This window comes from Phodopus roborovskii, unplaced genomic scaffold, assembly GCF_943737965.1.
Source record: "Phodopus roborovskii unplaced genomic scaffold, PHOROB, whole genome shotgun sequence".
Classification (NCBI taxonomy): Eukaryota; Metazoa; Chordata; class Mammalia; order Rodentia; family Cricetidae; genus Phodopus; species Phodopus roborovskii.
The window spans coordinates 48,250,896-48,379,406 of NW_026126480.1; the positions used below are offsets into that span (position 1 = coordinate 48,250,896).

Consider the following 128,511-nt stretch of genomic DNA (forward strand, 5'->3'; position numbering starts at 1 on the left):
AGTAGAGAAAGAAACTCACCAAGATGTTAAGTCTTCATTGTCCCAAAGAGCAGAGGGATACAGCCTTCTTGGAAAAGACTTACACCTGAATAACTCACTCGTTACTTTATTCAAACAATTACAAGGTTAATTGGGCCTGGGAAAGGTTCCAACTACCAAAGTAATCTTGCTCCTGCTGCGCGTGAGAACAGAGAACAGAACACACAAATCTCAGTCCTTTTGACTATGTCAAGCAATAATCAAAAGTAAGAACTCTGGGTATGCCAGGAGCGTCTTAGGGCCAAGATCAGTGTAGCTGCAAGCTTTCACATAGCACCAAGTGTAGACTCCCCAGAGAAACAATTCTTCAACATTTAAACAAATTCCAAGCCTCTACTGCTATACCTAAACATAGCAAAGGCTTTGCTGAACCATTGCTCTCAAAGCCAGACACAAAGGCTTTATTATACATTTCATTTTCAAACAGACACAAGGGCTTTACTTAAATGTCACTACATATTATAGAGTCCCATAGTGAATTCCAAACACAGAAAGACTAAGGAACTTGTCAAAGACTGCTAATACCTCTGTCATAATCACAGGGACTTTCAGATTTCAAGGACTGTATTCTAGTCTGTAACCCTCTTCCTATTTCTCACACTAGTAAGCCATTCTAGAGTGATAATGCAAAGATTTTCCTTTAAGAAATATCCAATACCCTTTTGTTATCTCTTCTTCTGACATGAAAAGAGTTGGAAAAAAATATCACCAACTATGACAATGGATGCCCAAACTTCCTGTCAGCTGTGAATGATCTCACAGATCTTAGCTTTCATTGACAATTCAAAGTATTTGGGGATTACAGATTCAATATAATGTTCTACATAAGCATGCAATGGGTGACTTGGCAGATGGAGAGAAGGATAATCAGATATCTGTGTGAGTGGATGTAAAGACCAGGAGATAGTTGTGTAGATGGATGAGTAGGTAAATGAGAGAGTAGAGGGGTGAGTAAATGAATAGGTAGGTGAATGAGAAAGTGAGTGAGTTACATGGGTAGATAGGTGAGCAGGTAGGCGGAAGTAATTATATGTATGGATGGATAGTAGGTGAACATCAATTCTGAAAATAACCTGAATTGTTCTCATTCATATCTTGGCAGAGAAACTTCATGAAGAAATTGACAGGGTTATTGGGCCAAGCCGTGACCCTGTTTTCAAAGACAGGCTAGAGATGCCATACATGGATGCTGTGGTGCATGAGATTCAGAGATTCATCAGTCTTATCCCCTCCAACCTGCCCCATGAAGCAACCCGAGATACCACATTCCGAGGATATGTCATCCCCAAGGTGAGGCATGAGCTGAGAGCCCTCCATGGGCACTGCCTGTTAGTTTATCATCTAGGTTACCATTCATGATTGGGACTCAGGGGCACTTTTACCAGCATATGCAGCTGGATGTGGAAATCAAGTCAGCATTCTTGCCCTGCAGAACACTTCACCCATAGTCACCCCAATAACCCTATGACCAAATAAATAGAGGGAATCATGAAAAATGTCTCCTCAACTGGTCCATAGGACTTGTAGAACATTCTAACATTGAGATATCATGGCAGCAGTAACCCAGCCTGGAACCCACCGTACCAAAGATATAGGGCCTTCCTCTTCATTTAGACTTGATCCCTAGCTCTTTTCATATATATTCATTTATGTTTTAATTTTTATTTTACATATAGATCCCAGTTCCCTCTTCCTCCCTCCCTCTTTCCCTCTCTCCCACCCTCTCATGCCCCTTGACCACCCTCCCCTCCCAACCCCCCCACTCCACATGTAAGGTGACGCCCTCCAGGAGGAGTCATCTAAATCTGTCAAGTCATTTGGAGTAGGGACTAGGACTTCTCTCCTGTCTCTAGGTTAAGGGTCCTTTTGTGCACCAGGAATACATCCAGGTTCCACTGTCCGAGGTCCCTTAGACTGCTCAGGCCTACTAGCTGAGACCCATGTTCAGGGGGTCTGAGTCAGTCCCATGCTAGATTCCCAGCTATCAGCCTGGAGGGGCATTAGATCCTCCTTGTTCAGGTCAGCTGTCTGTGTGTTTCTGCAGCCTGGTCTTGTCCTCCCTCTCTGCAAAGGAGAGGAGAGGAAAGCATGTGGGACTAGGAAGGTTGAGTCAGGGGAGGAACAGACAAGAGAAGAGAGAGACAGAGAGAGAGTAAAAGAGGGAGCCATTATAGGTTTGAAGAGAAAACTGAACCTAGAGAAATGTCCAGAGACCTACAAGACTGACCCCAACTAACAATTTGAGCAACAGTGGAAAGGCTACCATAAATGCCCTTCCCTGATAATGAGGTTGAAGACTAACTTATCCACCATCATGGAGCCCTTATCTAGTAGCTGATGGAAACAGAAGCAAACACCCACAACTAAACACTGGGCCAAACTGGAACCCTAGCTCTTTTCTATGTAGCCTTTAAATAACACTGCAAATAAAAATACACTGTCCTGCATAATGTAAAACTCCAACAGCCCTCTTCACCAGGGTCTTCCAGATGAAAGCCTATGTTTTGTTAACTTAACTGATACAAACTTCTACTTCTTCCAGGGTACAGTTTTGATTCCAACTCTGGACTCCCTTTTATATGACAGCCAAGAGTTTCCAGATCCAGAGAAGTTTAGACCTGAGAATTTTCTGAATGAAAATGGAAAGTTCAAGTATAGTGACTATTTCAGACCATTTTCTGCAGGTAAGCAGAAGAGTTCAGGGGTCACACCATCCCCAAGAAATTGTCTTCTCCAATCCTATGTCTACTTCCCATGTGCTCTTGGCCCATCCTAGAAGAGGGCTGCCATCCCAACCCCACCATGCCCTTGTAACACATAACCCAAGTATGTTTCTCCTTGTTCAGAGAAGTCAGGTGTCATGTTTCACCAGAAGTCCTGGAAATAAGATGTTTTGGCTTGATTATTTTATCACAGTGAACATTTTTTCCTAGTTCAGATACAATGAAAGCTCTCAAAACTATATTACCTATTTCTTCATAGATTTCTACAAGAATTTCTAAACTCTATTTTTTTTAGCTACCTGGACTCTTCTTAGCAAGCATCTGTACCTTCCAGATGGTCCCAGCTCAGGGACTACATAGGGGTCCAGTAAAGGGCGATCCTTCAGCCAGTTTAATAATTTTAACCACCTGTGTTTGCATAGGCTTCACTTGTCCCAGCTTCCTGAAATTATGGCAAAGGAGTTTTGGGGTCCATTTCCCTAAACTACTTGCTTATATAGCAGAATTCTGAATGAGTGGTGTCAGAAGCTGGTCCCTGAGTCACTGTCACTCTTGTTCTCTGACATATTACCACTGGTGTTCAGGGATCAATGGGCATGGACAGTGACTCCACTCACACTCCCAATACCTCAATGTTAGAAGTGTTACTCTGCAAGGACCCCGCAGTAGCTCATCATCACTGTTGTTACTTCTAGGAAAACGTGTGTGTGTTGGAGAAGGCCTCGCCCGCATGGAATTGTTTCTGCTCTTGTGTGCTATTCTGCAACATTTTAATCTGAAGTCTCTGGTTGACCCAAAGGATATTGACCTCAAACCTGTCACAGTTGGCTTTGGCTGTGTCCCACCTGAATTTAAACTTTGTGTCATTCCCCGCTCATGAGACTGTCTCAAGTGAAAAGTTATCATAGATGTTCATTAAAATGTGACTTTGTTTTTTAAAAATCCCAAGCATATAGAGTTTTCAATTAATTATATATTAGTTGTGAATTTAGTGAGGAGGACCTTGTCCCCTTGGCTCTGTAAAAGTTCCCATGTGAGTATCATTCCATAGTCAACAGTATAGCATCTTCCAATCCGTCTGTCCCTGACTTCTCTTGGGGAATTTTTTGGATATGTGAGATTATACTGTTAGGAATAAAGTGTGAGGAACCTTGGCAGATTCCATGGCAGTTGAGGGTGACTGGGGCAGGAGAACAAACATGGCAGGAAGACAGAGCTTCAGTGAGAAGTTTTATTAGAAAGGGAAGTGGGGGAGAAAAAAGAGATAAAGAGATGCAGAGACAGAGAGAGGAGGGGAAGAGAAGAGACCAAAAAAAAGTCCTGTCTGCCCCAGGGGAACAGCAGGAAAGAGGGGGGGGGAAGAGAGCATAAGTGGGTGGAGGTCTTCCTTTTAAGGGGTCCTTTGAACTTGGGCTGGCCAGGGTACTACTTGAGTGCATTATGCCAGGTGACAAGGGCAGGCCAGCATAATGCCTGAATCCTTACAGATCCTGGTTATTTGCCTATCTCAAGACCCTGAATTCAATGATATATTCAAAGTTCTCTGGTGGGGGGATGGATGTCCTGTATATGTTTCTCCTATTGGCTAATGAATAAAACACTGATTGGCCAGTAGCCTGGCATGAAGTATAGGAGAGGCTACCAGATCAAGAGGATTCTAAGAGGAGGAAGGCAGAGAGAGAGAAGCCAAAAGAGGAGATGCCATGTAGTGGTTGGGAAGATAGGACGCTGGAGAATTCTCCAGTAAGACCACATGGAAATACATAGATTAATAGTTATGGGTTAATAATTAGGAAAGAGCTAGCCAGTAAGAAGCCTGAGTCATAAGCCAAACAGTTTAATAACTAATATAAGTCTCTGTATGTTTATTTGGGGCTAAACAGCTGTGTGACCAGGTAGAACAGAACATACCTCCATCTACAGTTCTCTTATGGATTAGAGTAACATATTCACAGGTTCTCAAGATTATAATGTAGACACTTTAGGCTGACCCCACTTTCCAGATCATCTACTTTGAGTACTACTGAAATCCAAAATTAACAAATGCCACAACCTCCATTGAAGGTACTTGGATCATCATGACTCCACACTGCTTTCAGAAAAATGGCAAGACTGCTTCCAAGAAAAAAAAAAGGAAAGAAGAGCATAATTTTAAATTTTGCTTTGGGGCAGAGAGGTTTCAACTTAAGAGATTACCATTAGGATAACTCTGAAATGACAGGGAAAAGAGAGGGTGTGTGTAGCTCTAAGGACCATTAACTAAGTGTAGCATCATCTGAGGTTGACACCTAGTCAACAGAGTCACTAACTATATTCTTGTCTTTTCAAGAGAGTAGAATTAAGTTGGCATGTACAGTTGCAAACCAAGCAAGGTGACACTCATCTTTAATCCCTGCATTCAGGAAGTAGAGGCAGACAGATCTCTGTGAGTTTGATGTCAGTCCGGTCTACATAATGAATTCCAAACCAGCCAGGACTACACAACTACACAGTGAGACTCTGTTTCAAAAAAAAAAAAAAAAAAGGATTACAGTTCTTGGGAGAATTAGTCTTGCCTTAAGGAATTTACTCTTGCTCTGTAGTGTACATATTTCTTCTGGGTGTGGTAAGCCCATACCCATCTTGAAGATACAATGACTGTGGCAAACTATAGGAAACCTTGTCCCTGAATCATGGCAATGAAATAAACTGCACAGCAGATATCAAGGTCTATGACAATAGGGCTGTTGGCACTCACTTCTGCATGGAAGAGAAGGATCACAGGGACTTCAGGAGACCCTTACAAGATCCTCTTCTGGGGTTCCATTCAATACTCCCACATTCTGTAAGAGGGCAAAGACTGACTAGGGGCAGAACTTTTCAGGTAGAGGTATAGCCACCTCTTCATCACGCATGCTCTTGTAAATCGCCCCTACTAACTCAGTTATTCACTAAGTTGAATTAGACAGAACCTTTCTTTGTTGTCTCTTTATTTATTTGGGGTGAATATACATTCCATTTGCATCCTACCAAGAAAACCACAAAGGACCCAATAGAACAAAGGATGAATAGGGAGAGTATATCCATGTATGTCTTCCCCCAAATAAATAAGCAATTTTAATTTGGGGTGTTCCTGCAACATTGTCTTGCTCATGAACAGTACAGACTCAAATTACATTCATTTTTCTTGAAGAATGAGGTGGATTCTAGCATGAGATAAGAGCTGGTGATGTGTCTTCCTTTTGTTTCTAAGTCAATGCTATCTGGGCCTCTATGAAGGAATTAAATTATGAGTATTCAGATACTGTGAGAAGGTCCAGATCTGTATCCTTCCTGCCAGGATCAGTGAGTATGTCAGATACTAAAGGTGAACAAGAGATGGGGAAAGTACTTGCTAAGGACCTACAGTATGGACCCTAAGCTTGTCAAGAATCAAAATTGAGCCAAGACATCTCCAGGTTCAAAAACTAAAGGGGCTTGGCCCCAACACCCATTCTTATACCCAGCATATACTCAGACAAAGCAAACTATACAAAATGGCCCCTCTGTTTCAAACAGCCCCATATGATGAGTTCGGGGTCGGTATGTCTTCCAGGTCAAAGAGGGTATCAGGTCCTGCTCGGTGGACACTCTTGCTCTTTCTCCTCATGGACTCCTAGGGGCTTGGGACTGGCCTGTGGAAGATAAAGGTCCAGGAATTTTTCCCTGTTCACATCATTCCCCCTTCCATTTTTCTGTGCCCACACTACCCCGGATTTACACCTTTGCCTTAGCTGTGCCTTCTGCAGTAGGAATGCCCTTTCCCACAGACTACACTCTTGGGAATGCCACTATCCTCTTTGTCTTCTGCCCCAGAATTTACCATCCTCCATGAGTTGTCTGCTTCATCTTGCATACTCTGAACTTGAGCAAGGATCTGTACCCCATGCTTTTCCAGTTCTTCTTTCAGCCTATCAAGGAAGAGTGGACAAAGAGAAAGATGCAGGAAAACTGAGAAAGAACAAAGAGACACATGGGCAGAACAGGGAAAGCAGCTGTCACTCATCTCCCTGAGAGGAATGAGGTCCAGGAGCTCCATGACTACCTCTGCCGTTTCTGCTGTAGCTGTTGGCACCTCTGCTGCAGTTGCTGGTGGTGCTGAGCTGCAGCCTCTAGGAGCTCCTCAGCTTTCTTGTTCTCGTCTTTGAACAGCTGCCTGAAAGTGGGGAAAGGATTCAGCGCTGAGTATTTCTTCTTCCTGCCCCACCCCACATCTTACATTGCTGCAGCTGCCTCATGGCTTCGGAGGAAGAGCCCCTCAGTAAGGGTAGAAGACCTCTCAGGCCCACACAGGGCAGACAGCCGATGTTTCACATCCTCCAGCTTTACTTCAATCAGTTTCTCTACAGAGAGAGAGTAATGAGCAGGTGAGGGCAGGCTGGAGCAGGTGAGGGCTACCCTTCTCCTGCCTCACCTTCTTTGAGCAGCTGCTCCTTACTGCTGTCCAAAGTACAGGTCTCCTCGGCCAGATGTTCAGGCTTCTGAGGGGTGTCACAGAAAAAAAATCTCCTAGCTTCCTCATGCTTCAGAGAAGCCTGTATAGATCTAGTCTTTTCATTCCTCATTGATGTTATCACTGCACCCCAGAACACTGAATGGACACGGCAATATGGGTGAATGTGAAAGACCAACAGTGAGGACATCACTTGATGTCCTCCAGAGTGGTCACAAGGGTCTGGATTTAGGGTGACAGCAGGACAACCAAGGCTTACACAGGAACAAAGCGTGATAGGTGGCATAGCTTTATATGACTCACATGAAATTCCAAGAGGTCCTTGTGCTGGCTCATCAAAGTCTCCAGCTGTTCTTCAAAATTCAACCTAGGAGCCAATCACAGAGCCACGAAGGCCATGAGCTACCATAGGGCTTGGCTGAGGCCTACATCTATATAACACTCAGGGGCTTTGTTTATGCCCACTATTCCACAGGGACTACATTCACTGCCTTGATCATCCAGGACTAAGCTTAGCCAGCTCTCTGGACCATCCAGGGTATTACTTGTACCTATAGCACATCTCCAGCCTATGCCTCATGCCTTTTAGTTTACCTCAGCTGTCTTAGTTTTTCCTTCTCCTTGTCAATCTGAGAGTTCAGGAAAGAAATTCTCTCTTTACACTCCTGTAACATGCCATGCTTCCTGGAAAGGAAAACAACACTCAGTTATGTTCTTTCAATGACCCTCCCAGAGGGAAGGCTGGGACTTCTATTCTGTTCCTCTCTATTCAGCTCTGTGTCTAACACAGAGGTGATATGGAAGGTTAACACAACACTTAGGGAGGCCACTATAGACATGGTATCTTACCTTTGTGCCTCACTTTCCTTCTCTTGGCACTGCAGCCGAATAATCCTCAGGGTCTCTGTAAGGATAATAGAGCCCTCTGGGTGCTTGTTAAGGCATTGTGTTTGCCAGATGGAACAAAACAGGTCACATCAAGTCTATGGACACTTGACTGGACTTTGACATTTTCTGGGTCTGGTAAAGATCATAGGAAGGACACAGGCCAGGTCTTAAGGTTCTGACTACTAGCGAGAATGGGCTTAGGAAGAGTATCACAAAGCCTAGGTATGGGGAATATGGAAATACCTTGCTTTTTGTTCAAGATATCCTTCAGACGTACTTTCTCTTCATGTACTAGAAAACATGATGAAGGCACAGGCATTAGGGATCAAACACAGAAATGTCAAGGGCAGTAATGAGAGGTAAGGTATAGCTGTGACCCTAACCCAAATGTAGTTTCTTTGAGATGAGTTCCCACCCCTATGGTACTCACACTCCTGTAAACACAATGGGCCCATAACACTCACAAAAGATGTCTGTGAGAACCATGTGTGACATCCATTAGGACTGGGAAGAACTATGTGGATCTAAAAGGGCTACGTGGCCAGGTAAGACACACTCTTAAAAGACCTCTCCAATTACTCGGAGCTGATGCTGTGAGACAAGAACTTGTGTGATCTGTGGAGAATCGTCTCTGCAAAGGACTCAGGGCAGAAGTGTCCTCAGAGATATCTCCAGAACTCTCCTAAAGAATATGAGATTGGGGAAAGAGAAGAATCTTGACCCTGGTGAGGATGTCAAATGTCAGCAATACTACACTGGGAAATGTTTAAGACGTTCTGGGAACCTCTAGTGACTCTCAGTTAACTTACATGAGTCCAGGTCCTTCTGCAGGGTATCCCAGACAGTTTGGGCTTCTCCAAGCTCCTCACTGGCTTTCTTTTTTGCTTTATCAAAAGAGTAAAACAAACATTTAGTACAGATGACATTCCATACTCATCTCAAAGAAAACCTAGAGGCGGCTCAGATTTTACAAAACAGGAAATGAGGCTTTCTAAATCTGAATCTTTCTTTCTGGGCTCAGGTGGCAGCAGGGCCATGCTCACAGACCAATGACTATGGCAATACATACAGAAATGGCCTGCACTTATGCTCTCTTGTAATAACTACAGATATTTAACAAGGACACCTGTATTTCCACTTTTACTGGGCCTAGCCTGGAAAAACATGTAGCTGGTCCTGGATAGCAGCCAGAACTGAGCTCACCTTGCTGAACCTCATTAATTCGATTAATCAGGACCTCAATCCGGGGCTCTAGATTTCCCACTGCAGAGCAAAAAGGAAACTCGTTGTTGATAATGTGACTGCCTGGAATTCTGAAGCTTTCCCTTCCCATAAGTCTACTGAGCACTGATTATGTACAGGTGCTATATTATTGTCTCAAACTTGGAGTGTGAGGGCCAAGCAACAGACCAAGAGATTGTGAGTGAAGCTGTGGTAACTTTGTCATGAGAAGTGAAGCGCAGGAAAAGGTCTAAAGGTAAAGCTCAGGAAGTGCTTCTCAGATGTGAGACAGTGTCTTGTAAGAAAGGAAGGCCCTCAAGCTCTCTGGGTAAAGTGGATGATGCAAAGTGCAAAGGCCTGTCCTAAGGAGGAAAAGCAAAAGAAACATGAAGAATATGCTAAAGAAGCAGAAGGTGGCAGGATGTAAGGTGAAGAAGAGTTACAGGTAAGACCTGGATCTAACAAAGTGTTGTGCAGTCAAGGGAGACTTGGGACAAGGTTTTGGGTAAACATTTTGCCTTCTACTCACTCATGTTTCTTTAATTCTGAATCACTGGGGCTCCATTTTTTAGTCCAAAAATTTTAATTTAAAGGACCAGTGAGATGGTGCTGTAGATAAAGGCACTTGCCACCCAATCTGACAAGCTAAGTTTGATCCCTCAAACTCACATGGTAGAAGAAGAGAACTGACTTCCTTAAGCTAAACTCTGACTTTGACACATTCTTTGACATGGTATGTGTGTGTAAGCATGAACCATTGTATGCCCACATGCACACGCATGCACACAAACACACACACATACACACACACACACACAGTAAATGATTCTTAAAGTTAAAATTTAAGTTTGAAAACATCTACTTTTATTTTTGCATGAGTGCTTTGCTTGCACATATGTGTATGCCCACCATATGTGTGCTTGGTGCCTGGAGAGACCAGAAAAGAGCATCAGATTGCCTAGAACTGGACTTACTAATAATTGTGAGACATCTTGGAGTGCTAGGAAACAAACCTGGCCTTCTGCAAAAGCAGTTAGTGCTCTTAACTAATGACCTATCTCTCTGGCACACACCCAAATTTACATTTTAAAGAAAACTCGTGTGAATAAAATCACTTCTTATTTCTGTGAATTGTGGTTCTTGGAGTTGAATCTCCATCTGCCTGACTTCAAACCTCAGGGTAAGCCCATAGGCAAAAGAGACGCATGACCTTTCTGCAACTTTTTCACCATTCCCATCAAGCCTTCAATTCTCTGTGTGATCATACGCTGCCCTGTGGAGACAAAACCAAACACTTCAAACTCAGCAGTATCAATTGTCAGGACATGGATCCAGTACCTAGGTTGATACTGACTTTAGCTGAAGACAGATATCTAACCAGAACAGAGTTACTGATCCTTGTCCCAAAATGGATAGTACAAAACAGTGAGTTGGGCCCCTCCATGGACAGACTTTTCCTACATAGTGCAATAGCACCACACATTCTCGGCACAGAACTCAAGGTGAGGTCAGTGCTATACTTAGTTCTCTTGTGCAGCTGATGTTGTCAAACCTGGTCAAGTTCACAAAGTAACATATGAGACTTGGGTACTAGGTATGGTGACATACATCTGCAATCTTAGAACTTGGAAGAAGTGGCAGGAAAATAAACAATTTGAGTCTAGCCTAGCCTTTATCACAAGATAAAACCCGCCGTAAGCTACATAAAGATCCTTTCTAAAAATGAGCAAGTGTCTAGGGTTCAATGGTAAGGAGTTTACTTTGCATATTCAAGGCTCTGAGTTTAGTTGCCACTGGGGGAAAAGGGTATTGCAAAAAGAAAAACTGGAAAATAGTTGAAAAAAATCACTGTAATGGATTGATAGCATTATCAGTTAGGAAGTTAGAGAAATTCTTACCCAAAATACACTGACTATAAACAAAATGTATTACAGTAAGAGAGCTGTTTAAAACATATATTCAAATAGCTTCTCTATATAATTGACACTGATTATAAAACTTCCATATAAAGTAACATTTTGTATTTTGTTTTTGTTTTTTGTTTTATTTTTCAAAACAGGGTTTCTCTATGTAACCACTTTGCTGTCCTAGAACTCACTCTGTAGACCAGGCTGGCCTTGAACTCACAGAGATCCACTTGCTTCTGCCTCCTGAGTGCTGGAGGTGTGTGCCACCACTGCCCAGCAATTTTTATAGCCAATATATGCACCTATCTTTAATTCTCTGGTGAATTAGATGTAGGAAATCACTATTTGTGGCATTACCATCACATAAAGGAACCAGACATTATGAGTCATCTAATTTTTAAAATGTTCCCTCTTAAGAACTCATAAAACTGATGCTAATAGTTACTAAGACTAAGAAACAATTCAGGACTAGAGATCCACAGTAAACGTGCATGTGGCACCATCCAGCCTGGGAAACCATATAGAGAATATTTTTAACATCAAGGGGAAGGGGGTGGAGGAAGACTCCCAAGGAATGATAAGAGTCTTAAGAAACACATCAATCTAACCTCAAAAAAAAAAAAAAAGACTTTAAATAGATTTTGATCCAAATAAATACGCTTTAAAAAAAATAAAACAATTAGAAATTTTTTAAAAGTCAATTGGATACTTGCTGAGAAAGAAATTGTTGGCGCTATTATATAAGTGTTATTTTTTTCCTGGGGTACTTGTCTCTATATACACACATGGGACATTTACGGGTTGCACTACTGTCTGAGGTGCTGTGTCATCAAACAGGGAACTGGGTTGGGGGGGAGGGGGCAGATTGACGAACAAATCATAAACGTCCACGCTGGAGGGTAGGCTCACGGCCTAAGCCCACCTTGCTCTCTGCTTTTGTACAAACTTGAGTTCATCACAATAAAAAACACTGTTTCACTGCCCCGATACATAAACACTGAATCCTTTGCACAGAAAAGTTTCTAGAACAGTAGTTTTTCTCAGAGGCGAGCCGGCCACCCCCACGCTAGGCGCGCTGGGATGCCGTCAAGTTCGGGCAGGGCCACCTGACTTCAGGCCTGGTGCCACAGGGCTCCGGTGCAAGCGGGCTCTGAAGGTGACAGGAGGAGTGTGGCCTGCAACAACCCCACACTAGGCCTGGCACCACAGAGAGGCAGCGAGCTGGCTCTGAGGCGACCCACGCCTTGTCAGCCGTCGTCGTGCCCACCGCCCAGATCTCCACAGGCCTCGACAGGAGGCCCTCTCATCCACCAGCACGCCAGGACAACCCAGACTCCCTTCAGCCACTACCTCCGGCCCCCTGAGGCCCGTGGAGCGGGTCTGCTGATCCCTCGGGCTCCATGCCCAACGGCTGAGGTCTGGTGGCCATGCCGCTCCACTCCACTCAGCTGCCACAGCCGCCGGGCATCTGTTACACACTGCGCCTGCGCAGTACGCTGCGTGTAGCTCACCACAATGCGGCCAGCTACTGCGCACGCGCAGATGTAAATTCTTGCTTTCCCACCCCACCCCACTCCCAAACTCTATCCCTATTTGAAGTGAAGACTTACAAGCCAATGATTGGCCTGGAAGGCAAGTGCCTGACCGAGAACAAAGGCCTATCTCTTTACAACGGTTAAGATTATGGTTGTTGGGGATAGAATTAAGGTTGTCAGAGTTAAGGTTAGAACATGGAAATGTTCTACTCTTGGACAGAATAGTGATGTTGTGCAGACCCCTGATGCCTACTGAAAGAATCTCAAGGACCTGTGATGGACATGGAAGCAGCTCAATTCCCAGTTCCCAAGAGACCATTCTTCAAAAAAGCCTGGTATCACTCTCTGGGCTATGCCTAATCCACCTGCCAGGACAGCCCAGGTGTGAGCACTTCTGGCTAGGTTCCACACCCACCGGGGGAACTACTCTCACCTTGCTTCTCTATGGTAGTCTCTGTGACCCATGTACAAACCTTCTTAAGCCAGAATAACCCAACAGTTCGTGTCTGGTAGTCTGCTGGCTCCTGTCCCCAGTCTGAAGTATCAAATATGTGCCCTGGAACATGCTAGGTTCTCAGAGTTCTTAATAGGAGGAAATCTGGTGAATTCTCCCCTGAACAGATGTTAAGTAAGGTTCCCTGAATCCCACTCCGCAGCCACTCTAGTTTCTCAAATTGTTATTGATAACTTGTAGAGATGCTTTTGTGTACACTATATTAATAAATAACCCAGTATAAGGTGGTCATAGAGAAATAGTTTAATATATTAAGAATTGTGTACTCTTGAGGACCAAGACTAAAATACTATTATATATAATATATAACACATACAATATTATATATAATCAATATATATGATGCCTGTTGACATCTTATGAGAGCCATGTATTTTTTCATGATCAGAAATATGAGAACACACCTTTAATCCCAGCACTCAGAGTCAGAGACAGAGGCAAGCAGATCTCTGTGAATTCGAGAGCAGCCTTGTCTACAAAGCAAGTTCCAGGACAGCTAGGGCTATTTCACAGAGAAACCCTATCTCAGAAAGAAAAAAAAAAAAAAAGAAGGGAGGAAGGAAGTTACACATCTATGTTTAAAGTACAGCAAATAGTTGTTTGGTTTTGCTTTGGTTCAATATTCCCTTACTATCCTCCCTTTCCTCCATTTTGATTTTGATTTTTATAGGGACTACAGTTAAAAGACTGAATGAATATCAGAATAGACTTTTGACTTTAAAACATTGTTGAAACTGTTATAGATTATGGGAACTGTTGAAGTTGCAATAGTGCATTTTGCATTATGCTATGGTTTCAAGCCTCTAGGGGCCAGGGAATGGAATGTGGTTTGAATACGTATGGCCCCCATAGACTCATGTGTATGAATACTTAGCCCATAGGAAGTAGCACTATTAGGAGGTGTGGCCTTGTTGGAGTAGGTGTGGCCCTGCTGAAGGAAGTGTGTCACTGTAGAGTCACTGAGGTCTCATATATCCCAGTGTGGCAGTCTCTCCTGCTGTCTTTGGCTCAAGATGTAGTACTCTCAGCTCCCTTTCCAGCACCATGTCTGCCTGCAAGCCACCATGTTCTGCCATGATGGTAAAGGACTAACCCTCTGAAACTGTAAGCCAGTCCCAATTAAATGCTTTCCTGTATAAGAAAAAGTAAAGTACAGCAAATAGACATTGTCAACTTGATTGAATTAAAAATTACTATGGATGAAATATGTATGCCTTTAATTTCCTTCTCTTGTCTTATTGCTTCAGCTAGTACTTCAAGCACAATATTGAAAATAAATGGGGATAATGGACATTCCTGTCTAATTCCTAACTTCAGTGGGGATGACTTCAAGCTTTTCTTTATTTAGGATGATGTTTTGCTATAATTTTTTCATTTATAGTTTTTATTATGTCGAGGTATGTTCCCTCTAGCTCTACATTCTCTAGAATTTTCATCATCAATGTATTTTGGATTCTGTCAAATGTCTTTTTTCTGTATCTATGGTGATGTTCATATGGTTTTTGTCTTTAAGTCCATTTATGTGGTTTATTACACTTATTGACTAGTATATGTTGCATATTCATGTATTTCAGGGATTAAGCCAACTTGGTCATAGTGTATAATATTTTTATGTATTTCTGTATTTTATTTGCAATGTTTTAGTAAACAGTTTTGAGTCTATGTTCATCAGGGATATTGACCTGTAATTTTCTTTTTTCTTGTACCTTTTCCTGGTTTGGATATTAAAGTGATACTAGCTTTGTAGAGGGAATTTGGGAGCCCTCCTTCTATTTCTGTTTTTTTTTTTTTAATAATTAAAGAAAAGTTGGATGTACATCTTCACTGAAAAATTCTACTACAAATCCATCTGACCCTAGACTTTACTTGCTAGCTTGAAGGCTTTTTATTACTATTTTAGCCTCCTCACTTGTTATGTGTCTGTTTAGGTTGATGACTCCTGCTTGGTTTCCAACTTAATGGAGTGCAAGTTCTTAAAGTATTACCCTATAATATTCTGGACTTCTGTGGTGTCTGTTGTAATGATTCCCTGCTCATTCCTGATTCTGTTAACTTGGGTCCTCTTTTTCTTTATTTGGATTAGTTGAGCCAGCAGTCAATGAATTTTGTTCTCAAAGAACCACCTCTTAGAGTCATTGAGTCTTCTTTATTTTTTAATTTCTATTTCATTGATTTCTGATCTGAATTTTATTATTTCTTGCCATAGATTGGATTTAGATTTGATTGGTTCTTGTTTCTTCAAAATTTGAGTGGCACCATTAAGTTATTTATTTGTAATCTTTATGATTTTTTTTTCAATGTAGACACTTAGAACTACAAATTTCCCTTGTAGGCCTGTTTTCAATGTGTCCCAGAGGTTTTGGTGTGTTGTGTTTTCGTTTTCATTAGCTCCAGAAAATTTTATTACTTCTTACTTGATTTCTTCTTTGAGCCACTTTATCGTTGTTTAATAAGGATCAGGAAAAACAGATAGGATGAATAGATGTTTATTCAGGGAGAAATAACTTACAACTGAGACAGATGAACACCAGCAGGTTACTGGTTACTATTTTACTCTCCTCACCTGTTATAGTAATAGTAAGGATGCCTCCAGATGCTCTCTGTCCCAGTCCCACAAGCAAGAGAGTGCTCTGGAGCCCCTTCCCCAGACCTAGTTTCCCCAGGTCTCTTCTGCCCCTGTCCCCACCCCCAATGGGCATGCCAGTACCACAGGTGCTGATAAAGTGAATATCTCACTACATCACTTGACTCTCAATAATGAGTTGTTTAATCTCTATGAGTGTGTGTGTGTGTGTGTGTGTGTGTGTGTGTGTGTGTGTGTGTGTATTTACCAGAGACTTTTTTCTGTCAGTTTTAAGTTTTATTATATTGTGGTCATATAGGATATAAGAAGTGATTTCATTTCTTTTGAATTGGTAAAAAATTGTTTTGTGTCCCAGGATATGGTCTAACTTTAGAAGAGCTTCCATGTGCTTCTGAGTAAAATGTATATTCTTTGGTGTTTGGGTGAACTATTCTGTAAATATCTGTTAAGTCCATGATGTTAGTTATTTCTGATGTTTCTCTGTTTGTTTTGTTTGTTTGTTTATTTATTTATTTATTTTTGTTCAGATGACCTGTCTATTGGAGAAAGTAGAGTATTGAAATTATCTGTCATTAATGGGTTGATGCTAATCTGTGTCTTTAAATCCAGGAGCATATTTTTGTGAAATTGTGTGTCCCAGAGTTTGCGACATATATGTTTAGGATAGTAAAGTCTTCTTGGTTAACTGTTCCCTTGATCAGGATTAAGTGTCTCTCTATTTCTTCTGATTATTTTTAGGTTGAATTTTATTTTGTCATATTTTAAGATAATGATGCCTGCTTGCTCCCTTACTTACTAGCTCTTACAACTTAAATTAACCCATATTTCTTATCTAAGTTCTACTATATGGCTCATAGCTTGTTACATCATTTCATACATATTCTCCTTCCTCTGTGTCTGGCTGCCAATTCTCAAGACTCTGCCCTTCTCCCAGCACCCTTCTTGTCAGACTCCTCCACCCAATCTCTTCCTACCAAGCTACAGGCCAGTCAGCTCTTTATTAACCAATAAGAGTAATACATATTTACAGTGTGCAAAGATTGTTCCACAGCAACACACTTTATTGTTGATTTTATGTATGTGTGTCAGAGAATTAAATGTTACCTTCAAAGAGCCTTCTTTTATTTTCTATTTAAAGGAATGTTTCCTTCCTCTATAGTCTATTAAATACATCAACACAAAGCCTTCAAAATCAGACATTCGAAAGTATATATATTTATTCACCATTTAAAACTTGTATCTTGTCTAAGTTGTAGGTCCTATTCTCTGAGGAGGTTGTAGCAGAGGATGAAAAAGCCTATCTAAATGAAACACCAACATGTGAGAAATGTTTTTTCACTGAGTTGTGAAGCTACTTCTTATGTGGAAAAGAGGATGCACAGGGGACTTTAGTTTCTGTTTAGGTGTGAGTTAGCTTTTTATTCTGATGAGAGAAATTTGTAAAAGTCAAACCCTGGGAAGAATTGACCTCAGTCCCTGATTTGGTTTGTTTTCCTTTCTCTGTGATAAAATACCATAACAAAAACAACTTAAGGGGGGAAGTGTCTGTTTCATCTTAAGTTCTAGGCTGTACAGTCTATCATTGTGGGGCAGTCATAGTGACAGGGTCTAGAGGCATTTGGTCACATGACATCCATAGTAAAGAAGCAAAGAACAATAGATGAATGCATCCATGCTTACACTTTATCACTCTTATCACACTTCAGGATTCCTAGACCATGGCCAAGTCTTCCCAGGTGTGCTGATTAGCTTTCCTCAACTTGATATAAACTAAGTCACCTGGAAAGAGGGAACTTCAGCAGAAGGATTGTCTCCATCATACTGGCCTATGGGCATGTCTATAGAGGTTGTTTTGTTTTTTGTTTTTTGGTTGTTTTTTGTTTGTTTGTTTGTTTTTATTAACAATAGACTCTTTTCTCATACAATATATACTGACTATAATTTCTCCTCCAGATCCTCTCTGCTTCCCCTTCCCCTCCAAATCTACTCCCTTTCTATCTCTCATTAGAAAAGAACAGACATGAAATAACAACCAAACATAACAAAATAAAATAAGATGAAGCAAAAACTTTCATATCGAAGTTGGATATGGAAACCCAATAGAAGGAAAAGAGTCTCAAGAGTAGGCAAAGAATGTCAGGCCCACTCATTCTCACAGTCAAGAGTCTCAAAAATACTGAGATAATAGCTATTTTATATACATAGAGACCTTTGAATATCTTTTTCTAGCCTTTCAACCTGAGGTAATGTCTATCCTTGATGTTGATTGTGTTTCTTGGATGCAACAGGAGGATGGATCCAGTTTCAAATCCATTCTGTTAGTCTGTGATTTTTTAATGGGGGAATTGAGACAGTTGATATTGAGAGTTATCAATGATGAATGATTATTGACTTCTGTTGTCTTGTTTTTTGGGGTGTGTGTATGTGTGTGTGTGTGTGTGTGTGTGTGTGTGTGTGTGTGTTTCCCTTTTTTGGTTTTGCCTGTGTCATATTATTTATTTCCCGTGTTTTCATGGGTGTCATTAACCTCCTTGGGTTTGAGTTTTTCTTTTAGTACCTCTTGTAAGGCTGGACTTGTGGATAAATATTGTTCAAATTTGACTTTATCCTGAAATATTTTATGTTCTCTATGATGATTGAAAGTTAAGCTGGATATAGTATTCTGAGCTTGCATCTGTGGTTTCTTGGAGTCTGCACCATTTCTTTCCAGGCTCTTCTGGCTTTTAGAGTCTCCATTGAGAAGTTGGGTGTGATTCTAATAGGTCTACCTTTGTATGTTATTTGGTCTTTTCCTTTTGTAGCTTTTAATTTTCTTTCTTTTATGTTTAGTGGCTTGATTATTACGTGGTGAAAGAACTTTCTTTTCTGTTCCTATCAACTTAGTGTTCTGTATGCTTCTTATCCATTTATAGGCATCTCCTTTAGATTAGGAAAATTTTTCTTCTATGATTTTTTAAAAATATTTTTCTGGGCCTTTGAGGTGGGATTCCTCTCCTCCTATTCCTATTAATCTTAGGTTTGGTCTTTTCATGGTGTTCAAGATTTCCTATATGTTTTATGTTAGGAATATTTTATATTTAACATTTTCTTTGACTAAAGTATCCAGTTCTTCTATTGTGTCAGTGCGAGAGATTCTCTCTTCCATCTAGTGTATCCTCTTGATGAAATTTGCCTCTGTAGTTCCTATTCAAATTCCTAAATTTTTCATTTCCAGAATTCTCTCAATTTGTATCCTTTATTGCTTCTCTTTCCACTTTTAGGTCTTGAACAGCTTTTTCTTTCCTTCAACTGTTTGTATTTTCCTGGTTTTCTTTAAGGGGTTTATTCATTTCTTCCCATTGCTTGTGTTTTCCTGGATATGGATTTATTTATTTCCTCTTTAAGGGCCTCTCTAATCTTCATATAGTTGGTTTTAAGGTCGTTTTCTTGTGCTTCAACTATGTTGGAATGTTTAGGGCCTTACGTGGTGGGATTACTGGGCTCTGGTGGTGACATATGGCCCTGACTGTTATTGATTGTGTTCTTACACTGACATCTATGCATCTGGATTTGGGATGATTATAGGTCTGGGTGCTGATTTCTGTGTTTGTCTTTGTTGGATGGCTGTTTTGTTCCTTGGTTTCTGTTTCCTCTCTGGAAGTGTGATGTTTGTATGTGCTGCCTATTTTACTGGCCTACTCAGCTGGTGTGTTCATAAGGAATGTTGGTGGAGGCTGGGATGCAGGGGGGTAGACATAAGAAAACTGATCATCTGTGGGATCCACAAGTAGACAGGATGAAGGGAGGCTGCAGATGGTGTCTGCTGCAGCTCTAGGGATGAGAATGAAGGATTGGGTCTGGAAGAACTTGGTTGACTGTTTTCTAACAAGAAAAAGAAAGCATGGATTTGAAAGAGTCGGGGAGTAAATAGGATGTGGGAGGGGACAAAGGTGGAGAAACTGTGATCTGAAACTATTTTCAACCAAAAATAATAATAATAATAATTTGGATTGGTTACTGCTTTTATGCTAATCATCCCTGTTACGTGCACTTTCCCACCAGCCAGGTCCCAGAGCCAGTCCCAAAATAACACACAAAAACACTGTGTTAGATATAAAGGTGTTGACCTGTTATTAGCGTTTCTTATTAGCTAACTCTGTCTTAAATATTAACTCATTTCTATCAATCTGAATGTTTCCATGTGGTCTTATCTTAATGAAGAGAGGGTCCAGACTTTTTACTTCTCTTTGTCCTACATTTTGACTCCTATCTACTACATCTTACAGAATCCTCCTTGTCTCCTAGTCCTGCCTATCTTGCTTTCTTATTGGCCAAAGGGCTTTATTCATTAACCAATAAGAGAAACATATTTACAGAATGACATCTCCCATCACATCCCTGTATCCCCTTAGGCAGGTGCTGCTAACTTTGCCCTAGGACCAGATTTTTGTATGGTTTGGCTAATATTCAATCTAGTGTTTAGTCTGAGTTGGCTGTTGGATAGCCTCCTATTTCGTTTGCAGGACACTGGGTGTTTATTTTGGTCTGATTTCAGAGCACTGGTCAGACCCTGCATGCACTTGTTAGCACACAGCCTTTTTCTCCAGCCACTCTTCCCATTTTGCCATTCCCTCTCCTGCTAATGGGGTTTTTTAAATAAATTTTTATTTAAATTAAAAACAATCTATTGTACATACCAATCCCAGTTCCCTCTCCCTCCCATCCTCCCATGCCCCCCACAAACCCCCATCTACTCCCCAGGGAGGGTGAGGTCTCTCATAAGGGATCATCAAAGTCTGACACATCATTTGGGATAGGACATAGTCCCTCCCCCTACCCAATCCCCATGTATCTAGGCTGAGGGAGTATCCCTCCATAGGGAATGGACTCCCAAAGTCCATTCATGTACTAGGATAAATACTGGTTCCACTACCAGAGGCCCCATAGACTGCCCAGGCCTCCCAACTAACACCCACATTCAGGGGCCCTGATGTCAGACTCAGGTCTGTGAACTTCCACTTATTCGGGTCAGCTGTTTCTGTGGATTTCTCCAGCCTGGTCTTGATCCCTTTGCTCATCACTCCTCCCTCTCTACAACTGGATTCCAGGAGTTCAGCTCAGTGTTTAGCTGTGGGTGTCTGCTTCTGCTTCCATCAGCTACTAGATGAAGGCTCTAGGATGGCATTTAAGGTAGTCATCAATCTCATTATAGGGGAAGGGCATTTAAGGTAGCTTCTCTACTATTGCTTAGATTCTTAGTTGGGGTCATCCTTGTGGATCCCTGGAGATTTCCCTGGTGCCAAATTTCTCTTTAAACCTATAATGGCTCCCTCTATTATGGTATCTCTTTTCTTGCTCTCCTTCTCTATTCTTCCCCCAACTTGATCTTCTTGATCCCTCATGCTCTCCTCTCCTCTTCTCCCCTCCTCTTTCTCCTACCTCCCTCCTCACTCCCCCACCCCCACCCCTGTGCTCCCAGTTTGTTCAAGAGCTCTTGTCCCTTTCCCTTTCTCCAGGGGACCATGTGTGTCTCTCCTAAGATCCTACTTGTTTGCCAGTTTCTCTGAGGTTGTGGATTGTAGCTGGTTATTTTTTATTCTATATCTAATATCCACTTATGAGTGAGTATATACCATGTTTGTCTTTCTAGTTTTGGGTTATCTCACTTGGAATGATTTTTTTTCTAGTTATGTCCATTTGCCTGTGAATTTTAGGATGTCATTGTTTCTTACCACTGTGTAGTACTCCATTATATAAATGTACCATATTTTCTTTATCCATTCTTGGGTTGAGGGACATCTAGGTTTCTTCCAGGTTCTGGCTATTACAAATAATGCTGCTATGAACATAGTTGAACAGATGTTCTTGTGGTATGAATGTACATCCTTTGGGTATATGTCTAAGAGTGCAATTACTGGATCTTGAGGTAGACTGATTCCCATTTTCCAGAGAAACTGCCATACTGGTTTCCAAAGTGGCTGCACAAGTTTGTACTCTTACCAGCATTGGAGAAGTGTGCCCCTTTCTCCACATCCTCTCCATCATAAACTGCCATTTGTGTGTGTGTGTGTGTGTGTGTGTGTGTGTGTGTGTGTGTGTGCGTGTTTCCCTTCTTTGGGTTTTGCTGGTGTGGGATTATGAATTGCCTGTGTTTTATGGGTGTAGCTATCTTCTTTGAGTTGGAGTTTTCCCTCTAGTACTTTTGTAGGGATGGATTTGTGGATAGATGTTGTTTAAATTTGGTTTTGTCATCAAATATCTTGTTTTCTCCATCTATGGTAAATGAAAACTTTGCTGGGTATAGTAGTCTGGGTTGTCATCCATGGTTTGTTAGTGTCTGCAGAACATTTAATCCAGGACCTTCTGGCTTTACGTTTATATTGAGAAGTCAGATATAATCCTGATAGGTCTGCCTTTATATATCACTTGGCCTTTTTCCTTTGCAGCTCTTAATATTCAGGTTTAGGGTTAGGGTTCTTCTCTGATTTTGCTGAATATATTTTCTGTGCCTTTGAGCTGGAATTCTTCTATCACTATTATTCTCAGGTTTGATTTTTTTCATGGTGTCCCAGATTCCCTGGATGTTTTGTGTTAATAATTTGTTGGATTTAAATTTTCTTTGACTGATGAATCTATTTCCTGTATTGTATCTTCAACACCTGAAATTCTGTCTTCCATCTCTTGTATTCAGTTGGTTGTTCTTGCATCTGTAGTTCTTGTTTGAAGACAGGGTTTCTCTGTGTAGTCCTGGCTGTCCTGGAACTCAATTTGTAAAATATCGAACTCACAGATATCACCTGCCTCTACTTTATGAGTGCTGGGATTAAAGATGTACACCACTAAGCCCAGCTACAAAGTGCAACTTTTGAGAGAAGACAACCCTGAGCAGCACATCCTCTGATCCTAGCAAGTGCCAACCTTGGAGGAATTTGAATTTCTGCCAAGTGACTTCTCTACAATTTTTAAGAATTAATTTTAAGCTTTTTAAAGGCTTATTTTAACTCCCCCCCCCCGTGTGTGTGTGTGTGTGTGTGAGAGAGAGAGAGAGAGAGAGAGAGAGAGAGAGAGAGAGAGAGAATGTGTGTATTCTGAATTAAAATGGCTCTCGTTGGCTTATGAATTTGAACACTTGGTCCTCAGGTTGTAGAACTGTTTGGGAAGGGTTAGGAGGTATAGCCTTGTTGGAGGATGTATCACTGGGAGAGGGTGTGATATTTGGTTTGTACAAATAAAGCTTACCTGAAGATCAGCGTGTGAAGCTAGCCACTAGTTAGCCATAGAGGCCAGGCAGTGGTGGCACACACCTTTAATCCCAGCACTTGGTAGGCACAAGCAGAAGGATCTCTGTGAGTACAAGGCCACCCTGGGCTACACAAGATTGATCCAGTCTAAAAGAGAAACAGAGCCATGCAGTGGTGGCTCACTGAATGTAATGATCTTCTGTTTCCTCCTGCCTTATATTCCTCTCTCTGTGCAACCATGTCACTCCTGTCTCCACCTCCCTAGTGTTGGGATTCAAGGTGTGTGACTCCTAAGTACTGGGATTAAAGTGTGAACTTGGATCGATATGCAAAATAAGAAAAAATAATAAATATATATTTTAAAAAAAGAATAATTGGTTGTTCAACTTTGACATGTAAAGTATAAACAAGCATAAACTACTAGCTTTCAGGGTGAATAAGTTATCCATAGGGCTAAGTCTAAAATATTTATTGTGGTATAAGACCCTTTGCAAAAAAGAGTTTATCAAGCCAGTAGTTGTATGTCCCCTAGGCTATTTCCTATGTTCTAGCCTCCTATGCATTGCTAAATGGACCTTAGTTTCATAATAGTTCAGTATTAGTAGCTAACCCTTAAGTAATGTGGGCAATGAACCAATCACTGATATAAAGAGACATTATAACCTAATCCTTTTAAAATTTGAGTCACAGACTTTGATGATCCCCATGGAAGGCCTCACCCTCCCTGGGAAGTCGATAAGGGTGGGATGGGGGGGGTCAGTGGAGGACATGGGAGGAGAGAAGGGAGAGGGAACTGGGATTGATATGTAAAATAAGACTTTCTTTTTTTATTTTATTATTTTATTTTATTTTATATAACAAAGTCCAATTAAATGAAAACAAACATTTATACACAATATTTGGGAATTTGGGCATCGTTCTTTCCAAACTACTTCCTGCTGGTAAGGGGCGCTGTCATGGGGGATTCAAAGAAGATTCAGAAATCCTGGCTGTAGTCTGTAAGGCTGCTTTTGTCCAGCTGTTTTGAATGTAGGATCACCTGGGACTCTGTTTCAGGCAGTCTGGTGTGATCAAACCACATTAGTCTGGAAGCAATCCACATCTTTTCATTTTCTGTGGAAACAAAAATAGAAATCCTTTTCCCCAGTAACTTGTCTGTTAACTTAAATTTTGGAGTCAAAGCATTTTTTTATTTAATTTATTATTTTACATGTCGATCCCAGTTCCGTCTCCCTCCCTCCCTTCCCCCAGCCCTCCCTCCCTCCTTCCCTCCCTTTTACCCTCTCTGCCCTCTCACATGCACTCTAACCACCCTCCCCTCCCATCCCCCCATCCCAATTCCATATGTAGGGGAATGCAATCCAGTTGGGGTCATGTAGACCTGGCAGGTCCTGTGAAGTAGGGACTAGGGCTTCTCTCCTGTCTCTAGATTAAGGCAGTTATCCCTCCATGGGGGATATGTTCACAAAGTCCTTTTGTGCACCAGGGATACATCCTGGCTCCGCTGTCTGAGGTATCTTAGACTGCTCAGTCCTTCTGGCTGAGACACATATTCAGGGGGGCCTGAGTCAGTCTCATGCTGGCTTCCCAGCTATCAGTCTAGTGGCCGTTAGCTCCTCCTTGTTCAGGTAAGCTGTCTCTATGTGTTTCTGCCACATGGTCTTGTCCTCTCCCTCTGCATCTGGGTTCTAGTTTGACTCAGTGTTTATGTATGGGTGTTTGATCCTGTTTTCAACAGGCATTAGTTGAGGGCTCCATGAAGAAGTTAGTTGTTGATCTCACTCTCCGGGAAGGGCATTTATGATAGCCTTTCCATGGAAGCTGAGATTGTTAGTTGGGAGCAGTCTTGTAGTTCTCTCGACCTTTCTTTGTGTTCAATTTTATCTTCAAACCAATATTGGCTCCCTCTTTTATGTTCTCTCTCTGTGTCTCTGTCTCTCTATCTCTCTTTCCTATCTTCTATTCCTAACCAGGCTTAATCTTCCTGGTCGCACATGTTTTCCTTTCCTCCCCCTCATTTTCTCCTACTTCTCTCTCCATTCGCCCCCCACTTCACCTGAGCTCTGGGGGACTTGTCCCTTCCCAGTTCTGTGAGGAACTTTATATGAATCTTTTAGAATACACCTTGTATCCTAGTTCCTCTGGTGATGTGAATTATAGGCTGGTGATCCTTTGCTCTAGGTCTAAAATCCATATATGAGTGAGTACATACTGTGTTCCTCTTTTTGTGACTGGGTTACCTCATTCAGGATGGTTTCTTCAAGTGCCATCCACTTGCCTGCGAATTTCAAGATACCATTATTTTTTTCTGCAGAGTAGTATTCCATTGTGTAGATGTGCCACATCTTCATTAACCATTCTTCAATTGAGGGGCATCTAGGTTGCTTCCAGGTTCTCGCTATTACAAATAGTGCTGCTATGAACATAGTTGAACAGATGTCTTTGTTGCATGGATGTGAATCCTTTGGGTATATGCCTAAGAGGGGGATTGCCGGGACCTGTGGTAAACTAATTCCCATTTTCCTGAGGAACCGCCATACTGATCTCCAAAATGGCTGTACAAGTTTGCACTCCCACCAGCAGTGGAGGAGTGTTCCACTTTCTCCACATCCTCTCCAACATAAGTCATCACTGGTGTTTCTAATTTTAGCCATTCTGGCAGGGGTAAGATGGTATCTCAAAGTTGTTTTGATTTGCATTTCCCTGATAGCTAAGGATGTGGAACATTTTCTTAAGTGTCTGTTAACCCCAGTTGAGACATAACTTCTGTTAGTTCTTTTGTTTCTTTGTTGAGTTTCTGATTTGTGGTCCTGTCTAGTGTTGAGAGTGGTGTATTGAAGTCTCCCACTATACGTGTGTGAGGTTTTATATGATCTTTGAGTTTTAGAAGTGTTTCTTTTACGAATGTGGGTGACTTTGTATTAGGGACATAGATGTTCATAACTGAGACTTTGTGTTGATGGATTTCTCCTGCGATGAGTATGAAATGACCGTCTTCATCTCTTTTGACTAATTTTGGTTTGAAGTCTAACTTGTTAGATATTAGGACAGCTACGCCTGCTTGCTTCTTATTTCCATTTGATTGGAAAATCTTTTCCCAACCCTTTACCCTGAGGTAATGTCTATCTTTGAAGCTTAGATGTGTTTCTTGTATGCAGCAGAAGGATGGATTCTGTCTTCGTATCCATTCTGTTAGCCTGTGTCTTTTTATAAGTGAGTTAAGACCATTAATGTTGAGGGTGATTAAGGACCATTGATTGTTAATGCTTATTTGATTTAGGTTTATTGTTGGCAGTGGTATTGTGAATATATTAGTTCTGCTTCACCCTTGGTTTCTAGTGTAGTTGGATTATCTGTTGCCTACATTTTTGTGGGCATAGTTACCTTCCTTGGGTTGGAGTTTTCCTTCCAATACTTTCTGTAGGGCTGGATTTGTAGATACATATTGGGAAAATCTGGTTTTGTCATTAAATATCTTGTTCTCTCCATCTATACTGATTGAGAGTTTTGCTGGATATAGTAGCCTAGCCTGGCATCCGTGTTCTCTTAATACTTTTAGAACATCTATCCAGGACCTTCTGGCCTTCAGGGTTTCCATGGAGAAGTCAGGTGTAATTTTGATAGGTCTGCCTTTATATGTTACCTGTCCTTTTTCCTTCGCTGCTCTTAATATTCTTTCTTTATTCTGTATGCTAGGTGTTTTGATTATTATATGTCGAGGGGTCTTTTTTCTTTGGTCCATTGGGGTTCGGTATGCTTCTTGTACTTTCATGGGCATGTCCTTCTTCAGATTTGGAAAGTTTTCCTCGATGATTTTGTTGAATATGTTTTCAGCACCTTTGAGCTGGGCTTCCTCACCTTCCTCTATGCCTATTATTCTTAGGTTTGGCCTTTTCATGGTGTCCCACATTTCCTGGATGTTTTGTGTTAAGGATTTGTTGGATTTATGATTTTCTTTGGTCGATTAATCTATTTCTTGTAGTTTATCTTCTGCGCCTGAGATTCTGTCTTCCATCTCTTGAACTCTATTGGTTATGCTTGTGTCCGTAGTTGCCGATTTTTTGCCCAGCTTTTCAATTTCCAGCATTTCTTCCATTTGTGTTGCCTTTATTTTCTCTATTTCAGTTTTCAAGTCTTGAACTGTTTCCTTCACCTGCTTAATTGTTTTTTCTTGGCTTTCTGTACTTTCCTTAAGGAATTTGTTCATTTCTTCCACTTTTTTGTTTGTTTTTTCCTCCATTTCTTTAAGGGATTCTCTCACATCTTCTTTGAGGGCCTCTATCATTTTTATGATGGTAATTTTTAAGTCGTACCCTTCTGCTTCCTCTGCTTTGTTGTTGTGTTCCATTCTAGTTGGTGTAGATTCCCTAGATTCTGGTGGTGTCATGTTTGTCTTTCTGTTGTTAGGTGTTCTCTTATATTGCCTTCTTCCCATAGCTTCTTCCAGTAGGTGTTGGTGGGGTCTCCCCCCTCTCTCTGTGGTACTTCCCCGATGGGCTTATGTGGGTCTGAGATTCAATATCTATAGCTCTGTGTGGTCCAAGCTCTCTAGGAGGTTTCTCCGCAGACAGGGATCCAGGGATGGGGTCAAGGATGAGGATCCAGAAGAAGATGCCAGCAGGTACTCACAGTGGTCCTCTGGCCAATAGCTCTGGCCAATAGCTGGCAGAAGAGGGCAAGGGCTAAGCTGGAACTTGAGAAGGTTTTGCAGGATAGTGGGATCTCACTGGAAACTGAAGCTCTCCAGCTGAGACCTCTTTCTTTGGCTGAGGCCAGGATTTGGGGGTCAAGGATCTTGCCAGCAGGAACTCAAAGTAGACCCGCAGAGATAGGCGGATCTCTGGGAGGGGCCCGAGACTCCAGCAGAGGACTGGAGGCGGGGTCAGAGACCAAGCTGGTGGTCCTGTGTGGATAGTCAGGTCTCCTTTGTTCAGAGTTGCTCAGAGAAGTCTCCGAAGTAGGGTGGACTGTTGGCTCCACCCTCTGTCCCAGTGCTCAACCAGAGCAGCTGGACCGTGGGTGGGGTAGGGCACAGGCTAGGGGGGGTAGGCTGGTGGTGGGGATGGGTGGGGGTGTATCAGAGCTCCAAAGGTGCTCTCGATGGGGACCAGAGACAGGACCAGCAGGATCAGGGGCCAACCCAGGGAGTTTGGGCGGGGGAGGGGGGAAAAGAGGTTGTAGGGGGACAGGCAGCCCCTATTGGGCCCAGACTCACCTCTGGCCAATAGCCGCAGAAGAGGACAAGGGCTGAGCCTAAAATAAGACTTTCTAAATTAAATAAAATGGTCTTTAAACGTAAGAAAATAAAGAAAAATTTGAGTCACATGCTCTTATCCTTCGGATGAGAAACTGAATCATAAATTAGTTATTAAAAGATGGGAACTAGAGCAGAGCAATAGTGGGGCACACCTTTAATCTCAGCACTTGGGAGGCAGAGGCAGGTGAATCTCTGTGAGTTCAAAGCCATCCTGATCTACAGAGTGAGTTCCAGGACAGCCAGAACTGTTACACAGAGAAATCCTGTCTCAAAACAAACAAAAACAAGATGAGAATTATTCCTATGACCACTACACTATATATTATTTGCCCTCTTTAGAATGTTATGTTAGACAGATTTCATTGTGTAATTATATATATATATATATATATATATATATACACACACATACATATATATATACATATATATATATATATATATATATAAATTTCTCCTAAGTACAGCTGCAATTTTTCCCATTCCATTCAACATCTTCTATGTAGTACCCACTTTGTGCATAGTGTTTTACATATCATAGCACTATGGAGTATACAAAGATGAATGTGGCATGCTTTTTCACCCTGTAAAAGAATTCTCTTGACACAGATATGTGTCAGCTAATACGAAGGGATAAAGAGTACTGATTCTCATCCTAGTTAACTTCCAGTGTCTCAATGGAACCATTAGTGCTAGGGTTACAGTTCTCCTGGGAGTAAGAGTGGGGAGCTGCAGAAACCTTGGGGAAGTTAGTCCTAATGGTGTGTGTGTGTGTGTGTGTGTGTGTAAACATAAATTTGTATGTAAACATCATACTGAGGTGACATGCCACTTGTTTTTATGCCTGGGTGAGTTAGAGGCATAAACAACATACTACCCATAACCACAAAATAATATTGCTTTCCTCCTGAAAACACTTAGGAAGCTGTCTGAGAAGACCAACTCTTTCTTCTTTTTCTTCATGACAACTATTAACTTGAAAAAGAAAACTCTTGGAATCCTCAGGCTTCTTTTTCTTTGTCGTTACTATCTGGAAACCTGTCCCTGTCCACTAGTTGCTCCATGGCTCCTAGCACAGGGAGAGACAACAGCACTGGTGCAGGTTACAGCACATGCCTGTATCTTTATACCAGGACTTCTGTGCAAGAGCTAACTCTCACCCTAACTGCACACTGCTAGCCTAAGCCCCACCCCTCACTGTGATGGTTTGAATGAGAATGGGCCCCATAGGCTCCTTTGAATGCCTGCTCCCAAGTTGGTAGAACTATTGGGAAGGATTATGAGGCCTAGTTGGAGGAAGTGTCTCATATGGGTGGTCTCTGTGGTTTCAAAAGCCCTTGCCATTCCCAGTTAGCTCTCCCTCTGCCCCACCTCTCTCTCTCTCTCTCTCTCTCTCTCTCTCTCTCTCTCTCTCTCTCTCTCTCTCTCTCTCCCTCCATCCCCCCTCTGACTTTTGAATGTGGAAGTAGCTTTCAGCTTCTGCTAAAGCACTATGATGGCCCACAGTCATGCCTCCTGCCATGATGGTCATAGACTCCTCTTCTAAAACTGTAAACCACTGTACATTTCATTCTGTGAGTTGCCTTTTCATGGTGCTTTGTTGAAGCAATGGAGAACTAATTCTAACACTAGGCCTAACCCCATAACCCTAATCATTTATCCCTAACACCTAAACCCTAACCATATCACTAAACACTAACCCCTATAACCTTCAAACCTAAGCCTAAGTAACCCTAATCCTCCAAACCTAACTCTAACCCTAATTCCAAATCCAGGGTCTAGGAGTTAGATCCCTGACAGGCTTTCTTCCATCACTAACCCCCCCCCACCTCCTTCCTTGATGATCTGTCCAGGCTTATCAGATAAACTCAAGGTGGGACCTAGACATGTGATGGTTTGAAAATGGTCTCAAAGGGAGTAGCACTATTAGGAGGTGTGGCCTTGTTGGAGTATGTATGGCCTTGTTGAAGGAAGTGTGTCACTATGGTGACAGGCTTTAAGGTCTCATATATGCTCAAGCTACTCCCAGTGTCTCAGACCACTTCCTGTTGCCTGGTGATCAAGATGTAGGACTCAGCACAATGTCTACCAGCATGCTGCCATGTCCCAGTCCATTAAATGTTTTCTGTTGCTGTGGTCATGGTGCCTCTTCACAGCAATAGAAACCCTAAGACACATGTTTACCCAAAGTTGTGGATCTACTAACTTCATTTTCTTTGTTTAAACTAACCAATCTGAAACCAAGGAAAAAACTGACCAATCTGAAACCAAGAAAAGGGGACTCCTCCCTGCCCATGAAAGACACTTAAGACCCCCCCCCAGCTCTCTAGGAGAAAATGGACTTCAGCTTCCAAAAACCCCTTGTGCTCTGCAAAAGGGTCACTACATATACCTTACTGTGAGCTTCTTCACCTTTGTGATGGTTTGAAAGAAAATGGTCCCCAAAGGGAATGGCACTATTAGGAGGTGTGCCCTTGAAGTAGTTATGTTCTTATTGGAGGAAGTGTATCACTGTGGACTCAGGCTTTGAAGTCTCACAAATGCTCAAGATACCATGCACTGTCTCAGTCTACTTCCTGTTGCCTTCGGATCAAGATGTAGCCAGTACCATGTCTACCTGCATGCTGCCATGCTCCCCAACATGCTCCCTGCAATTATGACAGTGAACTGAACCTCTGAACTGTAAGCCACCACCTCAGTTAATGTTTTCCTTTGTAGGAACTGCTTTGGTCATAGTATCTGTTCACAGCAATAGAAACCTTAACCAAGACAACCTTTAATAACATTTTTTCGATTTTTGAAAAAAATTATATTTCATGTTTTGTCAGTTACTTTAGTTCTCAGTACAGAACAACACTGAGGCTTTCCCAGCCTACCTGAAAACTGTTAAAAGTAGAAGAAAAAGAAAGAGGGGTGGGGAGGCACCTCGTTTCCATTACAGACTCTCATCTAACTATTGCTTTCTCAGCACGGTGAATCAGATGAAGATTGAGGCTCTGAAAACAGTGAACATCTCAAAGCAAATGGAATTGTGATACACAACAACCCATTGTTTTCTCACATCAATTGGCTTGCTGCTATTATTGGAGAGTAGACTTACATACTGTACCATACTCTCTCCAGCAGAACCTACGGCTGGGAATAAAAGCAGCACACATCAGCTTGCAGATGTGTTTTCTGTCATCACCTTGAGGCTTTTCAGAGCAAATCTGATCTGGAACCAAACTTGCACTGGCCACTCCCCGAATACAGCAGCCCCTCTGTCCCAACACTACCTGCCAAAGAATTAAATGTGCAACAGATTTCTGTCTAACATTAATTACTACACAATTCCAAACTGCAGATTCTCCAGTGCCTTATGACTGAAGAGCAAGCAACTTCGTAATGATGAAATGTGGCTTTCTATTTCTTTTTTTTTTTTTTTTTAACCTGCCTTATGTGTCTGAAATTCTCGCTGCATCTACCTGCTATACTTGAGATTTTTTTTTTTTGACTTCTTTAACTGGCAGATAAAAAGAACCTGATCTAGGCCCCATAGACAGTAGTATTTTGGGAGACTCGTGGCCAGAGATTTCTCCTAAGAACTACTGGCTCAGTATAAGTCAAGCCAAACCATGAAAGGATAGGAGCTGGCTGAGTTCCACCCACCCCTGCTGACTGGCATGCAGGGTGGAGCATTTCTCTGAAATCTGATGGGGGGCAGAGGTTAGGGTACTCCCCAGCTTCTCACTGGCTGAGTCCAGCCCCACCCTGGGAAAGGATATGAGCAATCATGAGTTTTCAGTACTCTTCCTTCTTCCTGGAATTGGGGAGAGGTTATCTGGGCATGGTGGAAGTCCAAAGCTGATTTATTTCTCCCTTCTTTCAGGAAGAGATTCTCAGTAAGACTTTAGCTTCGAGGTGTTTCAGAGAGCAAGAGGATTTTTTCAGATAGTTCTGACCTCTGAAACTACCCCTTGGGGTGTTGTAAAGAAATCTTAGAATGGATCAATGATGTGACTCCAATGACTTTTATCCCAGAGAAGATAGAATTTGTCACCTTTATTCTGTTGCTTATCTTTTTACTCATTAGTGGCAGGATTCTGACAGAATATTCTTTCTCTTTGTGCTTATCTCATCTCTAAATCAAAATGAGAGGAGCTGTTAGCAAAGCAGCTAAGAATGTTCTGAGTTCTTTAAATCAAGCAGTTGGATAACCTAGATGCCATTCACCATCCCTACCAGGGAACAAGGTTACCTAGCTCACCCTACTGGCCTACATTCAGAATCGCTGGTGAAGAAAGAAAAGGGTAAATTAAAACTTGATTCCCTCACTGGATTTATAGGGACCTGATCTTGAGATCACCTTCATACGGCATAAGGTGATCCTCAGTGATACCGTTGCAAGACTTATACACACCCCCTGGTAGCCAAAGAGGGTTTCTACAATACTGTTTCACAACAAATCCTCCTGGGAAAGATGAGTGGCAGTCTCTATAGTCACTGGTAGGGCAACCTTTTTTTTTTTTTTAAACAATCTTGTTTTACATGTCAATCTCAGTTCCCTCTCCCTTCTCTCCTCCCCTGCCCCCTACCACCGACCCTGTATCTCATTCCTTTCTGCTCCCCAAAGAGAGTGAGGCCTTCCATGGGAGATCTTCAAAGTCTGTCACATCATTGGGAGCAGAGCCTAGGCCCTCCCCCATGTGGCTAGGCTGAGAGAGTATCCCTCTATGTGGAATGGGCTCCCAAAGTTCATTTGTACACTAGAGATAAATACTGATCCACTGCCAGAGGCTTCATAGACTGCCCAGTCCTGCTAACTACCACCCACATTCAGAGGGTCTGTGTAAGTCCTATGCTAGATTCCCAGCTAGCTCCCTCTTGCTCAGGTCAGCTGTTTCTCTGGGTTTCCTCAGCATGGTCTTGGCCCTTTGCTTATCACTCCTCCCTCTCTGCAACTGGATTCCAGGAGTTCAGCTCAGTGTTTAGCTGTAGGTGTCTGCTTCTGCTTCCATCAGCTACTGGATGAAGGCTCTAGGATGGCATATAAGGCAGTCGTCAATCTCATTACAGGGGAAGGGCATTAAAGGTAGCCTCTCTACTATTGCTTAGATTCTTAGTTGGGGTCATCCTTGTGGATCTCTGAACACTTTCCTAGTGCTAGATTTCTCTTTTACATGTTTTATCAAGAAGCAACTTAAGCTTTGAAATGAGAAGCCATCCCTCAAGGCAACAATGCCCAATATACAAACAATGCGAAGCCCAATAAGAGACAGGCAAATTTGCCAACAGTCGATTTAAAAGATGCTCAAAACAAATGCCCTTTAGAAAAAGTCGACATAAAACCACTATGACACATAACTTCATAGCTATTAAGTTAGCAACCATCTGAAGATTAAATAGTAACAAATGGTGGCACAAATATGGAAAAAATGGAACCCTTGGTTCTGTTTTAAAAAAAAAAAACAATTCTTTAAAAAAAATTAGTTTGAACCAATTAATGCTTAGTTTAGATGGTGTCTTGGTTACTTTTCTAGCCCCATGATGGAATATCATGACCGAAGCAACCCGTAAAATAAGTCATTTCATTTGGGGTTCATAGTTCCAGGGGGTTAGAGTCCATGACCACCATGGCAGGCCTGGCACAGGAGTCACAGTTGAGAGTTAACTTCTTGAGACACAGCTATGCGGCAGAGAGAGCTAACTGGGAATGGCAGAAACCTTACACTCAGTGATACATCTCCAACAAGGCCACACCTCCTAATCCTTCCCAAATAGTTACACCAACTAGGGAACAAGTAGTATTCAAAGACATAAGCCTATGGGGGCCATTCTTCTTCATACTGCCATAAATGGGGATAAAATTCAAAGAAAACATCAGTTAGATTGTGCTTTCAATCCAGTGAAAACCTTTCTTGCATTTTTTGTTGATGAACACTTTTCAATTATATTTTAACTGATACATGAAAAGTAAACATATTAATGAGATAATTGTTAGGCTTTGACACATATCTACACTATGTAATATATAAATCATGTTAATCACATCTCTTTAAATATTATTTATTTGTGGTGAAATCTTTCAGAAACCCTTCAAGCTTCCTGAAGTTCATAATAAATGATTGTTACATGTAGTTACTTTAATGTGGTATAACACAGCAGAATTTCATGCTCATCTATCAAAAAATATTTCCCTCTACCCTGTGAACTCTCTTTGAACTCTAATAAACATTGTTAGCATTAACTACTAGGAAACCAACCTATTTAGATTCCTTACATGAGTGAGATAATGCAGTGAAAATTCCTTCCCTGATGAGAACCAGTCATGTCTAATCCCCTCCTCATAAGGTCCAAACAACAAACCACAGTAAGATGCAGCTGAAGTATACCCTGAGGAACCTGAGTTCATGGACCTTAGTTATCAAGCATGAGTGAGTGGTTGCTGGCAGGATTGTGGGTGACCATAAAGCATCTGTACTAGAAAATCTGAACTCAGTACAGATGATGGCTTCCCTGATGACTGCATGGATGGAGCCCTCTCTGTTAATCTTCCCCAGCCTATTTACTCTAGCACCTCATGCAATTAGAACAAAATTACATGCAAATGGCTTACTAAGAGGCATGGTTGCAAACTCAGGTGAGGATCCAAAGACCCTCCTTACCTCCCCTGTCTATGACAGAATATCAATAGTCCATACACCTAATCATGATAGACTCTTACAAGGCGATAGCTGATCCAAGAAAAATGGCAGCTGCTTGTCATAGAAGATGGCATTCTACAACAGCTCTCCAATTCCATCCATGTTGTTGCTAGTAACAGGTTTTTATTCTTTGTGTGACTAAATAGTATTCCCTTGTGTGCTTACACCACATTTTTATCTACTCATGAGATGATAAACACTTAGGTTGCTTCCGTATCTTGATTATTATGAGCAGTGCTGTAAGGAACATGGCCATGAAAATGTATTCTGAGCACAATGATTTCATTTCCTTTGACTATATATCCCACAATGGAATTGCTAGAACATCATATGATGGTCTATTCTGAAGAATTTACACACTGTACATGATACCACTACTTACCACTTTCCTCTTTTAATTACAGCCATTCTTAGTCAGGTGAGGTGATGTCCATTGTGGGTTTGATTTGCATTTCTTTGATGATTGTGTTATTTGGTTTGTTTTGTTTTGTTCATTTACCTGCTGACCATTTATATCCATCCTTTTCATGAATCTATTCAAATATATTGCCTATTGTCTTAGGGTTACTATCACTGTGATAAAATGCCATGAACAAAAGCAACTTGGGGAGGAAAGGGTTTATTTGGCTTATAGATCCACATCACAGTTCATCATTAGGAATCAGGACAGGAACTCAAGCAGGACAGGAAGCTGGAGGCAGGAGCTGATGCAGAGGCCATGGAGGAGTACTGCTTACTGGCTTGCTCCTCCTTGCTTGCTCAGCCTGCTTTCTTATAAAATCAAAAACCACCATCCCAGGGGTGGAACCACACACATAGGCTGGCCCTCCCCCATCAATCAATTAAGAAAATGTTCCACAAGCTGTCTACAGAATGATTTTATTGAGGCATTTTCTCAATCAAGGTTCCCTTCTCTCGGATGACATAAAACTAGCAAGCACACCAGGCCTCCCTCCTTTTTTCCCCTCCACTAGTTCTTTAGTTCCTTGATGTTTTGGATGTCAACTCCTTATCCTGATGTAAATAATAAATGTATTAATTACTTTCCTTGTTGTTCCAACAAAATACTTTCCCAAAGCAACTTAAGAAAGGAAAGGAATGTGGACTGAGCTGCTGTCAAGAGCCTGCTTACCCATGTGCTGCAGATATGAGGGACAAGGCTAGTTATCCAACTCTCATGATCGCAGAGCCAGCCCTCTCACCCACTGTGGGTAACAAGGGGAGGTGGAGGGCATCTTTTCCTCATCCATGCCACCACATGGCAAATAAGAAGTGGAGGGGGTGTGCTCCCAGATCAGCTGTTCTCACACTCTCAAGGACAGATCTTGGAAACAGAAGCAAACACCCATAACTAAACACTGAGTCAAACTAGAATCCAGATGCAGAGGGAGAGGACAAGACCAGGTTGCAGAAACGCATAGACACAGCTGACCTGAACAAGGAGGAGCTAAGGGCCCCCAGACTGATAGCTGGGAATCCAGCACAGGACTGACTCAGGCCCCCCTGAATATGTGTCTCAGCCAGAAGGACTGAGCAGTCTAAGAGACCTCAGACAGTGGAGCCAGGATGTATCCCTGGTGCACAAAAGGACTTTGCGAACATATCCCCCATGGAGGGATAACTGCCTTAATCTAGAGACAGGAGAGAAGCCCTAGTCCCTACTTCACAGGACCTGTCAGGTCTACATGACCCCAACTGGATGGCATTCCCCTACATATGGAATAGGGGTGGGGGGATGGGAGGGTGGTTAGAGTGCATGTGAGAGGGGGAGAGAGGGTAAGAGGAAGGGAGGGAGAGAAGAAGGGAAGGAGGGAGGGAGGGAGAGGGAACTGAGATTGACATGTAAAATAAAAAAATAAAAAATAAATAAACTCAAAATACAAAAAAAAAGATATTAGGGATGTATTAGAAATTATTGTCAAGTTCCCCATGTGTGGCAATGCTACTAGGCTACTAGAATAAATAAAATATGAGACGTTTCTTTGGGAAATGCATGTGGGTACTCAGTAGAGTCCCGACATTGACCATTTTCAAATATTGATAGTTTGCCTACTCTCATAAGTAGAGGGATGGATGGTGGCAGGCAGGGTCTAAATACAGGTGGATAAAAGAGTGGCGACAGGAGGAACCAGATGCAGGATACTTCTTAGTTTCATTTTAGGAGAGATGGACAGAGAGGAAGCATATCTCAATATGGCTTGTCCTACTCTGACAACCTGTGTCTCTCACGGGCTTCATTTATATACAAAATCATTTCCTCTTATACATCTTTTTTTTTTATTTTTATTTTATTATTTTTTTTTATTTTACTTGTGGATCCCAGTTCCCTCTCCCTCCCTCCTACCCTCCCTCCCCCCTCACATGCACCCTGACCACCCTCCCCTCAGATCCCCCCACCCCAATTCCACATGTAGGGCAATGCCATCCAGGTGGGGTCATGTAAATCTGTCAAGTCATTTGAAGTAGGGACTAGGACTTCTCTCCTGTCTCTAGGTTAAGGGAGTGTCCCTCCATGGGGGATGCCTCTTACATATCTTTTAGTCATCATTGATAAGCTATGACAGAACAGAGTTATCTTTTACAATCATTTTCCCTCAAGTTTTGACATCATTGATAAAGTTATCTTTCATAACCATTCTTACTCATTAACCCCATAACCCAATTTCTAAGAATCTAGAGGCATATGACAGCCTGTTTAAGCTAGTAGCTTTTGTGAGTACAAGGACACTAGACCAAAACAATCTTCAAGCCATCCCAGACATACTGCCATGTTCCAAGCAGTGTATTATTAACTCTTAATGGTCAGAGTGCCCAAGAAATATCCCCAGGCCAAAGCTGCTGCAGTTATTATTCACATTCTGGCATTATACAATGTTTGCATTTTATAGACCTTGTATAAATCCTGGCATTCTGTTGTTCCTTGGTGATGTGACACCACAGTGGCGGCTCTATATGTGCTAACTTTTCTAAGAAATGGAGGTCCTGTCATCTTATTCTTTTATCATCTTTCCCCTCCATTCTTCATTCACCAATATAAGTCTCTGCATAGGGCAGAGGTAACTTTAGCTAATGTAACTTTGTTGCTATATTTGCCACATAATTGCCTGAGTGTATAATGAAAAGAGGCTTGATATCTGAACTGAGGCCAACTCCTCTGGCCCACTGAATCTTGTTGAACTTTTTTTATTTTACTTTGTTTTGAATATTTTGTTCCCTTGTGAGTACAGGAATCAATGTTTCAAGAGTGTCTTGGAGCCTCATAGAGAGATCTCTGACTTCTTATGTGTGTCACAACCTCCAAGGCTTAAAGAAAACCTTCAAGTAGATAAGGATATCTCCCTAAAGTATGGAAAATAGTATGTTCATGGCTGTCCTGGGGAAACTTAAGAATAGCAAGCCTTGGAGAAGGCATAAATGATTCATAAGAAATTTTCCATCAATCTAATATCCCCAAACTGTACAAATACTAAAAGTCTCTCAAGTATGCAACAGTGTTCTGCTCTTTACTCTTTCTGCAAGCAGAGAAATCCTGATCTGACAAGTCCACTCAAGAAGCCAAGTAGCTCACTGAGCCAAGATGTTTCTCTTTCATGTCTCTGTCATAAACTCTTGTTTCAATATGGTCTATATTGCTACTACAATTCTACAAAGAGCAAAAGAACATCAAGATTCCTAAAATTATTTACATTGCCTTCAGGAGGGTACCAAGGCCTGTCATTAACTTTGTGATAAAGAATCATTTCCTTGTTCATACTAGCTCCATGTTTCTGAGGCAAAACACAAAAACCTGATGATTCAGCTTCCGAAATTTCCCTAAGTCTTTCTTCTTAAATGATTTGTTCTTCTTCTGGATCCTGTATCCCACCTTAGGGGGTATCATAGAGAGAGAGAGACCCCACCTATGCCTACTGGAAGAAGTATTGGGAAGACAGCAATACAGAGAGAGAGAGACATAGAGAGAGAGAGAGAGAGAGAGAGAGAGAGAGAGAGAGAGAGAATAAAAGAGGGAGCCATTATTGGTTTGAAGAGAAAACTGAACCTAAAGAAAGGTCTAGAGACCTACAAGACTGCCGCCAACTAACAATTTGAGCAACCATGGAAATGCTACCATAATGCCCTTCCCGGATAGTGAGATCAACAACTAACTTATCCAACATCATGGAGCCCTAATCTAGTACCTGTTGGAAACAGAAGCAAACACCCATACATAAACACTGAGTCGAACTAGAATCCAGATGCAGAGGGAGAGGACAAGACCAGGTTGCAGAAACACATAGAGACAGCTGACCTGAACAAGGAGGAGCTAACGGGCCCCCAGACTGATAGCTGGGAATCCAGCATGAGACTGACTCAGGACCCCCTGAATATGGGTCTCAGCCAGAAGGACTGAGCAGTCTAAGGGACCTCAGACAGTGGAGCCAGGATGTATTCCTGGTGCACAAAAGGACCTTGTGGACACATCCCCCATGGAGGGATATTACCTTAACCTAGAGACAGGAGAGAAGTCCTAGTCCCTACTTCAAATGACTTGACAGATTTACATACCCCACCTGGATGGCATTGCCCTACATGTGGAGTGGGGGGAGGAAGAGAGAGGGGAGGGTGGTCAGGGTACATGTGAGGGGGGAGAAAAAGAGGGAGTGAGGGAGGGAGGGAGAGAGGAATGAAGGAAAGGAGGGAGAGGGAACTGGGATTGATATGTATAGTAAAAAATAATAATAAAAAGAAGGAAAAAATGAGCACTGCTAACAATCTGAGTAATATCTGTTATATGCTATTACCCTAGGACTGGACATGTAGAATGTGTTTATTGCTCAATGTTGCTCTTGCTGATTGTAGGTCATAATTTGCAAATTCTGTTACTTTTCCTTCTCCTGGAATATACATGATATTTGTTATCATTGTATAGAGTTTTTTTATCAGGCTTAAAACCTTCCTGTTAGACAAAAGGGAAATTGTAGTGACATCTTGCCTCGACAGTGAGCTTGTGGTGGTATCTACACCCTTTTGGCCTGGTTTTAGGTGCAGATTTGACCAATTTTAAGGTAAAGGAGGGGCTGGCTTGAACTCTCTTGGGTTGCAGAGAGCATAGGAAGGGCAGAGACGGCATCTTCTGTAGCAGGAAGACCATGGTAACTATTTACTCTTATTTGTGTAAGTGCTTACTAATAAATACCTATTTATCATTTAAAAATAAAAGAAGCACTGCTAACAATTCAATGGTGTGTATGAGCAGCTGGTTTAAAAAAAATAAAAAGAAAGAGAGTCGCTGATATTCTGGTACATGCCTTTAATTCCAGCACTGGGGAGGCAGAGGCAAACTGGTCTCTGTGATTTCAAAGTGAACCTGGTATACAGAGTTAATTCCAGGACAGATAAAAGTTACACAGAGAAACCCTGTCTCAATAAATAAAAAAAAATTAAACTAAAAGCAATAGAGTAATAAAAAGCCACCTGAAGATGGAAAACATACAAAGGGTCTGGATACTATATGCTACTGTGTTGTCTTTGAACTGCTCAATTGCTAAGGAAAAAATAGTTGCTACAATACACTTGATTATCAATGCTTTGACTTCAAAATTTAAGTATAAGGACAAGTTACTGGGGAAAAGGATTTCTATTTTTGTTTCCACAAAAAAATGAAAAGCTGTGGATTCCTTCCAGACTAACATGATTTGATCAAACAAGACCCCCTGAAACAGTGTTCCAGGTGATCCAACATTCAAAACAGCTGGGACAAGGCAGCCTTGCAGACCACTACAGACAGGATATCTGCTTCTTCTTAGGATATTGTTTATAAATGTTGTTTTCATTTAAATGGGGTTGGTTATAAATGGTTAATGATCACAACCAATCTCTTTTTTCAAGGTAAAAAGGGGATTATGGTGTAGATATAAATACTTTGTTTTGAAATAGACTTTCATTTATTGATACAAATTTAAGGTCAATTTTGTGATATGTATATTTCTCCTCTTGTTTAGGTATTGTGTTTATATGGCTCATCTAAAAAATATAATGTATAATTAAGTACAGATTATAGTTACCTATCATAGTCAAAACTTATAGTTAAGTTTGTTATGATTTCTAGATATACAGAGATATATTTAAGATGAATAGGTGTTCTTCAAACCTTTCAAAGGCCTACAGAATATGGCATTTAAAATGGTTTAGGGTTTTCTTGACAGTGAGACATAACTGCTTCTGGCAACACCTCAGAAAGGAAGATGGACATTGAAAAAACTCATTATGTAGTTTACTTCCAATATGGCAAGACTAGCCATTTGGGCAACATACTGCTCTTGTCTGGACTGTTTGCCATTATGCTGTATAAACTGGACATGCAGGACCCACAGGAAAGTGACTGCTAAAACAAGATGGACACTGCTACAGGATTCCTGCTTCATGGCAGTCTACAGGACACAGAGAAAAGTGACTAAAAAACTGCCAATACAGGTAGACAGTTTAAAGTTTCCTGCTTTGCTGAGGCATCTGCCAGACACACTATGACCTATAGGCTGAAGATGGAACATTACAGAAGAACTTCAGGTGACTGATCAGGTAGCAAGATGTCTCTGTCTTTTCTAGAGTTTACATATCATCCTTCTGAAGACAGATAGTTATGGTTATAGCTTCCTTAGTTAGGATTGAAGATAAGTTACATAAAGGACGTTAGACTCAAAGATAGGATAGATGATGGAATATTTTCTTTAAATCTTGCTAAATGTTAATGGACTAAATATTGTTAACTGTGGTTCTTATTTAATAACTGTTTTGTTATATATTTTACTATGTTAAAGTTAAAACCCTTCTTTTTATTTTAGACTGAAAAGAGATGATGGAAGATGTCATTCTGTAATTATGTTTCTCTTATTGGTTAATGAATAAAGCACTGTTGGCCAATAGGAAGAAGGCAAGACAGGCAGGACTAGGAGACAAAGAGGATTCTGGAAGATGTAGTAGAGAGGAGTCAAAATGTAGGACAAAGGAGATTCAACTTCTAAGACCAAGAGAGCAGAAGTCCGGACCCTCTCTCCAGTAAGATAAGACCATGTGGGAATACTTAGATTGATAGAAATGGGTTAATATTTAAGACAGAGCTAGCCAATAAGAAACGCTAGTAACAGGCCAACACTTTTATATCTAATACAGCATCTCTGTGTGTTATTTGGGGCTGGTGTGGCTGTGGGACCAGACTGGCAGGAAAACCGCTCATAACAGGTTGGCTGCTGTTTGTCAGTTTATTTACACTTGAGACTTTATAAGAAGTGATCTGAGTCCATATTGCAAAAGTGCCAAGAGAGTCTGGGGAAATGACTCAGGGCTTAAAAGCAATGGCTGCTCTTCCAAAGGACCTGGGTTTGCTTTCCAGCACCCACATAGCCGTTAACAGTAGTCTAACTCCAGATCCAGAGGATCAATTGCCCCCACTCTGGCCTCTGCTGGCACTGCAAACATGTGGTTTTAAATCCTTCCACTTGCAGGTTGGGATAATAGTTATAAACCCGGTCTAGAAGCCACCATGACCTCTGAATAGCAAGTAATAATACATAGGAGTATAGACCAAAACTTTTTTAATGAAATCGTTTGGTAAATTGAGTCTTTTTAAACTCAACCCTGTGAAGAAGACATAACATGAAGGCAAAACACCCATACACATAAAATAAAAATAAATGAATCTAAAAGAAAAGAAAAAGTGCCAGGAGCACAAAAGGCAAAGAGGGAAACTAAGGGTCCTCGTCCATAAATTTTCATCTTGGGCAGTGGCCACCACTTTCGACTGTCTATGCATTCTTGTAGGAAATATTCCAAGGGTGGCCTCTCGCTCCTGGACAGCAGGGACAATGGGGAGACAGGACAACAACTCTGGGGAATTAGTTCTTTCCTGCCACCTTGTAGGACCCTAGGATCAAACTCCAGTCATCAGGCCTGCAAAACCCTCTCTCTACCTGCTAAGTGATCGCTCTAGCCCACCTTTGTTTTTTATAGACCACATGATGCCTTCAGGCTGTCTTCTCTACATATACTATATAATCCTAACACAGGAGTTAAGGTGAAGTCACGGGGTTCACATAGCTGCCCCCTACAGAGCCTTGCTTGTCCTCTCTCCCGATCTGCACCAAAAAGGGGAATGGTCAGAGGACCTTGAGGAGTGGGGGGCGGGGGGGGGAGCTTTGCTTGGTGTCTCAACTATATTGGCAGGGCTTACCGAAGCAAGGTCACATGACCTATCAACTGTCAGGACCGGGCATCTTTCCTGTCCTCTTCAGTGTGGCCTTATCAAAATGCTAGTGGGGAGTCTGGAGACTTTGGCCAACTAATGCCTCGATCTTTTCAAAAAATTACTTTAGTATTGTATGTGTGATGGGGGAGGGGCCCAGCATGCGTGTGTAAGTCTAAGGACCTTCGTGGAGTCTGTTCTCGACTTCCCCCTCTACATGGGTTCCAGAAATTGAACTCGCGTCCTCCGTGCCAGAGCTATTTCGCCCTGCCCTAGCCACCCAACCGATTTCCCTGCCAGTCTTGGCATTAGGCCGCAGTGGCCCCGCCTCTCAGGACCAACCCTCCTTCCCCAACCTCCCACTGGCTCTCCCAACCTCTCCGCAAGGGGACGCTTCTACTCTTTTGCCTTAAGTCACCACTCCTTAGGCCCTAACACCCGGGTGGCCGCCATGGCTCATCTCGTCTGTCAGAAGTGTTGAAATAGGTGACCCGAGGAGTTGGGGCGGGCCTCGGGTCGAGCAGGTCCAGGCTGATCAGAGCTTGTTGCAGCTGGCAGGGTGACTGCCTGTGGGTGTTGCACAGACTGGAGCTCCGAGGCAGGACATGAGCTCCAGGAAAGCCCCGAGGCTGATGATGCTCCAGAGACACCTGGGCTGGCCGCAGGTAAGGAGCTGGCCTGTACCCCCAGAATGCCTGTCTCATGTGTAAGGAGACAGAGAGGGAGCCAGGTGTGGAAGGTTGAAGGTGGGGGAAACCAATGAAATCTGGAAAACTGGGTTCTGGGAAGCTAAGGCACTGACCACCTGAAACTGAAGGACTCATACAAAGGAGGGGGGGTGCCCAGGTAGGGGCAATGAAGGGCACAGGACAGATTTGTTTAGCACTTGGCATCTCATCCTGCAACTCAGCAATTCAGCCTGCCCCTGGGCAGTAGGGCTGTTTGCTTTTCTCACAAGTCAATCAAAGACCTAGCTGGGCCTGTGCATACAGGCCCCACAGTGATCACCTGACTCTCTCTGCTCAGGCTGGTGACACGGCCATGGAGAGCAGTCCACTGACTACTCATGTACTAGATACTGCCTCAGGGCTCCCTGCCCAAGGCCTCTGCCTCCGTTTGTCTCGTCTGGAGGCCCCTGGCCAGCAGTGGATGGAGCTGAGGACAAGGTAGGAGGCAGTTTCTGGTCTGGGATCTGCGAGTTACCAGCTCCAGCAGCAGTGTCCTCCCTGGGTCCCACTTGAGGAAGATCATAGGCAGTGGTACTGAGGTCCTGTGTGACTGGGGTGGGGGGGAGCACTGAGTGGGACTGAGCGTGGTGTGAGCATCGGGAGACAGAAGGCAGGACCGACCAGTGCCCTATTGACCCAAGCCTCCCTTCCTCACCTGATATAACAGGAATAGAGACAATAATTTTTCACCAGATGTGCATACCTGGGACAGTGTCATGGAGATGTCTGAGATGGCTTTGCAAGGTCCTTGCCTGTCAGATTCAGCCCAGTGGCCTGCTAGGAGGGGAGCTGAATAGAAAGGACTGGTAGATCACCTTGTGCCAGACTGAATGGGAACACTGTTTTTCTCTCCTCTACTCTCAATAGCTGTGAACTAGTGCTGTAATTAACCACTTTTACAGAAGGAAGACTGAGATAATAGGGATGAGATAAAAGCTAAGACTCCACTCTGGCCCAGTATTGGCCTTTCAACCTCAGTGAGCCAGTCTCAGGCCCAACCTGGGCCATGCCCCTGGAACATGCTCTGCCGGGGGCTGGGTCTTCCTGTTTCAAGGTTAGCCAGCCAAAGCTAGCAGAGTTGGCCTTGAGAGCAGGTTCTATTTAAAGGAGACAGGCTCACCCATCTCCTCCCTTCTGATCTGCCTGTGGGAACAAGGTGTGGCGCATCCCCTCCTAGTTCAGTCCTTCACAAAAGCTGGAGAGGTTTATCTTTTGTCTCTCTGCTATATGATTTTCTAAATAGGCAGTGTGGCAATATCCTCAGAAGTTGTCCCCCATCTGCACTCCCTGTGTGAAACTGTGGGAACCATCTGGTTGTTGGCTTGTGAATCAGGAAAGCTGGGGGAGGGAGGTTTCTCAGCTCTCTCCACTTTGTCTCTTCACAGCCATACAAACCTGGATGGTCGATGTCCTGGGCTCCTGACACCAGGCCAGATAAAGCCAGGCACCTATAAGCTGTCCTTTGACACAGAGCGCTACTGGAAGGAGAGGGGTCAGGAGAGCTTTTACCCATATGTAGAGGTGAGGACCATGGGTGGGTGGAGCAGCTGGGCCCTGACTCACTGTGACCACAACCAGGTTCTTCAGCCAGGCCTCCTCCAGGCCAGGGACAGACTGGCCCCACCTCTCCCAGGGTGGTAGCAAATGAGTGAACTCCACCCTCCTTTGTGCCTCAGAAGGTGTCAGGGACCTGAGGCACCACTATACGTCCTGGTGACACACTGAGCTTCCCCTGGATCAGGTGGGTGAGAGGGAGAGGCCAGGCTGCCTGTGTCTCATCTTCCTTTGTAGACAGGTTTTCATTTAAGCCCAGACTCCAGAACACTGGGTGTGTTACGTCTGCATCACTGACACAACTTAAGGGTAAATTATTTATTTGGGTTCATTGTTTCAGCCCTGGATTGCTTGGCTCCGTGCACTCACTATGGCAGTGGGGGCATATGGAAGGGGACAGCTGTCACCTCATGCATGGTAGACAAGACGCAGAAAGGAATACAAAGAAAGACACTACCCAAGTTTCAGTACCTACTAATGATGTCATCACATGATGAATCTAATTAACCACAGATTAACCAGCTAATTAGATCAGAGCCTTCAGCATCAAATCACTTCCCCAAAGCCCACCAACCAGCAACCAAGACCACTATATCTCCTCTTGGAAACATTATTCAGACTGGAATATGAGGCTTTCCCTAAGTGTCTCCCACTTCTAGGTGGCCACCAAAACGTGCGCACACACGTGCACACACACACAAACACACACACCACACATGCACATGCACACACACACACACACACACACACACACACACACACACACACAAGCATCTGGAAATCCCAGGGACTGTTGCAGGAAGGACTCACCATCTCCAATGTCTTCAAGTGCCTTCTCTGCTTCTCATAGGTTGTTTTCACTATTGCTAAGGAGACCCAGAAGTTCCATGTACCTCTGCTGCTGAGCCCATGGTCCTACACTACCTACCGGGGAAGTTAGAATACCGCATTACCCAAGGAAAACCATCTATCCACCTGTTCCTTCCCCTGACTTAGCCAGCCACACAAGTCAACAGCATGGGCTTTGTCCACATCAAGGGACATGAAGTTGCTGCTTGCTAAAGAGATTCTAGGTGCTCTGGAGTTTTCTAGTGGGCAGCTGTGACTTGGGTATCAATAAAGTGAGTTCCAACACCTGTAAATCTGAACCTATCACTGGGACAGGGAATCAGCCAGCTAGCACTGCCTGATAGCACTGCCCCTGCTCCAAGTATCTTAGTTTTTTTCCTGTTGCCGTGATAAAATACTCTGACAAAAGCAATTTGAGAAGAGTTTTATTCTGGATCAGTTCAAGTTGATGTAGAGAAGTTACCATGAAGGAAGGCTGAGTGAGGGAGCTGGTCACATTGAGGCTACAGTCAGGAAGCAGAGAGCAATGGCGGGTGGTGGCGGCGAACGCCTTTAATCCCAGTGCTTGGGAGGCAATGGAGATGGATCTCTGAGTGCAAGGTTAACCTGGTCTACAGAGAGAGTTTCAAGTCAGCCAGGGGTACACAAAGAAAGCCTGTATTGAAAAAAAATAGAGGAGGAGAAGGAAGAAAAGAGGAGTGTAAGGATTAGGTTTTTCCTCCGCCGCTGGTCTTGTCCCGCCGCCGCGCCAGCCCCAAATAATGCACAGAGACTCTGTATTTGATATAATTCTGTTGGCCAGTTACTAGTTTCTTATCGGCTAGCTCTGTCTTAAGTATTAACCCATTTCTATGTATTTCCACGTGGTCTCATCTTACCGGAGAGCCAGCTGGTGTCATGCTCTTTCCAGACTCTCCATCTTCACTTCTCCCCCCTACTTCCTCTTTCCTCCTCGTCTCCTAGTCCCTCCTATCTTCCTTTCCTATTGGCCAACAGTGCTTTATTCATTAACCAGTATGAGAAACATATACAGAATGGCATCTCCCATCAGAGGAGGTGAGTAGTGCACTGCCATTACTGTGCTGCTTTCTCCACTTCACCCGGTTCAGGGTCCCCCACCCAGAAAATGGCTCTTCCTGCAATTAACATGTGTCTTCCCCCCTAGGTTAATAGGCGTGCCCAGGGGCCCTTCTCTCCTGTCATTCTAAATTTTGTCAAGTTGACAACTTTAGCCATCACACCACACCAGGTGATCCAGGAGGCCTCTGAGAAGGGGCCACTGAGGTCACAGGTGAATGCAGAGGTGGATTTGGTACAGATAGGGAAGTATGTCACCAGTGAGGCTCTACAAAGAGTCCTGCAGGAAGTTCTCCACAGTCACAAGACAACAGACAGGAAATGTGGGAAAATCTTTATGGCTGATGAAATCTAAAAATCAAAACTTGCTGTCTTTAGTACAGAAGAAATGTCATCTGGAGATTGGAGCCAGGGCTCACTGGAGAGGTGACTATGCATCCATGCGTCCTGCCAGACCGTAGCCCAGCCTCTCCTGATCACAGCCATCCTCGAGGGCTTGAATCCCACATTGTTCAGGGCCAACAGCTTTACCACACATGTGTAATCTGAGTCCCTACTAAGGCCTGTAGGGACAGGGCAATGTCAGGAAGGGAAGGAGCTCATCTGGGTCCCAACACTGTATCAGACATGCTGTGACCCACTAAGATTTGGGTTCTACTCCTTGCAGGAGCAAGGAGAAAGGAATGAGCCCAGCAGCATGGTGTAAATGAATTAAGTAAATGTTCATTAACAGTTAACCAGACTAGTGCTAACACCTTTATATGTGCTTGCTCAGGTAGCTCAGAGGAAAAGGGAACAGAGAGGATGAATTTAGAGCAGAACTGTGGCCTGTGTGACCTAGTACTTCCACACCACACACTTCTCAGGGGGAATGACCAGGCTGCCCTCAAACTCCTAGAGATCCACCTGCTTCTGCCTCCCAAGTGCTGACGTCAAAGGGGTGTACCACCACCCCTGACATGAAACCACATCTTACTCCTTTCCCCTAGTGGACACAGCCTCTCCTGACTCCTCAGTGACTTTGCATCTTCTCTAAGGCCTGCCCTGGGAAGAACACAGGTCATCCTGATCTGTCCCAAGAGGCCAGACCTGAGGTGACAGTGCTGGTGCTAACATTCAAGGGCCTTGCTACCCCCACACTAGGGTCTCTGATCCCCACTCTGGAAAAAGCACCCACCCTGTCTGCGTGCCTCCTTGCCTGCCTGCCTGCCTGCCTGCCTGCCTGCCTGCTTGCTTTTGGAGACACATCTCACTGTGTATCTCTGACTGTCCTGGAACTTGCTATGTAGACCAGGCTGGCCTCGAATTCACGGAGAACTGCCTGCCTCTGCCTCCCAAGTGCTGGAATTAAAGATGCTCACTACCACACCCAGCCCTTTTTCAGAGGGTGAATTTCAATGGGTAGGAAAGGGGGTTGTTGAATTGATGTGTGTGGAACACTTGGAGCCAGGCCAGACTCTGAGGAAATGCTCAGAAGGCCCCTTTCTCCCAGTCATGGCTTGGGATCCAACAGTTAAAGGGTATATAAGGATGACTCTAAGTGAGAACTTGGAAGCTCAGCCCTGGTTCTCACCCTTCCTATCCCCAGACCCCCAAGAAGCAGCTAACCATCGTGGATATCTCTAAGAACCATATACACTGCAGATGGCTCTTTTGAGGGACAGGTACCAGCATCTGGGGGACAGGTACAATGAGAGAACCAGGGCTCAAACTGGCATGTTGAGAGCTGAGAGACAAGGACTGTTTGGGCAGCATGGATCCTGGAAACCAATAGAAGACATTGCCCCCATGAAGAACTCTTAAAAATGGGGGTGATAGAATGTCCAGGCATGGCCCCAAATGAGGAGCTCCACCCCATAGAATTAAAGGTGAGTTTAAGCCATCCTTGTGAGGTTGGTGCTCTTGGTAAATCCTTTGGCAGACATGGGGCAAAACACAGACTTCAGCCACCTCCACAAGTTGAGGCTTGAGCCCAGACCTCTCTAGTGCACAGTATAGGTGTCAACCAGGGTCCTAGGCATTATAGATTCTTGCCCCCAACTTCAGGAGTCTTCTTATGTGTCTGTCAATGTCATCAGATTTACAGGGGGTCGGAAAAGATGAGAGCCAACAGCCATGGCCTGATCTGATATAGCGGCTCCAACTGCCCCAGAGGCCAAGTCAACTTGGTAGGGTTGTTGGAAATAAATTTGGAATCTCAGAGAAAGACCATCACTCCAGTTAAAGCCCTCCAACTAGGCTCTGCCACTTATAAGAACAGAAGAGAAAGCTCACAGGACAAGCAATTCCTTAGATTTTTATACTAATCAAAGAATATTGTATCTTTTCCCCATTGGCTGGTTCCATCCTCACTACCCTCCTCAAGTTAGATTGTTTGTTTTTGTCATTGTTGTTTTTATTTTGTTTTGTTTGTTTTTTAATCAGTGCAAAGGAATGGAAGGAAAGGGTCAGCCATTCAAGGAACAGGAATGTAGCAAGCAGAGTCTTTGTATAAACAAAAGGTTTACCAGGTTTGGGGGCAGGGATTAACCAGGTGGGAAAATTTAAAGATTTTTTTTTTTTTGTAAAAAAAGAAGAAAAAATCTTATAGAGACTTTAAATTTTGCATAAGTCTTGCAAGCTGGGGGGAGATTTAAGTTGCTTGTCATAAAAAAACTTTACAATTTTTTTTAATAATATTCAATGTTTCTTTCAGGGTGAGGGAGGGACATACTGGGACACAGCAGGGAACAAAACCATAAGGGCACCACAAGAGGCAAACCTGTAAGCAATGGCCAGAAAGAGGCCTGCATCAGGCACCAGCCACATGCCAGGCTGAGGGACTCTGGACAGGTGCAGGCCAGACCCTCTGGGACTGCTCTGTTCCTTGATGCAGGCCTCTTTCAGAGGTGTGCAAGGAAAACAGGCCAGACCCTCAGAAACCCCACATTTTATCACAGTCTGGAGCCTGGTGGAAAGAAGTGGAACCTGAGGAAAAGAAGACCAGGTCCTAGGGAGGAAGCAAGCCCTGGGGAGGGGTCTGGGCCTGCAAGCAGCAGGAGGGGGCCCTAAGTGGGTAAGTGGGGTCTACTGGAAAAGATGGGGCCTGAGGGAGGAGGTGGGGCTCCAAAGGAGGAGAAGGGATATGGGGGGAGAAGGGGAGTGGACACTGAAGGAAAAGTCAGGCCCTAAGGCAGGAAGCAAGATTCTGAAGAGGAAGACACTGGTGGAGGAATGTACGGTAGATTATAGCTGTAAATTGGCCTCTGTTGGGAAGCTGGCTCTGGAAGTGGGGTTGACTCCTTCTCCCATTTTAAGATCCATGTCTATCTCAAAGTGTCCTCCAAGGTCTGGGGATGGGATGGCTTCCCTAACTGTGACAAGAAAGAGCATAGCAAAGGAAGTTCAAGAGTTTAAAAATGAAAAACCACTCTGCCCTTGAGAATAGCTTGATGTTAGTAACAGATGTTACTATTGTTTATCAGAACATAGTAACATCCAACAGTTGTTACTGTTACCAAAAGTGCCTGCAGTGGGAATAAGTTGGAAGCTCTGCAAGGGGACACTCCGCCCCAAAAAGCTCAGGGACAGACAGTTCAACTGTGACTGTAATTGGCTCAGGGTTTGATTTCCTTATCTCCGTTCTTATTTGTTCTTTTAATTGGAAGGCTCTCCTGAGGGGACATTCTGTTCTGCCCAGCACTGCTATATTGGGAAACTCTCTTTGCCTTACAAGGGCTTCACAAGTCAGTTTCTTCTGGATGTTCTGAGAATCCAATTTAATGATGTTTCTTTCTCATTCACTGCTTATTGCTTAATAAACATATTTTTCAAAACTGAAAATTTAGCTGACCGGGGGTGGAGTTCGCCTTTAATGCCAGCACTGGGGAGGCAAAGGCAGGCAAATCTCTAAGTTCAAGGCCAGCCTGGTCTACAGAGTGAGTTCCAGGACAGGCTCCAAAAAAGCTACACAGAGAAACCCTGTCTCGAAAAAAACCAAACAAACAAAAACCTGTAGATGTGGTTTTCCTAAATCACTCTCTGGATCATATAAAAGGAGAGACAATGGCAAGTGCCCACATAGGTCACATTGCAGCCATGGTGTCCACTGCCACATACATGTCAAAATAACTTGGTTACTCCCTTCCCCACACTACAGTTGGAGGTTTGTCTGATGATTTCCAGTTCTGAATGTGGATAGGTTACATGACTTAAATATCAGGCAAGGGAGGCAGAGGGGCATTGTTCAATATTCTTATAGAAAGGTCTATTGGTTTTCGTGGGACCGAGGGCTGGGTCCGGATCCATGTGCACAGCAGCCAGTCCACACCAGTACTTTCGGTGTTAATGAGGGTCACATTATTGAGCTTGATATCACTGTAGTTTGTGATACAAGTGAAAGTCTCCTTGTGACACTGCATCAGCGGATTGCTCACTCTTACATCATGGATCTTAGTCTTTCCTCACATGTCCCAGACACATCTCAGTATCTTCATCTTCTCACCATGCCTGGACTTAGTTTCTAAAAGGCATCAACACACACAGCACCAGAGGAGAGGAAGAACAGGTACCCTGGGCTATGAGAACGCATGGATACTGCACACAATGCCCAGGAATGTGCACCGGGGCAGAGCAGAGGCTAGACAGACAGAAGCCAAGGAGCAGGATGGCTTCAGTGGAGTTTTCCCTATTGGTACTCGCAGATGGCATATTGCTCACACTACAATCAAAGCCAATCAATGCCTGCACTGTGGCTCCCAACACTGATCCTAGTGGGTATTAACCATGGTCTGTGTGGCCACCCTGCAATAGAGTTATAGAGACTGTGTCCAGGAGACTAGGTACTGCCTGTTAACTGCCTGCTTTAGACAAGAGTGGAGAACTGTGTGGTGTAACTGTAGCTGACAAATGAGCTGTTTTTCACTTCTGAGTTGGGTCCATTGATTTCAGAAATGTCCCTGTCCCCTTCCCTGTCCCCCTGCATGTGGTTCCAGAGTTGCCAAATTCTAGAGGCAAATTCCTTCTAATGGAAATAATTACTAATACTATCTTACATGCTGTGCATGTGAGAAACTGCCCCAGACTGCTCAGTGGGCAACAGGTCTGCATGGAGACCAAACCTCGGGTGACCAGGTCAGGAGTGGCTTCGGCATGACAGACAGACACAAACACACTTGAGGTTTGCAACTGCTGCAGTTTTTACTTCAGAGCATCAGGTTTTTTAGGCAGAAAGTTCAAAGAACAGATCTTTGGCCACAATTCAAAAAAATTACAGATATTCTACAGAAATTAATGCACATCAGCAATTTCCTTGAAGCATGAGATCAAGTGCATAGCCGGAAACTTTTTTCTATTTTGGCCTGCCTGTGGTCAGCCTGCCAGATACTTGGTTCACTAAGTTTAGAGAATAGTCATTGTTTTTGAACGTTAAACTTTCCCAGGTTCACTGAGAGAGACTTGTCACCAAAAACCAGATGCAGAACAACAGGGAAAACAATGGGAAGATATCAGGAGTCAACAGTTAGCCTCCATGTGTGTGTGCTCAGGCAACTGCACCTGCACACATGCAAGTAAACACACTGACACACACCAAAGCAAAAAGATAATATCTGAATGCTGACCTAAGCTGCTCTATGTAGTCATGGCTGCCACTTTCTGGATTTGGGTAAGGAAACCGAGCCACATTCATGTCTATCACGCATATCTATTACTGTCTCTCAGGCTCAGAAATGACCTTGTTGAGAGAAGTGAGTTATGAAATGTGGAGATTGCCAAAATTCATGTTATCCTGCATGTTCTTTGAACAGAGATGAGGGAAACTCAACAACCAGCAGCAGTAGCAAACTGCTGGGTTTTCGCAGGGGAAAAGGAACAGGCTCAGCCTAAAGGGAGTGGGCCTCTCTGTCTAGTTATCAGGGATGCCAAGGTCTCACCTATGCAGAAACACTCCAAGGAGATCACTAAGGTGAGGAACAACTTTGAGAAGCAGGTTAGAGGTCAGTTTCTTGCCACACCAGCCCCAGTGGGTACAGTGTAGCAATGTCTGAGATGACTACCATGGCTATCTGTCCAGAGGTTCACACCACATGTGGTTACGCCTCCTGGGAAGAAGTGGCCAGGTCCCTGCAGGTGCTTGCTGGGCTGGCTGATTGGAATGGGTGCTGGGTGTATTTGTGCTATGTTAACAATAATGCTTTTAATCATGAGTGTTCTGGCCTGTAGCTCCACTGTTAATTCAGTGAAGCCTAGAGAACATTTAGATATAGTTCCAGGAATTGAAAGAGATGCAGACCAGCGATCAGCAGATGAATGTCCTCTGTGCCTTCAATCACAAAACCCATGGCGCTGACTCAGACTCCAGGTGTCAGTCCAAGGCCTGAGAAATTAATAGAGTTGAAGCTATGTGAACTTACCCGCAATGTGACCCCACCTGAAAATAGCCCACCTGCAGCAAAGCTGCTGTTGGATTTACTACAATCTTAGGTGGAAGGTCTATGTTTGACGCATATTTCATAAAGATCCTAGGTTCTGGGCCAGGTCTGTAGTATATTGGAAACGCTATGATTGGGATCTTAGGGCCCCTGAAACAGTAGAAGAGATCATATAGGTTTTGGAGAGAGCTTGGCAATGCTGTAGACCAGGCTGGCCTTGAACTCACAGGGATCTACTTGCCTCTGCCTCCCAAGTGCTGGGATTAAAGGTGTGTACCACCATGCCCAGCTCTTTTTATTTTTTAATTTTTAAAAGTGTATTTAAATAGGCAATTACACATTTCAATTTGGAATAAATGTTTTGTTCATTTTTTTTTTAGTGCCCCCTGGTTATGTTCCAAAAAGAGCAAGGGTGGGTGGCAGGGAGCTGATGGACACCCTGTCCAGGTTCTGCCTGAATGTGAATATATGGAAGCAAAAAGCTGTGCTGAGTATAGACTCAGCACAGATACGATTGCAGAAAGGTGTGGCAAAGGCCTTACTCAGGGGGAAGTGATAAAACGTAGCCATAAGAGAACTGGCTGAAGATCTGTACAAAGACATGAGTGAACATGAGGAGGTAGAATCTTTTAGCAATGGGAGAGTAGTAGGTCTAGTGATTAGTTTGCAGGGTTTTGTTGTTGTTGCTTCTGATTACTTCCATGTCTGGGACATAAGAGCCAATACACTGAGAATCTGGGGTGGTATGACAGGAGCCATCGCCAGGGTGTGAGAACATACCACTTCTGAAGTTGTCAGCAAGTAGGACAAGATTGTGGTCCTGTGAATCCTCTTAGGTAGTTTCCTAGGCATGTTCCACATCATCATACAACTCCATCCTGTGTTGGGGCTTTTTCTGAAGACAAGTATTCTAGTTAACTTTCTATCACTGTATTAAAACACAGTGACCAGAAGCAGCGTGGGAAGGAAAGCATCTTTGGCTTACATTTCCATATCACAGTTCATCGTTGAGGCAATTCAGGGCAGGAACTTGGAGGCAGGAACTGAAGCAGAGGTCATAGAGAAATGCTGTTTACTGGCTTGCTTGCTTCTCATGGCTTACTCAGCCTGCTTTCTTATACCACCCAGGACCATTTAGCTAGGAGTTGCACAGCCCATAGAGAACTGATCCTTCTCCTATCAATTACTAATCAAGAAAATACCCCACAGGCTTTCCACGGGCCAATCTGATAGAGGCAATTCTTCATTTAGATTCCCTCTTCCCAGATACGTCTAGGAAAAACCAAGACAGTACCAGAGGTGGGGGGCATAGGCCATGGAGTTAAGTGTAATGGCAATATAACAAATAGTGTCTAGACATGATGTGAGCCAGGAAGTGTGATTCAGAGCTCAGGTACTCAAGGGAAAGAGACTAGATGATCCAAGGGTGCTAAAACGGAATGTGCAGGGACTAGGACTGCAAACCCTGTCCATGACTGGAGAACAGCCTTGAAGTGGTACCAGAAGAGGTAGAGAACAAATACTCAAGAGGGGAGAGGACAGGGGTTAGGGCATGAGGTTGCTGATAAAGGCAATGTTGTCACCTACAGGAAGGCAAGAGGAGTAAACAGGGGCAGGCAGCAGGAGGACTCTCAAATGCTCAAAAGCTAGCGTGCGGGGTGGTGTCAGCCAGTGTGTGCTGCTGAGGGTCTAAGGTATGCAAGAGGAATAACTGCAAACTGGGTACCACAAAAGGAGGCCAGGGAGCCACTTGTTCCGCTTGTGACCCTGTGGAGGGTAGTGTAAGGTGACAGAAGCTGAGCCAGAGTCTGTGTCAGATCTGAGGGGAGAGAGAGCGGTCTCAGATGCTGGGGTCAAGCCCCTGGAAATGCTGCTGGCAGGTGTCAGTTCTCTTCTTCCGTCCTGTAAGTTCTGAGGATCAAACTCAAGTTGCCAAGATTGACACCAGGTCCCTCACTAAGCCATCTATGTAGCCCTCAGAGCCACACTTTAAAGATGACCCACAGTGAGCCCCACAGCAAGGTAGGAGCCCAGTCAGCTCCCACTAACTCCAATGACAGATGCTACATTGCACAATCGCTCCCATATTTGTTTATCCAAAAGCATTATTTTGTTAAACTATTCCTAAGTGGGCAGCAATTATTCATGTGGAGAATTTGGAAGATCAACTTGTGACTGCTTGCCTTGTCCTTGTTTGGAGCCATAATTACATAAACACATTTTTTCTAGTAGTTTCTGAAGTCTAAGAGGCTGTTAGCGTGTAAATCTTCTGTCAGTCTGTTCCTATCTGATCACAGGAGAAAGTACAGGATGAATTGTGTTCTCTTCTCTATTTATATGTTTAGAAGAGTCCAATTGATTTTTTTCCCCAGAGTGCCTTGGGTCAAAGGCTTTGTCAATTTGGTCAGAGGACTCATTGCCAGTCAAGAACTCATCTACTTTTATCTTTTTGGACATATATCCAGACACCAGCTTTAGGACACTCTACACCTTTCTATCCTCCAAAGGCTGTGCCTTTCCATGTGTGTCCTGTCACCAGATGGAATGGATGAGTGGCAATTTCTTCACCTGAAGCTGCTATGCCAACCACCACACTGAACTCCCAACCCCAGCATTTGTGGGCCACCTCAAGGGCTGCTCTCCTGACCTTCATCTTGCCAGGACCTCAATGGAGTAGTCCACTCCCCCATCTGTCACCTCATTGAGTTCTTCCTGGATGGGTTTATACATTTAGAGGCCCCAAATTCTTCAGCCTTTGTGGATATATCTTTATTGATATCAATAGCATGATCCGGGGTCATCAGCCACTTTCCAGACCATGATCACTTCAATCCAATGCCTCCTATACCAAAGGTCACATAGTAGAACCAGCTCCACCTTGGCAGTATTCACAGCAGCACCACAGCCGATGGAAATGCTTCAAGCAGGGTAGCAGATTTTATCCAAAGGCACAAAAGGATTAATTTTAGCAACAGAATTGTCAGTCACAACTGTGTACTTGGAAAATGTACTGGTTCCCATGAAATGAAAAGTAGACTTTCTTGGCTGGAGAGGTAGCTCAGAGATTAAGAGCAGTGGCTGCTCTTTCAGGGGTCCTCAGGTCAATTACCTGAAACCACATGGTGGCTCACTTCCATCTATAATGAGACCTGGTGCCCTCTTCTGGCATTCAGGCATAATTGCAGGCAGAACACTGTATACGCAATAAAAAGCTGTGGCGACAGAATTTTGAAAAAAAGAAAAATAAACTTTACTTCGCAGGTAAATTTGCTAGTACCATCTGGCATTAACCCTTTCCTCTGAATGACTCGTCTTCTGTCAAAGTTTGCTTTAGGATTCAGACAAAATTTGCATTCTCCACACTGTAGGATGACAGTATCACCTGCTTTCAGCTTAGTAACCCCTTCACCAACATTTTCCATAATTCCAGCATTTTCATGTCCCAGTGTCATCAGGGAACACCCCTCAGGGTCAGCTCCACTTGGGGTATAGGCATCACTCAGGGTTTAGGCATCGGTGTGCAAACAGCAGTGGCAATGATCTTGATTCGAACTTCATGCGACTTTGGAGGTGCTGCTTCTATCTCCTCTATGGAGAGAGGTTTTCCAGCCTTCCAGGCAGCTGCAGCCTTACAGCTGATCATCTGGTTCAGGATCGTGTGCTCAATATCGAGAACCACCATAGCAGACCCCAGGTAAGGGTAGGGTGTGCAGGAGGGGAGGGGCTCACTCCCACATTTGTAGACTTCGCACAGAAATAGGTTCCATCACTATAGATGATTTTCAACTAGCAAAGGAGGTTAGCAAATATCCATTACAAACAGGAGTCTAAGCAGGCCAGAACTACTGACATTGGGACAGTGTTACAGGGTCATAAAGCAGTGCTCTGGGGGTTGTGTCCTGCAGAGCATACACAACGCTAAGCATAAGCAAGTGAAGGACACCATGATGCCCTGCTCAGAATGGAATAATAGGGCTCATTCTGACAGTGGATAGAAGACGAATTCTGTGTTCAAGGAGGGGCCTCTTGAGTCTGAGCGGGATCTGCAATCAGCACCATGTAGGAGAAACCATCTAGCCACCAGGTGGCAGCAGAGGATAGGAGAGACTCTGGACAACACCCAACCAAAACTTCTCCGGCCACCCTACCTTCCCTGGACACTGCCTCAACTTCAGACCTCCTGTGGCCCTGGATCCCCTCTCCCCCTCCCCCCCCCACACACACCTTAGAAAGCTCCTGCCCCTCTGACCTCATGTGCCCAGGCTCCTCTCCTACCTGTAGTAGTAGGGTGGCCTCAGCCTACTCCTCTCCACGTGCAGACTAAGACCAGGCAGCTCATTAAGCAGAGGTGGGGATCCCAACCCCAAAGTAAGATCTGGACCCATCCCAGAACCTGTCACTGCATCCTGGAGGTCACCCCTGGCCTTTGGCACTCCTCTCTATTAACTAACTAGCACTTGGCTCACCCTGAGTGGGATTTATTCCACTTACCCCAACTTGTTTGCCAACAGCCCCCTTATGATCCACTCAAGTCTGGCACTTCTTGGCATCTGGTGGAGCACAGTGACATGCATGGCCCAGCTGGCCTGACAGGTCCTGATAGGTATGGCCCGCCCCTGGGCAAGCTGCCACCTGCTGAAGCATAAAAGCCTGGTATCCCCCAAGCAGTTCTTAAGACTGTCACCATGAAGGGGAGCAGCACTCTTCTGCTGGTGGCTCTAACCCTGCTCTGCATCTGTGGTAAGTCCAGACCTTACTTCTGGGACTTTCAGGAGATAAGGGGCCCCAAGGGACTGAAATCCTGGGATCAGGTAGACAATGCTAACCGACCAGCATCACAGACCCCAACCCCAAAGTACAGGGAATCTGTTGACCCCAGTCCCAGCCCAACCCACCCTGACCTAATACTAACCAACCACCAAGGACACTGCTACCCACCCTGGCTCAACCTAACTTGACCAGACCCTCTGAATCCAGCTAGCCCATGAGAAGAAATTCCCCTGCACCAGGGCATGACTGTTCTTCCCTTTCGAAGTCAGGAACTCAGAGGAGACACCACAACAGCCCCTACTAGTGGTAATGGGGAAGGGATATGCTGATGCTTGTCCTGGGAGTGACAGGAAGATGTGGGACAGGGAAGATCAAGCCCTTCCATTGGAGATATATATATATATTCCCTTGCAACACAGGGCTGACTACAGCTGAGGATGACAATGAGTTTTTCATGGAATTCCTGCAAACGCTGCTGGTGGGAACCCCAGAAGAGCTCTATGAAGGGCCCCTGGGCAAGTACAATGTCAATGACATGGCCAAGGAAGCCCTGGGAGAGCTCAAGTCCTGCATCGACGGCCTGCAACCTGTGCATAAAGAGCAACTGGTCAAGCTGCTGGTAATTGGGCTTGGACACTCATCCCCAAATGTCTACAGTTTTTCCAAGACCCACCCATGCATGACACCTGATCACCAGTCTACCCTTGCCCCTAGACCTACATCAGCAAGCTGAGGTGGAGACCTCACAGAGAAGTCTCCAGAGTCCCTTAGTCTTGCTTCCCACATAGGCAGTGCATATGCACACAACTCCCCAAGCTGCTAGGAGGGTTAGACCACAGTGTGCAGACAGAACCTGTGTACTCTACTGGTATGCACAGACCTGTCTGCTGCTGGGACCGGTGGTTCTGGTTGTTGGTTACCTGTTCTCCTGGTCCCCACACACTTCTATTTCAGGTGCAAGTGCTAGATACTCAAGAGGACACATAAGCAGGCCCGAGACCTGGCTGAACTTCTGCAAACGACAGGACCAACCACACAAGCAGCCACGGATAAACTAAGACCACTGCTTCCTCACGAGTAAATCACCCTCAAACTGTTAAATCAATAAAGCCTCATGCTGCCCAGGCACTGGCTTCTCTCTCTCCCTGCAGCACAGGGGCACACAAAAAGTCCTATCAAGGACACCCAAAGATACAGACTCATATATGGGGTCACTTTCCAGAAGCAATGTATGAGAGCAGCCTCAGGACACCATGTGAACACAGGAAGGTATCCAGGAGGGGTGAGGTCTACAGTGGTGAGATGGAGAAGCCTAATCTAGAAAGGCAGGGCTGAGGGCTCTATGAGCATGACGGTTCATCAGAGGAACTATGCATAAAAAAAAAAAAAAAAGGCCAGGTAATGGTATAGCTAGCCAATACGCAGGCACTGGAAGGTTTGAAAGCAATCTCTTTCCCAAATCACCCCAGGAAAGAGATCCCAAGCTGAGCCAGAACCCTAAGGGGAGCCTTAAAGAGGCAAGAAGGGGAGCCCTGATGGCTCAAGGACACCCAGGGTCCTGAGAGATGGGCTTTGCCAGAAGGGCAGCTGAAAGAGCTGCAGGGCCTGAGGAGGTGTAGGAAAAAGCAACTTTTCTAGAGAAGCCCACCACAATCTCCAACCCAACCCTGCACTTCCAGACCCCCCCCCAACAGCCAGAGCCTACTGTCTCCCAGTTTCCCCAAACCAGCGATTCTTGTGGGCCAAAGCTAAGGGAGAACCTGAAACCTCACTATATCTACAATTGTCCCAGCCACCAAAAGAGTTAAAGAACCTGGAGCTTAAGAGGGTCCCTGGAGAGGTGGGGGTGTCTCTGGAAGGGGGACTTCTCTAGAGAGGGTGGGGGCTCCTTGGAAAGATGGAAGGCCCTAAAAAGGTGGGAGCCCCTGGATGGGCATGTGGTCCCTGGAAATGGAGATATACCCTCGAGGGGAGGTCACTGGGAAGGGTGGTGGTTCCCTGAAGACAAGGTCTCTGGGAAGATTAAGCTCTGATGAGAGGCCTCTGGCGGAGGTCATTGTCTCCATCACACACACTGTGATCTAGAACTCCCCGTGGGACATAGCCACATTCTAGAGCTCAGAGGCAGGGACCCCTCCCCAATTCTCAAAACTGGAGGAAAGAGGGAAGCTTTCTCTCCATGCTCCTTTTTAGGGAACTGCCTGGCACAGACGCCAGGGGGACAGGCCACCGGTGAGGAGGCTGGGTCCCAAGCTGCCCTAAGCCCATTCCTGCACGGAGGAGGTGAGGCCTCCCGATTGCTCCCCATGACACAGCTCAGCCAAGAAGCTCTGCACCCTTGCCAGCCAGCACTTTGCAAAGTTGCACCCAGGGTTCTCTGGCCCACCCATGCTCCTCCCTCCCCCCCCCCCAGAGCCAAGAGAATAGACAGGGCAGGGTCAGGGTGGGCAGCCCCTCTAGGCCTATCCTGAAGGCATGACTCCCACCCATATCTTGGAGCTGGGGAGAGGTGAGCTCACCACACTAAATGGGGAGCTCCCTCTGCTTGTAACTGCTCAAGACCCCCCATGTCTCCATGGGGCAAGGACTGGGCCTGCAAGGTGCAGTATCAGCAGAACCAGGAATGGGGGACATGAGGGCCAGGAATGAGATGGGACAGGACATCCCAGCACCTGGTCACCCTCTTGTCCATGGACAGAGCCAACCATGGCAGAGGAGGTATGGGTGGGCACCTGGAGGCCCCATCGCCCCCGGGGGCCCATCATGGCCCTCTACAGCAGTCCAGGACCCAAGTACCTGATTCCACCTACCACGGGTAAGATTGCCTAAGGGTCTGGGGCTTGGTGGGGACAGGGGAAGAAGCCGGGAATGGTATGGCCGGGGATGGGTCTGGGCTCAATCCTTGACTCCCAGTGGAGAGAAGGATATCTGGCTCCAGCAGCCCTGAGCCCCTGTGCCCACAGGCTTTGTGAAGCACACACCCACCAAACTTCGAGCACCAGCCTACAGCTTCCGTGGGGCCCCCATGCTCTTGGCGGAGAATTGCTCCCCAGGGCCCCGCTACAGTGTGAACCCCAAGATACTGAGGACTGGCAAAGACCTTGGCCCTGCCTACTCCATCCTGGGGCGCTACCATGCCAAGACCATGCTGACCCCTGGCCCGGGTGAGTGACCCCTGCCTTCTGCTCCAGGCCCTAATATGCATGTCCTGATATGTGAAGGCCAGGTAGCCTCATTCCTCCTGCTCCTGGGGACACCGTCAGGCCTGAGCAACAGAGCCTGAAACCCACAAGTCCTACTCTACCAGGAGTCCAGGGACAAGGCCCACACCAGTGCTTGAGAACAACCCTGCAGCCAGTATTTCTACTGTGGACATCTCTGACCAAATCTGTTCAATCACCATGTTGGGGCCCAGAGGCCCTGTGTCTTGACTGTTGGGACATCCCTCGTGGGCACCCAAGAGTTGGGGGTGGGGTGGGGAGCCCCAGATGCTTGTTGTTCCTGCACACCCTCCCTCCTCTCCAGGTGATTACTTTCCAGAGAAATCTACCAGGCATGTATTCGACTCAGCACCAAGTCATTCCATTTCTGCCCGGACCAAGACCTTCCGAGTAGACAGCACTCCAGGTCTGCTACAGCCAGCCTACTGATGGGATGGAGTTGGGGTCCAAGCACAGGGTGGAGGTATCCCAGATACGAGGTATCTGGGTCTATCCCAGCCTAAGGCTCCCCCATCTCCCACAGGTCCTGCTGCATACATGTTGCCTGTGGTAATGGGGCCACACACGGTGGGCAAGGTCTCCCAGCCCTCCTTCTCCATCAAGGGCCGCAGCAAGCTGGGCAGCTTCAGCGATGACCTGCACAAGGCAAGGATCACCTCAGCTAAGCACAAATGGCCCCAATGACCTGTCTGATTCCCCCATACACAAGACCCATGAATCCCCAGACAACAACCGTCTTGTTAAAGCTCTTGTATCCCCTCCACCTCTGGGTGCCTGCCACATGCTCAGGCTACAATTCAGCAGTGGGGAGGGGCCAGGAGACCAACTGATATTAACACCCCCACCCCATAAACAATGGGGTGTTGCTCCATAGCTGGCAGACAGCTTAAGTATCTTTGATGAATCAAGTTCCCACACCTAACCCTATCCCCACACGCTCTGGGAAAGCCCAGCCTGTCTAAGCCCTCCCATCTTCCAGACTCCAGGTCCTGCAGCATACCGTCAGACTGATGTTCAAGTGACCAAGTTCAAGGCTCCACAGTACACCATGGCTGCCCGAGTGGAGCCCCCAGGGGATAAGACCCTGAAGCCAGGACCAGGAGCCCACAGCCCTGAGAAGGTCCAGGAACTAGAGGGGAGATAGGGGTCAGGGGAAATGATCCAGAATGTGTGGGGAGGGCCAGCACCCTGCCAGAGTGGGGATCACACACCCTTAGGATCTTGTGCATTTCCAGCAGTAGCCCTGATGGTCACTTTCAGTTACAGGACATCTGGGTTCTAGCCTCACCCCAGAGGTCAGCCACTGTCCCCAGTGACAGTTAAGGTTACTGAACACAGCACGGCCTTCACACAGGCAACCTTGGCCCCAAGTTCAGGAGGGACTGAGCCCCCTCACTCCAACCCCAGGCTGAGAATGTTCCTCACAGCCTCATCCTCCTCCTAGGTGATCTTGAACAAGCCTTGTGCCCCCATCGTCACCTTTGGCATCAAGCATTCTGACTACATGACCCCCCTGGTTGTCGACGTGGAATAGCCCTGCTCTCCATCCCATCAGCCTGTGACCACGATCCTCCTACAGAAATGCACTGGGTTGACAATGGATTGGACACTTCACCAACGAGTATGCTGCCAGCCTGGCCCTGCACCACACAGCACACTAGTTTGGACGGTTTTGACAAGTTATTTTTTTCTATACTATCTCCTGTTTGTTAATCTTGTTTCCTGCCATGTCCAAATTATTTAATAAACCACAGATTGCATTTGTAAGGGTTTATCTTGTCCAGAAGGGCCCTGCCTTGGCTTCCTGGCATGAAGGCCCTACAGAGAAAGTAGGGCTGGCTGGAGGCTCAGAGTTTTACCCAATGTCTGAGCTGCCCTTCACAGGTCCTCTCCACACTCAGGCTCTCTCTGAGAGACAGTAATCCAGAGCACCTTGAAAACAAAAGTGCTGACTGATGCCCAGGGTGTGTGTGTGTGTGTGTGTGTGAGAGAGAGAGAGAGAGAGAGAGAGAGAGAGAGAGAGAGAGAGAGAGAGCCTGGAGTGTGTGTGTGTGTGTGGTGTGTATTGTATATGTTGAGAAGCTCCATACATGCAAGGTTATGCAACCACCCCACACAGACATACCAGCCTGGAGTGAGTGTGTGTGTGAGAGAGAGAGAGAGAGAGCCTGGAGAGAGAGAATGTGTGTGTGTGTGTGTGTGTGTGTGTGTGTGTGTGTGTGTGTGTGTGTGTGTGTTGGGAAGAAGCTCCATAGGTGAAAGGTTATGCAAACACCCCACACAGCCAAACTCTCAGCTCATGTCAGCACTGGCCTGCAGGCTTTCAAGGAGACACACTTTCAGCCTACCTGCCAGGAAGGCCTGGGCATGGCCATGGCCCTTTTCACTGTGTTGCCTCAAGTTCTGACCACAGGAACAATGTAACAAGACGTGAGTTCTTTGCTGTTATTAAGTCCAAATCTTAATGGAGCTTGTTTCCACCCACAGCCAGTAGGATGTGTGCAACAGCCTGCAGCGTCTCTGCTGGGCCTGAGGAGTGTCTGCAAGGGCTCTCAGAGGTCCAAGGCACAGCAGGAAGCAGGGGTGCAGTATCACCTCAACTTTGGGGTGATCAGTGCAAAACAAGTGGCCTTACCCAACACACCACTGGGGCCTTTACCTACACAAGCCTGTGTGTCCCAGCCAACTTGCCCTTACTCCATCAGCCCTTGGGAGTTAACATTCTCCACGCTACTCTCAGATGGGTAGAGAGAGGCCACACAGAAGGAAGTTGGTGGGTCTGTGGCTGTCCTACCTGAGGGAGACAAGATATCCCTGGAAGACAGGAGAGTAGACTTCAGTACCCAAGGCCAGCTGCAGACTAGGGTTGGCCCAAAATTATTAAAATGAGGGACAAGGAATATACTGTGTCCAAGATTTTATTAGTGAGAGGCCTTGAACTGTAGGATGGACTTGGTAGTTCATACTCACAGCCCCTCACATTGGGCACCAAAAACTTCTTATGACTTGTGGTACTGAGGACCCATCCACAAATTAGGGGAAGCACCAGGTGCACAGGCCTGTGCACAGTTGGAGGATATGGTTACAACCTTCAGGAATTGATAATCCCCTTCACATCAATGCAATAAAGAACAGTTAAATATCACAACCCTGATCCCCAGAGTATCTGAAGAACTACAAACGGCCATGGAGATTGGTGAACAGGGTGGACCTCTGAGGAAAAACTAGCCATGTTGGGGCAGGAGGTATGTCTCATAGAGGGATTGTTCCAGAGGAAGTTACCCTCAAATGCAAATATTTACTTAGTACCAGCAAGATGATCAGATGCTGGCTGTACCTAGTGTCTTAAGCCAGGAGTGAATGCACATGCCTGTAATGCCATTATTCAGGAGGCTAAGGCCGGAGGATCATGGGTTGAAGACCAGCCTAGGCTACATAGTTTAAGAGCAGCCTGGGATGCACAGCAAGCCACTCTCTTACAAAAACAAAAAGTACACTGGGGTTTCTTAACATTCCGGGAAAGTAGAAGTCAGCTGCACATGGTTCCTGGGAGACAAAGCTGAAACATGAACATGCCTGCTGTGGGTCCAAATGGAAGGATACAGGCACTTATTACTGTGCTTGGTGACAAGCACAGGCCAAAGCCCAACCCTGGCCCATGGACAACGGAGACAAGGATGGAGTGCCTGCGATGGGAGGCCTAAGAACGAGGCACAAGCTAGATGAGGCCAGCTGGAAGTGTGCAAGGGGCAAACAGCAAAGCTACAGAGCAACAGTGTGGAGTGAGATGTACCTAGTGGGGAAAGTAGCCAAAACAAAGGATGGATCTTTCTCATCCAGGGCTCAGGCAGACTGTGCAATGGGAGGGCCTAAAGTCAATGTGTGCAAAGAAAGGCTCTCCGTAAGGGAAGAAGGGAAGGTGCCTAGCGCATCAACAGCAAGGCATTGCTACAGGCACGAGGCCAGGCTAGGACAGACTCTGGCTTAACCTGGAACTCAGAGGAAGTGGTTCTGGACAGATGGGCCTTATGGTATGGCCACATGGGTGGGCAGTGAGCCCAGGGAGAGAGAGAGACGAGGACACAGACATGAGTAAGGTCAGAGAAAGGCACAGAACTTCGTGGCTCGTTTCTTAGACATTTTATGTGAAAACAAAAAGTGCTGGGCTCTGATAAACTGTTGGCCCCACCAGCTCCACTGGTCAGTTTGTATACAAATGGGACTGGCCAAGGACGAAGGGAGGACCAGGAGAACAAGGAAACACAAATCTGTGGGGTTAGTTATGCAACAAGGAGGTGGCTCAAGCTCCCCAACAGCGTGGGAGACTGGCTGTACAGAGTAGGGCAAGGTTCAATATAAGGTCAAAAGCTCCTGCTACAAATTCTTTCATAGGTGGCTTTCTGCCCCATAAGGATCCCCAGCAGAAAGACCACTCCAGTATGGCCTGACTTTGAAAAGCCAAACTTCACAATTTCTCAACATGTGTGCCTGGAGATGGATACATCTTTGGCACTGAGAAGATTCTCAATCCCAAGGACACACATCTCAGCTCCTGGACACACAGTCTTGTGGCCCAGAAGGATCTTATTCCAATGCCGATAACAAGACCTGCAGTCCACTCCTCTACCCGCAGCTTTGCCTCTTCCCTGGGGTCTGACTTCAGCCAGTGACTGGTGGGTACGGCCTTGACTCGGCCTGCACAGGTTCGTTCCTGGTCAGCAGCCTCAGCCTGAAGTTACTGCCATATCCATCCTGATGACCAGCATTTGAAGAGGGCTTATGGCCATATCCCCATTCTGTGTCAGCTCCTGACTCCTCAAGAACACAGATGGTCTTAACTAAGCATGGGCAAGTTAGGGCAAGACAGAAGACCCCTAAGATGCTGGCTTTTGAGGCTGTCGGCCACAGTGGGCAAATTCAGGACCCAACGATACTCTGCTTAGACCTAGTTCATTCTCGTGCACTGTGGCTCTGGCTTTAACAGTGTCTCCACTGTTTGGTTTGGTTTTGCCTTTTTCTTCCTCCTTCATACACAGGACAGGAGCTCATTATGACAAAGGCAGCTGCAGTTGTCCCATCTTAGGAAGATGAATAACCCATGACGTTAATTTCAAAGGAATTCATTTTGTAATCAGGTCCTCAGGAAAACACGATACCAGGTGTAGGAGAGCCTGGCTGCCCTTGGGTCCCATTGGCTCACGTCCTTGTCCTCGACAAAAGGTAGGAGAGGATGAAGAAGGCCACAATTAAGACCACAGCCATACCACACAGAAGCTTCCGGTTGTCTCGCCCAGAGCGTGCCACTGTGGAAAAGCGCTTCACACTCCCGGTGAGTAGGCCAGTCACACTTGTGAAGTCTGAGTCCTGCAGGAGGGACCCAACAGGATCACATAGAGGTGGGACCCTTGACTACCCAACCATACCAGCACTGAAGGGTAGAGACAGCAGATCAGACAGCATGAGGGCAGAGCTGACTGTAACCTATATGTATTGCAGATGCTTACCATGCCATCTAGGTATCGGTTCTGGTCTTCTGTGTCCCTATCGATGTCCAAGGCCAGCTGATTGGGATATAGAGGGGGACAGTCAAGCAAGGACAAACATGGACAGCAGTACCCATCTTCCCTTCAGACCAGCAGACTTTATCCACAACCCTGCTAGGTATCACCAGAAAAAGCTACAAAGGTCAAGTTATTACCTGAGGCATCACTCAAGTTAGCATGTCCACAGACAACACATGGCCTCCTTCCTACCCACTTAGGCCCACTCACCAAGGTACCACACGGAAGGGAAAAGGACCATCACTGACCGATTTGAGCCTGGTAACCTTGGAGGCCAGGCTATCAGCCATCCGCTTGTTCTCTCGGTCTAGAATCTCCTCCACAGCACCAGAGCTCGGAGCTGCGAGAAAGAAAGACTAAAGGATTGTACTCACTCATGAGTGTAGCCCCTGCCTCCTCACCCCAGTGGTGTATGGCCTAGTGAGACATCTAAGATTTGGCCCTTATATGTCTGCTAATTTAGCAGGCCCCACCCTGAGTTCCAACAGGTGAACCATCTACACACCAGGCATGTAGCATGGGTCATGTGAGCATATGTCCTATGTGCATGCCCAAACAAGGATAGGCAGGGGAAGCCAGCAGGCTCAATCTACACTGCCCTACTGTATACTGGCCTGAACCTGATGGAACACTGACTTGGCTGAAATTACCATCTGTGGGTGTGGCACTGGTCTCCAAAGAAAAGAGTAAATTCTGGTAGGGGCATAGGAAAGACAGAACACTCAAACAGGTCACAGGAAGGCTGCGTGGGCCTTTCGGATCCCCAGAGCACTGTGCCTGTGGAAACCTGACTCCAATGGACTGGGGCTAGACATGAAGAATGTTGGTCATGGTATGTAGGTGAAAATCACTGCCCCCCACCCCAGTGGGACTGGCACCGGTCTGAAGCATAAAAAACCACCTCGTTGTGACCCATCCACGGGGATGGTCAGCAGCACCAGCACACATGTGACCAGACCCTAACTGAAAGGATTTCTGCGTCCTGCCAACCACTGTATAATCATTAGTATGGCCTAGGCATCGGTATCACACCTGACATACTGAACATAGGCATCGAGAGGTGAACCGAGGCACTCAGCCCCTCATCAGTAAAATCCTATTTGGACCCTCCGCTTCCAGCTCCTGGCACCAACCACAGGCAAAACTGATGTCATGCTCGGCTTGGGTCCCAAAGGCAGCGGCAGCCGCAGTCTGTCCCTGTTTTTCCTGGAATACATAAGCGCCACCCCACGCAGGCCCCTCCACCGAGAATTGAGCGATGGCTCCAGCTCTGGACCTCACTTCCTATCCCCCTACCCTCGGATGCCCTCACCGCGAGTCCAATCAGCCATCGCACCCTCCAGAGTCCCACTCTGGGACACCAAAGCACAGCACAGCGACGGACGTGGCACCAGCACCTGGAATTGACTTCCGGTTCCGCCTCAGGGTTAATAACTTCCGGGAGAAGGGATTAGAGCGGAAGAAACAAAAATGAAGGTGTTCTATGGAATGTAAATAAGGGAAGGGCGGGCCGCCTCCATTCGGGCCCGCGGATTGGCCAGCAATATTAGTCCCGAGATGTGGGTGTTGGCCGGAGCTTGAGCTCAGGCACAAACCCGGAGCTGAGGCTAGAGACCGGCTCAGTAAAGCAGTCCGATGCCTCGGGCGCTGCGGAAGCCCAGGTGTGAGAACTACAAGATGGGGAGGACAGACATAACTAAAGGAGACTGGAGAAGGGGACGCCAGGACCTGACACCCAGTAGGTGCAGGGCACGCGCTGGTTAGCTCAGCGGGTGACAGATCATCCACTGGAGCATTGCTTGTGTGTGTCACCGCGAGCTACACTTTCACCGACTCTGCCTTCAGCTACGTGTTGTGCGGACCTGGCTCCCCACCCTACCCAGTGTTCCAAGGCTTCTAACTTCTGACAAGCCACGGCAGGCCGCCCCTCCACTGCCCCTCCCATGGGAGTGGCTTTCTCCGGGTGGTTTTCACTTCTCTTTGATCCTTCCTCATACACTGCAACTTTTCTTTTTCCTTTGATAGCCACATTATTTTGGTGGTTTGGCCTTTTGTTTGTTTTAAGGACGGCCTCACTATGTACCCCTATCTGGCCTAGAACTCACAGATCTGCCTGCTTCTTCTGCTTCTCCAGTGTTGGGATAAAGGCGTGCGCCACCTCGCCGAGCTATCCACTTTCTTTTGACCACCCGAGTCGTTGTGCTTGTCTTTCCCTCTTGCCCATGGAGCATGAGCTTCAGGGTCTGGACCGTAAGAATCGCCGTGTGGCCCCAGTTGACTAAGCGCTCCCTTCATCTCTCTCCCTGTTAACCGACAAGTGCGTAAGGAGGGCGGTCCATGCAGGGGCTGAAACTCCACCTCCACACCCCACGCCTGCTAGAAACTCCAGCTAAAGAGGAGGAAACAAAAGCGGGATGCTATTTGGGTAGCTAGCATCGGGGCTCCAAGACAAGCCTCTCGTTGGTCGCAGCCAGGTGGGCTCCTCCTTAAACCAGAGGCCCGCCCCACGCCTTTCGGTTCGGCTGCTCTCCCGGCATCCCTCACGCGTGGACGCTGGGCTTCCGGACCTGGGCGGAGCCCGAGGGTTTGGCTGATTGCGTCTTCCCTGCCCAAGCCTTCCAGCGCCCGGTGCCAGGGGCCATGGAGCCCCGGGCAGTTGCGGATGCTTTGGAGACAGGAGAGGAAGACACAGTGACAGCAGCTCTGCAGTCGTTCAACCGGGAGGTGAGAGGCACCCGGCTGCCTAATAAATTTCATGGAGGAAGCAATGGTGTGCGTGCATCGCGGCTGGGGTGTGCGTGCAAGTGTGGCAGGGAGCACGGCCTTGGGTGGCGGGCTGGGCCTCGGGTGTTTCAGTGGTGGGGCAGGTGGATGGGGGGGCGATGGTGGTGGACCTTGCCTTGTGTTCAGAACGATGGCTGCTGCCTCAGAGGTAAAAAGCAGACTACTGCTCTGACTCGAGGAGCACAGGTCCTACCTGCGTGTGGTCCTGAGCCTACTGGGTCTCCCTGCAGCACTCGCAGAGCTTCACCTTCGATGATGCCCAACAGGAGGACAGGAAGGTAGGTGCTGGCCCAAGAGGCTCCTAGGGCAGGCATGGGCAGCCCCAAGAAGATGGCCTGGTGGAACCACTTTTGTTCCTCCCCATAGAGACTCGCAAAGCTGCTGGTCTCCTTACTGGTGCAGGGCTTGTCACCATCACACCGTGTCACCTGGCTGCAGACTATCCGAATCCTAACCCGAGACCGCAGCTGCCTGGATTCATTTGCGAGCTGCCAGAGCTTACACGCACTAGCCTGCTATGCTGACATCACCATCTCAGAGGAACCCATCCCACAGCCCCCAGACATGGATGTCTTACTCGAGTCTCTCAAATGCCTATGCAATCTCGTGCTCAGCAGTCCTTCAGCACAAATGCTGGCAGCAGAGGCTCGCCTGGTGGTGAGGCTAGCAGAGCGTGTGGGACTGTACCGCAAAAGGAGCTATCCCCACGAAGTCCAGTTCTTTGACTTGAGGCTCCTTTTCCTGCTAACAGCCCTTCGCACTGATGTGCGCCAGCAACTGTTTCAGGAGCTGCATGGTGTGCGCCTGCTGACTGATGCATTAGAACTGACCCTGGGGGTGGGTCCCAAAGAAAAACCCCCGGTGGCACTTCCAGCCCAAGAGACAGAGCGGGCCATGGAGATCCTCAAAGTGCTCTTTAACATTACCTTTGACTCTGTCAAGAGGGAGGTGGATGAGGTAAGCTGTAGCCTGGTCATGGGTGGGACTCAGCTCAGCTGGGACTTTTTGTGGTTTTGCTTCCTTCCTGCCTCTACTTCCAGGGTGTCAGACATGGCAAGGATAATGGGACAGTCAAGGCAGGGAATCCAAGGAAGGTTTCTGAGCTGTGTTGTGCGTGGGGTGGGGGCGTGTGTGCCCCAAGGCATTAGGTGGCCAAAGGTCACCAAGTGTGCTGTGGACAAGGCCAACTGGTGAGCTCCATGTGGGCCTGGAGTACAGAACTGTGGCGGCTGCAGACCTGGGCGGGAAATCCTGTAACAGGACTCCTTTCAGGAGCCCCTTTCTGTCTTTGGTTAGGAAGATGCTGCCCTTTACCGGTACCTGGGGACCCTTCTGCGGCACTGTGTGATGGTTGCTGCTGCTGGAGACCGAACAGAGGAGTTCCATGGGTGAGGGGTAGGGCTTATCGTGTTGGTGGTGGGGAGAATGCTTAGGCATGGTTACCCTAGTCCTCAGCCCTAGCTGTGAGTCAGAAGCACCAGGTCCCACCATAGAATATGGCTGTCAGGGGAATGGGACACCAGCATGTTTCCTGAAAGCCCCAGGAACTCGGGATATGACTAGGGGAAGAGCCAAGGTGGAAACCACAGGGCATTGTAAGGCAATGTGGTTTCCTGTTACTGCTGGTGGTCACCAATAAGTACCTCACCTGACCTGGTTTCCAGAGATTGCTTGGTATCTCAGTTCAGACAGAATGGGACAGAGTGTCTACTGTCTTACCAAACTTGAGTGGGAGTACCACCTGCCCTTGCCACTAGCCCTCAGTGCCTTTGTCTGTCCCCAGCCACACGGTGAATCTCCTGGGGAACTTGCCCCTCAAATGTCTGGATGTCCTTCTCACCCTGGAGCTACATGAAGGATCCTTAGAGTTTATGGGCGTCAATATGGAAGTGATCAGTGCCCTTCTTGCCTTCCTAGAGAAGCGTCTGCACCAGGTAGGTGGAGGTCCTGCTATGTTGTGACTTCTGTTTCTGCACTGTTGGTACTAGCAGGGAGAGGTCAGCTTGATGGTATGTATAACTGGGACGATTTCTCTGATTGCTCTGTGGCCTCACCGGATGGTAGCTACTCAGTTAGACCCTCTCCAAAGCTGTGGATACAGCATGTGTGTGAACCTCACTGCTGCTGATTACCAAAGAAATGGGGGCTTATCAGGGTCTGCCGAGGTGAATGTTGTTTTTTAGGTCTCTGCATTTCTGTTAAGCAGTTCTCAGAAGCCTTTGGTTCCTGCTTGGGACCCTCAGGCTCTGAATGTTGGCATACATTGACAGCCATAGATGACAGCATCAGTTGTCCTGCATTTTTTTTTTTTTTTTTTTTTTTTTTTTGTTGTTGTTTAGGGTTTTCAAGACAAGTTTTCTCTGTGTTGCCCTGACTGTCCTGGAATTCACTCTACAGATCAGGCTGACCTCAAACTCAAGAGATCAGCCTGCCTCTGCCTCCCAAGTACTGGGATTAAAGAAATGACACCACCACCTGCCCCCCACTGTCCTTCTGTATCTTAGGGAGACATAACCAAGGGTTACCTGACTCCTACAGCTATCACATGGGACATCCAGAGAGCTGGTGATCTAGCCTATCCTTGCACAACTCACACAGATGAAAGCCATAGATAGAGGTTCATTAGATCTCTGAGGAGCCATAGGATGCTCAGTGCCTATGAGCTGTGTGAGGACAAAGGAGCTAGTGTTGAATATACTAGCTGTGACTGTGTGCCCCTATTGCTATAATTGCTGGTTTTGGGCTCCAGGGAGGTAATGGAAAGGCAGGGAAGGGAAAGGAATACTGAGGCAGTTTGGATAGGGAAGCTAGTGTTTGCTTTTGCTGTTTCTTGAGAGTAGTATGTATCTGAGGTGGGCAGCCAGCTTCAGATGCTTTTATTTTGTTTGTGGCCCTGGCTTATTGTTGCATCTGTTAGTCTTAAAGAAGTGAGTTGTCTGACCAAGTCACAAAGCTTTCCAGTCATTTCCAATGGTATGTCCTGTCTCCATTACTTTTTTCTCCAATGGTATGTCCTGTCTCCATTAATTTTTTCTTTTTAAGGCTTTCATATACCATATGTAGCCAAGGATGACCTTGAATGTCTCATCTTCCTGCCTCCCAAGTGCTGGGATTGCAGGCTGTGTCACCATGACTAGTTTAGTGTTTCCATACTTTCTTAAGCTAATAAATACCCACCACTACCTTTGGCCCTTACTGTAGCATGGCCTCTTTACAAGAGTCTGTTGCCAGAGCCACTTGGTAAAGTGTGCAGTATGCCCCCATCTTCCATGGGGAGCATATCACAGTAACAGATGTCCTTCTTCAGACCCACAGGCTGAAGGAGTGTGTAGCACCTGTGCTGAGCGTGTTAACAGAATGTGCCCGCATGCACCGTCCTGCCAGGAAGTTCCTCAAGGCCCAGGTACTTGGAAAAGGACACAGAGCTGGGGAACATGAGTTTGACCCTCTTTATAGATCCCCACTAGCTGTTCCAAGTGAACACTTAGAGACTGCTGCTTCCCCAGGTTCTGCCCCCTCTGAGGGATGTGAGGACTCGGCCTGAGGTGGGGGACCTGCTTCGAAACAAGCTTGTCCGCCTCATGACACACCTGGATACAGATGTGAAGAGGGTAGCTGCTGAGTTCCTCTTTGTCTTATGCTCTGAGAGTGGTGAGTTGGGGGAGCCCAAGCCCCAGGCCTTCCCTGCCTCAGCCATATTCACACATTGACCTCTGCCCTGGTCTTCAGTGCCCCGATTCATCAAGTACACAGGCTACGGAAATGCTGCCGGCCTCCTGGCTGCCAGGGGCCTTATGGCTGGGGGCCGGCCCGAGGGCCAGTACTCCGAGGATGAGGACACCGACACAGAGGAGTACAGGGAAGCTAAGGCCAGGTACATGCCCCTAATGTACACTTGGGTCCCCCATAGTCCCCATTCCCCTATCCTTACCTCCAATCAGAACCAGTAGTGCATAGGACAGGATGAGGAATGGGTAAGACCTAAAATCAGGCACTTGTGTTCTGATGACAAGTTGTGTCCTGAGTGAACTGAGGCCCAGCAGGTGGGCTCTCTGGGAACCAGGAGGTCCTGGGCAAGAGTTGTCTGGTTGGTGTTTGGGGACAATGGCGGGGGAATCTCCCTTCTTTAGTCCCACCACCACCAAAACCGAAGCCTAGAAGGTGGGTTCTTGCTAACCCAGCCCTAAGCATGAAGATGGAGACTACCTGCCCCACATAGTCCCACTTTTCCTATAGCATCACTAATCCATTTTCCATACACTGGTTCCTGGGAAGCAGCATCAACCCTGTGACTGGAAGGGTGGAGGAGAAGCCACCTAATCCTATGGAAGGCATGACAGAGGAGCAGAAGGAACATGAGGCCATGAAGCTAGTGAACATGTTTGACAAGCTGTCCAGGTATGTGTTGTGAAGAAGGTTTGCAGTTGGAGACATGAGAATGATTCTGCTTTGTGAACCCAGGGAGACTGGCTTAGCAAAATCAGGATCCTAGTGTGGCTGTATTAGACATTTGAGATGACTTGCCCTAGAGGTAACCCTCCAGAAAAGAAGCTACAGTTAGCATTGCATCCTGTTTATAGGTAATGTAAATGAGGACAAGAATGTAAAGGACTGCTTAACATCTCAAAGCTAACTAGGTAGCAGTTAGGATCTGGGCCTGATTAAGTTAACCTACTCCAAGTAGCAGCCAAGAATGAACAAGACGCCCTGCCCTGCACAGTTTCTTCTCCAACCACACTGCTTTCCCTGCAGACACAGAGTCATCCAACCCATGGGGATGAGTCCCCGGGGTCACCTCACTTCTCTGCAAGATGCCATGTGTGAGACTATGGAGGGGCAGCTCTCCTCAGACCCTGACTCCGACCCTGACTGAAGATGGCAGCGGTTTTGCTCCCCTTCAGAACCGGTGCTGCTTCCAGACGTGTCCTTGGGGTGCTGCCTGCCTAGAGAAGCCACACTCCTCTCCAGCAGGGGAGTCTTTCTCCCCACACTATCCATGATTTGCCTTTGGTCCAGTTTCTTGTGTTTAGGACTGTGGTATAGTCTTACTCTCTGTGAAGACTGGGAAACCATCCTTAATTTCCACAAGTGAAATTGTTTCTTTGATGTTTGCCAAGCATATGCCATGGCTGCAGACGTGGGCAGAGTTGCCTTGGCACATAAGTGAACATGCATGTATGAAGGTGGTGTCTGAGTAGGCGTCCTTGTGTAAGCATGTCTGGGCTGGCATGACAGCTCAGAGCCTGTATGTGGGTCATATGCTGTGTTTCACACATGGAAGAATCTATTGGTACTGTTTAAGTATGTCAAAAACGCACAGAGCATCATAATTCCTATTTGTGGCCCCACTGAGCACAAGGCCAGTGGCCTTTTCTGAACTCTTCTTGGTCCTGGCTCAACTGCCACTGCATTATCTACATACCCAAGCCTCACTGGCTGTGCCTCACTGGCTGTGAGAGCTCAATCAGAACAACCCCTGGTTTAGTAATTGTATGAAGGCAAAAGTGTAAGACAAGGTACAATCTGAGATTTCTGAGGCACAGAATAAAGAGTTTGGGACAAGACTATATCTGTAAAGTAGCCAGGTGAAAGGATATTAAATAGAAACTAATTTCATTCTTTTTAGAATTCAAGATTTCCTAGACCACTGCACATCTGCTGTCATTGGAGGACAAAAACAGAGGAGCCCATTCATTCCCTGGGATCTGCTGTTGGGTCTGCCTGCCAGCCCAGTCAGAATGGGTGTAGGAACAGGAGACACTTCAACCTGGGAAACAGCCTAAACTGTGTGCACCTGGGTAGTAGCCCAGGAGAAAGCAGCCTGTGCTTAATCATAACTGCACATAGGACAGGAAAAGTAAGAGACCTAGGGAATCTCCCAGAGTAATGCCTGCCACTGGTTTTAGCACCATTACTGGAGAAGCCTGGGTGGCTTAGGAAGGGTTGGGCAGATGGGATTCTGGGTAGTCTTGACAGAGTCATGGGATAGATGGGCTCAGTCTTGTCATCCAAGAGGAAGATACCCACATAACCTGAAAAATATTAACACTTACTGTCCTGAAGAGACAAACAAAAGGATGCCAAGCTTTTATTCTAAAATTTATTTCATGCAAGAAATGAATTTTTTTTTTTTTTTTTTTAAGTAAAGATGCCTCTATAGAGACCAACATAATAGATTACCCTCATTTATCTCCTGGGTCTGGTGATAGATGAATATGTGTGCTGCCCTCCTGATAACCGTAAGGACCATTGCCAGAAAGAAGCATTTTGCACTACAGGCTTCAGCAGTGATGGGACAGAACACGTATGGAGCTCCTTTGCACTGTGATGGTTTGGCCCAGACTTATAAACCTGTCTGAGCTGTTTTCAGGCATGAGGTCTCCCTGGAAAGAGGATCTCCTGTGCGAATTTCCCATAGGTGATGAAGCCATAGTCTTATCTGTCCTGTCCACCCAGCTGGAACAGACAGGAGGTCAGTTAACTTCACATCCAGACAGGCTATATCCCACACCTGGATTAGTCACTGAAGTCAAACAAAATATTTTATGGAACAAGCATTTCTCTTTAAAGTAATCAAGAAAAGGGATCCCAGAAGGCCTAGCACAACATAGGTGGCTAAATAAAGACTGTTTTCCAAGAAATGGTACCAGCATACATTCTGCCCTAAGAGTCAAATTTTGGAACAAAAAGATAAAAATAATACTGGTGGTTGCATCTCATCCATGGAAGCAGTAAATGCCAAAGACCTTGTTTCTCTTTGGTCCATTTCATTAAGAGCTCAGGCTAAACATAGGAGGCTAGGAGCTTTTGCCAGTAAAGTTGAGACTGCTGGCCATGGCCCAGAGCCACAGATAGGCTAGAATTTTCTTAAGATTCTATCTTGGCAACAACAGAACATCAATTGTGATACATTCTGGTGAAATCCTCTGGGCAATGCTTCACCTGTCTATCTTAAATTGAAAGTTGAATGCTAGCACTCCACTATAGAAAATAAACACATACAACATGATTCTCATAAGAAATTATTTTCTGTCACAGGTACTGTAAAGTCTCAAAAGCATAGTTCTTTGGTTTCCTGTTCCCAATAGCTGTGATGAATATTTATTGCCTTTTTTGTTGTTGTTGGTTTGGTTTGGTTTTTTGAAACAGGGTTTTTCTGTGAAACAGTACTGGTTGTCCTGGAACTCACTCTATAGACTAGGCTGGCCTCAAACTCACAGAGATTCACCTGCCTCTGCCTCCCAAGTGCTTGGATTAAAGGCCTGTGCCACCACGGCCCTGCTATGACACTAATTAATAAATCATCCCTGGTTAGCTCTGTCCCATGCAAGGTGCAGAGAATCAGCTTCTCAGCCCCCACCCCCTTCCCTATGTCACAGAAACGTCCCCGCAATGAGTTGTGGAGTAGGAAACAAAAAGCAAGTCTGTAGGGCACCATCTGCCTAAATGCCAGCACTGCATTGAGTTCCCTGCCCACAAGAGGATGTGTGCACTCTTGGACTAGGCCCAGACCTTAGCATTTGTACCTTTCCAGTTTCCTGCTGGATGAGATCCTGCAGCTCTTGTGTCCAGCCCAGGAGGTCCACCAGCCTTTCCACACTCTGAACTACATCGCCTAGCTGTGCCACATCTGTGCTGCGAGGACTGTAAGCAAAGGGCCCCACCAAGTCTCGATTGATGAGCAGTCGGGGCACTGACTTCTGTACTGCTTCAGACAAGCTGGCAAAAGGTTCCACCTGAAAGACAATCCAATGTGAAGGGCAGGGTGTCCATGCACCATCGGGACATTGAGCACCACAGCCATTGTTACCTTGGAGCAGGAGACAAGGAAGACACTGTGACACAAGAGCTTGCCACTTTGTTTCTGAAGGCTTCTGCCCCCTGCTCTGGGTGACCTCTTTCCCATCTACAGGCTGCCTCTCTTGTGCTCAAATGTGCCAACACAAACCCCGGCTTCTCCCCACACTCTATCCTTCCTTCCAGTCTGTATGTTCTGCCTTCTAGCATCTTCCTTCTACCTCCTCTGTCTACTCTATGACCTGAGCCCTACTCTGAGCCTCTCCTACACTTGCCTGGGGTAGAAGAGCAAGCATCCTTTTCCATCCTGCTACTGTCCCATCATATTTCTGCACCAGGAATAACAATGTGGGAAATGGGTAGATTAAGGGGTGATATCAAGCCTGGCTCTTAACTAAGAGGAAAAAGGTCAGTTCTCACCTTTTACTAAAGTTTCAAATGTATTATGGATTTAAATGTAAACAAAACAGTTGTTAAGCAGGTATGGCCGTGTACCTGTAATCCCAGACGGGAGGGTCAGATGCTCAAGATCATTCTCAGCTACACAATAAGTTTAAGGTTAGCTGGACCTACATAAGACCCTGGCCTCAAAAAAAGCAAAATACGGGACTAAAAGATAGCTAGGCAGTTAAGAGCATTGGTTGTTCTTGCAGAAGACTTGGGTTTGGTTCCCAACACCCACATGACAGTTCACAGCATCTGTAACTCTAGTTCCAGGGTAACCTCTCTGTGGGTACCAGCCACACAGGGCATACATACATACACATAAAATAAAATGTTTTTAGATAAGCAAAACAGGCCAAAAAGCCTCAATAACAAACAATTCTAAAGAAAAACCAAGGGAAGGCCATAATAGTTCAATGGGTAAGGAACTTGCTACCAAACCTGACAGCCTAAGTTGATCCCCAGACCCATATGGTGGAAGGAGAGAAATGACTCCCACAAATTGTCCTCTGGCATATCATACACATAAATCTTTTTTTAAAAAATGGTTCTAAAGAGACATCCCAGGGTTAATAGGTAAGGGTAGGGAAAGATGGTTTAGACATGGTAACTAAAGTGAGACAAAGGAAAGAGAGTGACTATCAGCTTACCACATTGGCATCTACATAAAACTGGGAAACATTTATAGTGTAACACTTTACACACATGTTGCTAATATATAAAAATGGGTAAATGATGCAATGGCCTCATAGCCATGGCTTCATTGCTGGCCACTAGGAGTGCCCTACCAAACTTTAAGTGGAAACCCTTTCCTCTTTATTGACACCTACTGGCAAGGCCTGCACTAAACCAAACAGCCACATTTACAATGTGACCCCTTCCCAACCCATGCCACAATATTCACTCATATATTTTCCCTTTGTGCACACCACCCCTAATGATGCCTCAGTGGTCTAAAGCACACACTAATAGTAAAAGGCCAAGTGCACACAGCCCTAGGTCTCTGCCCATCGTCCTCCTGAACAGAGTTATGGCCTTTCTCCCCTATGGCTACATACAGTTGGGCCCCAGCCCATGGTCTTAGCTCTTTAGATCTTTTGGAAATTTCGTGGCATTCAGACTCAGGTGCAGAGCAACTCCTTGTACACCTCCAGTGATCATCATCCAGGACTCTCATACCCACATGCAGACCCCAAACCCTGGTCCTCTAACTGCACCCTAACCCTACTAAACTGATGATGCTGCAGCCAACCTTCTTCCACCAAGGGTCACTTCAAGACTGCCATGTGCTCTTCATCCCAAAGTCCAGCCCTGTAGCTGGATCAGTCCCTTCAGTCCTGTCTCATAGCTAACCTTTTACTATACCTTTATGCCTCCCACACAGCCATTGCTCCCAAACACTGGCGTGTCACTACCACTGACTCTACTCACCTGAAAAAGTGGCACCATCAACCAGGCCCTACCCCTCCATGCTCTCCACCCTCCCACCCATATTCCTTTCAACAAACCTCCAGGGAGGTCCCAAGAATGAGTAGCAGGTCTGCCATGGCAAAATCAGCCACATGTAGTAAGAATCTTGCAGGCAGCGGCTCCCCAAAGAACACAATGTCAGGTTTCACAACGCCAGTACAGACAGGACAACAGGGCACCCTGTCTGCCATCACATCAGCCTGGGGATTGGAGGGAAGAACCAAGGAAGGTAACTTTAAAGGGAAGAAAAGGCAATCACTTCTCAAGGAAATTCTGAACATTCAAAAGCTATATTGTAATGGAACCCGTGTAGCTTTAGCAATTTTGTCAACTGTTTCTTATAACCCTCAAAAATTGGGTGGTGGGTGAAATATTTCAAATCAATTCCTAGACATCGCCTAGTTTTACCCACAGATTCTCCTGTAGCTTCCACCTGTGATGAGGACAGCCCTCAGACCGTGTTTTGTGGTCATCCCGCACAGCAAGAAAGGCAGCGCAAACCTGACCCCAGTTTGAGCTGTAGTGACCAGGGTGCTACTTCTGCCCTAGAAGGGGTTCAAGTCAGCTTCAGCTCACTGCTGGCATTGTCAGGTGTGACCATAGCTGCCAAAGACTGCCTCCTTATAGGATAAGGAAAAGTAGATGACACCTAGTTATCTCATGCCAAGTAGAAAAGGAGGCAGTGTCACTTTCTGACAAGGCACACATAAATAAATCTTTATAGCTAACTGAGTAGATTTTAGTGGAATAAATTCAGCAAGAATGAGTAGAAACAACCATCAAAATCTGTCAAAGTATCAGCTACAAATCATAAAACTATATGGTGTTTAAATTAATAGGGAAAAAATGACCAGCTTGAAATGTCTATTAAAATATTAGAACTTTAACTGTCATGGACTATTAAAAAAAAAAAAGAATCAAATAGAACTTCTGGAAGTAAAAAAGGCAAAGGTAAAATCAATGAAAGGACTTTACTCTCTGTAACAGACCAAGATATTGATGAATTTGAAACTGATCAGAATTACCCAGAATGCAACACAGGCAGTAACAATGGCAGACACTTCAAAGTACCCATGACTGTCAAAGGTGGGATACTCATCTCCTCAGAGTACTATACAGAGTGGAGGAAAAGGGCAGAAGTGATGGACATTTGAAGAGAGAATGGCTGGGGATTACCCTGCAATGATAAAACCCAATGCATTTCAAGCAGAATAAATAAAAGGGAATCCATATGGAAACACAACCCAGTGAAATTCTTGAAGAAAACATCTTAAAACTATGCAGAAAACATGATTAGCAAATGGATTCAGAACAGCCAATGCAACATGGAAGAAGGAAAGTGAAGTCAGAGACCTCCCAGAGATTAAGATTCTAAAGTCAAAGGTACCAATACTGCTGAGCTGGTGAGAGAATAAAGAGGTCAGTAAAAGAGAAGAGAGCTCAAAACTGCCACAAGCATCACCAACTGGTCTCTGACTAAAGGACAGAGGCAATCCAATAGAGAAGGATAGTTTAACACATGTACTGGAACACACATCCACACGCAACAGGATGAACCTAGACAGATTTACATGTTTCATAAAATTTAAAGTGGAAGCTGGGCATTGGTGGCGCACACCTTTAATCCCAGCACTCAAGAGACAGAGGCAGGCGGATCTCTGAGTTCAAGGCCAGCCTGGTCTACAGAGTGAATTCCAAGTCAGGCTCCAAAGCCACAGAGAAACCCTGTCTCAAAAACAAACAAAAATAAAGTGGATAGGAGACCTACATGCAAAGAAAAAAACTTCTAGAAGATGACATAGGAGGAAACCTAGATGATCTCCAGTATGGCAATAAATTTTTGGACCAAAGCAAACCCATGAAAGAAATAAGGGACAATGTAATATCAAAATTAAGAGCTTCTAGTCTGAGAAAGACACTGAGAAAGGATGAGGAGAAAAGCCATGGACTGGGAAAAATACTAACAGAAGATAATGAACTATTAACTAAAATATACAAAGAACTCTTTATTACATTTTTAATTATTTTATTTATACAGGGCTGGGTGCCCATGTGCCAGTTGGCATGGGAAACTCAGGACAGCCTGTAGGAAATGGTTTTCTCCCTTAGCATGTATGCGTGAGTGCGGGCGTGCAGTGTTGGGAACTGAACCCAGGGCCTCGCATGAGCTAGTCAAGCTCTCTAACTTGAAAACTGTTATCCACATAAAACCTTCATAGAGTAATTCATGTCCTTGAATTGAAGCGTTCATATTGCTAGCAGAATGGATAAACCATGGAACATCTAGACAAATTGTACATTGCTCAGAAGGAATTAGAAGTCAGCTGCCAGACCAGGAAAATACGTGGAAGAGACAAATACACACTGCTAAGTGAAAGAAGTCAGTATGAAAGGTTACATACTCTGTGATCCCAACTTTATGACACTCTAGAGAAGATTCAACGATAAGAAAGAAAGATCAGAATTGCTAGGTGTTGGGGTAGATGAAGGATAAACAGAACACAAAGCAGACTGGTGAGAATACTGCGTATGAGATGGATACTTTCCTCTACACATTTATTCAAACCCATCAAATATACCACACTACTGTGGACTCTGGGAAGAGTGTCATCAATGTGGGTTCCTCAGCTGCAAGGTAACTAACTGACTTTGGTATAATGTTGGAAATGATGGAAGCTGTATGTGCAAAAGTATATAGGTATATGGCAACTATCTGTACTTTGTACTTTGACTAAAGCTATAAAAAAAAATAAAGTTAATTTAAAACAAAACAAAAACTTATCTAGCCTGTGGAGCTACAGTGAGGGGGTAAAGCCCGTAGAATGTAGGTCTAGCTAAAGTCTCAGGTCATATGTGAAGGAGCCAGTATTAAGCACAAGACACCCCAAGACCAGGTTCTCAGCACAAAGGAGATTTATTTACCCAGAAGGACAAAGGGCAGGGACTAAGAGACAAAGACAAGAGATAGAGGATGAAGGAGAAGGGAAAGAAAAAAGGGATGTTTGTCCCAAAGGAACAAAAGACTGCCTCCAGAAAGAGAGGAGACAGACATGGCCCATAGGCAAATGGCAGTTTATAAGGGTAAAAGAGGAACCCCTATGTTAGGATGAATTGGTTTCTTTGATTGGGCATGTTAATTGGAGCAGCCAAAAGGGGACTTTGATTGCTGGACTTCAATACTTTGATAGCTGGATCTTAGCAATCAGCCTCAGCGAGAAGTGGCCAAATAAGACAATGGACCTTGGTGGCTAATTTTAGGAATATAATCAAGCAGTTTTTAGCAAGGCAGATGGAATGCAGAAGGGCAAGTCCTTCCAGAGCCATGGTTTGACATGCTCAGACTGGCTAGAGTCCCTTAAATATAGGATATGCCCTCAAAGGGATAGCAAACTCCTTCTTCTTCCTTTTTTCTTTTCCTTCCTAATTATAAGAGGAGCAATATTGTACCAGATACCCTCACATCATAATTTGCCACCTTGCCACAGATCCAGGATAGACCAGTAGACAGGGACCAGAATCTCTGAAACTGGGGTCCAAGATGAACCTCTTCTAAGTTTATTATCTCAGGTATTTCTTGCAGTAACAGGAGGCTAACATGACCATCCTAAAACTCATATTTCATGGGTTGGAAAAATAGCCTAGTACTTCAGAGCACTTGTTTCTCTTGTAGAGGTGGCTCAAACTATTTGTAGTTCCAGGGGATCCAATGTCTTCTTCTAACCTCAGTGGACACCAGACACACATGGTACACATACATATATGCATGCAAACACACATATACCTATGTATATACAAATATACATATATGCATGAAATAAAGAATATTAATACATATTTCCTGACTTCAAAACTTGTTGTAAGGTACAGTAACCAAAGCAATGTGATACTGGCATAAAAAAGACAAACAGATCACTAGAACAGAACAAACAAATCCTTACACACATAATCAATACATTTTTTAAATGACATCAAGCCTATTGTGTGGGGGGGAAAGTATAGTTTCATCCACTACAGTAGCTGAGCATGGTGGTACATACTTTTAATCCCAGGTTAAGGAGACAGAGGAAAGTGGGTCTCTGTAAATCCAAGGCCATCCTGGTCTACATAGCAAGTTCCAAGCCAGCCAGGGCAATATAGTGAGACCCTGTCATAAAAGGAATTGAAGGGAGTTTGTGAGGGAAGCTGAAGAGAAATAGAATTTGAAAGCACTGGCTACTCTTCCAGAGGACCTTGGTTGATTCCCAGTGCCCACGTGGTAGCTCACATGTCTATAACACCCTCTTCTAGAATCCTTAGGCATCATGCACACACATAGGGCACAGACATAGATGTGGGTAAAACATCCATATGCATAAAACAAATAATAATATAAAATTTTAAGTTCTGAAAAAAGTGGATAGTCACAGGCAAAAAATGAATTTTGTCCAGGAAGAAAGTCACAGTTGAACAGCACAGATTGTGAGCCTTTAAACGGAATGCAGTTTTGTAAAGCCAGCTGTCAGCCATGTCTGGAGATGAACTAGGGACTGAGGCTGCTTACACTCACCAGTTCATGCAGACCTCATGAACTATGCCAAACCATGGCTTCATCATGAGACAGTTCAACCTTTGCACACCAGTCACTATCCCAAATAAGATCCCTGAGATTAAGCTACCAAAACAGCCACCATCATATGGCAAATTCTTGACTTCCTCAATTGTCTTTGAAACCAAACACTAATAAGCTCCAAATAAATGTAATTTTTTGTTACAAACTAGATTGACTTTACCTCATCTGATAAGTTGGAACCATATGTGTGTGTGTGTGTGTGTGTGTGTATTTCACAAAATTTAATTCAAAATGGGTCAGATTAATACATATAAGAGCTAGAACATTTAAACCCTTAGAAGAAAACACAAAAAAGCTATGATAACTGCCAAAAGCATAAGCAACCAAAGGAAAAACAGCCTGGCAACATTAAAGCTACAAAGCTCTGTGCATGGTGGACAAAGTCAGTACAGAAATAGTAGTGCAGAAGACAACAGGCAGGGATGTAAATGGTACAGCCTCTGTGGAAAAAGTTCAAAACTATGAAAAGAGGCTTACCATAGGATATAATTTCACTCCTAGTGATACAAAGACTTGAAAGCAGGGTCTCAGAGTGATATCTGCATACCACATTTATATTCTCAATAATCAAAAGGTAGGAGAAGCCCAAGTATACATCAACAAATGATGTAAGTGTAAAACACTCCTGACTGCAGAATGGAATAATATGAAACCTTAAAAAAAGAAGGAAAATCCGACACACACTGTGAGGTGGTGAAATCTGAAGACATAACACTCTGAAACTAGCCAGGCACAAAAGGACAGGTACTGAATGACTCCATGATCTAGTTCATAGGTGACAACAGAAGGACCATTACCACAGTCTCAGGGAAGCTGGTGTTTAATAGCTATGGGGTTTCTGCTTGGAGTGATAAAGATTGTTCTGGAAATAAATGGCAGTATTGGCTACAGAACATTAAAAATATACTTAATGTCTTGGAACTAAATTTTAAAAATGATTAAAATAGAGACTGAAGAAATGGCTCAGTGGTTAAGAGCACTTGTTGCTCTTGCAGAAGACCTGGGTTCAATTCCCAGAACCACACGGCAGCTCACAGCTGTCTAACTCCAATCTCAGGGCATCTAATGCCTTCTTCTGACTTCTACAAGCTATTGCACCCATGTGTTGAATATAATACACTCAGGCACACACACACACACACACACACACGAAATAAATATTTTAAAAATTATTTGAATGATGAATTTTGTGTTATGTGTTCACCACAATGAAATATCTTAAAGATCTTTATTATTTTTTTTCTTTTAGTAGAGAGCTTCACTTTGTAGTCTACTTTAGCCCTGAGTTCACAATCCCCCAGATTCTAGCCCTTGAATGCTAGAATTTCAAGTATGCACCATATCTCAGCTGGGAAAAATATTTGAAATATGAAAAAAAGTATGTACATGCTAGTTATTATTAAGAAAACAAAAGGATTATATAGCTTTGGCCACAGCACTCTTCTCATACTATGACCAATGCCTGGCAGAAGCAACTTAGGGGATGAGACATTATTGTGGTTCACAGTTTGAGGGATTTCAGATCATCGTGGTGGCAGGATTAGCTCTATGGTAGCTTGACGGGATGATGATCAGTTCAAACTCAAGTTGTCAAGCCTGCCTAGTGGCAGACAACCTAACTGCTAAGCCACCTTTCTGGCCTAATGTTTTGCCAATCATCTAATGCTTCTATCTACCTATGTACTTGCTATTTGTAATCTTTCTCTTTTGCCTGCTACATGCTTATCAGACTCACTTACTTGAAACAACAAGCACAGCTACTATAAATGGGTCTCTGCCTTACAGAATAGTATTGTGGATATGGACCTACACATGGGGAAGACTGGTAGATGCTGAGCACCTGCTTCAGTCACTCTCCACCATATGTATGCGCATGTGTGTTTTCAGACAGGGTATCTCTATCTAGTCTGGCTATCCTGGAGCTCAATAGTATAGACCAAGCTGGTCTTGAACTCACAGAGATGTACCTGCCTCTGGCCCTCTCTGCCTCTCTCTCTGTTTCTGTCTCTCTGCCTCTGCCTCTGCCTCTGCCAAGTGTTGGTATTAAAGGTATGCACCACCACACCTGGCTCCATCTTGTTTTAAAATAAGGTCTCACCACCTGCAGCTCACAAGTTAGGCTAGGCTGGTTAGCCAATGAGCTCCACAGATACACCTGTCTCCACCCACTCAACCCAGGGGTTACAGACATGTAATACTACAATACCCAACTTTTACTAGGACGTTGGGGATTGAACACAGGTCTTTGGGCTTAGCAGAGCTAGTCTAGCTATCAGCTTGTTCTAGGAATCTGAGATTCCAGATGGGCTGTCACACCTGCCCAACACTTATATAGCTAGCACTTTGTCTACTGAGCCATTTCCCTATACCTTTCTGTACTATTTTTAACAGCAAAAATAAACATTAAAAGTGCCTCATAATAGCCGGGCGTTGATCTACTGAGCTAGTTCCAGGACAGGCTCCAAAGCAATCAGAGAAACCCTGTCTAGAAAAACCAAAAAAACATAATAAGTAACAAAAGGACTAAACAGGATTCAGATGTTAACACAAGACACCCATTAAATTGCACAGGAATGTAGAGAATTTAGAAAAGAAAACTTAATAGGATTCAATGAAATAATTTTTTTTTGGGGGGGGGGGGAGTTCCAAGACAGGGTTTCTCTGTATTGCTTTGGGGCCTGTCCTGGAACTAGCTCTGTAGACCAGGCTGGCCTCGAACTCACAGAGATCCTCCTGCCTCTGCCTGAGTGCTGAGATTAAAGGCATGTGCCACCACATTTGGCTTGGGAGATCTTTTTCCCTATATTTTTCTGACCTGCATTTTGTGGGTGGAGGGAGCGGTAAGGCTGAAACCCCAAGCATTCTACCACTGAGCTGCATCCTCAGCTGGCCTTAGTTATTTTACAACTATGTTGTATTTTTCAATTAAAAGTAAAGGAGCCAGGCATGGTGGAGTACATCCTTCATCCCAGCAGAAGCAGATGGATCTCTATGAGTTCTAGGCCAGCCTGGTCTAAATAGTAAGACCCTGTCTCAAACAAAGGCCAGGCATGGTGACATATACTTGTAATCCTAGCAATGGAGACAGACACAGGTGGATCCCTAGGGTTCCCTGGCCAGCCAATCTAGATAACATAGTGAGTTTCAGACCACAGTGAGCACCCTGTTTCAAAAACAAACCAATAAACAAGCATAAAATACTACTATTATAGATCCTCCACCCCCAAGGACTGTAGAAGGCAGAGACCATTTCATGAGTTAACTCACCCTGAAGTCCTCCCCTGGGAAGGACCTTCGACAGACCGTGCATGTAGCTGATGCAAAGGACCCATGAGCTTCAACTAGCTTGGAGGCAGGGATGCCAGACGCTGAAATTCAAACCAAAACTCAAGTGTTGCAGCCTCTGTGATGGCTATTCAGGCACACAAGCACAACTTCTGAGCTTACAAAACTAGGTTTCAAAAAGACTGTGTGGCTGGTAAGTGAACAGAAAGAGACTTCTCAGTGGGGTGTGGTGACTCATGCCTGTAATCCTAGCTGAGGCTAAAGAACGGAGAGTTCCAAGACTGCTGAGTTAGTAAATTCAAGGCCAGTATGGACAATAGCAGAACATCTTCAATAACAACAAAAGACTTTTCATGAAGTCCATTACTGCTATTTGGTTCCCACCTTCCCCCAAAACCTGTTCTCCTATTGGGGGAAAAGGCAGCCTTGGTGGGGGTAGCCACTGTTGTCCCTGTGCTTCTGAGCTGTAGATTCCTTCTCAGAGGAATCCTGTCCTTTGAGTAAGATGCTGCCTTTCTTAAGACCACAGCACCCTTGTAGACAACAGAGTGGCTGTTCACTGACTACTGGGGGGAAGCATGGGCAAATTCTCCCTCACTGCTGCAGTCACTGTGTGAAGCAGAGCCAAGTCTGACTGACTTGGACAACACTGAAATGTGGGTGGTTCTTTGGTGTAGTGGCCTCAGAGCTGTGCTTTCACAAGGCTGTATCTCCCAGAGATGTTCAGACACTGTTTCTGTATCAACGCTATGATGTGGGGGATCTGCCTGAAAACAATCTCAGGATGAAAGAGGAGGTAGGGAGAACAGACAACAAAGCTTGGCCATGTGTCAGTAAGGGAAACTGAGGGAAAGGACATAAGGCTTCCTTAGGAGGAAAGGACACGGAGATGAAAGGAAAACGGGAAGAGGAGGAGGGAAGGAAGAAGGAAAGAGAGAGGGGGAGAGAGATCCACTCCAGATTAAAAATAATATGACCTTTAATTCTATCCAAAACTCCAACCCCAGAAGGTGTGTGGGAGACAGGCCCACAGAGTGGTTTCAGCTGTGGCCTCAAACACAGAAGCGGTAAAGGCATAACCAGCTGCCTGGCAACAGTCCCAGGGACGACATATAAACACTACGTCATAGACAGCCCTCCTTAGAAAGAGGCACAGACACGCAAGGAGAAAAGGCTCACCTCTCTCAAGCCCATCGATGTTCTGTGTGTAGAGCCGCAGGAGCAGCTCCTTGTCATGGAGCAGTCGAAGGAAGTAGTGAGTGACATTAGGCCTATAGTGCCCAGGGTATAGCTCCTTGGCCAACGTGAAAAAGGGCTTGGGGTTATGAAAGAAAAAGCCAAGTTCAAAGATGGCCTCAGGGTATGGGAGGTCGTACTGCTGAAGGTTGCTGTAGAGGCCACTTCCCGGGGATCTGTCAAGACAGAAGGGGAAGGCTGAGCCCTGCAGAAGAGGGTGAGGGAATGACATCAGAGGGAACTGCGGTGTACCTGAAGTCCGGGATGCCACTGGGTGTGCTGATGCCAGCCCCCGCCATGACCACGACCCTCCTGCAGGCTCTGGTGCGAAGCAGCTCAGCCACATCCTGCAGAGAGAGTTTCACCTTCTCTCTGTTGCCCCCACATCCAAAGCTGCCTGAGGCACCCACGGAGAGGGATATGGGCCTTCTCCCACCTGTAACACTGACAGCAAGAGCACAAAGAAAGGCAGCAGTGGCAATCAGTCTTATGCTAGCAAGAGTGAGTACAGTACTCTCCTCACCATCAAAGGTGAGCATGCACTTCTCTTCTAGTGCCACCCAAATAATCACTTTCCCACTATGCACAGCTACCGACTAAAGAAGAAAGCCGTCTTGTATCAGAATTGAGATTTATTTGGGGGCAAAGAACTTCTGGTTTACAGACACTGTGTGCGTCGGGGAGGCACTGCCACAGCTGGGACGATTCTGAAGGCTGACTGAGGACCGTTAAGAGTTGGAATGTTGTCGCTCAAAAGCTGAATTTACCTTGGGCTATCTTTAGATCCGTGGATAGGATACCTAACATCCTTTTGATTATGAAGTAAGACCTTTGGAATGCATTGGCTTCCAAGAACACAAGCTTCCACTAAACCAAGAGCTAAAACCTAGAGCAGAGTTTACTGCTTGGCTGCAACCCACCTACCTGATGTCCCCACCAATATATTCAGTAAATACACTAATTTCTGACTGTCTTGTGCTCTGTGACTGAAAGTTTGTATAACTCCTTCCATGAGAAAGATTTTACTTGGAGTAACCTGAGTCCATGTTCCCAGGGCATGGCCTCTCATACTGGGCTCAGAATAAAACCATGCCTTATTCCCTTTGAAGCAAGAGCTGTGCTTTGTGTCAACAGTATCGGCATTCAATGTGAGACACCCCCCCCCCAGGGATGATCCAGTCTCATCAGAGGAGTCATCAGGATCAGCACCAGGTGTTAGATGGGGCCTTCTGTTCCCAACTATCGATGACACCTTCTCAGGTAGAGTCCCTGGAGTCTAGAGTCTGGACCTGCTTTTGTTTGTCTGACAGTCCACTGACTTATCTGGGCACTGTACTGGGTAGCCTCTTGCTGTTGTGGAACAAACATCTGTAATATAGCATTCATCAGAATGTTTCCCAGAATTCACGCTTTTTCTCCCAGAACTCCTGCCTTTTTTATTTATCTCTGTCTGTTGCTTATTGCAACCTAGCCCCTTTTAGTTTACAAATCTTATGAAGACCTAATCATAAAGACAATGAAGATACGAGACACTTGTTCTCCCTCGTCCAGCTATCAGGGTGGAGGTATTAAGAGGAACTCCCCAAGAAATGCAACAACCTCACAGAGAAGCCCAAGATAACACACTTCATTCCTGGGATGGAAGGAAACTTGTTGGCTCAGCTGGGGAGACACACACATAAGAGTTAATTACTCTGTGCCCTGAGCTCCCTCACTCTCCTACAAGCACACAGAATAAGTCCAAAATACAGTGGGAGGAACTGACTGGTGAGAACCAAGGAAGCTGCTCCACAAGTGCACTTAACACTTAGTCCAAACACACACCCCACCAGCAGGCAGAGCAGGTTACAGATCTCAGGGGCAAAGACACTAATATGGAAAGTCTTTGGGGGAAACCTGCCAGTCAATACTATTCTTACATTTGAATAATTACCATAGTTCAAGTAGCAACTATTTGATATTTCAAAATTATTTTTCTTTTGTGTACAAAACTAGAAGTACTAGGTAATAGAAGAGAAAAATGGACAAACTAATTAGAACGTCAAAGCACCTAAGAAGAGAAATGATTTAAATTGCTGATTTCTATGAAATAAAAGTTTGGAAACTCTCAGCTACTCCTCCAGCATCATTCTTGCTTGCATACCGCCATGATCCCTACCATAATGATAATGGACTAAGCCTCTGAAACTGTAAGCTAGCCCCAATTAAATTCTTTATAAGAGTTGCCATGGTCATGCTGTCTCTTCACAGGAACAGAAAGTGACTAAGACAGCTCTTTTAAGATAAAGCCTATGTGCAAAGGACAACTGGGGAAAAGGTGGGTAGAGTTCTTAGACTCACACCACAAAACAGTGTCCAGAATCCAGAAATAGACCCACACATGATTTGATTTGCAACAAGCAAGGTATTCTGTGCTTTTCAATGGGGAAAAGTCTGTTGTGTTGCTGTTGTTTTATATCTAAATGCTGGAATAATTAGATGTCAATATGAGAAAACAATCACATTTGACACCCTCCTTCACCATAAACAAATACTGATTTGAAATAAGCTCAGTACATTGGCACATCCTGTAATCATAGCTACTTAAGAGGCTGGGGCAGGAGGGCCACTTAAGACGCAGTTCAAAGCCATCTCTAGCAATATGGCAAAATCGCATCTCAAAAAATAACGTATCATAGTGCAGAACGATAAGATTTCTAAGAAAAATCACAGAGGAATATATTTATGACCTTGGAATTGCAAAGAATTGACAGCTATATAAGAAAGTAACAATAAAGTACACCACTCTCAAATAAATAAATAAATAAGAAAATAAATAAATAAAAAGATGAAGCCTAGAGGAAGAAAACCTGGGATGAAATTTGTGATGAAGGGTTTCCTAATCCATATCAGGACCCCCTGGGATTTACTGAAGAATTTCAGATCATCATTGCCTAATTCAGTTACTGACACTGACAAGGCAGATGAACAGTTTCTCTTGGCAGATAGAGGAAAAGCTTCCTTTGAAGATTGAAGGAAGACAATGCTAAGAATGGCTGTTAACAACAAGGAAGTCACTCTGCTATAGTATCAAAGATATTCCCACAAGGATGTGATAGCTACCACGAAGCTTAAAGAACATTAAAAGCTCAGACTTTACACCCGTATGTAATCGGGATAAAAATGAGGCTCTAGAGAGGACTCCAGAAAGAAACATCCACACCATGAGAGCTAGGGGTACTGTTGCAGACAGCTCATCAGGGCAGCTTCTGTGACTCAGCAGCCAAACCCCAATCAAGCAAGGCCACAGAATCCAGCAAATCAGGGCTCTCCCCACACAGCTCTAAAGGGGACCAGGGTCACCTTCAAATGCCAGAAAATAGTAAGAGGAGTATGAACTCATTTTTCAAAGGAAGCATCTACAGAAGGCAATGGACAAGTAATGGGCTTCAGTGATGCCTCAGGTGGGTTTTCATTCAGGAAAAAAAAAAAAAAAAAAAAAAAAAAACGTGAGTTTAATAATCGCAGCATGCAGGAGGCAGAGGAAGGTGGATCTCTGTAAATTAGAGGCCCGTCTGGGGGTGGGGGAACCAAGTGTGGTTAATCCCAGTACTCAGGCTAGCCTGGTATACATAGTGAGTTCCAGGACATCCAAGGCTATGTAGAGAGACCCTGTCTCAAAAAAAAAAAAAAAAAAAAAAAAAAAAAAACAAGCAATAGTTGTAAGAATCAAAAATTTAAGAAAAATTATTCTACAACCAAAAACTGAGAAATTACTGAGGCAGAGGGGTAGATCTCTGTGGGTTCAGGGACAGCCTAGCTGACATAGGGAATTTCAGGACAATCATGCCTACACAGTGAGACCCTGTCTCGCAAATGTATGTATCTTACAAAAATAAGAGAAAGAATTAGTGCATTGATGTATTAAGAGCTATTATAAACTAAATGGGGCAAAGCACCAAAATCCCTATCAAGTATTAAAATGTATATAAGCTCTAAGTAAGGAATAAAGAACAAAAACAGTCAGTGAAATGTCTTGGGTTTGGGGTTCAAAGGACACATTGGGTAGGAGATTTAATCCAAGAGTTATTAACATCATGAAAAGACAACATGACAGGAGGGTTCCAAGAGAATTCTGACCCATGAAGCAGAGTAAGGGTACCTTCTTACAGGGCTTACGGGAAGAGGGAGATTCCATGCCATATGGTCAATGAGTAGTCAATAGGATGTGGCTTGTAATCAGGTTGAGTCTTATATTCCCAAGTAGCAGGGGAAGATGAGAATGCCTTGCATTGTGAAAAAAATGTGTGACTTGGAGGATGTGGGGAAATTGGTTTGAGGGACCCCTTAATTAATATGTATCCATCATACAGGATGCATCATTGGTATTCTCAGATAGACTGGAATCTGGTAGTGGAGCCTGTACATAGAATCAGTTATGAGGGCAGAGAGACACAACTACAAATGGGCATGACAAATGGGCCTGGGTTTTAACAATTCAAACTTTTTGTTTATATAAAGAAATGGCAAGACAATTTATGGGAAAAGAGATAGAGGGGAACGCTTTTGTGGGTACCAGGCAAAGTATTAATTTCTGACTTCCTCCCATTGGCATCAAGAGTATATAAATGATGCAATGCTAGAAGTCTGACAGGCATCCAAGTTGAAAACAGTTGGAACAGTGGAAACAAGTGGATCCCTGGAGCTTACTGGCCAATCAATCTAGTCAAACTGTTTAGAGACCTTGTCTCAAAAAACAGGGTAGGGGGCTAGAGAGATGGCTCAGCGGTTATGAGCACAGGTTGCTCTTCCTGGGGACCCACTTTTAATTCCCAGCATCCACATGGCAGCTCACAACTGTCTGTAACTCCAGCTCTAGAGGATCTGATGCTCTGTCCTTTTCCGGCACTTGCACTCATGTGGGCATACCCATGTAAACACAAACACACAACCACATATAACTGAAAATAATACAAATAAATCCTAAAAAAGGAAAAGGTAGAGAGGCTGGAGAGATGGCTCAGCAGTTAAGAGTATATATTGCTCTTTCAGAGGACCTAGGTTAAATTTCTAGCACCTACATGGTGACTCACAACCATGTGTAACTCCAGTCCCAGGGGATCCCATGCTCCCTTCCGGCCTTGACAGAAACACTGGGCACTGCAGCTTCACATGGCTCTGGAAGTTTCCTGAGTCTACAGCCTTCACTAAGGGCCCTCTTGATATCCAGGCTGCAATGTCTCCATCACCACTGCAATCTGCCCTGAATTCAGCACCATGAGCCTCAGGCCACACACTGAGAGCTGAGAAACTGGGCCAATTTTCCCATCGGATGGCCATAATGACCAGTATAAAGACCTCTCCACACTGGTTAGAAGAGATTAAACTGATCAAATGGACTCTCCCCAAATAAATGACTAAAATTAATACGGACATAAAGCAGACAACTAAGAGTATGCCTTTACTCATAATACAATCCAGAATAAAGTTGCAGACAGGGCAGTTCAGAACCTGTCTTCTAGCAGGATGATACAAATGCAGTCACTTCCTTAGCTCCTTACAAAACCGACTTCACATCATGCTGCCTGCTTTCCCAGAAGCACTCCTCACACCACTGCCATTCCAGTGATGGTTTTAACCCTCCATTTTAGACAAACAAAAGGCTTATTTGTTTTCATGTCCTAAATCCTGGTGGTTCTAAGTAACCCTTTCCCACCCAGCATATTCTGCCTGAGAAGCATGATCTCCACTTTGGAGTACCATAATCCCACAAGGCCAAATGCTTGCTGAACCCTAAGGATAATCACTGGCCCTCCTCTTAAAGGCAGCAGTGCTGGCTCCCTCTCTGACAGGGTGCCTGTCAGCTTTCTCCTCTGTGCACCTGCAATACACAGCTGCCCTATCCCCAGTGTTCAGTTATCCAGGCACTTGTGTGCCACCAGCAAGCCAGGAGTAATCTTGCAGCACCCTGAGCCTCAGCTGATATGGCTCAAAGCAGGGAGGCCAAAGATGACTGAAGTGTTTTGTTGCTGTTGATGGTGGTGTTTTGTTGTGCTGGGGGTGAAGAGGCAAGAGCTTTCTCCCTGAATTACATACCAACCCTAATTCTTAGTCTGATTTGGAGGAACCTATATTTATAAACCTCTCACTAGAGAGTACAGGAGAACAACAACAAACAACAGGAGAAAGGCCTCAGCCACTCCCACACTGCAGAGATGGGCCAATGCTTCTAAAGAAGGTCCTGCTGTATCTATCACAGTAGGGTATAAAAGCACTTTACCAAGGTCCTTCTGCTGAGCCAAGGCAATGAAACCCTTCCAGGGGCTCCTGATGAAAACAATGAAGAAAAAGAAAGCTCTGGCTCCAAACCCACATCCCTCCCATCAAATACCCCATTCTCACACAGCACCTAGGACAGTTCACTTACAGTTCTTGCCCTCACATTTGCTGAACTCCTCAAATACAAACCATGGGAAAGCACAAATGGGTTAACAGAAAAGTTGTGACCATTGCTGAGTGCCTGCCAACTGCCAGACATCCATGTCAAGGCACATGAAGAACATTTCTTAGTCACCTGCACAAAAAAATGTTTGCATGTAACTGACAATAGACTTAATGTATAACTTGAAGTCCATCTACATGGTATGGAAAGCTCCTGGGATGAAGACACCAGAGGCTGGCATTGAGTAATGTCTGAGACACTGCAAAGAGACAAAGAATGAAGTCACCTACAAGTCCCAAAATCTAAAACCAAGAACAGAAGGAATGTTCTGTGGAGACACTCCTCATAGACATCCCCAGGGTTCCTGTGTTGGGTTAATGGCAGATGATTTGATATAAATGCCTCCATGAATTTGAGTGTCTTTCCTGATCCTTCTCTATCCTCAGCACCCAAAAGTCTGCTATAGAGAAAAGGCTCTATAGCAGGAGCTGGAATGTACACCTCTTTAGTAAAGTCTTCCACACAGCAAGACAGAACACTGTCTATCCAAATATTCATCTGTTATAGGGCACTTAAATTTCTTTGCTAGCAACTGTGGGCCCTAAAAATGTAAGAACTCTAGGCTGGGTATGTAGTTTAGAGGTACAGTGCTAGCCTAGCAGAGAAGTACAAGGCCTGACCAGGTTTGATCCCCAGCACCAAACAAAACAAAAAAACAAAAAAACAAAAAACAAACAAACAAAAAAAAAAAACCATCCAAACTCACACATCATTATGCTACACTGCTGTGTGTTGTTTGAGTTACTGAAAAGCTGGCTTTGGAGGCAGGGCTGACAACTCCCATTTCTGACCCATGCTGGTCTCAAAGTCCAAGGTCTGGATGGGCTGGCTCCCATCAGCAAAATGGGGAACAGCAAAACAACCCAAGAGTGAAAACACTGTCCATGAGTGCAGCTAGAAGGTGAACCATTTCCAAGCGGTTACTATTATTTATCCCAGCATGTGAAAGTGCCTGCAGACGGGAGCAGAGGCTGGAAGCAGACACTGAAGAAAGCTCTTCTGGGAACTCCCACCGACTATCCCAACTTCCTCTGTCAGTTTTTGTTGGATCCAGCAATTGTCCAATTTGACATTCTCTCTGTTGCTATTTGTTTCTTTACTGAAAAACTTCGCCAAAGGAGCCACTCTTTTCTGCCAGCGACTCTCTTTACTGGAATCTCTACCCGGCTACCTTAAAGGGGCTTCCTAATAGATTCCTGCTGGATTTCTTTTTAAATATCCAATGTGATAAATTCTCTCTTAATAAACTCACTCATTTGAAAATGAAAATATGCCTATCATAGACCATTCTCGGGGCTATACAAAACATACTACTATTTTGCAGACAGTATAACGATTAGTGAAATTTTAACCTCACAACCTTTATGGGAGACAATTAAAACATAATAACAGCAGCCGGAGTTGGAAGCTGGAGGATGGGGAGTTCAAGGTCATCCTCCTTCACACTACCAGCTGGAGGCAGGTATCAACTAGGAGACCCAGTCTCAAAACAACACAATCCACATAACTTTACACAAGGCAGTCTATTGGAAATTTATGCTCGAAATGGGGTGCAAATAAGGTTATTCAACACGACGTTATTTGTAGTAATACGAGATTAGAAACTATTTCGATAAGGAAATAGTGACATAAATTATGAGACACCCATACAAAGAACTTCCCCAAAATGGTTAAAGACTGCAATGGAAATAGCTGAATAAAAAACATCTTTAAAGAGATGAGGCCGGTCGGTCGAGCTTTGTAGAAGAGCGCACCTGCCAGTTTCTCACTACCGCAATTGCTTTCAGCTCTCCGTCCCTAAAACACCTGCAACAGCATATCTGAGGGACTCCCATGGCTTCCTCGCCGTGGCTCACCTCCTGGACCCCACAGTCTGAGCGCGGCCAAGGCCAGTCGACCGCTCACCGCCATGATGCTCTGCAGGGAGCCGGCGCCTAGAGGGTCAAGTGTCATCCGAATCCCCGCCCCCGTGCGCCGAGCCGGGGCCGATACTCTTACCCCGCCCCCTCACGCCAAGTCCCGCCCCCAGCACCGGCACTCCGCCTCTCACGTGGTGCCCAGCCCAGCCGCCCCGCCCCCTCCCCCGCCCGTTAGCCCGAAGTGCCGAAGGGGATGTGTATGGCAGGTGCGGGGAGCTTCCCGCTCGGTGGGCTTATAGGTTGGGAAGCCAAACTCGGACGCTTCACTGTTTTACCCTGCGCTCGATCTTGTTGACCGGGTGGATGATAACTAATGAATGCTCTCTGAGCGCTTACTGCGGTCAGGAATTTGATCACCATCCCTGTTTGAGAGGACCCACATCTGAAGGCTGTCCCCAGGCACCTCTACTCTAACGCCTCAAGGGCAGGACCAAACACGCGGGAGAAGTTTGGCGGTAGCCAAGAACGCGGTTACCTTGACTACCGCGACTGGCGGGGCTACTGGGACGCTCCCGGCATGCCCCACGCGACGCGGTGCCGGAAGTGAGCGAGCACTTCCGTCCGCCATCCCTACCGGTGCTGACTACTTGGTGTTTCTGTTCCTAGCTCTGCAATCATGAAGGATGTGCCGGCCTTCTTACAGCAGAGCCAGAACTCCGGGCCGGGCCAGGCCGCCGTTTGGCACCGTTTGGAGGAGCTGTACACAAAGAAGTGAGCTCTGAGGCGTGGGCGGGAGGGAGAGGGCGCTGGGAGCGTCAGGAGGCTCTGAGCAGCCCCGAGGGTCAGGGATTTGGAAGAAAAGGGGCGACAGCCAAAGGAGCAGATCTGCTGCCAGCGTCCCGGGTCTAGACTCTCTGCTTTCCAGCCTTACCGGCTATGACAGACTGTTTTAGCTAAACTAAAGGGGGGGCCCGGGCTGGCCTGTGATGCTAGCTCTTAATTCAAACAAACAAACAGTTTTGAGGCTAGGGTGCCACCCGGTCTGAGACACAGGCCTAGTAACTTGTACTAAGCCGTGGTGTGATTGTCTACAGCCTGTAAATTCTTCATGATTCTACCACCTTTGGTTCGGCCCCCAGTGTTTCTGTTTTCTGTTATATTTCACAGTGGCCTTTTTGCCACTGGGAAGACCTTAGAGTTTGAGTTTGATTGGAAGCAGGATGAACTTCAGAACAATTACAACTTGATGACATTGATCTAGAGCTTTCCATGAAGAAACACCTTTCCTGCAGAACCTTTCCATCCGTGTGTTTTGATGGTGTTCAGCAGTTTTCTGCTATTAGTGTTTTCAAGAGAAGTTTTCAGTGTTGAGTATATAACTGCCTGTGCGGGGTAACATTTTGTAATCTTCAAAGCACTTTATCTGCACTATATAAGCCTTTAGTCTTGTGTGAAATGTGCTGCATCGGTGTCCAAAAGATTTATATATTAGCATGTTTTAAGTATTGGCTTATTTTATCTTTCCTTCATCCCATCCACGGATGAGGAGACTGGAGATCACTTTTCTATCCTTCCATGAGATATTCAGCTAATAAGTAAGAGAGCATGGAGTTCAAAATATAGTTATAGGATTGCAAAGTTTTTCCAGTTGACGCTCATAGCGAGGGTTGACGCATTCTCAGAAAATGTTCTCCATTGTTACCTCAGAAAACTGAGTCTTAGGATAAGTGACCAAGGGGTAGCAGAGTCAGGAAATGATGAACTTAAATCAGTTGGCACTTGCTTTAACTACTTATCGTCCTGTGCAGTAGGACATAACTAGTACTTGATGCTTGGTGGAACCATCACATCTGAAGGCATCTGAAGACTTTTTGTTTTTTAGGTTGTGGCATCAGCTCACACTTCAGGTGCTTGATTTTGTGCAGGACCCGTGCTTTGCCCAAGGAGATGGTCTCATTAAGGTAATGACTTAACATACTGGGTCAGATTATGTTGGATATACTCATAAACTTTTTTTTATTTTTAATGTATGTGTATCAGAGAGAGTGTATTCATGCTGCACGTGTGTGCACTACATGCTTGTTGATGCCAGAGGAGGCCAGAAGAAATCTCCTGGATCTGGAGTTGCAGGCAGTGTGAGCCAACTGGTATAGGCACCACAAATGCAAATTGAGTTCTCAAAATGCTCATAACTATCTCTGAGCCATCTTTCCAGCCCCTGCTGTCAGTTTGTTTGTTTGTTTGTTTGTTTGTTTATGATAGACTCTGACTGGCCTGGAACTTGCTGTGTAGACCAGGCTGGGATCATCAAATTCACAGTTCTTCACCTTGGCCTACCAAATACTGACATTAATGGCACGCTTTGCCATGCTCAGCTCTGCTCATGAACTTAGAAAAAAGATGGTCTTTATGGTGGTCACAGTAAGCTGCATCTTAACAGTCACTTTGTGTTAAAGACAGTTGTAAGCATTATCATGAAAGCACTGGGAAAGTATTTTTATCTCTCTCTTTTTAATGTAATAGCAGACATAGATGAATCACCATAGGTTACAGCTAATAAATCACAAAATTGAAACAGATGTTCTGATTTCTAAAAATTTAGACTAGAACTGGGAACATGGCTCAATGGAAGTGTATGTTTAACATTCACAAGACTCTCTGAGCCTTACATAACACCACAGAAAACAAACAAGCAAAAACAACCCTGGACAGTGGTATATCTGTAATCCCGGCACTTAGAAACTTGAGGCTGAAAGATCATTAGTTCAAAATTAGGCTGGGTTACACAGCATGATTAGTAAGGAAAGGGACCATTCCAGCAGCTCTCTTCACTTCCCAGCTCTCCAGCTCATATGTGCACACTTGGTTTCACCTCTTAGAGATTTCCTTCCAGAGTAGTATAGAAAAAAATGTCTCTTCAGCTGATGATGAGAGAGTTGGAGAGGGTACTGCATAATATACTGTCTCTATAATAGAGCACTTTTATAATTATATAGCAGAAAAAAATAGAAATACACACTTTCCCATGCTGCATCAGATTCCCTGAGGACTGACTATCCTTGAATTTTCTCACCAGGCCTCTTTTCTGAAATCTTTCCTGTCATCTGATTTTAAAGGGGATACTTGGCATGTAATTGTAGCTTGAGTTATTTCTCCTGAATACCTTATAATACACACAATGACACTTACCACTAACTACCTCACCTCCTAGGGTTTTAAGATTTTTCTTGTGGATTTTACTTATTGGTTTGACATTTTACCACCCTTAAGAATTTGCAGTCATTTGTAAGCCTAAAGATTTTGCTGGGCATTCTGTCTTCCAGATCATGTAGAAAAATGATAAATCAGATAGATTGCATGTTCTATATCACAATGATACATAGTTTATATTTATCCTTTTCTTTCTAATCTTCAGCTGATATGTGCTCCCTTCTTTGTTTCTTTTTGAAGAGGTTTTTATGTGTGAGAATGTTTGGCCTTCATGTGTGTACATATACCATGGGCATGCTTGGTGCCCTCAGAGGTTAGAAGAGGACATCAGATTTCCTGGAATAGGTGTTACAGATGGTTGTGAGCCATAATGTGGGTGATGAGAGCTGAACCCGAGTTCTCTTCAATTGCAACACATGCTCTTAACCACTTAGCCATCTCTCCAGTCCCTTCCTATGTTTTTTAAACTAAGAATATTGTCATTCATTTGTTCTGTCTTCTCCAGGAGCATTTTGGAAGCTCAGTGATTGCCACACATAGTGTGTCTGTAGTACAGCCTAGTATCTGAGGAAGTCTCATATGTGCTGAGTGACTAAGAAATTTGGTAATGCAGCCTATGGAAGGCCTATAACCTTCTGAAATCTGAACAAACTCTATTCTCTTTGATTAGGAGCACTTCACCCTGATCCAGCTGTTGTACTTGAAGCACCTTGGGGGAAGAATATAGGAATTGATATTTAGGAGGGTTTTTCTTATTTATTTATTTATTTATTTATTTATTTATTTTATGTAACTGAGTGCTTTGTCTGCATGTATGACTTTATGCCAGAAGAGGGCATCATATCCCATTATAGATGGTTGTGAGCCACCATGTGGTTGCTGGGAATTGAACTCAGGACATCTGGGCAAGCAGCCAATCTCTTACCCGACAAGCCATCTCTCTCCAATCCCCTATTGATTGATTGGTTGGTTGGTTGATTGATTGATTTTTTTTTTTTTTCAGACAGAGTATGTGTAGCTCGGGGTGACCTGGAACTATCTCTGTAGATTAGGCTGGTCTCAAAACCTTAGAGATCCTCCTGCCTCTGCCTCCCGAGTGCTGGGATTAAAGGTGTGTGCCACCACCACCTGGCTGTTTAGGAGACTTCTGGCCAGTATTCTGTGTCTTAAAGCTAGGAACTCTAGTTTTTTTCAATAATCCATTGGTGATCATTTATATAGACTCAATAGCCCTGATACGGTTCTCCCATCATTCAGCAGAGATTTTAGGCAGCGCTTTCTATGTGGCAGGCATTGTGGTTTGCACACTCACACTTGATAGTCTTAGTGGTGCAACTCTAACCAGAAGCAGTTTTAGAGTCTGATTTCACAGAGTGATGCTCATTCTTTACTAATTCTCCGTCTTTGGCTTTGCAGCTTTATGAAAACTTCATCAGTGAATTTGAACACAGGTAATCCCCTTTTGTCAGTTTTGACTTTGAAAATGAATACATTAGTGTTTTTTAACACTCAAAAACTGATGGTTTTTATTTCAGGGTGAACCCTTTGTCCCTGGTAGAAATTATTCTTCATGTGGTTAGACAGATGACCGGTAAGCCTCTGTTTCATTATAGAAAATACCAAATTGGCCAGATTTTAGTGATGCCTACAGATGACACCAGCACCGGGTGAAACAATGATCACAACCTGAGATACATAGTCCCAGGCCAGCCTCGGGTGCATTGTGAAATTTTTGTCATAAACAGAGAAATGTTATTGTTTATCTTGCCTAAAGATGTCTTAGCTGGGTTTGACTCTGTTCTTGTTTCTATTTTAGATCCTAATGTGGCTCTTACTTTTCTGGAAAAGACTCGTGAAAAGGTAAATGTGAAGTTTGAAAAGCATTTTCTGTTATATATGTGTTTTATAATTTATGCCTACCCTGTAGAAGTCATCTTTCTGGTCTCAAGGTCAAATCCATCCCCAAGGAACAGCTCAATTTGCAAGTTTGCTGCTTAACTTTCTGAGATCTCTGCGCATCCCCCCCCCCTTTTAATCTCTTCAGGTAAAAAGTAGTGATGAAGCAGTGATCTTGTGTAAAACGGCTATCGGAGCTCTAAAATTAAACATCGGGGATCTACAGGCTACAAAGGTGAGAGCACAATAATACATGTATTCTTCCTCTTTGACTGTCTCTTTAAAATAAGTTACAGGGGGGGCAAAGAATTTTCATATTGTAGCCTAGATTTCCCCATTGTTCACTTATTGCCACCTTTGTTTTACATATTCTACGCCTCTGTTCTGTTGTTTGTTTTGTTTGGTTAGTTTTGCTTTTGTTTTCCCATTTAAAGTTGTTGCTGGTAAGACATTTACTCTTAAACAAAGAGCATTCCCTGTATGACCACAGCTGTCAGGAATCAGGACCTTTGTGGTCTCAGATGTACAAAGCCTTTGGGCTTTCATCATGACAGGCGATATGTTTCTCTTTCTTGCTCTTGAGTTGTTGAAGTTTCCTGTCTATATTTATGCCTTTAGAAAGAGTTTTGTTTTTATGTGTTTGGGTGTTTGCCTGCATTAATATCTGTGCACCACATGCGTGCAGTGCGCACCACTTGCATGCAGTGCCTGTGGAGGCCTGAAGAGGGTGCTGCATCCTCTGGAGCTGGAATTATAGCCAGATGTGAGCTCTCATGTGGGTGCCAGGTCCTCTGCAAGAACAACAAGCACTCTTAATGCTAGGCTATCTCTTCAGCCCTATTTGTGCCTTTTGTAGTTTTTGTCCAGTTTGGAAGACCGGCAAAAATAGAGGTAGCAGTGAGAAAACTTATCTTGTTAATCTAGAGACTGCAAGTACTTTTGTTTTGGTTTAATTTTGGTAACCATAATGTTAAAAAAAATAGTAGAAGTAATAGTTGAATGTGTTTTATGTTTTCATTGGCCTAAAAAGTGCTTATTGCTTCGTAGTTGCAGATCACATGCATCCTAATTACATTTTGTTTTGAGGTATTTAAGACACATTGAAAGCTATGCCACAATGAGGAATGCTATGATGGGCACCCTTAAACTTCACCCAGTTCAGGAGTGGAATAGCATACAGGCAGACCATATGTCCACAGTCTGTGCTAGTCCTCCAACAGGCCCATCTCACCCCATGTGCACTAGTTACTGTTCTTGTTGCTATGACCACATAATTGACAAGGCGAAACTTATGGGATAGTTCATCTTGTCTTATGGTTTGAGGGCTACAGTACATTGTAGCAGGGAAGGCTTGGCAGCAGGGAACAAGAAATGATGGTAGCCAGGCAGTGGTAGCACAAGCCTTTAATCCCAGCACTTGGGAAGCAGAGAGGCAGGTGGATCTAAGTTTGAGGCCAGCCTGGCCTACAAACCAAGTCCCAGGACAGCCAGAGTTGTTACACAGAGAAACCCTGTCTCAAAAAAAAAAAAAAAAAAAGAAAAGAAAAGAAAAAAAAAAAAAAGTGATTGGTTACATGGAGTCTGCAGTCGGGAAACAGAGAGATGTTGGTGCTTGGCAATTTCTTCATTTTTTCCTAGACCCCTGCACTTAGGATGCTGCCCACATTTAAGGTGATTAAACCATCACTGGAGATACATTAAATATCTTAGTCTGCCCTGGCCAGGTTTATGAGTTAGTATGTAGGCCGTTCATTTTTTACCCTTGTGTAGAATCCCACTATGTACATGTTTTGCCATGTATATATCTGTTCTCCTATAAAGGGATTTAGGCCATTTATTGTATTACAAATGCTATTCATGTTAGCATTTCTGTGTCTGATCTCATTGTGCTTGGGTAATCCCCTGGTGTATGTCTGAAGGTTGTTGTAAAACAAAAACTTACAGGCACCTCTGAAACTCCATTTGCAGCCTTTGCTATTTGCATGCTATTTAATTCTTCATGACCCAGTGAAGGTCAAGTGGTAGTGGTTTAATTTTGCATTTCTCAGATGCTGGTGGGTTACTAGCAACCGCACTCAACGTCTCTACTTCTGTTAATTGCCTATTACTGTCTTTTGCTGTTTTTCTACTGTGTCTTTCATATTTTCTTGCGCATTAACGCTATAGGAACTAGAGTTCATCCTTTTGACAGTCTACAGCTTTTTATTTTCTTCCGTGTTTTTGGATGAACCAAAGTTTTTCGTTGTAGTGTAGTCAGTCTAACTAATGTTATTAATCTTTGCCCTAGTAGCTTAGACTTTTTATTTTTGTATTACTTTAAAGATCTTTTAAGCTAGAAGGCGATTTTACTTCTTGTGTGTAGGAAACCATTGAAGATGTTGAAGAGATGCTCAACAATCTCCCTGGTGTGACATCAGTTCATAGTCGTTTCTATGATCTCTCCAGTAAATACTATCAAACAATCGGAAACCACGCATCCTATTATAAAGACGCTCTGCGGTTTCTGGGCTGTGTTGACATTAAGGATCTGCCAGGTACACAGGGCCCTCACAATTCTCGGCACTCAGGGAGTCTGTGACTGAGCATACCAGCTATGAGGTGCAAACGGGAGGTCTTAGCTCTGTCAGGGGCTCATCACTTTTAAAGTGAAAGCTTTGTGTATATTTTAGATTTTACATCATGTTTGTCTCTGGTGTTGATTCAAATCCCATGTGAGCTCATCCTTCCCAGTCCCTTCACTCTCCTCTAGGTCAATATCAGTCCAAATTAGCAACTAAGTCAGGTTCTATAGGCATTGTAGTAATAATGCCTCTCGAACCCTCTACAGGATGAAGGGCAAGTGTAATCCCCATAGCTGAGATCTTTGCTCTATAAATAGTTCGTTACAGAGTCTTTGTAGAATCTGAGAATGGAAGGAAAAGTAGCAGAGAGTTTTGGTGAAAATAAAAGAAGAGTGTGTTTGAAAGAAATTTTCAGCATTTTCTTGAATGTGCTGTTAGTGATAGGGAGATTGGCAACTCCTAAAAATGCTGATAAAGCTTTGATTGCTGTATCTCAACAGAAATACATTAGGGAAGCAATACTGTGACTAAGAAAAGAGAAAGCAGACTGTTCTAGTCTAAAGAGCTGCAGACTATTATAACAATGAGGCAGTTGAGTGGCAGGGGTAGGGCCAAAGGATCTTATTACTCTAGTAAGTACTACAAGCTGAAGGGTAAATAGATCACACATCTCTATGGAGTAAACTTTAAACAAGTGGTATTTCCACAAAATTCACATACACATGGTTCCTGGTATAACTTGAATTATTCCAGCACTTTTGAAGAGGTAGCTTATACTGAGGTTTGGAACTAGAAGCATTCTGGTAATGGTTTCTGTACTTGGTTATGTGAGTTTTATAATGCCAAATGAGGGGATATATGACTAGCTGTGTCATTTTGTAGTGTCAGAGCAACAGGAGAGAGCCTTCACATTGGGGCTTGCTGGACTTCTTGGCGAGGGTGTTTTTAACTTCGGAGAGCTTGTAAGTTGGCCTGGCACTGATTCCATAACAGATTGGGGAAGAGAAAGTGTTATTTTGTGCCGGCTTACTGTCTCTGTCCCCACAGCTTATGCATCCTGTGCTGGAGTCACTGAGGAGCACTGACCGGCAGTGGCTGATCGACACTCTATATGCTTTCAATAGTGGTGATGTAGATAGATTCCAGACCCTGAAGTCTGCCTGGGGCCAGCAGGTAGGTTTTATGTACTGTGTGTCTACTCTTCCAACAGAATTCACTAAGCCTCTTCCCTTCATACACCAGGTTCCAGGAAGGATCTAGCATAGCCAAGACATTGGCAGGCTAGGCTTGATCTCCCAGAAACAGGGCATTAGAGGTCTGGGTCACGCATAAAAGGCACAGTTGTGGTCCTCCATCTGTGCTGGGTAAGGTACATCATAGGCCTCCCAAGGGAAGTGGTGTCTGTGTGACCTAAATGAGTGAAGAGGTGCAGGGGGAACAGAGGAAAAGGAAGCTCAGCACATTTGTTGAACTGAAAAGTATGTGAATAACATGAGTAGGCAGGCCCCAGGGGCACAGTGTAGCAAGGAGAACAGAGCAGGGACAGGCACTGAATAAAGAGGCCAAGATACGTAGTAGTAATTAGCCAAAGGTGCTTAACAGTAAGTCAAACCTTTTTTATTTATTTTGCGTTTTTCTTATTCATTCATGTATTGTGGGGTGTGCATTCATACATGTTTGTGAATGTTCACTTATTTGTACAAATGCTTGTTGGGCACAAAGTTGATATCAGGAGTTTTTTTCAGACACGGTCCACCTTATTCGTTGAAGTAAGATGTGGTTGGAATTTTCTTTGGGCTGCCAGCCATCACCCAAATAAAGACACTGAGATTTATTATTAATTATGAATGCTTGCCTTAGCATGAGCTTGTCCCACTAGCTCTTTTAACTTGATTGAACGTGTTTCTATTATTTTATATTTTACCTCAGGGCTTTTTGCCTTTCTTTCATTCTATATGTTCCACTTTTCCTGCTTCCTCTGTCTATCTGGTTGAAACCTGGTGTCTCCCTATCGTCTCCCTGGTGTCTCTCTTTCTTCTGAACATAAATTCCTCCTCCTACTTACTCTCCCTGCCCGGAAATCCTGCCTATACCTCCTCCCTCATTGTTGGCCATTCAGCTTTTTATTAGATCAATCAGGTGCCTTAGACAGGCAAGGTAAAACAGCAACACATCTTTACATAGTTAAACAAATATTCCTCATCATAAACAAATGCAACACATCTTTACATAGTCTCGCTAGCCAGTTTATTCTGGAGAGCCCCTGTCTTGGCCTGTGCAGGCTGGAGTTACAGGTGAGCAGCCATGCCACCTGGTGGCCACCTGACATTTACTTGGATTCTGGAAGTGAGTTTTCTTGTTCATAATAACAGACACTCTAATCTCTGAGGCTTCTCCCATTCATTCTTTTGAATGAAATTACTAGAAGTAAATATTTCTAAAATATTGAGTGTGGTTGGAATTACAGTTATGTTGTTGTACTTTCCTGAAACTTTGGGTTTTCTAATGTTTAATAAAAAATGTATCAAATATCTATGTAATAGAGTGGAGTGGCTATGAATGAAGGGACTTTGAGGAGACAGAAAGCATCAGGTCCAGCAAGACTTCTCTATAGTCTGATTGTGGACTGACATGTCAGCAGTGGAGCCAGGCACTGTGGTTCATGCCTCTAATCCCAGCTGAGTCAGAGGATCACTTGAGACTAGGAGGTGAAGACCAGCCTAAGCAACATAATGAGACCCCTCCTCCCCATCTCAAAAAAAGAAAGGATAACAGCCATGGTGGCGTACGCCTTTACTCTCAGCACTTGGGAGGCAGAGGCAGGAAGATCTTTGTGAGTTCAAGGCCAGCCTGGTCTGCAGAGTGAGTTCTAGGATAGCCAAGGCTATACAGAGAAAATCTGTCTCAAACTCCCCCTCCCCCAAAAATTATAAGAAGAAAAAAGATTCAGGGATGCATACAAAAATGTCCCTACTGGGACCTCGCTTGGTTGAATACGACCTGTTTTTGTTTTTATTCTGAGACATTGTCTCCCCAAATTGTCCTGGTTTGTCTTGAACTCCTAGGCTCAAATAATCCTCTTGCCTCAGATCCAGAGTGCTGAAACCACAGGTATGAGGTCCTGCCAGCTGCAGACTTGCAAAAGGATGTGTTTTAGTTCTCACCATAGTAAGGTTTTCTGTTGTAAGTTATTCACTGGCTCTTTTAACTCAGGCCTTCCGTACTTTCAGCAGACTTGGCTGGTGGTGCCTCCACCAGGAGTCTTGAGGTTCCCGTTCCCACTCCTGTCTTGGGAGACAGCCTATGAGTTGGTTCCTTCTTTAAATTCTCTAAGACAAAAGGATTTAGTATCACTTGGAGCAGTCAGTAAGCCTCAGCTACCCACAATGTAAAATGCTTGGGCTTGATCCATAGTAGAGTTCCAGAACCCATGTTTCTGTCTTTCTGTACTTCCCAGCCTGACTTAGCAGCCAACGAGACCCAACTTCTGAGGAAGATCCAATTGCTGTGCCTTATGGAGGTAAGAAGCATCCAGAATCCTGTCCGTAATACTTGACAGTGCTCACAAGGTAGCTAGGCCTTTGAGCTTGCCCTGCCTCTCCTGAGAAGTTCCCTCCTCGTGGCCCACTCTTACCTGTGTCTTCCTTTTGCCTTTGCTCATTTAAATTTGAATTTGGATCTGATGACTTTTTTCGTATGTTTATTCTTTTGTGGGAGAGTGTGGTCACAGAAAACTAACCAGACTCACTTCTCTCCTTCTGAGGATGAAAGGCATTGTGGGTTGACACAGTGCCTTTACCCACTGAATCATCTCCCTGGCCTCTTAGACAGGCTCCCTTAGAATCTTCATAAGTTGTCCTTGTCCGTTGAACCTGAAGCTACTGTCTCTTCCTGCCACTTGTGACACACCCTTTCTGTCCCTGTACTTTTCTGTTTTCTCTAGTAGAATGTGAGCTTCTGGAAGAATTGCACAAGGGACTTGGCCTCAACTACCTGGTCAAGGAATGCATATTTGTTATTGTCAGAGATTCCTTTAAAGTTTGTTTTGTCCTTTAACTTTCACTGAACATTGAAAACTTGTTTAGTGAATGCTAGGTTAGGAAATCTTCTGTACTTGAATATGGGGCTAAAAAGATAATTTATATTTTCAGAGCAATTTTTTTGGGTTTTTGTTGTTTTTTGTTTGTTTGTTTGTTTTGTTTTGTTTTGTTTGATTTAAAGACAGGCAATCACTATATCGCTCTGATCCCATCCTGGAATTTGCTATGTAGACCAGGCTGGTCTCAACTCATAGAGATCTACCCATCTGAGAGTACTGGGATTAAAGGCAGATGCAACCATGACCACAAAACAACTTTGAACTTTTGACCAAAACATTCTTTAAAAAAAATTCTCTGACCACTTTTGCTTAGAAAAATAGTTTTGTTTTTCAGATGACTTTCACACGACCTGCCAACCACAGACAACTCACTTTTGAAGAAATTGCCAAAAGTGCCAAAATCACTGTGAACAAGGTATAGTTCTTGGACTTAGGGTACCACAGCAGCAGAGCTACCCCACCCCTGGCAGAAATCTGTGCTCCCAGCACATCTCATACAAGCCCCTTTGCCCAGGTGGAGTTGCTGGTGATGAAGGCACTCTCAGTGGGGCTGGTGAGAGGCAGTATAGACGAGGTGGACAAGCGGGTTCATATGACCTGGGTGCAGCCTCGCGTGTTGGATTTGCAGCAGGTAAGGGGACTGAGCTCCTGCCCACCTTTGTGGACTTGGGTTATACCAGTGCTGTCCTAGTTTTATGTGGGTAGAAGTCATTTAGGAAGAAGACAGTATTCTACACATTCTACACAGGTATCACAGATGGGGTTACTGCTGTAGAGACCTAGGTAATGCACACCTGAGGTCTGAACCCTGCATTTAGAGGCTTACTGTGACAACCGTGCTGGCTGTGCTGGTGATGCCTTCTAATCTTAAAATTGGTACTCTGATCAGACATGTTCCTGGTTTTGTGACTTAATCCCATATCCCTACTCATATTTTCTAGACGTTTAATCCTGTGATTTCCTCCATTCTTTTTCTTTCATGTGAGTTTTTAAAATGTTTTTGTGATAAGAATTGGCACGGTGAGTCTGTCATACACCTCCACCTTCAGCTCTATTGCCCTTAGCATTTCCCTGAGAAAGAACTAGAGATTAGCACTACCACATAGGAGCCTGTGGCTCCGTTTAGCCTGATACCCATGTGATGTGGTTTGTCTTTAGATCAGAGGGATGAAGGACCGTCTGGAGCTGTGGTGCACTGATGTGAAGAGCATGGAGATGCTGGTGGAACACCAGGCTCAGGACATCCTCACCTAGTGCCCCATGTCCTGCAGACCCTGTCTCCCCTGAAATCATCAGCACGGATCTGTGTTGAATTGGGATGGAGTTTGGGATCCTACTAAGATTAGGAACTGTTCTTGCTATAAAAGCAGAGATCTTTCATTGATCAGGGTTTGATTACTTGGAGAAGGCTCCTGTATTGGATGTTTTGTAGCCTGCAAGGGGAGGAAGGGGGACTCCTGGCCTAGGTGATGAGGAAGGGCAAGAATGGGAATGGGGACAGAGTAATCTCCACCCAAGTGGACCTTTTCCAACATTGTCGGAGAATGCTCCTATAATAAATGCCTTTGCTTTGGTCTGCTGATGCTTCTGTTCTTGGACTTAGGTTCTTGGGCAGTTCTATGCCTGAAGAAAGGAACACTTAAGCTGGAAGCCAGTGGGTTGGTGGGGATTAGTCTCACTCCTCCCCTACCACCACGCACAGAGTTGCCACCACGGAAGTTTGTCCTACATTTTCGGACAAGGAGGCATTCATTCCCTTTTGCAGCCCTTTTCCGTGTTTTCTCAGACACAGGCATCCACACTTGCCACCTAGCGACACTGGGATAGTTGGTGGGTATTAAGCAGCAAATGCAAGAATCAACACAAGCAGTGGTAGACGGAAGAGTTTAATCTTTCATGACTGTGCCACTTTATGCTGTGGAGCTTTTTTTATAGCTCTCCAAGTGGGATAAGACCCATCCTGCAGGAACCAGGAATCCAGTGAATATGACCACGATCCCCACAGCCTGCTCCTGTGGAAAGTTAAGCAAACATGAGTCCACTGGCCATTAGAAGTCTTGGGCCTGGCCACTGGGCAGGGAACCTTCCCTGTCCTTGGAGTCCTGCACCATGAGGCTTCTGCATCTGCTAAAAGTGTCCCTGTGACTAGAGATGTCTGCCCTTGCTTCTCTTTCCCTAGGTTGGCCAGCCATAGTCCCCATTTGCCTTCTGCTTCTCTAGGCCGTTTTGTGAGCAAGCAGGCTCTGCTGTATCAGTGTGCTTGGCAGCCTCAAGTCCTTGCTGGGGAGAATGAACTTAGAAACCAGGAGAAACAGCCTTGGGCTTCAAAGCCCAAGATCCTGCCTAACTATAGCAGTTGCCAGCAAGGCAAAGGTTCACGTGGCTCCAATGCTCACAGCATATATTCAGGGTGCTCTACAGAATAGTAGAACAATTAAGGTTTTCATTGTTATAAACAAACACAGGGCCTTTCTCTTAAAGCAGTCCCATTCAAAAGCCAAGCTGGGTGAAGTCAGACACCTGCCCTGCGTGGGTGTCTACTGTGTGCAGTAGTGACTCCTTTTGGAGCCCTTTGTTCTCAGTAACTTTACTAAGATTCTGGGACATCAACTGCATGGCACCAAGTTTCCCCATGAGACAAGGCCTGGGTTCTGAATTTGAGCAAATTTGGCATAGACTAGGAATCTGGGTCTGGACTACGACATAGCCGTATGTCTGTGACTGAATGGCCTGGCTCTTAGATATAGACACCTCATATCTCAGACTCCACTGGGTATGCTACTATTTAGTTATATTCTCAGAGCAGCGTACCTTTCCCCAAAACAGTGAAATATGCATCCCTGCATCTCTCTTGAGTCCTATGCCCCTAATTCTGTCTTGTTGACCTTGGCCAGAAGTATGTAAGGCCCAAGGATGTCCGCACCCCACCGTTTGTAGCCCTTTGCAATGCTGGCCACAAGCGGTGGTTCCAGAGCCCCCTTAACATTCAGGCGCTACCTTGGCATAAAGCACTGATATCTAGCACTGTGTTCACCTCTCTTTTACCACTTTAATCTTCCCTGTTGCCCTGAAACCCAGGAAATGCTACCTCAGAAGTTACTCACCATAGCAGAAGTGGGGGTTTGGGCTGTCTTGGCAGAGATGTGGGCTTTGGGAACCACTATATACTTCACAGGAGCTTGGAGCAGCTGCAAGACAGGGGGGAGCCTTGGCATGATTCTCAGGCGGCGTCCCTTCCTTGGCCCTGAAGAGGTACCCTGGGTGTCCGCTGCACGTCCTCTACTCACTTAGGCAGTTAGGGCTTTTTATAGCTGGACTGGGGAACTGCAGCTGTCTCCTGTCACAAGACTTGGCAGAAAGGATGCCTACTGGTGTCTGGGAGAAAACCAGTCTGCCCTGTGAGCCCCTCAAAGTGTAGGTATGGGACATGGGCCCTAATGAACAAGACTGACCTCTGCAGAAAAAGACCTTAGTGAGATAGGTCCAGGAAAGTCAAGCTTAAAATACAAGAGATGTGGCATACATCAAAAGTAAACCTTAAATCTTGGGATCTCAGCAGGTCATGGGGGTGCAAACCTTTAATCCCAGCATTTGGGAAGCAGAGTAAAGCAGATTTCTATGAGTTCAAGACTAGCCTGATCTATAGAGCGAGTTCCAGAGCTACACAGAGAAACTCTGTCTCAAAACAAAGCAACAGCAAAAAAAATCTTGGGCTGTCAGCCAAACAGTAACATAGAGAACCTGCTTTGAAATTCTATGACATGGTTCCTGAGTGAGTGACTGGCCTTCCCATTCTCACGTGGTACACTGCCAGTAGCCCTTGTCTTGAGTCTACTCATTGTAGGTGGAGGCACCGCTGGGGAGTTTGTACAGGGAGTCATATACCTCTGCATGGTAAATGGCCTCACAGTTGTGCTGCAAAGGAACAAAAGTAGAACATAGAGCAGGCACTTTCTGAGTGCCAGCTGTGAGCAGGAGCCATGTCTGTCCCAGTGGAGGCACCAGGCTGGTGAGCTCTTGGCACTTTGGCCTGTCTGCAGATAGTGTGCTGTCCATTTCTCCCCAGACTTGCATCAGTGCCATTTTGTCCTGCTCCCTGTCACCCTCCTCCTAATGCAGACCTCACTCCTCTTCCCATGTGCTCATCTGTTCCGTCCCCAGGCAGTATCCGCCCCCTGTTACCCCATCTGACTCCTGCCAGCACCATCTCAGCCTTGCATTGCTTGGTTGCTGGTTTTCCTCCCTCCTCATTCAGTCCCTTCCTGACCTCTGATTAACCCTAAGCTCTTCAGATCTCTGTCTGATCTTTTCAGACCTCCCCTGGCCCTGAACCAGTCTGCCTTAGCACTACCAGCTTCTCAGTCATGATCTGGGATGGATTAACCTCTGATGGCTCTTCCCACCTCAGGGCCAAGTTCTGTGGCCATCAAGTGTTTCTTCCCCTGCCACAGCCTCTTCCCTCTGGAGTTCACACTCCACTTCCAGCCCACCAGTAAGACCACACCCAAGGGAGATCAACTCCCCATCTTCCCAAGGTCTAACCTCAAACGTCTCTATTTTGGCCTCTCTATACATTATCTCAGACAATCCTTGTAAAGCAGTCATCATTACTGCCTACACTGTACATTCTGCTACAGGCTCCATGCATTACCTCCTCCACAGCCCCCCCAGGCCCAAGTGATGTACACAACACTGTCAACACACACCAGTGCCTTCTACTGGATGCCCTTTCCCTTCTGTTCTCTCATGTCTGTTTGGGTCACGAGGCTTTGTTCACATGGCATCTGAAATGTGTCTTGCTCTACTCTATGTTCCTCTGACTAGGGCAGAAGTATGAGGGTAAGAACTCTGTTCTCTACAGACTTTAGAACCTAGAGCAGTTTCTGGCTTAGCAGATTTGTTCGGCCAGTGTTAGGCAGTGGGGATGGATGGTGAGTAGACTGGCAGTTATTTGGGCAAGGAAATGATTCACCAAACACTGAGCCAAATGGGGGATACAAAGTTGAGTCATCTGGGAAAATGTTCCATTATCAAAAGGTCCAGGTTATTGTCATGGCTGATAAAGACCACGGCTCAGTGGCTTCCTTGGTTGCTTTGAGACAATATTGGTGTGAGCTCAAGCCCAAGATAGGACATGTGGTCACTGAGCATTCAGCTTCATCTTTGGCCATTGTCTGCACCCCTAGAGTGGCCTTGGTCACAATCCTTGCTGGAGACAAGTCTGCCCTTATTTTCTTGGAATGGTGATCATGTGAATCTATTTCACTAGGAACTTTATCTTTATTCTCTTCCTGGAAACCACATTTGCTGTGTACATGGGACTGCTCCTTAAGCTCCACCTACCCTGTAGGCCCAGCCCAGTCCAGCAAGAAGCCAAGTCCAAGGAGGTCAGAGGGTGGGGAGGTGTCCTGAATATTATTTCCACTAGCACTGGGCTCTAGATTCCAGCCTCAGGCTGGGGGGGGGCTCCTCCTCCCCTCTGGAGTAATCCCTTCCGCCTAAACCTTTAATTATAACCTTGGGGTCCAGTCTTGGATAAGCAATTTGTTCAGAGGCTCACTCTGCCAGTGATATTTCTTCTTTTACAAATAAGGCCTGTCCCGAACCTGTCACAGGTCAGCTTCTCAAAGAGGTCCCCATCTCTGCTCTTTGGGACCTGGGCCATTTTCTGGCTGGCCATTGGCAGGACCCTCCTCAGCTCTCAAGACTGCCCTCGACCTGCATTGTGACACCCTTCTCAGAATGACTCCAAGTTCTGTTAGCAGTGTCGAGACAAGTGAACCTCTCCTGCTTCAGATCTTTCTGATTTTTTTTTAAAAAGAAGTTTTAGACTTGCAGAAAAGTTGTAAAGATAGGGCAGAGTGTTTCCATGTGACCCAGGCTTTGCCCATTACTTACACAGTGGTAGGTGCAAGGTCCAGGCCTTGATGTATGACCCTACAAAAGCACCTCAAACTCCATAGGAGGGAGAGAAACCTGCCCTCCACAGCTTCAGGCTTCCCAGCATCTCTTAGCCTAGCCATGGTGGATGAGGCCTCAATGAGGGCAGGGTTAGAGCAGGTAGGTAATGTAAGGCGTTAACAATCAAGATTGTTCACAGGCCCTGGGGGGGCCACACCAGCCCTCCACTCCCTTCCCACACTGTTCCCAGACTTTCTGACCTTCCAGAACTTCCCAGGCACATGCAATTCTTTATTCCTCCACTGAAGTGGTCTCTATCTTGCTGCTCCAGTAGAAAGTGGTTGCCCCTCCTCTCTTGTCTGCCTTTTACTTAAAGGAAGCTGTTACCAGGAGAAGATGAAGACGGCCAAGAGCAGTATAGGATAGAGTTGAGGGCTGGGTGAAGCAGCCAAGACAACTGAGCCATTGAGAAGTCTCAGTGCAGGCCAGCCTACCCTAGCTCGGCCTGAAAATGAGTGCCTCTCTCTAGGTGTCTGGTGGACAAGCTGCCCGTCTCAAGTCTTCAGTCAGCATTCAAACATACAACTTATGCATGTGGCACTGCCCTGGCCTTGTCCTTAATGCTCAGAAGTGTGAGAGGACCTACAGCCTGAATACCCTGTAAAAACTGAAGGTCACCTCTGCCTGCACAACCTCTAGAGATCTGAGTGAATAAGTATGGACACAGGGCACCACCCTGTGTCCAGGCTTGGAAGTGCAGGAACTGCTGGGGATCTTAGTAGAGATCAAACAGAGAAAAGTTAAAAAAAAAAAAAAAAAAAAAAAAAAAAAGGCTGGTCAGTGGTGGCGCACTTGGGAAGCAGAGGCGGATGAATCTCTGGGTTTAAGGCCAGCTTAATTACAGAGTGAGTTCCAGGATAGCCAGGGCCACACAGAGAAACACTATCAAAAAAAAAAAAAAAAATTTAAAGAAAAATAAAAATCTTTTGGTTTTTTGAGACAGGGTTTCTATGTGTAACCGTTCTGGCTGTCCTGGAACTAGCTCTGTAGATCACGCTGGCCTCAGACTCACAGATTCACCTGCCTTTGCCTCCCAAGTACTGGGATTAAAGAAAGACATTCAACACCACCGTCTGGCTAAAAGGAGATTTTGAAGCAGCTCTTAGACTCTGCAGTTCTCGTCTACTGTTGAAGTATATTCAGTGAACTGCCTCTGCCGCCTTCTGTCTGGAGAGCCCTCCACAGTGGATCACTAGCCCACCAGCCATATTCAGCGCAGCACTCGTAACCCTTGTACATCCATGCTGTGATTTCCCTCCATGGAAAGCAAGCAGACTGGAGCGCTCCTCACAGGGTTGTGCCCTATGGACTTGTCCACACAGTTTCCAAACCCCCACTGTTTTGTTGATGTAATGGTTAACTTTATGTGTCGATTTGACCGGACTCTGAAACTCAGCTATTTGGTCAAACACTATTCTAGATATCTCTTCAAGAGTGACAATAACAGGCAAGTTGGGTACTTTGGTGACAAATGACCCTACATAATGTGATCAGACCTTGTGCTCACTTGAAAGCATGAATAAAACAGAGCCCAACTTACCTTGAGCAAGAGAGAATTCTGCCTCCTGACAGCTTTGGGTGCAGGTGCAAAGTTGACTCTGCCCAAGGTCTGTACCTACCAGTTTCCCCCATCAGACTGGGGCCTCTCAGCCCCATAATCAAGGAATCCCATTCCTAAAACCCACCTGCCTCTTTTTTTTTTTTTTTTTTTTTCCCTCCCTTCCTCCTCCTGCTCTTCTCTCTGGTTCCACGGCCCTGCAGAACCTGACCAAACTGACACAGTTGGGGAAACTGAGCCATAAAAATAGGTAGTTTTTCTGTTCTTTCACTCTGCAAAGTCACTGATCCTCCATTTCTGTCTGTCTGTTAAATGGTGTCCAGTGTCACACTATCACCTTGTACCACAGCAGTGGAGCGGTCTCTCATGTACACCTGCCGTACCAGGAAACATCAGTCCCTGTGCAATAAATGGCCACAAACCTAGCGACTGGAAATAGTGTGCTTATCAAAATCTGTGCTTCTGTGGGTCAGAGGCAAGTCCAGGTAAACTGGGTCCATCCTGAATGTTAACCAGGTAATTTCACACTATCAGCCAGGCTGTGGTCTCCTCCTAGCCTGAGGTCCTCTTCCCAGCTCTGCTTCCTGGCAGAGGCCTCGCTGTTGAAGGACTAGTCTGAGCCCCATTTTCTAGGCTATTGACAGACCTTCCTCACTGCTAAAGTTGTCTGAGACCCTCAGGGCAGAGCCCATCCATTCGTGTGGCTCTAGAGAGTGCTGCTAGATAAAAACAAGCAAGCAAGTCCTTTGTGCTTCAGATATCTCTGGGTTCTTAAAAAGTTGTTGGTTTTTGTTTTGTTTTGTTTTTTGAGACAGGGATTTTCAGTGTAGCTCTAGCTGTCCTAGAACTCACTATGTAAACCAGGCTGGCCTCGAACTCAGAGATCCACCTGCCTCTACCCCCCAAGTGCTGGGATTAAAGGTGTTCACCACTACCACCTGGCCTGTTGTTGTTTGTTTGGTTTGGTTTTGGTTTCTTGTTTTTAAGTAGATTTTAGGTGTACAGATAAGCTGTGAATTAGTACGGGGTTTTCCTGCAATCGAGACTATTCCCATTACTAACACCTTACCCTGTTGTGTGCAGAGACCCATCCTGAATGCCCAGAAATGCAAAAAGCAAGAAAAAATTACATGGTGTGATGATCCATTCAAACATTATTCTTCTATGAATACCCTTGAGAGTATTTTTTGATAAGATTAATATCTAAATCAGCAAAACAATGTCAACTTACAAAGCATCAGAAATATCAGATGTATGATGTGACAAATATAAAAACATTCTGGAAAAAGTTAATAAAATCATACATTTTGCATTTACGAACTTTTAAAAAATGTGATTTTTACCAATGCCAGTCTCCCCAAATTATACTATTGCTTTAGTGAGTGCAATTCTACGAATATTACAAAAGATTTTTCAGTCACTGGTAGTTTGAAAGTGGAGATTCTAAGACAAACACTAAGAGCACAAGGATGACTGAGGCAGGCTTGAACAAAGAATCAGACCAGCAAATATTGTGGGGGTTCCATGTTTTTCAGATTAATTTTTTAAAATACTTAGTACTTAATTTCTCATTTCACACTTAATACTTAAAGTTGAAATATGCAGCCACTGCTTATGAGACTCAAAGTGTCTGCACATTGGGCTACAGAGATGGCTACTTGGGTAAGGGCACTTGTTACTCTTACAGAGGACTCGGGTTGCACTCCCAGCACCCTCATGGAGGCAGACAACCGTCTGTAACTCCACTTCCAGGAGATCTGCCCTCTCCTGACCTCTGATGGATACCCAGCACACATGTGATGCACATATATACACACAGGCCAAACCACACACATAAATATTTTTTAAGTCTTAATTTAAAATGTCACTCTCAGCTTTGTGCCTGAGGTTCAAGATATAAGCGTTCAGCTTCTTGCTCCTTCCACCATTCCAGCCAGTCTTGCCATTGCTTCCCAGCTGTAAATCCAAATAAATCCTTCCATTAAACAACAATAGCAAAATTAAATGGCTCAAGAGCAAATCCACCCTTTGACTGTTGGAACCACTAGGCTCACCTGTGCGGTAACACAACCTGTGCTGCTACTGCCTAACAGGGACCCTGCTGAGAACAAAATAGAACAGGAGAGGAGGGAGAGCGGAGAGTTGCAGGACCTAAGAGTTTGCTTGCCATCACTCTTGGGTGTCCCAGGGATTGGAAAGGGAGGAGTTGCGGAGGAAATGTGTGTGAGGAGACAACCACTTTTACGAGCTCGTTCTGCATGATCCAAGGCAGAGTCTGGAGGTGCTGAGAGTCTGTTTGGAGAACAAAATCTAGAGGATGCTATCTATGAAGAGGGAGAAAAAATCCACCACTTTGCAGCAAGTATCTAGGAATACACTGACTTGTCCCTGCCTGCGGCCCAGGAAATCTCCTTTGTGACCTGCAGGTGGAGCTGTCGGGCTGTTTTCGAGAGTGGCTTGCTGGCGGAAACTGAGTTCAGCGCTTCACCTTGGAGATTACCGGGGAGCACCATGGTGTGGGCAGGGTTGGGAAAAGTCTCAGAGTTCAGAGCGCAGAAGTGTGCATGCACCCAATGTGCCAGAATCTGCAGGGTGCACGGTGTGCCGCGGTACGCGGCAAATTGCAAGGTGCAGAGTGCAGGGCCTTGAGAGCACTAAGCGCATGCTGATGTGCATCCTGTGAACCTGGGACTGACAGCTACAGGTCCCTGCGGTGACGGAACCCGAGACAGGGCTCTTTGTAGTGAGAACTGCCATAGGAAAGCTGGAGGAATTGATAGAGGTGCAGAAACACAGATACTGTTATGAGTAGAGGAGGTCGCTAGGGAGTGCGTGGGTGGTGAGTGGAACTAGGATGCTAGGATGCGTGCAAAGGCTCAAATTTGCCAGGTGAAAGTGAAGGTGCCAGGCTTGTTTTTGCCATTTTAAAGGTGTCGTTAACTGCACCCAAAATATTGTGCAATATTTATAAAAAATTATCGCCTCAGAGACCCCTCACCCATCAAGTAAGAACTCCATGTTCTCCCTACTTTCTGCCACTTTGGAGTGGTTTTCATTATGCTTTGATTTGATTCGTTGTTGCTGTGTTGTTTGTGGGGTTTGCAGGTTAGTTTGTTTGCTTGAAACAAAGTCTTACTATGTACCCTCGACTAACCTCAAATGCACTATTTAGCCCAGAATGGCCCCTAAATCAATCAATCCTCCTGCCTCAGCCTCTCACTGCTTTATGGGTCTGAATTTGCCCGTTCTGTGAGCTTCACTTATGCAGAGAAATAGATTTCTACATTTGCACCTTTGTGCTGGACTGCCCAGCTCAAGGTTTGCCCACATCCTGGCACCTATCGGAATTGCCTTCATTTTTGTGGCTGAACAGTATCCTATTGTTGGTCCTGACCACCTGTGACAATCTACTCATTTGTTATAGACATTTTGACTTCAAGGAGTAGTGGTGCCTCACTCAGAAACTGCAAGTATCTGAGTTCCTAGTTTCATTTCTTTTCAACAACCACAGAACTTACCCACAGTGGTTGCATTATTTTCTGTGGGTCCAGCATATTTTCTTCCTCCCCCCCTCCATTTATGCTTTATTTTGTTTTATTTTGAGATCAGGTCTCTCCATACAGCCCTGACTGTCCTGGACTATGTAGACCAGGCTGGTCTCTAACTCAAAGAGATCTGCCTCTGCCTCTCTGCCTCAATGTCCCTCTCCCCCTCTCCCCTTCTGCCCTTCTGCCTCTGCAACTGCTAGCATTAATAGATTGTACCACCATGCCAAGCTCTTTTACTTTTTTCATGATAGCCTTCAAGCCTATTGCCTTTTTCTTTTTTCTCTATTTAAAAAAAAAATACTTTATTAGGGGCTAGAGAGATGACTCAGCAGTGAAGAGCACTGGCTCCTCTTCCAGAGGACCTGGGTTCAACTTCCAGTACCCACTTCACACTTCATAAATGTAACTCCATTCTTGGCTGCCCAGAAGCCCTCTTCTGGTTTCCAAAGGCACCAGGAACATACAGGATACACAGATTTAAATGCAGGCAAAACAATCAAGAGGCAGGTGCAAGCTGATCTCTATGAGTTCCAGCCCAGCCTGGTCTACAGAGTTAGGTCCTCTACAGCTAGCTGTTACAGAGAAAAACCCTGCCTTGAAAAAACAAACAAACAAGAACCAAACCAAACAAAACAAACAAAAAAGAAAACCTCATAAAATAATAATAAAATTTAATCATTTTAAAGGACAAACACTGCTTGGAATTTTTATTTTTGTTTTATGCAAATGTGCTTGCTAATGTTTTTTGTCAACTTGACCCTGCTAGAGTCATTTGTGAAGAGGGAACCTCAATTGAGAAAATATTCCCACAAGACTGACCTGTGGGCAAGCCTACGGGACAGTTTTTGATTGTTGATTGATGGAAGGCCCAGCCCTTTGTGGGTGGTGCCAGCCCTGGGTAAGTCACAGATCCCTGCTTTGAGCTCCTGCCCTGACTTGCTCCAGTGAGAGGGTGTGGCCTGAGAGTTTGATGATGAAATAAGCCCCTCTCCAAGTTGCTTTCAGTCATGGTAATAGAAACCCTAAGACACCAAGTGTAAGTTTTGCCCGCATGTGCCACATTAAGTGCCTGGTGCCCGGGAGCCCAGAAGAGGCAGTGACGACTCTGGAACCAAAGCGGAACCAAAGCTACGGACGGTTGAAAGCCTCCATGTGGGTGTGGGAACACAAACATGGATTCTCTGTAAAAGGAGCAAGTGCTCGTAACTCCTGAGCCATTTCTCCAACCTCGTTTCCATCCATTTTAAACTGAATTCTTTGGTTTTTTTTTTTTTTTTAATTGACTTGTAGGCATTATTTGTGTAGTCTGGGTATTAATCCCATAACAGATTGATAAATTCAAAGGTTTTTTCCCTACTGTGTTGTTGTTGCCTTTCCATTGTCCTTTTATGCATAATTCTGATGAAATACTGTCTCTGTCTTAATTACTTTTCTATTGTTAAGACATCATAACCAGGGTAACTTATAAAAGAAAGCATTTAATGGGGGGCTTGCTTAGAGTTCAGAGAGTCAGAGTCCATGAGCATCAGGGCAGGGAGCATGGCAGCACGCAGGCAGGCAGGCATGGCTCTAGAACCTAAGACCTAACATCTGATCCACAAGCAGGAGGTGTGGGGGTGGGGAGCACTAACTGGGAATGGTGTGGACTTGTGAAGCCCCAGTGCCCACCCTCAGTGGCACACCTCCTCCAGCAAGGCCACACCTCCTAACCCTTTCCAAACAGGTCTGCCAATTGGGGGCCAAGCATTCAAATATATGAGCCTGTACAGGCCATTCATTTAAACCATCACTATTTATTTATGTATCTTGAGACAGGGTCTCATGCAATCAAGTTTAGCCTTGAGCTTGCTATGTAGCTGAGGGTGGTCTTGAACTCTAATCCTCCAATTGTTGCCTCCCACTGAGGAGCTATACACAGTTCAGTGTCATTAATTATACCTAAAATATTGTAAAAAAAAAAAAAACTTATTTATAAGAATTCAGTTTTGTTTTTCCTTTTTTTATTTTTTGAAACAGGATTTCTCTATGTAACAGCCCTTGCTGTCCTGGAATTCACTAGAAGACAAGGCTGACCTCAAACTCACAAAAATCCACCTGACTCTGCCTCTGTCTCCCAAGTGCTGGGATTAAAGGCATTCATTACCACTCCAGACCCTATTTATGAAATTCTTTCTTTAGTATTTTTTTTTTATTTTATGTGCATTGGTGTTTGCCTGCATGTATATCAGTGTGAGGATGTCAGGTCCCCTGGAACTGAACTTACAGACAGCCATGAGCTGCCATGTGGATGCTGGGAATTGAACCCAGGTTTCCTGGAAGAGCATCCAGTGCTCTTAACCACTGAGCCATCTCTGCAGCCCCCCTATTTATAAAATTCTTATCACCACAGAGAGCCTTTACCCTTTAAGCAATAACTTCAGTTCCCCATAACTGTAGCTTCATCACCATGCCCAGTTCAAGTTCATCTCTTTTCCTCTCTTTTTTTATACTTTTGAAGTCATTTGTTGTCGTTATTATTATTTACACATGAATGTGCATTCTCTTCCTGTGCAAACATGTGGAAGTCAGAGATAAGCATACAGAGTTGATTTTCTCCTTCCACCTTTATGAGGCTTCGGGGATCCAGTTCCAGGTGTCAGGTTTGTGTGACTACACTTTTACCTACTGAGGTTCTTATGGGCTGTTCACTCGTGCTTTTGACACCGTATCTGAGGATTCACTGTCAAATCTAAACAAGATTTTCCCATGATTTTTACTAAGAGTTTTGTGGTTGTAACTATTGAATGCAGGGCATTGGTCTATGCTGAGCTGGTTTATGTGGTGTGGGGTGAGTGATATTTTCACTCAGGAACCGGTCTTAGCTGCTTCATGACTCAAACTCAAACTCAAAACCAAAGAGAGAAACTGTCATGACTCCAGCCCAGGTAGGTCAGGAGCCTGTCACAAGTCACAGATCAGCCAATGAGCCGCAGAGCCCCAAATCTGCCCCAGGTGCCCACTCAGCAGTACAGGAAGGGACACGGGTTTGGGGCCAAAGATCTCTAGGGATAGGATAGGTGTAAACAGAGGAAGAAAGGAACAACACACTGTGATAAACATGAAAGACACAGGAGTCAGAGCTGTAAGGTGGGGGTACCCAGAGGACAGGCATGCAAGGCTGGGTGCCTGCCACCCTCCACTATAGTCAGTGCCTTCCTGGGATGGGGTGGGGACTGCTAGGCCAACAAGACCCCAAGGAGCGAAGGACAGGGCAGAAGCCCTGAGCAACCTGGCTCTATAAGGAGGGGGAGACTCAGGTTGGCCCTAGGCGTGGTTCCCCAGTGTAACATGAAGGCCCTTATAGTGTTAGCAGTTGGGAGCCCCTCAGTCCTGCCTTTACACCCCAGGGAAAGGCTCTGTGCCCTGAGGGCATTCTGCCCTGGTGTCACCAGGCTCTTTGCTCCCACCTTTGTCCTAAGACACAGAAGGACTGACCCAGGGCACTGTAAAGGGAGCTGTCTTCACCTACCTGCTAAGGCCAGCAACGCTGTCTGTCTGGAAGCTTCAAGTCTGGCTCCTTTAAAAGCAAGAATCTCAGACCAGGCTGCAGAAACCTACAGAGACAGCTGACCTGAACAAGGAGGAGCTCATGGACCCCCAGACTGATAGCTGGGAAACCAGCATTGGACTGACTCAGACTGCCTGAAGGTGGGTCTCAGTTAGAAGGCCTGGGCAGTCTAAGGGACCTCTGACAGTGGGGCCAGGATGTATTCCTAGTGCACAAAAAGACTTTGGGAACACATTCCCCATGGAGGGATACTCCCCTAACCTAGAGACATGAGGGAGGGCCTAGACCCTACTCCAAATGACTTGACAGATTTTGATGATCCCTCCTGGAAGGCATCACCCTCCCTGTGGAGTGGAGGGGGAATGACATGGGAGGGGGGTCAGGGAACATGGGAGGGAGGGAGAGGGAACTGAGAACGATATGTAAAATAAGGAAAAATAAAAAATATGTTTTTTTAAAAAAGCAAGAATCTCCTTGTGACTCCCCACACACAGGAAGTGTCGGGCCCATGAAGGGTGCTTTGTTGGCAATGGTGATTCTTCAGCCTTGAGGAGGGTTCAGGGTCCTTGCCAGCCTAGACTAAGAGAGGGAGGCAGGCATGGACTTGTCCCTGCCTTCTGAGGGTGACAAGGGTCAACTTTATGGCCCTGCTCTCCCAGTGGGACAGTGCAATCGCTGTACCCAAGGTCTGGGTTTCCACCTTTCCCTTGAGCTAATATTTAACAAGACTGTAGGTATAATGACTCCCTTTGTATTTTTTATTTATTCATTGATGGTTCTTGGGACAGGATCCAGGGTCTTGAGTATGCTAAGCAGGAAATCTACCAAGGGGTCACATCCAATTATAGTAAATAGACATAGCAGAAGTTTACCCAGTCTTAAAGAAAATTAAAAGAGCTGGTAATTATTATCTGAAGTATCCCAGATTTAGAAAGACAAATATTGCATGTCTTCTCTTGTGTAGATTCTGGTTTGTTTTGTGTGTGTGTCTGTGTCTGTGTGTGTGTGTGTGTGTGTGTGTGTTTGTGTGTGTGTCTGTCTGTCTGTCTGTCTGTCTGTCTTATGATGAGGGAATATAGACTATAGGTCATGATAATGGAAAGGGGACCAGGACAGAGCAAAAAAGAGGCCCTAAGGGAGAGCTGAATAAGGGGACAAGGAAAGATAAGATAAAAATAAAGTAACAGAACACATGACACAAAGCCAGAGGGGGACAAAGGAAGGAGGGAGGGGCCAGCAGAAAGGGGACTGGCAGTTGGGAGAAGGAAGTCAGGGAAAACCATCTACAGGAACAAAGCAAATGAAAGCCCTGTAGTGAAACCCATTACTTCTCACATAACTTTTTATAACTAATAAAAAAATAAAAAGTTCCTGAGCCAACAAAATGACTCAGTGAGTAAAGGCCTTTGTGGCCAACCTGATGGCCCAAATGATCTCCCTAAAGCCCACAGGGGATATGGAGAGATCTGGCTCCTGCAAGTTATCCTCTGACCTCTATACACAGTGTGGCACATGTGCCCATACACATACAGGCACATGCACATGCAAACACTCATACAAAAGTAAAGATACACTTTATAATAAAACAAAAACACATTTTTCCCATCTTGTCCACATCTAAGTGTCACAAAAGCACATTCACGGTGCTAAACAGTTATCATCACCATCCGTCTCCACAGCTTGCTATCTTCAAAAGTTGAACTCTGTTCTCGGTAAGCACTGACACCCCACCCCCATCCTCTCAGCCCCTGACACCCAATCTCGCTTTCTGTTTCTGTAGGTCTGAGGAGTCCAGGAAACGCCTAGAAGTAATCCTACAATGGCTGTCCTAGGTCTGGTTCATGCACTCAACCCATTCAACCGATGTACTATGTTCAAGGGCCATCAGGGTTAAAAGATGGATTCCTTCCTTTCCAGTGATGTCCTTTACTTTGTTTTAGTTTTATTTTTACTAATTTACTTTTAACCATGCTAGGATTCAGGGGATCAAATCCAAGTGCATGCTAGGCAAGTGATTTACCACAAATCCAGACACATACTAGGTGTGTGATTGCCTAAGGCTGTCTGCAGACATTTGGTCCTTCCATTGAGGCTAATTTGCAGCCCCTATGGGGTGGGAGAAAGGACAGAAAAAAATGGTTTGAGGGAACATGAAAGTGAGCTCTGAGGACACTGTGAACTGAGGCTGGAAAGCAAGACCCAGGGTTCTAGAAGAGACTGTAGCCGGTAGCCCATTCAGAGTATGTGGGTCTCACTGGAGGATCTGGGACCTAAATTTGATCTTGGCTGCCTCTTGAACTGGTGGATGATCCATGTGTTCTACAACCTCACTATAATTGTTTACCAGTTCTAGAAATGTTTTTGTTGTCTGGTATTTTATACATACATACATACATACATATTATATAAACAGATGCAGCATTACTTTCTTCCCAGGCTATGTACTTTTCGTTTTCTTGTCCTATTTTACAGACTTAGGACTTCTAGTACAACACCAAAAGGAGTGTGAGAGACAAACCTTGTCTCGTTCTCAGTTTTATAGGGAATGCATCAATTTTGTCACCAATAAGTGCATTGTTAACTGTAGGTGTTTTACAGATACTCTTCACCAAATTGAGGACCTTCAATTTCATTCTTACTCTACTAAGTTTTTTCTTTGTTTGTTTTTTTTTTTGTTTGTTTTTGTTTTGTTTTGTTTTTGAAACAGGGTCTCATTATGTAGTGCTGACTAGCCTAGAACTCACTTATGAAAACTAAGGTGGCCTCAAACTCAAAGAGATCTATCTACCTGCCCCTGCCTAGCAAGTGCTAGAATTAGAGACATGAATCATTAGGCCTGGTCCTTTACTAAGGGTTTGTTTGTTTATTTGCTTTCAAGTCAAGAACAATTTAAAAATGCCCTTTGTTTTGGACAGAGTTTTGCTATGTAGCCCAGGCTGGCCTCAAACTTTTATTTTTTAGTTCCCTGAGATTTGAGACACACTTCCAGCTTCAAACCCTCTCCTGCCTCTACCGACATGATCATGTAACATGATGGACTGCTTTAACAGAGATCTGAATGTTAAAGCAGGTTTTGTTGCCAGAAACAAATCCCACTTGGATGTGATATAACTTTATTTTATACAAGGTTGACTTGTTGGCACTTAATGGAAGACTATTATGTCTGTGTTCCTAAGAGATCCTAGTTACAGTTTTCTTGTCTTGGGATCTCTGTTAGGTTTTCATATTAAGACATTACTGGCTTTACCAGGTAACTAAGGACATATTTCCCCTCTAATACATAGAAAATTCTCATCCACTTCTTTAAATATTAGTCAGAATTCATCAGAGAAACAGAGACTATTCTTATGTTTAGAAAGTTACAAGGTATTGACTCAACTAATTTATCAATAGATATAGGTAAGAGCCAGCTCAAAATAGCTCTCAGAACTCACCCCCAGTGCCATACCTCACCCTTCAAGGCCACGGCTCCTTAATCTTGCCCAAACAGGACCACCAACTGGAGACCAAGAATTCAAATCCACCAGTTAAGGCTATTTCACTTATTGATTTCTTGTACGAGTTTTGGAAGATTTTATTTTTCAAGAAGCTGGTACATAGCTGAGCTTGGAGGTATGTGTCTTTAATTCCAGCACTTAGGAGGCAAAGGCAGATAGAACTCTTGAGTTCAATGCCAGCCTGATCTACATAGCAAGTTGTAAGCCAACCAAGGCTCATATGAGACCCTGTCTCAAAACAATCAATAGACTGGTACATTTGGACAGAGGTTTTCTCAGAGTGTTCCTTGATTATTCTTTAATTCATGGAATCAGTTGTGATGGACTGTCTCCAGTTCTAATATTAGTAATTAATATTTTATCTCCTTTTTTTCCTTTGTTCAGTTAGGATTTTCTAATACTTATTCTTCCCAAAGAACCAGCTTGGATTTTTCTTAAGTTCTTACTGTCAGTTTCATTGAGTTCTATTCTGATTTTTATTTTTGTATTTTTCCCTAATGACTTTGAATTTAACTTGCCTAGTTTCTTTTGAAAAAAATATTATTACTTTATGTGTATAGACGAATATACATGTCTGTTCATCATATTCGTGCCTGGTGCTAACGAGGTTGGGAGAAGGTGTCAGATCCCCTGGAAATGATTCAAAGTCTCTGCACAGCTGCTATCAGCATCCCTGAAAGCACATGGGCCACCAAGTACAGAGGGGCCCTCTAAAGCAAGTGGGGAAATCTAGTCACAGCCTTGGAGTCCTAAGTCCCACACCTCCTGTAAAGTTGCCCAAAAGCCAAAGCAATGCTGACCTTCAGTCTCAGCACTGTAGTCATCTCCCTGGCAACAGGAGAATGATGTCTGGAGGACAGTGTTGAGGGCTGGTGAAGGTGAACTAAGTGAGAGTTAGAAACCAGCATTCTTGGAAGACCAGAAAACACAACTTCTAAGGAGCAGTGTGGAGAAAGCCACCCGGGGAATGTCACCATTACATTTCATTATCTTGTGGGTTATCATGCCCCCCCCTTTTAACATGGGTTCTGAAGACTTAAACTCTGGTCCTCAAACTTATACAGGTCTGGGGCTTACACAGAAAGTGCTTTACCGGCTGAGCCATCTCCCCAGACCCTACACTTCAAACCATGTGACAGAAGTACTATCAATGTTTCTTTTTTGTTGTTGTTTTGTTTTGTTTTGTTCTTTGAGACAGGGTTCTCTGTATAACAGCCTGGACTGACCTGGAACTCGCTT

General features: G+C 44.9%; 9 protein-coding genes and 1 pseudogene across 12 annotated transcripts in view; 6 read left to right on the forward strand and 4 right to left on the reverse strand.

Moving 5' to 3' along the window:
• Window positions 1–3,710, forward strand: part of LOC127228509 (cytochrome P450 2E1) — a 9,640-nt gene extending 5,930 nt beyond the window's left edge. Inside the window, exons 7-9 of the mRNA XM_051193304.1 lie at window positions 1,142–1,329; window positions 2,582–2,723; window positions 3,458–3,710. Coding sequence (XP_051049261.1) covers window positions 1,142–1,329; window positions 2,582–2,723; window positions 3,458–3,642 — 515 coding nt within the window. The 3' untranslated portion in view covers window positions 3,643–3,710. The remainder of the gene's footprint in view (window positions 1–1,141; window positions 1,330–2,581; window positions 2,724–3,457) is intronic.
• A 2,527-nt stretch (window positions 3,711–6,237) lies between these two features.
• On the reverse strand, window positions 6,238–12,729 carry Syce1 (synaptonemal complex central element protein 1). The gene is made up of 13 exons (XM_051192078.1): window positions 12,600–12,729; window positions 10,553–10,615; window positions 9,325–9,384; window positions 8,931–9,005; window positions 8,365–8,412; window positions 8,083–8,137; window positions 7,828–7,917; window positions 7,537–7,600; window positions 7,195–7,261; window positions 7,000–7,123; window positions 6,826–6,936; window positions 6,604–6,691; window positions 6,238–6,415 (listed from the first exon to the last, which is right to left on the reverse strand). Exons 1-13 carry the CDS (start codon window positions 12,676–12,678, stop codon window positions 6,350–6,352), a joined length of 990 nt encoding a protein of 329 aa, XP_051048035.1. The 5' UTR covers window positions 12,679–12,729; the 3' UTR covers window positions 6,238–6,349.
• Window positions 12,730–43,727: 30,998 nt separating this feature from the next.
• Window positions 43,728–46,684, forward strand: LOC127228510 (5-hydroxyisourate hydrolase). Of its 2 annotated transcripts, none has more exons than XM_051193307.1 (4): window positions 43,728–43,925; window positions 44,287–44,426; window positions 45,374–45,509; window positions 45,675–45,730. In XM_051193307.1, the coding sequence occupies exons 1-4, from the start codon at window positions 43,866–43,868 to the stop codon at window positions 45,711–45,713; spliced, it is 375 nt and encodes a 124-aa protein (XP_051049264.1). In that variant the 5' UTR covers window positions 43,728–43,865; the 3' UTR covers window positions 45,714–45,730. The 2 variants fall into 2 exon arrangements, with proteins under 2 accessions (XP_051049264.1, XP_051049263.1); XM_051193306.1 differs by lacking the exon at window positions 45,675–45,730 and adding an exon at window positions 46,393–46,684 and having other exon boundaries at window positions 43,735–43,925.
• A 9,477-nt stretch (window positions 46,685–56,161) lies between these two features.
• Window positions 56,162–57,560, reverse strand: LOC127227807 (alcohol dehydrogenase class-3-like; annotated as a pseudogene).
• Window positions 57,561–58,286: 726 nt separating this feature from the next.
• Scgb1c1 (secretoglobin family 1C member 1) lies at window positions 58,287–59,776 on the forward strand. Its single transcript, XM_051192079.1, has 3 exons — window positions 58,287–58,618; window positions 59,068–59,267; window positions 59,603–59,776. The coding sequence occupies exons 1-3, from the start codon at window positions 58,564–58,566 to the stop codon at window positions 59,633–59,635; spliced, it is 288 nt and encodes a 95-aa protein (XP_051048036.1). The 5' UTR covers window positions 58,287–58,563; the 3' UTR covers window positions 59,636–59,776.
• A 998-nt stretch (window positions 59,777–60,774) lies between these two features.
• Window positions 60,775–63,636, forward strand: Odf3 (outer dense fiber of sperm tails 3). The gene is made up of 7 exons (XM_051193308.1): window positions 60,775–60,931; window positions 61,347–61,463; window positions 61,612–61,812; window positions 62,174–62,275; window positions 62,393–62,529; window positions 62,849–62,989; window positions 63,314–63,636. Exons 2-7 carry the CDS (start codon window positions 61,355–61,357, stop codon window positions 63,401–63,403), a joined length of 780 nt encoding a protein of 259 aa, XP_051049265.1. The 5' UTR covers window positions 60,775–60,931; window positions 61,347–61,354; the 3' UTR covers window positions 63,404–63,636.
• Window positions 63,637–65,994: 2,358 nt separating this feature from the next.
• Bet1l (Bet1 golgi vesicular membrane trafficking protein like) lies at window positions 65,995–68,895 on the reverse strand. The gene is made up of 4 exons (XM_051193313.1): window positions 68,743–68,895; window positions 67,679–67,770; window positions 67,374–67,430; window positions 65,995–67,233 (listed from the first exon to the last, which is right to left on the reverse strand). The coding sequence occupies exons 1-4, from the start codon at window positions 68,759–68,761 to the stop codon at window positions 67,066–67,068; spliced, it is 336 nt and encodes a 111-aa protein (XP_051049270.1). The 5' UTR covers window positions 68,762–68,895; the 3' UTR covers window positions 65,995–67,065.
• A 1,036-nt stretch (window positions 68,896–69,931) lies between these two features.
• Ric8a (RIC8 guanine nucleotide exchange factor A) lies at window positions 69,932–75,781 on the forward strand. Its single transcript, XM_051193309.1, has 10 exons — window positions 69,932–70,154; window positions 70,445–70,492; window positions 70,581–71,171; window positions 71,511–71,602; window positions 71,998–72,148; window positions 73,522–73,617; window positions 73,721–73,865; window positions 73,944–74,088; window positions 74,493–74,612; window positions 74,967–75,781. The coding sequence occupies exons 1-10, from the start codon at window positions 70,071–70,073 to the stop codon at window positions 75,085–75,087; spliced, it is 1,593 nt and encodes a 530-aa protein (XP_051049266.1). The 5' UTR covers window positions 69,932–70,070; the 3' UTR covers window positions 75,088–75,781.
• A 544-nt stretch (window positions 75,782–76,325) lies between these two features.
• On the reverse strand, window positions 76,326–97,522 carry Sirt3 (sirtuin 3). Of its 3 annotated transcripts, none has more exons than XM_051193310.1 (7): window positions 97,393–97,511; window positions 89,308–89,491; window positions 88,999–89,231; window positions 87,802–87,902; window positions 79,964–80,125; window positions 77,741–77,950; window positions 76,326–76,670 (listed from the first exon to the last, which is right to left on the reverse strand). In XM_051193310.1, exons 1-7 carry the CDS (start codon window positions 97,487–97,489, stop codon window positions 76,650–76,652), a joined length of 1,008 nt encoding a protein of 335 aa, XP_051049267.1. In that variant the 5' UTR covers window positions 97,490–97,511; the 3' UTR covers window positions 76,326–76,649. The 3 variants fall into 3 exon arrangements, with proteins under 3 accessions (XP_051049267.1, XP_051049269.1, XP_051049268.1); XM_051193312.1 differs by having other exon boundaries at window positions 76,327–76,670; window positions 89,308–89,402; window positions 97,393–97,483; XM_051193311.1 differs by having other exon boundaries at window positions 76,328–76,670; window positions 89,308–89,499; window positions 97,393–97,522.
• Window positions 97,523–97,898: 376 nt separating this feature from the next.
• On the forward strand, window positions 97,899–110,743 carry Psmd13 (proteasome 26S subunit, non-ATPase 13). The gene is made up of 13 exons (XM_051193315.1): window positions 97,899–98,166; window positions 99,278–99,356; window positions 102,022–102,056; window positions 102,141–102,196; window positions 102,422–102,465; window positions 102,650–102,736; window positions 104,864–105,035; window positions 105,945–106,024; window positions 106,110–106,235; window positions 108,520–108,582; window positions 109,496–109,576; window positions 109,676–109,792; window positions 110,320–110,743. The coding sequence occupies exons 1-13, from the start codon at window positions 98,072–98,074 to the stop codon at window positions 110,413–110,415; spliced, it is 1,131 nt and encodes a 376-aa protein (XP_051049272.1). The 5' UTR covers window positions 97,899–98,071; the 3' UTR covers window positions 110,416–110,743.
• The last annotated feature ends 17,768 nt before the right edge of the window (window positions 110,744–128,511 follow it).

Coding starts and splice junctions, on each gene's coding strand:
- Syce1 (XM_051192078.1), bottom strand. CDS start 12,678: ATGGCCACCAGACCTCAGCCGTTGGGCATGGAGCCCGAGGGATCAGCA. Junction 9,006..9,324: donor AATTAATGAGGTTCAGCAAG/GTGAGCTCAGTT, acceptor CTTTTGATAAAG/CAAAAAAGAAAGCCAGTGAG. Junction 6,692..6,825: donor CTACAGCAGAAACGGCAGAG/GTAGTCATGGAG, acceptor CTTCCTTGATAG/GCTGAAAGAAGAACTGGAAA.
- LOC127228510 (XM_051193306.1), top strand. CDS start 43,866: ATGAGCTCCAGGAAAGCCCCGAGGCTGATGATGCTCCAGAGACACCTG. Junction 44,427..45,373: donor TGGATGGAGCTGAGGACAAG/GTAGGAGGCAGT, acceptor GTCTCTTCACAG/CCATACAAACCTGGATGGTC. Junction 45,510..46,392: donor GCTTTTACCCATATGTAGAG/GTGAGGACCATG, acceptor TGCTTCTCATAG/GTTGTTTTCACTATTGCTAA.
- Scgb1c1 (XM_051192079.1), top strand. CDS start 58,564: ATGAAGGGGAGCAGCACTCTTCTGCTGGTGGCTCTAACCCTGCTCTGC. Junction 58,619..59,067: donor AACCCTGCTCTGCATCTGTG/GTAAGTCCAGAC, acceptor CTTGCAACACAG/GGCTGACTACAGCTGAGGAT. Junction 59,268..59,602: donor AGCAACTGGTCAAGCTGCTG/GTAATTGGGCTT, acceptor CTTCTATTTCAG/GTGCAAGTGCTAGATACTCA.
- Odf3 (XM_051193308.1), top strand. CDS start 61,355: ATGGCAGAGGAGGTATGGGTGGGCACCTGGAGGCCCCATCGCCCCCGG. Junction 62,276..62,392: donor CCGAGTAGACAGCACTCCAG/GTCTGCTACAGC, acceptor CATCTCCCACAG/GTCCTGCTGCATACATGTTG. Junction 62,990..63,313: donor GAGCCCACAGCCCTGAGAAG/GTCCAGGAACTA, acceptor TCCTCCTCCTAG/GTGATCTTGAACAAGCCTTG.
- Bet1l (XM_051193313.1), bottom strand. Junction 67,431..67,678: donor AGGTTACCAGGCTCAAATCG/GTCAGTGATGGT, acceptor TATCCCAATCAG/CTGGCCTTGGACATCGATAG. Junction 67,234..67,373: donor ACCGATACCTAGATGGCATG/GTAAGCATCTGC, acceptor TCCCTCCTGCAG/GACTCAGACTTCACAAGTGT.
- Ric8a (XM_051193309.1), top strand. CDS start 70,071: ATGGAGCCCCGGGCAGTTGCGGATGCTTTGGAGACAGGAGAGGAAGAC. Junction 74,089..74,492: donor TACAGGGAAGCTAAGGCCAG/GTACATGCCCCT, acceptor CCTGGGAAGCAG/CATCAACCCTGTGACTGGAA. Junction 74,613..74,966: donor ATGTTTGACAAGCTGTCCAG/GTATGTGTTGTG, acceptor CTTTCCCTGCAG/ACACAGAGTCATCCAACCCA.
- Sirt3 (XM_051193310.1), bottom strand. CDS start 97,489: ATGACACTTGACCCTCTAGGCGCCGGCTCCCTGCAGAGCATCATGGCG. Junction 77,951..79,963: donor TTCTTGGGACCTCCCTGGAG/GTTTGTTGAAAG, acceptor ATTGTCTTTCAG/GTGGAACCTTTTGCCAGCTT. Junction 76,671..77,740: donor TCCAGCAGGAAACTGGAAAG/GTACAAATGCTA, acceptor TGTCTGTTCCAG/CTGGGTGGACAGGACAGATA.
- Psmd13 (XM_051193315.1), top strand. CDS start 98,072: ATGAAGGATGTGCCGGCCTTCTTACAGCAGAGCCAGAACTCCGGGCCG. Junction 102,197..102,421: donor TGTGGTTAGACAGATGACCG/GTAAGCCTCTGT, acceptor TTTCTATTTTAG/ATCCTAATGTGGCTCTTACT. Junction 102,466..102,649: donor TGGAAAAGACTCGTGAAAAG/GTAAATGTGAAG, acceptor TAATCTCTTCAG/GTAAAAAGTAGTGATGAAGC.